Genomic DNA, 144,179 nt, shown 5'->3' on the forward strand with positions numbered 1-144,179 from the left:
AATATGATGGCTGCTGAAGAACAGCTCACTGCTTTTTGTTTTTTTGGATCTTTTTAAAGGCTTTGCATGGCAATTAACATTTTTTAATTTTTACTTTCTTTTCTAATGTCTCCCTTTTCAGCTTTTTATGTTGCCTTGTAACTGTAACACTCACCATTGTATACTGCATTTGATGTTTTACCTAGGTTTTTCTTGTTGTGTGCTTTAGACATCAGGTGTTCAATTTTTGTAGGTCACTTCAATGTTACAGTCACAATGGATTCTTTCAAATAGTTTTACATTTTGAACAAAACCAGAAATACATAATTTCCTTTCATGCTTTTAGCTTTTAATTCCATCATTTTAGACTGTTATAATGCACCTCCTAGTCAGTTTTTTGTACTAGTTTAAGGTTTTGTGGGAGCAACACTTTAAGGTTTCTATAATAATTACTATAACCATCTTTTTTCTCTGTGTGCACCCCATACACTCTAAATCTGTGGGTCGATCCAAATAAAGAGACATGGACAGTGAATTCTATCTGAGGCAGCATTAACTCTCTGTGACTTCCCTTTGCACTTATAGAGCATACCTGAGGTCTGTGAGCCAATGGCAACAGAACTGTTAGTCCATCCATGCTGCCAGAGTTGGACTTCCTCTGTGCAGCTGCCTGATATCTGTGGAGTCATAGGTACTGGAACTAGGGGTGCGCTGCACCCCATGTCTTGAAGTGGTTTCCATCAGGGTTTACAGTTTGGGTCAATGGCTCTCAGCACCCCCACCTCACAACAGTTGAAAATTAGGATCCCCATCGACTGCCCCATTCCACACTGGGGCCCTGTCCTACCCATTCCATACTGCTCCTGTAGAGTAGACTTGGGGAATATGTAGCTTAAGATTCTGAGCATTGATTTATTTCCTCAGTGCAGTTTTGTGTGGGGAAGAGGGTGTTGATATTCATGACATTATCGCTAGAATCTTTAGTCTATTGGCACAGGGACAGGGCATGTGCTGTACCCAGGGCCGCCCAGAGGGTTCAGTGGGCCTGGGGCAAAGCAATTTCAGGGGCCCCTTCCATAAAAAAAAATAAGTTGCAGTACTATAGAATACTATATTCTCGTGGGGGCCCCTGCGGGGCCTGGGGCCTGAGGCAAATTGCCTCACTTGCCCTCCCCTCTGGACAGCCCTGGCTGTACCATCCCTTTGAATGATGTAGCACCCTCCTTGTTGCACCCAACTAGCTCCAGGGGCCAGTGGGAGGAGTTTGAGTAGCTGTGGGCCTGTCTCCTCCCCATCCCCTGTTCTCAGAGAGAGTGCTCTTTGACTTATTATCCAGGTTAAGAGCTGAGGGTGTTGAGGAAATTGTTCTTGGGGCATCAGAATTGGCAAAAACAATCACGTCAAAACAAAGAAACTGCTCCAGAGCTAGTCTACTAAAGTAACCATTATGTTAGTCTCCACTATGTGCTAATGGAAGCCTTTTTGTGTTTCTTATGTTAAGTTTTCGGGAAGAATTGAGGTTACCTTGAATGCTGGGAAGTAATATGAAGCCCATCATTCCTCTGAGGAAATTTACATGAAAATGAAGCTACACCCTCATAGTGTAAGTAATACACTAATGAGCAGAGCCCTTTACACTGTCTTAGCTTTTTCAGGCTTTTCTAAAATGTTTTACAATTCAACACACTTTATTCAAATAAAATATCGCTTGATTAAAAAAGAGAAGTCCCTGGTAATACTGTGTGATCACTACTTTTCTAGAATTATGTGACACTATAAATAATGGACCATATCCTCTACCACTGATTTCAATAGAATTTTGTAAATTTATATCAGCATAGAATATCTGGCCAAGTTGGTTTAAAAGAAGATTGTCCAATCAGCCTAACATAGGTTACCAGACTTCAAATAAATGAAGAGTGGACAGCACGGGATTGCATAGGAATTGCACAGAAGGAGAATGATTGCACTCCAATTCTCCCCATGTAGGAACAAATAGTGTGTGTTAAAGTTAATGGGAGTTCTTCTTTGAGAGATTGCACAACTCCATTCCACTTCAGGTGTGTGCAAACCCAGTGCACCACAGCCGTAGATTTTTCCTTAAGCAATGCTTGTCAGGGCACACAGGCACCTTCAGTAGTCTCCTGCTGCTGCATCAGGGTATAGAGGGGCACCTGGAGTGCCTCTACCCTTCGTTCCTCCTTACTGCCCATGGTTGGTAGTCGGAACACATAGCCTTGTTTACTGCAAGTTTTCTCCAACTGCAGAGGGATTATCACCCTTCTGAAAGTAGCTAGAGGTACTCTTGATATGTAAATGACTGTAGGTTTTCTTTATTTTTTTATTCTGACTTTGGGTATTGGATTCCTCTTTTATACAAAGGGTATGGTCGCTCATTACAAGGGTATGCCTCAGCTTGTGGGCTTTTGGCTTTCTTCTTTTGGGTGCAGTAAGTGGTCGTCATTCCAAATTCCTAAAGTGCCAATGACAGTGAAGGTCATGTTTGAGATCATTGTCAGATCTGCAGGGACTATAAACCTTGGACTAAAAAGGATGAAGAGGTGAGACTGTGTCCCATTCTCACGGAGGCTGCCCTGCATCCACCCTCAGTGTAAGCACTGAATGCTCCTTAGTTAGGATTGCCTCTCTGGACGGGGATTGGTGATGAGTTTCCAATACAACTTCTCCAGTGCCAAGGAAAAAGCAGAAATCGGAACACTATTCCTTAAAGGAGCTGAGCACCTCTAGGAGGTCAAAGTCTCCAGTACTGTCCACTGGTAAACTACCAAGAGGAAAAGATAGAGTGTCATCTGGAATGAGACATGCTGTGGTACCAACTTCTTCTGATTAAGGGTTGTCAACTCCTACTCTGGTGCCTGGGCCATTGAGGCTGACCCCCACTGTGGTGCCAAACCTTTGATTCCTGAAAAAATGGAAAAAGTCAATGACAACCAAATATTGATGCTTGGCTTAGTCATATGGCTGACCTTTCATCTAATGAATGATTGGCATTCTGCAAAAAGGGAATGCCTGAAAAAGAAAATTTGGGCAGACGTTTTATAGGTCTGTGATTAACTTAGATCATAAAGATAAATATGTTGGTTTTCCTCCCTTCCCTTTACCCTAACTCTTTCTTTACTTTGTATATTATGATGAATCTGGTATTCTGGAATATTTGTTGTATTTGGGAAAAAAACTAATACAAAACTATAAATACAAAAAAAACTTTGTGGAAAACTCCATCCTCTCGATCTTCGCAGATAACATAGCAGTGATGTTCTATGTGAACAGGCAGGAAGAGGCTGCATGAGACTTTGTAAAGAGGTAATACATACTTGGAAGTTTGTATCAGCAATGCAATGAATCTCAAAGTGTCCTAACTTTCTGGTGTTAAAAACAGCTTGGGGGGGATCACCTGAGTAAATTGGTCAGCAGAGTGGTGTCTCAGGCTGAATGTCATGAGATTCATTTTTCAGGCCTCTCAGAGACCTATATGCTGTTTATCTCAACAGAAAGAGCCAACTCTTTTGTTCCAGGGGAGGTCTCCCTGACACATGCTTTCCTGTTCTCTTGGAAAGACAAGCTTTATACCTACCCTTCTACTCCTCTCTTCCCCAAGTTGTTATCCAAGTTCAAGCAGTATCATGCTCACACTGGGCTACACTGAGCAGTATCACAATACATGTGGCTCATTGGAGCTCTGTAGCTGAGGAGGCTAACATTGATCTTTAATGAAAAAGCTCCCCACAAACTGGCATATTGTAACACTGAGTTGTGTGTGTCTGCTAGTGGTTTCACAGATGATGAGAGGCTTGTACTGATACCACATAATAGGATTTCTCCTTTAGCTCTGGTAACAGAGACCTGTTTTGGTGCTGAAGGTTCAAATTTCTGGTGTTGACCCATGACAACATTCTAAAGATGTAGCACATATGCATCTGCTCATACTTTGCCCATGCCAAATGCTATGTATGGGTATAGTGGAATAACATCAGAGAAGACAATGAGCATATGAATTTCCTCCCCATTATCCCAGAGGGAGAGGAGTTCTTGATCTGCTGGTTTTCAGTGACCTGAGGAGGTACTGAATTGACACACACAGACTAAAGATAGCCTTCTCGTGCCAAACAGTTGTCTGGAGGCTGTCGAAGTTAGGACTTCTTAGGATGAAGATTATCCATGTGGTGATGACAATTTAGAGGTAGGAAAGGTAGAGAGGACACAGGATTTCTAGAGCTGTATGGAGATCAGAAATTCCCTTTCATGAAAGATTTTGAGTTTTTGAAATTAGGTTTTGTTTCAAATCACAGTGAAAACTAAACATTTCCAAACTCCCCACAAAAGCAAAAATTTGAAAAAATCTTTAGTTTTGGATTGGTGGAAATGTTCAATGTAGACATCACAATATTTTCTTTTGAAAATTCAAAATATTTTTATAATACATTTAAAAAAAATCAAAATGAAAAATCATTTCAAAATGAAAAATCAAAGCATTTTATTCCAAAATATCAAGATGGGCATTTTCAGCACTGTTTGAACTCCTCTTGCCCCCACCTCCAGTTTTCTTCCAAAATTAAATTCTGGTGAAATTGACCCAATTTCATGAAGTGTGTTGATTTCACCAGAAATGTATACTCTGATTGAATATAGTTCCATCTAGGTTTTTCTGGCCAGCTCTAATAATGTCTCCACAGCTCCTGCGCCTACCCACAGAGCATGTTAGGTTTGAATTACGCATCTGAGTAATTTTCACCAAGTGTACGGTACAGCGTACAGCCAGTATATGTGGCCTGCAGGGGCTTACCAACACATTAGTGCCTTATAAACTGGATTCAGGATCAGGTCTAATAATAAGAGAGATTTTACACTGGAATAATTAAGCTATTAATTCACAAATGAATTGATATATAAAAGTGAATTTTCCTAAGGCTTGTTATTTGATGACAAGAATAATACTACGTATTATGATGATAATATTCTGAGCGTCTTTAGCATTTTTCATTCCAGGATTTCAAAGCGTATTACAAACCTAGTGAATCGTGGCTCACAACACCCTGGTGAATTAGGTAAATGACTGTGTCACTGAGACAATTATTTACCATTTATTTTCAGTGGAGTTACAATATATTGGTATATTGCATCTTAATGGATTGCTACTTATTTTAGCCCACATATGGTACATGTAACATTTTCTGTTACATCATATCAATGAATTATTCATGTCCCCTCCTTTTTTTTCTTGGTCTGGATCTTCTTTTTTTCAGATTAGTGTTGTGGTTTTGGATATGAATGAATCTGCTGCTACTTCACACATTTTTTTCTCTCCTTGACACTGTTGTTGCTCCAAAGGTATTTAAGTCTTTCCTTTGAAAAATATTGTGAAATTTTACTTATACTTTCCGTGATTATGGATCTTTCCTCATCATGGTTTTCTCCGTATGAAGGAGCTTGACTTACATTATGTGAATAACTGAAATGGACTTACTGTGCAGACTTTTATTTGGCCACCAATAGAAAGTATTGCATTTTTCTTGACCTTTTATTTTATTTTATTTTATTTGAACTTGTAGCAGAAATCATGTATTACCAGAGCTCTTAATGGCCTTTTGTTTTGTTTTGTATAACAGTTTCTTTATTTTATTCCCTGCCAACATTATTTTTTGACAGTTGGATCAGTTTAGTTTTTCTGAGTATATCTCTCACAGTATATAGAGAATACAAAACAATTTAATACTATTGCTTTTTGTTAATGTATTGCATACTCTAATTATTCTAGATATAAATGGCACTTGGCAAACTTGGCACTTGGCAAATCCATGCATTTTCTAAAATTCTCTTGTTATATAACCATTTCTAGCAATGAATTTTCTGATTCTTTCCTTGGTCTCATTTAAGATACAATATTTTTAATATTTGCCTTCAAGAACTTTGGTTACTGATACAGTATTTTGATGAAAGCAGCAAAGAATCCTGTGGCACCTTATAGACTAACAGACGTTTTGGAGCATCAGCTTTCGTGGGTGAATACCCACTTCCTCAGATGCATGTAATGGAAATATCCAGGGGCAGGTATATATATGTGTGCTAGCAAGCAAGCTAGAGATAACGAGGTCAGTTCAGTCAGGGAGGATGAGGCCCTGTTCTAGCAGTTGAGGTGTGAAAACCAAGAGAGGAGAAACTGGTTCTGTAATTGGCAAGCCATTCACAGTCTTTGTTCAATCCTGAGCTGATGGTGTCAAATTTGCAGATGAACTGAAGCTCAGCAGTTTCTCTTTGAAGTCTGGTCCTGAAGTTTTTTTGCTGCAGGATGGCCACCTTAAGGTCTGCTATAGTGTGGCCAGGGAGGTTGAAGTGCTCTCCTACAGGTTTTTGTATATTGCCATTCCTAATGTCTGATTTGTGTCCATTTATCCTTTTCCGTAGAGACTGTCCAGTTTGGCCGATGTACATAGCAGAGGGGCATTGCTGGCATATGATGGCGTATATTACATTGGTGGATGTGCAGGTGAATGAACCAGTGATGGTGTGGCTGATCTGGTTAGGTCCTGTGATGGTGTCGCTGGTGTAGATATGTGGGCAGAGTTGTCATCGAGGTTTGTTGCATGGATTGGTTCCTGAGCTAGAGTTATTATGGTGTGGTGTGCAGTTACTGGTGAGAATATGTTTCAGGTTGGCAGGTTGTCTGTGGGCAAGGATTGGCCTGCCACCCAAGGCCTGTGAAAGTGTGGGATCATTGTCCAGGATGGGTTGTAGATCCTTGATGATGCGTTGGAGGGGTTTTAGCTGGGGGCTGTATGTGATGGCCAGTGGAGTCCTGTTGGTTTCTCTCTTGGGTTTGTCTTGCAGTAGGAGGCTTCTGGGTACACGTCTGGCTCTGTTGATCTGTTTCCTTATTTCCTCGTGCGGGTATTGTAGTTTTGAGAATGCCTGGTGGAGATTTTGTAGGTGTTGGTCTCTGTCTGAGGGGTTAGAGCAGATGCGGTTGTACCTCAGTGCTTGGCTGTAGACAATGGATCGTGTGATGTGCCCGGGATGGAAGCTGGAGGCATGAAGGTAGGCATAGCGGTCGGTGGGTTTTCGATATAGGGTGGTGTTAATGTGACCATCACTTATTTGCACCGTGGTGTCAAGAAAGTGGACCTCCCGTGTAGATTGGTCCAGGCTGAGGTTGATGGTGGGGTGGAAGCTGTTGAAATCATGGTGGAATTTTTCCAGAGTCTCCTTCCCATGGGTCCAGATGATGAAGATGTCATCAATGTAGCATAGATAGAGAAGGGGTGTGAGTGGACGAGAGCTGAGGAAGCATTGTTCCAGGTCGGCCATGAAGATATTGGCATATTGTGGGGCCATGCGGGTGCCCATAGCAGTGCCACTGATCTGGAGATATATATTGTCATCAAATTTGAAATAGTTGTGTGTAAGTATAAAGGCACAGAGCTCAGCAGCCAGTTGTGCTGTGGCATCATCAGGGATAGTGTTCCTGACAGCTTGTATTCCATCTGTGTGTGGGATGTTTGTGTAGAGAGCCTCTACATCCATGGTGGCAAGGATGGTGTTTTCTGGGAGGTCACCAATGCATTGTAGTTTCCTCAGGAAATCAGTTGTGTCGCGGAGATAGCTGGGGGTGCTTGTAGCATAGGGTCTGAGTAGAGAGTCCATATATCCAGATAGTCCTTCAGTGAGAGTGCCAATGCGCGAGATGATGGGGCGTCCAGGATTTCCGGGTTTGTGGATCTTGGGTAGTAGATAGAATAACCCTGGTCGGGGCTCTAGGGGTATGTTGATTTCTTCTGGTGTTAGTGTAGGGAGTGTCCTGAGTAGATGCTGTAGTTTCTTAGTGTATTGCTCAGTGGGATCTGAGGGAAGTGGCCTGTAGAATTTGGTATTGGAGAGTTGTCTGGCTGCCTCCTTTTGATAGTCAGACCTGTTCATGATGACAACGGCACCTCCTTTATCAGCCTCTTTGATGATAATGTCAGGGTGGTTTCTGAGGCTGTGGATGGCATTGCGTTCTGCACGACTTAGGTTGTGAGGCAAGCGATGTTGTTCCACGATTTCTGCCTGTGCACGCCGGCGGAAGCATTCAATGTATAGGTCCAGGCTGTCATTTCGACCCTCAGGAGGAGTCCATGTGGGAGTATTTTGATGGTCAATGAGGCTTATCTGCTCCTCCATGCAGATAGTGCATAATGGTGTGGTAACCTTGTTATCTAGAACATCACTCTTCTTCTAATAGAACTTCCCTTAAGCATCTCCATCAATCTTCACATGTTATATACTGTGTACCATGAATATGTTGAAATTTGTGCTCATATTTGATTGTATCTTATGTTTGTTTTACACATTTTAAACACTGCCTTTTCATGTTTCATTCTCTCTCACATGATTAATATATGCAGAGACTTGAATAAATAGGTAGTTTGTTTTCCAGGGAGATGTAAATTGCAAGGAGATTTTTGTATTTGATTATATTAACATGAGACCAGACTGACATAAAGTTGCAAAAGCAAATTGTAATAGCTCACTGAACTTTATTATTTGAAAGTTCAGCCGAATACCTTTCAGTTCACCATTTCGTATTAATAGACAGAACTGTTAATATTCCTTGAGAAGTAAAATCTATTTAAAACTTATTTTAATTTGGCTATGGAAATTTGTAGGGAAGATGAAGGTTTGAAGGACTTGGAGCCAAGAAAACTTGGAGTAAATCTCTTACAGAAAATCGTATAGTAAACTGTAATCAATAAAACTAAGATGAATGTGCAAACTAACACCCTGATGCAACTCGGTCCTACTCAGGGGTGAAAGTCACATAAAAGACTTACTGGTACGGGGGCCCGGCTCTGGGTGGGTGGAAGGGGCGGGACCTCGGGCAGAAGGGACGAGGCTGGGTGTCAGCCACCACCAGCCAGCCCTTCCATGCTGCCCAGCCTGCGCCGCCTGGGGCTCTGATGGTGATTTAAAGGGCCTGGGGCTCCAACCCATGCTGTGGTAGCAGCAGCAGCAGCCAGGAGCCGTGGGCCCTTTAAATCGCCAGGCTCTGGGGCAGCTGACCCTTTTGCCCTCTCCTCCCCTCCCCCCATTGGTGGACCTGGGGAAGGGAGGCAAAAGGGGCAGAGATGTTAAAGTGCTGCCATGGCAGCAGTTTAATGTTGGCTGTGTACAGACCAGTACCAGTGACCAGTTCTTACTGGTATGCTGTACCGGCCCTTACTGGCCCACTCTCACTTCTATTCCTACTGACTTCAAGCATATGCGTAAGTGCTTTGCCAAAAAGGAGATGCTCTTCAGCATATGTTTGAAGTTAAGTATATGATTAAGCGCTTTGCTGAATTGTGGTTTAACTGACTAAAGACATACAAATTTAGGACAATATTATTTTCTTGGATCTGTGTTGCAAGCATCTATTGTACCTTTTTCCTTTCTCCTATTCATGAATATTCTAGTGATGTTAATGGGAGTTCTACATGGAGCTTGAAGAACATACAAAGTCCCAAAAGAGGCTTAAAAGTTGTGTCAGCTGTGCAAGGAGAAGACCTCATCTAGCAGAGACCACAGCTGAGGAGACTCAGAATCCCATATGTGCCATGAAGAGCTCTGCAGTTTAGAATAGTGAGAAGGAACGTGCATAGACCAGGGATTTATCTTCAAACTAACATTGACTGAAAATACTATAGTAAATAGTAGATTCACTTTTCATTTTATTCATGAGACATGAATAACATACTGGGCATTCTTTGGTGTATATTCTGTTATGCCTTTGCTATAATTAATCGAGCAAAAAATGAGTATTATATTTCCTAATCACAATTTTGTGCCTAGAGAATAAAGTGATACTAAAATTTTAATACTGTATAGGGTCTTCTACATCAAACTATACAACCTTTATTTCTAATTTTAAGAGTTAATTGCTCCAGGCAATCATAATAAACCATTATAATTTTTATAGGTGTGTCTAGTTGGTTTTCTATAATTATACTAAACAGGGTCTAAGAATGTTACTGGAGTATATAATCCATATAATGAAAACTCACTTATGTAATTAAGACAACACCATCTTATAGCTCTTTTTCCAGATATACCTAGTAGGATTTGAGAATATTTTTTTGGAAATAGCTTTCAGAAGATTAGCAGAAATCCTGAAATATAATCCACCAAACAATGCATATTATTTTACAATACCATCACATGTTTTAGAACGTTTCCGGTTATTTAGAATTTCTGTTGGTACCTTCAAGATCCATTATGGTTAACCCAACCCTGTGATAGAGCAGGTTAAAAAGTAAGGCTTGATCTTCCAAAGGTATAGCTTTCCAAATATGCTTGACTAATTTGTACACATATTTACTGAATTTGCACACACAACAGTGGTAAGTGCATAGAAGAACCAGTTGCATGTATAAATGGCTAATTGCATGCATAGTCATTTCATACACAGTCACAGTAAATACATGCACACATTATTTTTGTATATACATTTATATGCCCCACTTTTTAAATTCTGATCTTTAAATCTCTGCATCAAAACCTTTCATCCATAGATTAGCACCAATACAATTCATTTTATGTTAATTGTTTTAGGGGATTCTCATTTATTCCAGAATACGTATCAACTATTCTTATTACTTTAGAGCTATCAGGAAGATGGATTTTATGTATTCTTATGCTGGATGAGACATTAATGTGAATGAAATGGAAATCGTCCTCTGCCTCAAGAATTACAGATTGGGTTGTTGAATTTGCCATGCTGATGACGTTACAGAGGATATCCCTCAAGATGTGTGGTCTTGCATCTAGTCCTGCAGCTAATACTCAGGCAAAATTTACATTAAATCCTATGGGAATATCGCTTGATTGAAATAGGACTGCAGGATCAGACCCTTACTATATAACATTGTACGCTCAATACTCAAACTTCGAAAAACTGAACGCCCAGAATTCTCAAAAACTGAATGGCCAACATCTGAGTACTCAAGGCAAAATTCCTTGGGCATCAAAATACCTGTTTTCATATCAAAATTAAATGTGGCTAAGTACTTAGCTAAATTGGGGCCTAAAAGAGAATGCCATGAATTTATCTAATAAAATACAAATTAATCATAGAAAACTAGTTTAGAGGTCCAGATCTCATAGATATCCTCAGAATTCCATCTGGAACAGAGCATATTCTTCTCACTTGTAGGTTCACTCATTCTATTTCACTCCTCCATGGTGTTCAGTTTGTTTGTCAGCTTTCAAGTCCTTAGAAACTAGATCCTTTAGGCTGCTGCAAATCTCTTATCAACAACTGCATTTGAAATTTATCCAACTCTCCAAAAGTTGTACAATCTTGTAAACTGAAAATCCTTGGATCTTCTGGGATATTGCTGATTAAGATCATGTTTAATCTCCTTCCAATATCCTCTGAGTGGTTAGATCCTGATTACAGTGATGTACATTCAAAGTAACTCCATTAAACTCAGTGCAAAACGTTAGTCAAAGGTGTTACTTCAGATTTAGTATCAGAATAGGGGCTTGGGATTTTATGTTTTAACTCATTGCAATAATAAGTGTAAAAGCATCTGAATCACAGACCTGCTTCCTCATCCGACAGTACTTGGTAGTCAAAAGATGTTTAAAATTTTTCTGTTTCCAATTTGAACTTGATAGCAAGAGTAATTTTAGTAGTGATTTGGCATATATATATATATATTTTTAGCTTTTAGTACTGTATCTATTTGCCTCCTTAAATTTTCACTCCAGCACAGCCTTAATTTGTCCACAGCATTTTTGGGAAATTTTGCTATGTAATTTTAGGTAAAAAAAACAGGAATTATTTTTTTGCCAGAATCATCAGGAAAAAATTCTCTCCTGTCTTCATGTTGTCAGAAATTCCAACCATCTGGACACATCTTAATCTGAATTTGTTTTCTTGGGGTACATCTACACAGGGATAAATGACTCACTGCTGGCTCGTTTCAGGGGCTTGGGCTCTGGGGCTAAAATTTGCTGTTTAGATGTTCAGGCTCAGGCTAACCCCCGAGCACTGGGACACTCCTCCCTCACAGGCCTCCACCCCAAGCCCAAACATCTACAGAGTGATGTTTCAGCCCTGGAGCCTGAGCCCACATATGTTTTATCCCTGTGTAGACATACCCTAGGTTATTTAGAGCATCAGTACAATAGCTTTTAGTATTCTCAGATAAAATGGTATCGTGTCTGTCAACCAAAACCAATATTGGACCTATTCTTCCTTAAATACATGTGTAGCTTTCATTGGCACATGAGAATTACTTGTGCAGGACAGCGTTTCTATTCTCTTAGCCTTCTGCATTCTAATTACAAATTCAAACGGTGATGTCACCAGGGTGGCTGGCCCTTGTAAATGAAGCAGGTCTGGCTTCCCAATGTCAGATGCCAATTAAGAGGGTAGGATGGCACCTGGGGCTATAAAGAATCATGGAGAATCTGAGGAGGAGATCTAGTTAGTCAGAAATCCCTGAGACTCAGAAAAGAGCAGGTGGGAGCAAGGGGACTGTGGAAGCTCCTGGAAGGACACTGTAGTTGGTTCAGGGAGAAGATTGAGGGCAGAAGAGTACCAAGAGGGCTTTGCTTGTTGTCCTCCACAAGGACCGGAGAGAGCTGAGGGCCAGATAGCAGCAAAGGGAATTGCCTGCTAACTTCTAAGCAAGAGAGCTGAAGCCAAGGGCTGGACAGGTCAGAAGGAAGGAGAACAATGGAGGAGATAACCTGTTGACATCTCCAGGACTGGAGAGTGGGATCCTGGGGAATAGTTAAAGGACCAGGAGGAGAGAGAGAGAGGTGCTCTCCTGGTGAGGATGCTCCCATCATAGAGACTGAGGGGAAGAACAGAGTTTCACTCCAGCTGCAAGGGCTCAGGTGACTGTCTCAGCAGAGGGACAGGAGAGGACCAACAAGGAATCTCTGTGTGGAGGACAATAGGTTATGTCAATAAATGAGGTGGTTTAGGATTTTAAGGGCTGCTTGCACTGGGATGGGAAATGGACTGTGTATTGGGACTTATGTTTTGCGCCATTTGCACCAACCCTAAAGAGGGTACTATTGAGGCAGGAGAGCCTGGTGTCAAGTTACTGGGAAAACTGCAGCAGGCACACTGGTTGTGCCATAGCCTGCAGCAGGAGAGCAGGAGGGTGCTCTGGCTGGGGCCACCCTATGACATGTGTAGACTTTCTGTAAAGTGATAAGAAAATGTACGTACTATCGAAGCTAGTTCCTAGTGCTGTGAGATGTTCCAGAGGTTATATCAGGAATCATTGCTGTAACACCATGGGTACTCCTGTATGTTTTTGTGGTAGTTCATTCTAGAAGGGATCATGGGTTGGGAACAAACATAACTGTTGGGGATCAAGTTGGACATTGATTTTCCCTATGTTCAGAAAGTGAGCTCTAAGAAGGGAGAAATGGCAACCTTTGTATTTCATTTTGATGAAGATTAGAGTGAAAGCAACTCAGAGAAGATCTAGTATGAAGGTCCACTGATGGAGTAATTCTTATGAGATCAAAATTACTTAGGGCACAAATATCTAACTATAAATGTTGGAGAATGCAAGGGACTCTCTTATTTACTTGTTTGCCTTATATGTGAATTCTTGAGTGTGTTTGGTTTCTGTTATTGTGTTAATGATCATGTCTGATGTAAAGAAATCTTTCTTTTATGTTGCCATGACAGAAAAAAAAAAACCACAGATGGGCTAGTGGGACATTCCACCATGCCCTGACAAAATAAAACAAAGCTAATTGGTGGTGGCAATATATAAAACCATAGAGAAATTCTCTAAAAACAACTTGTTATGGGCAGATCCAGTTCTTTACTTGAAGGAGATAAATGAGAAGTTCCACTGAAGTATTACTCACTAGGATTCTGAGAAACCTGTCATTTGGCTGGGTTTTCAGTGCATTCCATATTTTCAGTTTCTCTTGACATTTCAGATTGTCATGTAGGACAATCTGGCATATTTTTTGCTGATTCTGGAGTACCCAGCAATGGAGTAGGATGTTTTCTTGCCCTGTTCCTGCAGAAAAAAAAAGGAGCTGACAGGCTCATCCCCAAACAAGACTCATTCAGGAATAGTAGATATAACCCTAAAATTAGAAGATAAGGCGTGGAGTAGTTTACTCCTTTAACAGAAACAAAGTGGGGAAGGGGATTTGTAATCCATAGGTTACCGTGGTATGAATGCATGAGTCAGATTAGGGAGGACTACCTCCCCATTCCTAAACTAATGCAAAAGCAAGAGAGGAATCCTGAGCTGTCAGGCGTCTCTTTCCCACTTTGAACTTTAGCATCCAGAAAGTGGGGACCTGCTTATTCCCTTCTAAGCTTAATTCCTATCTTAGATCTTATCACACTGTCGCCAACCCAAAATATAGTATTTGGGTACATGCTCTGTCCCCCAAAACCTTTCCTGGGGAACCCAAGACCGAAATCCCCTGGGTCTCAAAACAAAGGGAAATAAACCATTCCTCCCCTCCTTTCTTTCTCCCAGATTCCCCCCACCCCAGGTTACACTGGGAGCTCACTATGATTCAAACTCCTTGAATCTTAAAACAGAGAGGAAATTCACCTTCTCCCTCCCCTTCTCTCCCCCTCCAGACTCTCCCTGAGAGAGAGACAGTGATCCTAACACAGAGAGAAATTAACCTTGCCCTCCCCCTTCGCTCCTTTCCCCCACACCAATCCCTGGTGAATCCAGACCCCGTCCCCTGGGTCTTACACAAGAATAAAAAAATCAATCAGGTTCCTAAAAGAAAAGCTTTTAATTAAAGAAAGAAAAAAGTAAAAATTATCTCTGTAAAATCAAGATGGAAAATGTTTCAGGGTCTTTCAGCTTCACCTAGATTAGAGGGCTCTCCCTCCCAGCATAAGGATACAAGTTACAGCAAACAGAGTCAAAATCCTTCCAGGAAAATACACATTTGCAATAAAGAAAACAAACAAATGCCTAATTTGTCTGCTATCTAGTACTTACAGTATTGAATAGAAGAGACTTTTTCAGAAAGATTGGAGAGCATGTCTGGTCCTTCTCAGACCCCAGAGAGAACAAAGAACAGGACAAAAAGCACAAAACAAAGACTTCCCTCCACCAAGATTTGAAAGTATCTTCTCTCCCGATTGGTCCTTTGGTCAGGTGTCAGCCAGGTTCACTGAGCTTGTTAACCCTTTACAGGTTGATAGGGAAACCCCCCCCGACCCCACCTTACCCAAGGCCCCAGGTTTTTTTTTTCTGAGAATAAAGTAAGAGTAGGCCCTTAGCTAGAAGCAAGAGTTTTAACTCCTGCTAAATTTGTTTTTCTGTACAAAGGGCACGCTGAGGCAAAAAGATGTGGTCAGGGACCAAAAAGAGGAACTAGAATTGGATAAAGAGGAACCAGGAGATCTGTTAAGTTATAACAGCTGAGTTATAAGAAAAAGTAATAGAACGGTCAAACCGCAGACTTAGCCATAGATGGAAGATTGGGGTTTTGCCATAGATGGAAAATTAATTGGTCAGCTTGCTTGTTATCATTATATTCCAAATAAGGCAAATAACATGTGTAACCAGCGTGCTCCGTTTTGCAGTTTTAACCTTTATAAGCCTGGTAAAATTTGTAACATGTAGAGCAGCAGTCAGCCTCTTGCGTTTGGTCTATGCTGTCTCTCCCTGCATATATGCTTGTATGAAATAAAGGCGTCTCAGGTTGTCTAATCAAATCAACTGGGTGGTGGTCATTTCCATGACAAGGTAAAAGAGACATTAACCCTTAATTATCTGTTTATGACATGAGCTTTCTTATGAGTGAAATTCTCATGAAAATTAAGGCTCTTCTCACAGAAGTTAAGGGCTATATAGGCAGTTTGGAGATAGCTGAAATCTTTTCTGAGGCTCCCAGTCCCAGGAATCTGCTGCTCAGGTTCGTGAAACTGGATGAATTGTTTGTCTGACCCATACAGGATCTATTTTTGTTGTGAAACCTGAAAGAGGCCTGAGTTGACAAGAAAATGTTAAATTGCTCTAGGGTTTTTTTAATGATACAGTATATAGGAATTTTCAGGCAGGACTGAGGTTTGTCACTGATTTTATTCAGTGGCATGGTTGAATAGCTTGAAAATGCTTTCCACCATTTACCAATACCCACCATATATATGCTTAAAATGTCAGACATTGTTTGATGTTTTAAGGCTTTTCATTATTTTAATTTCTCATTTTCAGAAATGGAAGGCAAGATGTCCCAGGTCTCCGCTACTGAATCATCAGAAGATCCAGCTTTGTTTTTCTTCTCGATAACTAAAGTTCCCAGCTAAATAAAACAAATAACCAAAAGCATCAAATTACTAAAACAACAGAAGAACAGCTACTAAAAATTGTTTTTTGAAAGCTGTGTGGTCTCTTGGCCTGCTTATATAAATGCCTGGAAAATGGCAGCAGCCCATTTACTCAGTGATGAAGAATGGATACATTCAGCTGTTTGATTAGTCTGCCCCACCCCATAAAAATGCCATACAACAATCATCTCCAACTTCAATTTTGTGTTAGTTGCTTAACTTTCCATTTTAGTTCATCTCAAGTTCATTCTTAGCCCCAAGTATTCTCCTTAGTCACAAAATCTGAGTAGTTTTTTTTTTTGTTTGTTTGTTTGTTTTTCCCCTTCCAAATGGCTGCTCTATAGAGGACAGAATCTTCCCAGACCAGGCCAAAGAGTAGTAGAAGCCCTACCCTGTGACTTGTGGTGTGACCTTAGATCTGTGTGGGTATGTGATGGTGGTTCAGCATACATGGATGTTTGGCTGGTGGAGCCACCTAGCTGAAGATTTAATAGTCATTCCATGTCTTTACACCAATATTCCCTGAGTGATACTAAAAAAGAACCCTCCTGGGTAACTATTCCATGGTATAGGGATTGCAGACACCACAGGACCGGATCCAAAGGTCACAACAGTTGGTGGAAAGACTCCTACTGATTTAAATGAGAACTCTGAACTTTCTATATCTTGTGCCTCCAGACACTGGAACCTTATTGCTTGTGCTGATTTTTGAATAATGTAACTGCAGAAGATGTTTTACCCTTTAAAAGTCAGAGACTGAAACTATGTTGCTAGGGGAGTCACTTGTACCCCTTGACCAACTAGTATATGACAATTTTAAAAAAAAAGGAACATGATTTAAAAAAAAAATCTGCCACAAATGCTGAATAAATACCAGTCTCTTTAAATAACCATCCATAAACAAGCAAATTGGTGCTTTATTACACATGGGAGTTTTGCCTAAATCTTATATTGCATCCAGTGATGGATGAACTTTCAAAACTAAATGGAAGAGTGTTTTTTACTAAAGCTACATAGATCATTTCATTTTTCTGCATTTCATAATTGAGACTGTTTTCCTGTTTTCTGAGTATTATGTGAATCATCTAATGTTTTAGTTATCTCATATGACTTAAATTATAATGTTTCATAATATTTATATCTAATGATAAAAGCAGTATTGAAGAATTATAGCCCTATGGAGTTTAAAGAGCAAAGCAAACTTATTTTTTGTATAACCATTTTTTATTCACTTGAGCTTATTAGATGGAAGTGGCTATGGATTGTTTAAAATATCAGAGAGATGTTAATGCAGTTTTGATAGTTCAGTTGGTTCAACTTTATAGTTTAAAGTAAAAATCATAGCTAAAGCTTTATCATTTTATCATTATTTTGTTGGGCTATAAACAAATGGCTCCATTTATAAATGTTTACCTGACAGCTACAATTGTGATAGAGCACTGAGATATGTGCAATATGGTCATTCATACACCAGTATAACAGTGCCTCTGATTATGGCCTTGTATGGGTAGATAAGTAGCTATTGACTCATAGTAGCAGAAATAGCACAGGGACATACACCAAAATCACAAATAAAAATCTGAAATACTTGAGGTGCTTGCTGGACAAGATTGATTATTTCAAGCTGCGGGCATTAAATGAAGAAAGATCTTTGTGCTAGATAAGCATGACTGCCTGGTGTTCATCAGTACAGAAGGGTTAGCTACTAAGATTATCGGAACATCATTCTCCCTTAAATCTACTTGGCCACATTTTGGACTATTTGCAAACTGAAGTTACATACTCCAACTATATACCGGAAAAAACATCATTTGTCAATCATAACATGCATTTTCCTTAAATGGAGCACAAGAAAACAGAAATGTCAAACCGTAAAGGTTGTAAATATCCTTTTTTCACGAGTGAGAATAAGCAAAGCTATTAATTATACAGCACTTGCTGTACAAAAGAAATGATGCTCAGAAGTGAAATTAGAACACAAATATTGGTACTAAGGATTAAGCTATGTCGTTTTTCTGTCAAGTTGTCTATGTTCAAACTGTGTATGCTCTCTAGTAAGTTGAAACCATTCCTTGGACAATTGTTTTATTGTAAAATGAATTATATAAATTATTTCCTCCAAGTCCCTGAGTCATTTAAACACCCCAACCAGGATCTGGAATTTCAGTAAGGGCCTGATCCTGTTTGCCCACTTAATCACAGTGCCATTGAAAGGTAAATTCTCTTTATACAATGGTGATGATAATTTCTTTTTAAGGTGTGGGTTCAGGAATAAATGAGTCTCAAGTTCCTAACTGTAAATCATATCTTGTCTAAATAAGAAATCTAGCTTTCTGACCTGTATCCCTAAAAGCCCATTAGCAAAAGACACAGTTGCAGTTAAAAGTTTGAGATTCATCTGACATACCATTTCAGTTTCTTCTATTTTTTCTGTGCTGTATGGATATTAGGTAATAAATACTATTGTTACAGTGAAGTGTGTATATATATCCTCTACATGCAGTACTTCAATATAAACAAATTCACTTACTTCAGAATGGCATTCTCTGTAGATGTGTTTCAGTCTAAGTCCTGTAAGGACAAATAACTCAGCTTAATTATTTATTCTGGGCCAGATCCTTAGATGCATCAACTGCATTGAGCTGTTCTGAAGTATAAAGCTGGCAGAAAACTGGCTTAGATGTTTACCTGCGGATTCTTCTGGCATGAGGGAATTTGACTGGCATAGGAGCTGACTATGCCAATACCTACCTAGCCCCCAACTTGACAGATGTGTTGAGAGTAGAGGTGAGAGAAACAAAAAGGATACATGGTCAGAGTGCTGTTGCATCCCAGAAATTCCTACCAAACGATAGCAAGCTTGCCTAATTTTGATCTGCCTTAAACCATACTGGGGACTGAATAAGTACAGGGTGGGCCCAGAGATCATGGATCTGGAAAGGGCCATACTCAGCTGTGCTCAGCACATGTTGTGCCAGATCTCCTGATGGTATAAATTGATTTAGCTCCTGTTGCCAAGGTCATAATTAAAACAAGACTTTCCATTAAACAGACATTTGATAATTGCCATTTGAAAAAAGATCTCTACCCAGAAAGATTTTTTTTTCTCCCATTAAAACATGAACAAATTTGAGCCCCAGTTCTGTAATTAGATTTCTATTAGTGGGTCCTTATATCTGCATGGTGTCCTGCTAAAGTCATCCCCAGTAGTCTAATCACACAGTTTGGTTTGCAGGATCAGGGCCTTTGATCTCCCATAAATGGGGAGTGGGGTGGAAGAAGGGGGGCTGGGCACTGCCACCACAGTTGCCTTGGACCTGGCTGGGGTGGGCAGGGTGGAGATGGAGGCTGGACACCGCCACCACAGGCATGGCAGGGGAGCTGGGGTGGAGAGAAATAACTCATTCAGGATGTCATTTAAAAACAAACAAACAAACAAATCTGTTATCCCATGACTTTTACATTGAGATGCAGGCAATACCAAAGTCCCTTCCTTTTGTGATCTGGATGAAGAGTCACTGTCCACTGTGAACTCACTCTCAGTACTTAGATACACTTCTGCTCAATAGGAGATGTCCCCTCCATCTTACTTTTTTCCTCTCTTCTTTCCAGATTTGGACAATTTTTCACTAACGTGATACACTGAGGGGAATGAAAACAAACTCTTCTAGTCACTGATGTACCAGAATAAAAGCATATGCAAGCCATTTACTCCAGGGTGCCATTTGGTATAGAGGTGGAATGCACTTTTGGGAGTACCTGTTACAGGTCAGTATTCATCATTACAATTTTAATTCTTACAAGAAGACACTTGTGCAGTATTCAACTGGTAAATCATAAGGGGGAAAGATTACAATATACAGATTGGAAATACAATATTTTCTGTATCAGAAGTTTGTTTCTTCTCCTTCCCCTAATCCTCATTCCCTCCCACCCTTTAAAAAATAGAGCCTTTGTCTTTTCTCTTCCTTTTTTAATACTCTCATGTTCAAGGTCCCACACTTCACCCTCATGTCCATAGAGAAATACCAAGACCTGCAAGCTTTGTTGTGGTAGAAGATTCTATATCAGTTGTTTTTAATGAGATTATTTTTTAACCTGATATCTGTTCTATATTTTTTCAACCTTTCTCCAAAAAGGAACCATAGTTAAAGTTCATATGTCCTGAAAGAAGATAGTTGTGACCACAAGGATGGCTGTGGCTATTGGATGTTTTCTGAGGGCTGCCAATTTTCAGTTGTGAAATAAATGAATTAAGTTCTAATCTTGTCCCTCCTACCAAGATGCACACTTTTGCTAAAATACACTATCTCTCTAGGCTCTCCTCTTCTCACTGTGCTGCTGCAGCTGTTGCTATTTCATTTTCCTACCTCATGAGAATACTACTTTTTCTCTTCTCCAATCCCAGCTGCTCTTTGGTTTCTCATACTGAACCAAATTCTGCTTTGTTTCTGTGAAACCACATTGAACTGAAGTTGTAGGTGTAATTTTGGTCAATATTATCTTCTGTTAGCTGTCCTAACTCCTCGGTCACCTTTTCTCTCACTTGTTCCTTATCTTCCCCCATTTTGAGCTCTTTCCAGCTCCTGCTGCTAGCAATGTGGGAACCCTGTTCATGTTGCTTTTATACCTCTAATACTTTCCAACAGAAAGAGTGAAGGGAGTTGCAAGACTCTTATAGGTAACTAGACAGGAAAAGAGGGTTTCTTGAAGCCATAGGGAGGAAATGGCCTGTTGGGGACTAGAGAAGAAGGGTGGGGAAAAAAAGGAAGAGGCAAATCTTTCATATGACTGCAGCAATAATCACAACTAATCCAAATGGATAAGGTATAGGGATAACCGTCTGAACTTTTGGAGTGCCTATCTGAAGTGAATCTTTTGAAATTTATCAGTCAGTAATTCCTCTCAAACCATTTCAAGCAGACTAAAACATATGTCCAGTTATAACTTTTTTAACTCCAGTTTTAACTTTTTAAACTTAGAAGCAAAACCAATCATTTTGGCTCCATCAAAAAGATCTATCTGAAATGTGTGATTGGCTGTTTTTTTTTTCTTTTATGAATGTGTGGGTTAAGTTTCATGAACTGATGTACAGTTCTCACTTTCCCAGAACAATTATTAAATTAGCAGAGCTGCATGTAACTCTTCAGATGCTTAGAAAACAAATTAGCTAGTTTATTTTCAAATGATAAATTGTGATACCTTACTATGCAACCAACAGATTTTTAACCAGTTCCAGATTTTGTACATTTAAACCCACAGTAGAGAAAGTCACCATCTCTTAATTTTTTCAGATCTGTTATCACAGATGTTCCTAGCTGAAATATACACATATGTATAAATAAATAATGCTTAATAATGTTTAAAATATGCATAAACTTCCTTTATTTATATCTGACACTGATTGCATTTTGACAATAGGTTTCTAGCAGATGTAAGTGGTAATTATGGGCTTTATTCTTCTCTCATTGCCACTTTGAGCAGGATCAAGACCAATGTCCGTAGCAGACACTTGCTACTTTTTCACTCCTAACTTTTGCACGAGGAAGTCATCTCTGGACAAATTTTCTTCTAGTTAAATGTGATCAATTTAATGAGCACTGGCCACAATGCACAATTCCTAACATCCAGCCCTAGCTTTCATGGGTGAGGAGGAAGGTTCCCTAAGCAGCAACACTGGTCTATGGAAAGACATTGCACGGCACAGAGCCCTGTACGTGGCAGGGCTGGGAAGGCATGGTTTGGGTAATCCATGTGAATCCTCCTATGCTACATCCCATGAGGGTAGGATTCATAAGAACCTATTTTAACCATCCAGATGGTGTAGATTCTGCTGTTCTGTGGCCCCAGGGGATTTTTCTTCCCTTGCCTCCTGTACATCTCCCTTTAGTATTTGGTTTAGGCTGGACTCTGTGTTTTGGAGCTATCTGCCAAATCTTGGTCCATAAACAGGAAAAATCCTGAGTAAGGATATCAAGATGAGGCCCTTCCAAAATAAATCTCCTGAAACAGTGACATAGTAACTAGGAACTATTCCTTTATTTATACGCCATGGAGTGGCTAATACTAATTTGCCATATTCTGCCCTCAGATATATCCATGCAAACCACTGACTTCAGTTTCTAATCATGAACAAAATTTGACCTAATATGTCTTTGTTTTGAGTTTTGGCTGCTGACTGTTGATGCTGTTGAATCCACAAAGGGCAGCACTGAGCATGGGACTCTATTGATTTGGATGGGAATTTCACCTTAATTTTTCCTGCAGGATGGGATCCTCCAACTACAACTGCTATAGGCACAGGATCACACAAGACAAATCTAATAGAAACATCTGATTAGTTTTAATCTTTGAAATTTTAGCTCAGAAAGCAGGGGGCAAATTTAAGCCAATCACCAGATCCAATGTTGACACTCATTTGTTAACATGATTCTTGAATAGAATTAATAATGCACCCTTACATTATAGATCAATATGCTCTTTGACTAAAGAGTATTACAAGTACCTTTTGTGTATGCTTAATTAGATTGAAATTGCTTTCACATTTCCTTTATAGTCAAGAAAAATCTGATCTCGGTAGTTTAAAAAGAAAATCTCAACAATCATCTCTCCACCTATGCTCCCAAAACTAACAATGGAAAAGGGAAGAAAACATGTTCCAACAAACTCTCCAGCTCTGAGCTTTGCCAAATGGAAATTCAGTTGCCCCTAGAGACAACAGCAGAACCACACTAAGTATCAGTCACTACAGTATATACTCAAAGGAAAACAATTGCTTATTTCCATGTAATAATTCCAGAGGATTTAGGACCTAATCCACTTTGCATGAAAATCAGTGAGAAGAGTCCCATTAACTTAAGTGGGAGTTAGCAGGCCCATTGTGAGAAAAAGTAAACTCTGTGTTCTGCTCTGTATATGGGACCAGACTTTATATGACTTAGCCAACCCTTACTTGTGTAAAAATCTCACAACGTGCTGCCTTCCCTCAAAACAATGCTCATGAAATTCCTACTTCTTCACAGCTTCCCTCTCCCAAGACAAATTTCCCTCACAAAGCATATCCAAAATACATTCTTATCACTTGTTCTCTGAAACTCTTTTCCCTCAAAAACTCCTCAAAACACCTTCTTCTCACTTAGTTCCCCACATCAACTTGTCTGTTATAAAACTTTCCCCAAAACCACTTCTTCCACAAAACAAATTTCCTCCTCACCAGATATCTGCCACCTGAAAACACTGTTCCAATCAAAATAAAATAGTAAATAAATAATATTTTATTAGCTTTTTACTCCTTTCAATTCACCCCCAAGATGTTTATCCTTTTCTTTCACTTCTTTTATCCTGTCTCACCTAGATCGTAAACACCGCATGGCAGGGGCTGTTTTCCTTGTTACTTGTCTGTAAAGTGTCCAGACAATGGAGCCCTAGTCTGGATTGGGGTTTTCAGGTGCTATCATAATATCAGATGATCTTACTCCATATATAATTTAAAACATTCCTACTCCCTAAAAACTGTTTCCCTACAAAGGTAACCCTGCCCCAATGGGATTGTGAATTGAATCTCCAACTCACAATGGCCCTTTGAATATTTTTTTTCTTTAATTCTCTAGGGACCTAATTCTACCAACCCAGAGTGCCTGAGGCTCCCTGCTCTTTCCCTGAGACCAACGATACTCAAGAGGAAGTAGCTTTTAATCTGCTGAGCTCATGAGCATTGTGTCCCTCCCAGTCCAGGGTGCTTTAGTCCATCTACTTACCAGACTGCCCCCTTCCATATTTTGTTCCTTCTCCAATGGTAGTGGCTGTACCTTTTTTTCCCCCTCTGCATAGAGTTATTGGCAATGCTGAATTAACCACAAAGCACAGGAGTCATGTTCTTTGAGGTCTGGCTATAAAGTCACAGAACAATGTGAGTGTAGCTGAGGAAAATCTGTGGAACAGACTGAGACATGGGCAAATTATGTCCACCCAATGAAGGCTCCAGAGGATGGATCCAACCCAAACACTAAAGTAAGCTCTTGGGATTAGAGACCACCCAACTGCCTCTTCTGTGCTTATTTTTGTGTGGCCGGATATTAGGTGGACAGATATGGTCTGCTGCTGCTGCTGGAGCACAGGTGGCAGGGAAAGGGGATGATTTATCCACTGCATTCACTGGGAATCCAGGGAGCAGACAGGTCTTCACTCCACCATGCTGGGTTCTAAGGCTGATGGAAAAGGGGGACTTGGGCCATGGTCATCTCCCCCTGGTTCCTAACTGTGTGTTTGGGGGTGGGGAGTGAGGCATCTGCTACTGCCATTAGTTTTTGAAGGGTGGGCCTCGCTGTACTTTTCTCTGGTGGTCCACAAAGTGAAAAGACTCAGCCACTTCTGCTGTTCACTGAGCAGCCTGGCATGGGACTCATGGCCCCTGCCTCTGGTTATGGGGAAGATACTGCCAGTAGTCCTCAGACAACTGAGGACATGGTGGACAGAGGGGTCTGGAAGAGGGATCGATCTCTAGCTCCACCTCACCCACTAGAGCAGGGGGTCATGCAAACCCCTCCCCAGCAGAGGTCCCTGGATGCTAGGGCCACTCGGCCTCTGCTCTACCAAACAGAGCTGGCCAGGGCTTGCCAAGTGGCAAAATGTTGAGGAAACTTTCTAGGAAAATGTGTAACTTTGAAAAATAGCAGTCGATGGGGTCGGCACCCCCAGGGTTCACCCAGTTCTACTAACAGCCCTGGCTGGGGTGGGGCAGGAGGGCTCCCCCTCAAAATGAGGGCCCCATACTGGGCCGGAGGTCACTCCACAAATGGGGTTCTTTTGCTGGGCTGGGAGTCCCCCCCAGAATCGGGGCCCCCTGCTGGGGTGGAGCTCCCCCCACAATCAGGGTCCCCTGCTGGGATGCGGCTGCTCTCCACGCAGCCAGGGGTCCCCTATTTGGTAGCCGCCGAGTCCCCCTTCCCCTAGGTGGGCCCCCCCGCGCCTGAGGAGACTGAGCCGTGGGTTAGCGGGTGGTCCCAGCGACAGTCCCGGCAGTGTGGGTGGCCTCGCCCCAACACCCGTGTGTGGGGGGGTGGGGGGTGGAGCCAGGGTCCCAGGAGACCCCTCATGGCGGGGTGCGGGGAGCGCCCCAGATGGCCGTGCCGCAGCCCAGGCTGCTCGCAGCCATCCCCCCGGGCAGCTGGGCAGAGGGACGGGGCGCCAGGCTCCTCCTCAGCGCTTCCCACGCGAAGAGCCCGGGAAGAAGCAGGAGCCTCCAGCCTATTCCTTCCTCTATCCCTGCTTCGCTCCCCCTCCCTCCTCCCGTCCCCTCCTTCCCCCGCTTCTAATTCCTGCCGCTCGCTCCGAGCCTCATTCAGCCGCCGCCGCCAGTGGAGTGTAACAGGCGGAGGATGCTGCGGTGTCTGTTCAGTGTCTAGTTGTGAATGGGACTTGCCTCCTCGCCCTCCGCCGCCGCAGGTGACAAGGGAAGCAGCCAGCCCGGCTGGACTCCCAGGTAAGGCTCGGGGCCGTGCCCCCGCTGCACCCGGAGAGCGGGGAGCTTTTGCTGCTGGGGTCGCCTTTGAGGATGGGCATTTTGGGGCTGGGGTGGGGCGAGGGGTGAAGGCTGCTGCCGGGAGAGGAGCTGCGGGGTGGAGGGGAGGGGAAGGAGCTTTTCTGGTGGTGGAGAGAAGCGGAGGCGCTGTCTAGAGCTCCCCTGCCCAGTGGCCGAGGGAGCCGAGCCGGGAGGATGCCTCTGTGCGCTAGAAACTTGACAGCAGCGAAAGGCTAAGGAGATCTGTGCTGTGGGGAGCGCCCCCGAGCCCCTGGAGGGGACGGGCAGGCGCGCACACCCAAAACAGACCCCTTGATTTTGCGTTGGGGGGGGGGGGGGGGCTTGAGTATGGGGAAAGCCGTGCAAGGGGGTCCTGGAGCCATCGCCGGGCAAGCACAAGCCACATCCGGCAACTCTTCTCCCTAGCTCCGGAGCAAGTCTGGCTGCGTTTCTTTGCATCAGCTCGGTGCCGCTGGAGCTGACTGGCTTCCAAAGGGGGAAGAAATCTCCTTGCGATTCAGTATTTTGTTCAATCTTGGAGTGTGCGAGCGTTCAGAAAACGGTCCTCCGGATAAGCAGGCATTAAAAGAAACGAAGTGAAAAGCAGCTTTTCCCTTGCCATGGTAGCTCCCAATCATGAAATGGATATGCAAAATGCGAGCGAAAATAGGAGTGCATGAAATGAAAGATGCCTTCTCCAGAATAGGAAGGGGAGGGGGGGAAGGGAAACGAGCAAGACTTTGATTTTTTGCTTGTTTTTAAATTCGTGCAGCAGTAGTCACAAGATACTAACACGGTATCTGGGTTAGTCTAAAAATCATCATGGTCTATATGTAATCACAATCTCAATGGAGGTAAACTAGATGAAGCTTTAAGACTGCATGTCCACATACATACCATTAACTTTTAGAATAAAATCCCTTCCTGTGTAATCCTCCAGGAGCACATATTGCAATCTGACATCATAGTAAATGACTTTATCTTTCATAGATATGCGCATATGTTATCTACCCTTCTAAAAATATGAATTTGGCCAGGATAGGACTGAAATAAGCCAGTTAGCATATACTGGGGAATCCTCTTTGTACCGTTGCTAAAAGGGGCACAGTGTGATTTCCTAACGAAGTATCTACGACAAAGGATTCTCTTTAGCAACAGGAGTCACTAATTCAGAAAAATAGCCTTTAATTTGGGGAAAGTTCATTTGTTTTTCACATTCCAATGGTTTGTAACTCATTGGAAAGGACTTCCTGTTGATTTGTGTTGATGATATAAGAAGTTCACAGACCATGAAACCTCTATTAAGAAGTCAAATATTTATAATTATTTAATAATAAAACTGTTGAATGCAAAAAGCAATAAATAATTCCAAAGCAGAGATGCTGAGACATATCTGGTGAAGTAGGCAATATCTTTATTTTTTTAAAGCTTGCAATATTTCCAGATTTATGTGGTTTCCTAGGTAAATATCACATTTTTTCTCTAGTCCAGTTAAAATGTCAATAAATAAATGTTGTATTTAATTAGGGGTTTTTGCAATAATTAATCTGAAGTGGGCATAAATCAATTCCTTTTCCACTGGGATTTGAAACACAAGTCAATGATTTTTTGGGTCTTTGTTTTTTTTTAATATGGAAATGCAAATGCAGATGTTTTTTTATGAGCAAAAATTTTATAGCACAATATCAGCAGGATTCTTGATGTTGGGAGATAAGCGATATAGAACAGGAGAGAGAATAATGCAAGCTAGAGCAAAGGAACCAAGCTTCGTATCTTTATTCCAAGAAGCCTTTTTTCCCCCTACCACATTTCTTCTACGTATTAAACCCTAGAAAACAGAAGTTTCTGATTATTCTTCTAAAGCAATTTATCTTGCTATTTCAGGAGAACAAAACAATAAAGTTACAAAACAAAGGACTACAGATCTTCCCAAGGAATGTAGACCTGTATAGGAAAACAAGTTAGAAATCACCTTGTGATTCGGATTTTCTGATTGAAATATTGAATTTTTATTTAAACCTGAATCCTTGGTACTCTAATATGAAGAAATAAGTATGATTGGAATATGCTATTTGTAGACTTTTCATAGCAGCTTAAACTTTGCTGAAATACACATAGTCTGCTTATATAAGTGTTTTTGTCTGTAAAAATTTTGATGATCTGGACTAGATCATTATTACAGAAGCAATTATAATAAACTCTGTTAATAGATGGGATAAGTGATTGCAATTTGTGATTAGCAATTTTTGAATGAAGACCTTTATAGAAAAACGTTGATTGAGAGACTGGATGTTAAAATTAAATTATTTCTGTTGCACAACACATTTGGAGCAATTAGAAGTGTAGAAAAAATTTCATGAATTTTCTGCAAAAACATGTCATTTTTATGTGTTACGTGAGTTCAAGTGCAATTAGCATACTATTTTAATAAAGTTTGAAGTATTGCCTTTTGTTCAGTTCAGGATATATGTATCCACTTTGGAGTTGCAGTAGCTTAGGAGGCTACATTTTCCACAGATCATTTAAACCAATAATGAGACTAAGCAGAACATATTTTTACTACAGTATTCTTAAAGGGATGTTCTTTTTAATTCAGGTATTGAGCCATTTTTTGTAAAAAATATAATGCAATCGCAAACTTCTTTAAAGATTAGTTCTCTTTTTTGCTTCGTGTGTCTCTATTAAAATTTTTTGAACCCATTCTGAGTCAGACGTTTTGCCATCAGATGATAGTGTGTGAGAAATAATATTTTCACTTGTTTCACCTGAAACCATTAAGCAACATACTACATATCTGTTGGTGGCAAAGCCTTGGTATTTGTATGTAAAGCTCAGCTCAGAATCTACAGGCAATTTCTAGTAACATGACAACTTTTTTTTTATTAAATGGCACTTTGGTTTTCACGGTCCCTTTCTTGGGCTCAATTAAAAGCCCATTAAAGTAAACAGAAGTATTCCCACTGATTTAAATGGACTTTGGATCTGGCCTTGAGGCATGTGATTTAAGAGGGCTTCATTTTATAGTTAAGTACTGACATCTCATTTCACTGTCTAACTTAGTCTCTGCATTCATTTTTTTTCTCAATGGTACTACTACTAAGTTGAACAATATTGAATGTATCAAGTGTATATTGTTAAAATTCTCCCAGTGACATGAAGGTGCAGGGGTGGGGGTAGAGGTGAGTCTCTAATTGTGTATTTGAGTTATATTGTTGAAGATCGGGGGTTCCAAAACATTCTCCTAGAAAGTATAGTTATTTTTTAAATTTTGAATAATGTGCTCCAAAACTGCATACACAGGATTACTAAACCATTTTGTTGTTGTTTTTGTTTAAATAGTTTGAAGTCATTGAAAGATGGTTATAAGACTATATTTGATAAATTTATAAATTAGAGGATTTATTTGACTAAAAGATCTCACGTTTTGGATGTAGTTTTTACAGTACTTATATTTGTTATGGTCTCTGGATCAGTTTAAAAATTGTTTGGTTTTTTTTTAAGTTATAGAAGTATGAAATCAAGAAGGAATTTATATCAAATTCCTCCAAGATTTACTAAACTGGACATTATGTAGTTTAATGTCTCTGAAGTAACTGGTAGTAAAGAAATTATAGCTGTAAACCCGTTTCTTTCATGTATAACGGTAGCTGGAAATTTGGGGCACTCGAAATTTGGTTATTGTTCTTTCAAAGGCATTACACTTGTGAGCACTAGAGGGCACTGATGCTCTTCTCTAAATCACTTCTGTAGCCCATCTGCTTCTCAGGGCACTATGAAAAGACGTTTTGTTACTACCAGCATTGCAGGCCCTCTCAGGGGAAACAGAATTCAATCTAGCTGTGGTTCAGGCTAATGCTCAGGCAGTTTGTCAGGATTAACATCTTTCTAGTCAGTGGATCGTGTTACCTTCAGCATCATATTACCACCTTGGAGTTCAGTACAAAGTTTTGAAATCATGTAACTTTAGATTGTATGAGGAGTGACACAGCTGGAGTCTAGGTGTAAAATAAATAGTATCTGTTCTCCCAGCACCAATGATTTTTAAGAGACTCGCTATCTTCTTTCTCTGTCTTCCAAAAAAAGCATCAGTTCATGCTATGGGAAAGGAAACAAATGTACAGACAGAGAGAAGAGAAAAAGTAATATGATAAAAAATTACTGGTAATACTTGGATAATATCTTAGCACATTCTTCCTAGTGATGGAGGATATTTGAAAAAGACAGAAAGACACTTTAGATAAGAAACAGGCATGCATTTTATATTCAAATGCACAAATTCTGCTCTTATTTATGCTGGCATAAACTGGTGTCATTAGAGCTCCTCTGAGTTTACATCAGTGTTACTAAGAACAATATTTGGCCCACAGCATCCCAGCTGTCATTTTGCAAAACACTTTGGGATACAGAATTCAAAAACATAAATAACTGATCCTTAGGGTGACCAGATGTCCCATTTTTAAAGGGACGGTCCTGTTTTTTGGGACTTTTTTTTTGTATAGGCGCCTATTACTCCCACCCCTGACCCGTTTTTTTCACAGTTGCTATCTGGTAACCCTATTGATACTTGAAACATAAGCCATTACTGAAAATGTGAAATTGTAAATCAATCTGTAGTAAGTACTATGCATACAGTTTCTGATTCCAGTGTTTGTCTCTATTTGTGCTGAAAATCAGACATATAATCTGAAGTTTAGATGACTTACAGAAATTTTAGCATATGATTGCAAAACCAGAAATTCTCATGGATGCAGTTTAATGATAGTTACAAGGTCTCATTAAATCATATCAATCAGTTAACTTCAAATATAAATCATACAAGTTATTCTATAGTAGTGTGTAATGATTAGAGCGAGCTGCTACATACTTTAAGAGAAAATGAAGATTGCCCCTGCACCGACATACATGGGTGCAGAGTCCCTTTCCTTCTCCATCCCCAGTGCACCTATAGCATCCATAATGCCCTTAGCTGTTGTCAAAGTGGATGATTTACCTTGCCAGTGGTGCTAAAAGGCCTGCAAGGGAATGTCTAGGTGTGGTTGGTTCATCTTTAATGCTTCCACACCTTGCAAACCAGCTAACATTCAGAGGCTGATATCAAGTGGAGCAGCCAGGACTGCTGCTGGCTCCTTTGTGGAAGAAGGCATTATCTCTTCCTCTGCTTGACAAAGACATAATACTTTCTACTGTAACTGGCTGGATGGTGCAGTGGTTTCAAAACCTTCAGCTCCCACAGTGCTCAGCTGGCTCCAGGAGCTGTAATTTAGCTCTCAGTTTTAAAATACTGTTTTAAACAAATTCTAGTTTGTTGCTTCAAACTTTTGCAATGAACAAGAATCCTCTGCCTTCTGAATCAGCTAAAGAATTCATCAAAGGTCTTAATTGTATTGGAATAGATACTGAGTTGAAGTAGTAAAAATCAATCTAAATGGATTATAGGAGCAAGGATTAAATGAAGGGTGGAAAAGAAGATGCAGGGTTTTCTGAAATAGCACTGGTCAAACACTACTGTACGTTTCCAAGAATAAATTATTGTTAGAAGGATGACTTAGTAGCTCATCACCAAAAAAAAAAAAAAATAAAACATACCACAGTGGGGCATATATATAATAGCAACCTTATGAACTAAGTATGCCACTCATTAAAGATTAATTAATATTATTGTAGAGCAAACAACATTGAACAGAACTCCTGCTGATACATTTTAAACAGAATGAACCCAAGTGTAGAAAACATCAATATATCTAAGATGTAAATGCTTTTGAGATTTCATGTTACTGAAGAAGTAAGAGACCATATTGGCTCTCTCAGTAGCAGAGCTCCCATTGATGCCAATAGGAGGCAGGGACCACATTGCTCAAAGGCTGGGATAAAATAGAGAAAGAATGAAGTTCAACATCCTTTTAAAATACAATTTGTAGAATTTTAAGGTTTGTGCAAGGTGACAGTTTGATAGCACTAAGAACTCAGCTGCATTTATCCACCAGACATGTACAGCACCGACAGTGCAAGTTTCCCCATGCTGCACAAGCATGGCTCAATCCTGTTCTAGGAAGAGTCTAGATCTAAGAGGTTACTTCATCCTCTATACATATAGAACTCTTAGTCACCGCGATGAAACTGGCGACTGGGGGCACCAACTGGGATTTTATCATACTGACATTGTGTCTGCTTGGAACAGGACTGAGAGCACGATTTCATTTCAAATGCAACTCTAAACATCAACAGTCATTGCCAATTTGGGCCAGGTTAAAAAAGATGCCTTATCCTATTACCTTTCTCCAGACCCATCCAGTCTGTTGGAGAGATGCTTCAAATGTATTGCATTTCAGTGGTCATAAATTTTGCATAATACCTGTTAATAAGTATTATCTGTTTGCTTTTGTATTTCTGCATAAACGGATGCTACAGAACTGTTGTTGGAATGTAATTTTTATCCCAGTTAGTCTACTGGTGTGTACTTTCAAATAAAATAATCCAGAAACATATTAAGTCTCAGTGGTTAAGTTAAATAGTTAGTTACATGCATGCATATCATTCTGCCTAGAATAAATCATAGTTGAGTGTAAACCAGATGTGATAGCTCTATTGGAATCAGACTAAACCCTATTTCCATGAATGCTAAACTGTTGTATTAATACACATATGTGTTGGCATAAAGTCATAAATTTAAATGGTTGGCCCCACCTTGATTGAAAGTAATTATCTCAAAGATCTTGGCTGCCCCTAATGAATGAATACTATGTTATCCCCTTCACCTTTTTTCACCTACTAATTTAATTTTGTATGTGGACTTGTAACAAACAAAATAAATGGATTTTGTGTAAACTTAGTCTAGAATTTCATGTTAAAATGTTATTACCAAATTAAAAAAAATACTGTGCAAAGAATAATTTAAACTATAATTAGTCCCTGGATAATTAGTCTCAGATTCAAGCCTTCTGTTTTTCTTAAGGTGATTTCAACACATAAATATATAATTTCAAAGGCAATTATTTCTTAACTCAGACAACTTTTAATTTGTTCTATAAACGTGAAATTCAACAATTATGACTTGTTTTAGCTAATTAATTAATTAATAATTGAACTAATAAACTTTATGATATCAGGATTTTAAGTAAACATGTCTCCTCTTTTTGGTATACAAACCTGTAATAATAGTATTAAGAGCAAATGGTTCTAACTGGTATTTTTAAAAAAGTTTTTCTTGAATAGTTAGGGCTAAGTTTTTTGGTGGTTTTTTAATTATTTTTTTTAATGTTTAGGTTCCATGTGATTAATTGCAACATTTTCAGCCGCTGTGTGGTTACTTTAGGCTAGTTTTTGATTCCCTTAGTAATTTTACCTCCACAAGAAGTTCCACTGACTTCAGTGAGACTTCTGTGGCGTAAGGTACAGCTCAACATGAATAAATTAATCATGGCCCTTTATTAGCAGTTGAATTTCTTCAAATCACCCTTTTGGATTTTCATGGATCTTTGTGGATCTGGCTGAAGGCAAAGTTTTCAGATCAGTACTTCTACCAAGCAAAGAGTCAGTCCTTATCTACTTGGTGATATACTGCCTTTAGTTAGTCACTTATGGCTACCATGAAGCTCATTTTGGCTCACTAATCAAGATGGACTTGTGTTTTTCTTTACTGGAAATAATTTGGAACCAGGGTAGTGACTCTAATAACCGTTTAGTGAGGAATAGACAATACTGGGTTGAAATGGCAGGATGCTGTCAGATTAATCCAACATATGTACCAGCATGCCAAATATACTGCATGTGATCCTCCTATCATTCTGTCATTAAGAATGAGAAAACTGATATAGCTAAAATACGAATCAATTCAAATTTCATCCAAAATTCCAGTGAACCTGAACAGAGTATCATTTGAGCATAACCCTGACTCCCTCACTGTTTTCCAATTGTGCATGGTTTTTTTGCAAATGTTCGCCTAAGACGTAATAATGTAAATTGTTGAGACGTACCATTCTTGCAAGATTTCAAGCCCAGATATAAGAGGTTCAGAGCATTTGAAGGGGTTTGAGTGGCTAATATCAGTGTCTGATTGGAAAGTATGTGTTTTCTTTTTTAATCGATTTTCACAGTTGTGCAAAATTATGGATTTTAAACTTGTTTTATTTTTATTGATTTTAAATTTTTTAAGTGGTGGGAAATTGTGGGGGTGGAGTCAGTCAGATAATAAATATTTTATGACATTAGACATTGATATTCAAAAAGTTAAAGCTTTATAAACATTAAATCACATTGTCAACACCACATATTAATATATATAAGGTAAATATCCTTAAATCAAATGCGAATATGTTCTCAAGCAATATTATTTTTACTTTAACTGTAAATGTCAATTATTTTAGATGAAAATATTTTTGTTGATTTCTGTACACCTCTACCCCAATATAACGTGACCTGAAATAACACGAATTCGGATATAATGTAGTAAAGCAGTGCTCCGGGTGGGCAGGGCTCCACACTGCGGTGGATCAAAGCAAGTTCGATATAACGTGGTTTCACCTATAACGCGGTAAGATTTTTTGGCTCCCGAGGACAGCTTTATATAGAGGTAGAGGTGTATGTATGGTGAAATCAACATTTACTGACATCTACTAATAAAAATCTAATCCTTCCAAGCCTCCTCATATTCCAGTTCCAGTTAAAACTTGTAGCCCGGAGAACAAATCTGATCAATATATAACCAGTAGTTGAAAGTCAGACTCGATTATCATAATGGTCCTTTCTGTCCTGAGAATCTATGAATCTAAGAATTGGTTAATATTCATGTGAAATATGATGATTCACAAACAATGGAGGCCTACTTACTATTTGGGCCTAATAGTCAACTTTCAAATACTGAATTTATTGCACTTTTTAGAGAAAGAGAGATGTTGTGCGTTTCAGGAAAGTATCTGTTAAAAATTGGTTAGTTCCAAGCCACTATAAAAAAAGATAAATTTGCAACTTTCAGATTTATCTTGAAACCTTATCTTGCACTCTTTCTGTGTCCTCTCCTTTTCCACATAGGATCTTGCCAACAGTTTCAAAGAAAAGATGGACAAGATCCACTAAGACTACCTCTTATGCCCCTCCTCTCTAGCACCCTTTTCACCTTCCTCCTTGTTATCTATTCAGGGACTTCCTTTCCTTCCTCTTTCACATGCCCCAGTGAAGCTGGCCCTTCCTGTCACTTGATCTTCTTTGCCTTACCAATCTGTCTCTTCATACATAATCTAGTTCAGTTCAATCCAGATTTCTAGCGATCTCTTGGACATCTACTCCTCAATGTCTCACTGGCAACATAAATATAACATGGCCAAACTGAGTTCATATCCTCACTCAAATCCCCCATTCTGTGTAGATACCGCCAATGTTCTTCCTGGCCTATAACTCTGCTCCCTTTCATTGCACATCCTAGTGTGTCCAAATGCTGCCACTCCTTTCTGCATGCTGTCTATAAGATCCAACCTTTTCTTTCAGTCCAGATTTCAGGTTCAGGCTGTCATCATTCCTCCATCTTGCTGATTAACATAACCACTTCCTCTCTGATCTCCCAGACTCCCACATTACCCCTCTTCAGTCCATTCAAAATGCTTATTCCAAGATCATATTCCTTGCCAATTGATCTAACCACATCACCCCCAATAACTCCACTAACTTCCACTTCTCTAGAGCCTAAAGTTTTAACTTCTTGTCATTACCTTCAAGACCTCATAATTTTTGCCCCTCCTCATTATCAAACTTGTTTCTTTTTGCATACCCTCCCTTCCCGTCTCCTCCATCACAGATACCAGCCTCAATACTCCATTCATCCATTTCAGTGGCAAACTTCTTTTGTGCCTTTCTCTATACTCTCCTGTCCACAACATGTCTGAAGTGCCCTGGCTAAGCTGATCTGAAAGTCCTCACCCTCTCGTTTTTCAAGCCTATCTTTAAGAACCGCTTCTGCTATCAAACCTAAATGAAATTAACCAGGATATCACTTTATGAAATAAATACCCCTCAAGCTCATCTTTTCGCTACAGCACGTTGCGCACTGGTCATAACTGGATATTTGGGTAATCTTAGATGCTACCCTAAACTTCTTTATTGTCTTGTTACCCGCCTGTGGCTACACATTGTCTAGGTTGTAGGCTCTAAAGATCAAGGTCCTTGTTGTCTTTCTATTTTGCTAGGTGCATGCAAGTTAAAAGGTGCAGATAGAAATAATAAATAATAACTTTATTAACATCTTGAAACCTTCTCTTTGCAGTATGTGGTTCAACTGGGACATTTACAATTAGAATGGCAGAAAATTATGGATATAGTTTCACCTTTGCATCACAGTTTTCAATTTGTTTGCTGCTTTTCAGTGATGTTGGAACATATACCATGCTGTAATACCACCAGTACTGATGAACTCCATTGATGCATGAAACCCCCAGGCTGTCTCCATACCCCAATAGTGTTCAGTAATGCTGTAGCTTACGCAAAGGCATCTTATGGTAGTAGGTGGAAACTGGGACTATCAGATATCTAAGCATTCTGAAAGAAGAAAATCAAAGAACATTTTTAAATGCTAATATGTTGAATACCCCTTTTGGATTGACAACTGGAGATATTCAGCACATATTTGGAAAATAACAGAATTTTGCACTTTATGTTCAGAAGTCCTCTTTAAAAGGAGCTGTATCAGTGCACTGATAGGCTTCCAATTATTGGACAAGTTGATTTTTTAAATTAGTTATATAAGCGGAAGAGAGCCTTTGAAATGATGAATCTTTACACTTTGTCAATTAAAATTAGTCAAATTGATTAAAAGAAAATAAATGTAATCATCATTAGTTCAGGCAAAAAAAATCTCTTTTCAGGAAAGTGTTTAAGTTTGTGCTTAAAGCTGAGCAGGTGCTTATGTGCTCTTCTGAATCAGAGCCTAATTTTATTTAAACTAAGAGATCATGATAGAAATGTAAACTTCAGAGATACAAATATATCACCATTCTTAGAGGTGGGTCAACAATGGAACTCCTTTTGTTTCCCAACATAACATGGACAATAAAATAAATCAGGACATAGAATTGAATTAGTCCTGGATTTAGTTTTCCAATATTGAAAACAAACCACCCTCAAATTTGCTTATTTTTGTAATGTCATACTTTTTATATTTATAAGTATAATTGTTTCTTTTTACATGATTAGGGAAGGCTTCAGCCTTAATCAATTATGAAAAAAGTTATGCAGTTTGCAACAAAGCCCCCTGGAGCAGTATATCATGTATGGTATGTTATGCAATCAGCAGGGCCACCCAGAGGATTCAGGGGAACCGGGGCAAAGCAATTTTGGGGGCCCCTTCCATGAAAAAAAGTTGCAAAACTATAGAATATTATATTCTCGTGGGGGCCGCCATGGAGCCTGCGGCCTGGGGCAAATTACCCCATTTCCCCCCCCCCCCCAGGCAGTCCTGGTGATCAGCATTTATTTATGTAAATAGTACATGGATTAAAGTCTGCCTACAGTCACTCTGGTGTAAATCAGAGTAACTCCCTGGACATTAGTGGAATTACTCTGATCTGCATGAGTGTTAATGAAGAGGGAAATTGGTCCAGTATTTTAAACCATTTTTTGTTATTACCTCAGTTTTTACAATAATAACCTAAATGTAGGCATATTTTTATGACTAAAACCACTTTTGAAGCTAGCTGCATTAGGCATGCAATCCACACACTATCATATGTGAGAAATTGCACTAATATAACTTTAATTTTCCAATCAAATTGAACAAGAAATGAGTTTGGCTGAAATAATCAAGTCTATAGTGAAAATGCCAACTCTGATACTTACCAAGCTGTGATAGTTGCTTGTTGTCTTAACCTTGGGTTTTTTAATGTTTAGCTAGAGGTTGAAAGGAGTGCTAACTGTAATTATTCCTTTCATAAGGTTCTGTAGGCCATAGTCTGCAGCAGACTTGAACCAGATTGTCTACCTATATCAACTTACTAACTGGGTACCAATCTATATTTTATTCTCATAGCCATTAAATGCTGTTTTTATGACCAACATTAATTGACAATTCAGCCTTTTTGAACTTCCTTTTAAAAAATAAAACAAATCAGCACATTCTTCCTTTTGAGGGTGGTAGATGTAGGGAGATTTCTCTAATAACTGGATTGTTTGATTTTTTTTTTTTTTTACTTAAAATGTGAACAAAGCCACTATTTTCAGGTTAAAGGTCTACCAAAAAACATGCTTTTTCCAAGGCTTGAATACTTTTTTTGCTTTAAGAAATAGTCCTATTTTTTCTTCAAAATGTGTCTATTTTCAATTTGATTAGACATGGGCCCATTTTCAAGTTCAATATGAAATGCATAAAACCTTTAATGTTAGAGGTTAATTTCCTTAGAAATATTTCACCACCTGCAAATACCTCTGACAACTTTTTATTCTCTGAGTCACTCTTTTGGACAGTTTCCTATATCATCGGTCGTTTACTTATGTATGCAGCACCTGTGACAATGGAGTAAATAAAATATCACATTAAACATTAGCCTGCTCTACCATTCTCCCAAAATCATACATATTTTTCCTTTGGGGCTTCTCAAAAGGCCACAAGTTTTATTATCCAGCAAATTAGTAACATATCAAATGTTTTTAATGCAGTCATGAATTTTTATCTATATCCACATGCACAAACTTATGTGCCTGTTATCTTTAGTAAGCCAAGCATATTCATTATGACTTCTTAAATCTATGCCCTTATGAATTGAGATGTCAGTCTGAATGACATAATTCCTTTTCACCCTGGTCCTTGAAGGAAGGACAGCTTTCTGCCGTGAATGCTCCCATAGAAGTCCTCTCTCAAACCTACTTTCCTCATAACAGCCTATTTCCACAGTCAGTCTGAACGCTAACAAGAGTGTCAGGTGATAGCTCCCTATACAAGAGTTATGCTTTCTATAATCTATAAGTCCTTTTTAATGATCTCTCCACCCTCAAGAAGAGACCAGAGAATGCATGGGGAGAAGTGCAGCTCCCTATCTCTGAGTGAACCCTTTACCATCTATCCCAGCAGTGCAGATAGGCTGAGGAGATGGGGTTGGAGCCACTTTAGGTTTAGGAAGATCTTCTGGCTTGGAAATTCCTGATAAGTGGTGCAATGAAGCTATCTTGCAGTCCTAGAGCCTGCCACTAAGCTGAGCCCTGGTCTTAACTTAAAATTTTTATTGACCTAGCTATGTTGCTCAGGGGTGTGAAAAATGTGCGTCCCTGAGTTCAGTTGGTAAACCAACCTAGTCTCAAGTGTAGATGCTGCTAGGCTGATGGGAGAATTCTTTCTTTGATCTAGCTACTGGCACTTGGGGAGATGGTTTACCTGCATAGACAGAAAAACCACTTCCATCAATGTAGGAAGCGTCTATGCTGTGGTGCTACAGCAACATAGCTGCAGCTGAAAGCGTGAATTCCAATCCTTCCAAACAACCCCCTACTTTGGTTAACAAAACATATTGAATCTGGATTGGTGTAGAGAGGGGTGGGATTTCACCTCAAGAGATTAAGGATTTATTTTCTTACACTGAAGCTTAATTAATTCAGTCGTACAGTCACTTTATTATGAGGATCTGTTATTGGCTGATTCTGCCCCATCTGTAAACCTAAACATTCCAAATACATTTAAATTTTAAAACAAAAATGTAGCATTCCCTCATATCTTTTGTGCACAAGTGTCAATAAGGGTCCCATTTTCAAAGAAAGTGGCATTCTATGTGTCCATAATATGCACACTTCTTCTGCAAAGCCAGCTTTCTGCATGCAATAAAATGTGATGGGCTTGCACATGTAGTATACTGTTTCTGCATGGAGTAATCTAATTGACATGCACAATACATGCCCACATACATATTTTCTATACATAGAAGTATGTATCATATTTTGAAAAAATTGGCCCTAAATATGAACTGATTTTTTTACATTGAAGCCTAGTTAACTCAGTCAGAAAACTACTTTGTTATGAGGAGCTGTTTTTAGGTACTACTGGCTGATTTTGCTCCATATCAGGTATGTAATGTAAATACGAAGACAAGACAATTCAACTGGAAAATCATTTCAATGTGAGATTTTTTTCAGGCACAGAGAGCTGACTTTGATGTAACCCCTTCTGCAATGAACTACCTACCAGGTGTGTGATACAAAACTGACCCCCTTGTGCAGAATAGCAAAGCTGATACTGTGTGTCCCCTTTGAAGTGCTAGCTGGGAACATTAGCTCTTCCAAAATGCTGCAAATGCTGCTAGCAGTTGCAGCACACAGAGAAGGGCTTAAACATGGCATGGGCCAGCTACCCTCCTGGAGCTTCAAACAGACAACTTCTACATCAAAAAAAATGATTGCAGCAATTCCTTGATCAAAGCTCAGGTAATTTAATAATTTTCCTTTATGAAACAAGGGTCCTTGAACAAGCCCAAGATGTCTGGATACTAGAATATGGGGAATTTATTGTTTCACTCCTTCTAATATCCCAACATCAAAGAGAGTTTGTCCTATAGCCAAAGTAGTCAGAAGTCAAAGAACTCAAGCAAGGACTGGTGAGTGAAGCAAGCAGATGTGACTCATTCCCCCAGCACCTAAGTGAGCTGGAAGTTAACCTGACTCCTATGTGGTGAGATATTTACCACCATGATTTCTTGTTTTTATTTTATGTAACTAAACATCTGAACTGGACCATACAAGGTACCGACTGAAATGCTGATCTCCCCCAACTCCTGTAAGGCCTTTTTATTTTAACATTGTTTTTCTTGTTGCATGATTTTGCTTTGTGTCTTATGTTGTCTTGTAAATCAGTCCTAGACTTACTAAATTTTGAGTGAAGTAACTTTATCCTACGTTCTGGTTCCAAAGGGCACTATCTAATGTAAACTGTCTTGTCTTAAGAGTGAGCAGAAGAAGAGCTCGCAAACCTACTTGATTATCCAGAGGCTCTTGCCTAAAGACAGAAGAGATCTGGTGACAGTATTCCTGCAAAAAGAATAATCTGCTGTCTATTGCACTGAACTTCTCTTGAATTCAGTGACAGTTGTTTTGTGTATGGGAGGAGTCAGTATTGGTCACTGAATGTTCCAAGAAATCCAGCTGAAAGTAATTGTTGAGGGGACAGAAGGAGAGAGGAAGGTGAGAGCACGTAAGCATTGAAAATTCATATAATCTTATACGTCCTTTCTGTTCCTGCCAAGATCTGAGTTCAGGACTGAGTTCAGGTCACCTGGCTGGCATTACTAACATCCAAAACATGGCAGATAGATATATTTAAAAGTGATTTTGTTTTGTTTTGGTAGAAAGCTGCACTGTAGTACAAAGGGGACTTAATCCTGCAAATGTATGAGTAAGTAAAAACTGCTCCTATGAATAGCTTCTTTGAGTCTTTTTATTTGGTCCTGCTTGTATTTTCTTCTATTGCTCAGGAGGACTTCTCAGGACACTCAGGGCCCAATGCTGACACATTGCTGACTTGCATAAGCTACTCACATGAGTAATCTCTTAGGCCAGATTCTGCCAGCCTTACTCATACTGACAAGTACCTTAGTCCATGAGTAGTTGCATTGAAATCAGTGGGACTACTTGCAGAGTAAGGTACTCCTCAGCATAAGTTAAGGGTGACAGAATCTACTCTTACAAACTAGTGCTGGGTTACCAAATAACTCCAACAGCTATAAATAACTTTATAGTCTCACTGAGTAAATATGTGGAATGAAATTTAACTATAAACAATAGTACTAAAGCAGATTCTAAATCTGTGACATAAACTTGAGATAATACATTTTATATAGGACCAAATTATGCCTTTGAAGCCATTCATCTTTCAAGTGCAGAATCTTTTATGTTCGAATGATTAATAAAATAGTAGCATATTGTCTCTAGTTTTAAACGGGCACATTTAAATTATTACCATGCAGTAGCCTAAAACCAGTTTCAACAGAACCGACCTAATGAAAGATATTGATTCAAACATAAATTAAGTTATTTAGTTGGTATCACTGCAAACAAGTGTGCAATATCATTGCAGATTGCATCGTAGTCTTGTTACACAGTGTTTCCAACTAATTAACTTATATAAACACCTTTCTGTAATGTCTATTTTATTTTCATTGTTGCGAGTAGAGTTAATTTAAGCAGAAATAATATGCAGTCCTAAATTTTCAATGTGAAAACAGTGCAGAGGTATGCGTGGTTACTTTCATCTGTGAATGATATAGTGACAGTGCACATGCCTGTGCTATTACCAGAGAAGGAGGAATTGATTAGCAATAACACACTTCATTAACACTGCACTTTCTCAATCATAGTAATTGTGGCTCTTTCCCTAAAACATCAAGTGGAACAGGTTTCATTTCAACCAAATCAATCTAATGTGTTAAAATTTACATAATTTCCCCTCATTGTATTTATACAGCAGCAGGATTTTTAATTTGCATTGTCTGTATAGTCTATAATCAAAGTGTTAAGAGCACAAGGTTTATTCATTATGTGTGGCATGTGGTGACAAATTTACATAATGGGCTGCATCTTGCTGGTATATTACCTTTGTCTCCCTCCCCCACCTTTGCAATATTGGTGATAAGTTATTTTCTATAAACCTCCTAATTCAGTTTCACCAGCCAAAGATCATACACCATATACACCATGTACACAGTAATAATAAAATTATTATTTATTATTAGTTTCAGCAGCCTCTGAGTTCCAGAGAGCATTTATTTAACAGAAATGTCCTTATAAAAAAACTGTAATGCTGAAAGATGAAAATTCCTAAGGGAAAACTTTCAGAATTGGACTAATTTTCCTGTTTCTAAGAGAAAGGTGGTATAAACCTACTCAGGTCTGGGTTGCTACTGTACACTGAAGTTAAAAGTTATAATTATTGAAAGGAAAGATACCTATTTTACTTGTAATACGCAGACACAGTTATTACTTGGAGCCATCCTGTGAGACATTTCAAATCTAAGTTTGAGAATAAAACCAGTAAAGAAATGAAAATACCACAAATATGAATGGCCATAGTTTAATTTCACCTATTTGGGTCAAACTCTACTTTTTGAAAGATAGAAGTGCTTAACAAGACAATTTTTGGAGGAACTCTGCTACTGTTAAGTAACAGGAAAAATATAGGATCTTGATAATATTTGTGACAGATGAAAATGCTACGTATAGGGATCAGTGTAATCCATTTGTTGGTTTATAGTATCTAAGGCCTCTGCGGATTGCCACAAATCCAGACGTAGTATGAGATTTGGCATTTGGATCTTTGAATTGACCGAGATATATTTTAAAATTTATGCATTAGGCAGCTCCCTATTTACTGCTCAAAGGACATTCAAGAAAGAAATTTAATAGCATCATTTATTTTACATATTTTTTAATTGGACGTAAAGTGCAGTGGTACATACCATGTTCCATACTCATTAAAATAAATAAAATACAAAAGTTATTTTAGCAAAGTTGGCTGCCATTTTCATGTGATAAATTGTTCTGGCATACAAAGAAGTTGTACGTTTTGCTCATTGTGCCCACTTCTGGTCAAACAAAATCCTTTCCAAGGATCTTCCATCACAAATGAAGGACACATGTACAAATGGACATTCATACTCCTTGGCATTATACTGGTGGATGAAAAGTTAACTATGGAGCCTGCAGGCAGCTCTCCAAATACAATTTATTGAATAAGAGCAAATTTTACTACTTTGTATTTTTTTTGTAGCTTGACCTTTCCTCTTCCTCCCCCCCCCCATCAAATTTTCTGTTCTTTGGAATCTATCGGAGTATTTGTAGAGTAGAGAGATACTCACCATCACCAAGAATGGCAGAATCAGGATTTTATTAAATAAATTATTTAGTAGTTACTAATCGTAGTAATAGTGTAGTGGTTACCTGATTATATAAAAAGTTCTTTAGTCAATAGTTTAGTATTCAACCATATTTAAATATTAAAGATACTTAGGATATTGATTCAATCCTTTAATGGAAACATTCACTAAAAACGGTTTTACTAATATATAATTCAATATATCTGATATTCATGTAGTAGCCAGTTTGTAACTGTTGTGCTTTACTTGTAAACTGAAATTGTCTGTGATATGAATGTTTTTAGACCAGATTAAATTAAGAAAAACATGAGTGTGCTACAGACATGGTGATTTGTGTTTCAAAAAGCTGTGTAACCCCATTAGCAGTAAAATATTTGACACTTGTGAGCATTTTGACCTTTGTAATATATTTAGACCAGGATTTTGTTTTTATATAATACTTGTTATATTCAAAGCACTCCAAAATGCTTCACAAACTGATGCGTAGATAGTATTAGTACAAAAACTTCATAGATGAAAAGAGAAGTCATTAAACAACATAACTTCTTTCATATAGAAATAAATTCATTTATGCAAAGGCCAACTCAACAGCCAACTATAGTTAGTATGTTCAAATAGTTTGTAAATAAGATTATAATATGTATACACCCTGTTTGTAGATAAAGAATGGCAGGCTAAGAAGGGTACAAAGACCAAATTTCAAGCCAATTAAATGTGGAGAGAGGGGAGAGAGTGAGAGAGATGGTGTGTGCTAGGAGTCTAGCTAGGAGAAAAGATGGGGTTTGAGATTATGCATTAATCAATCGCCAAGATCTTGGTGTTAATGTGATTATGCAGTTTGCAAATGACCGCATTATTTTTCTTTTGTCAGCGTTTCACATAAATTGATATTTATGCTGCATAAATCCCTTCACATGCTGCCTCATTCACCTTGTGAGCTTCTCTGACCACCATTTTACCTTCCTTCCTTCTTCCTCCATATCTGTTTTTAAGTGGTTTCTATACAAGGGGCAGTCCAGAGAATTTTTCCCCTCTAATCTTATGATTTAAAGGACAAAGCATAAGACAGCAAGAGAGAAGAGCTGTCCTTATTGGGGTCAGTAATGAGACCAAGACCAGTCATAACCTGTCCCAGTCCTTTTCTCAGAGGTAATGATGTCTTCACTTTCTGTTCAGGTCCTTATACTATGGTCATCACTGTAATATCTGAGCACCATCTGAAATGGGGAAAGGGCTGGTGTGCGGTAGCTTTTAAGCCACTCCTCTACTATATATACAATTATGAGAACTGGTAGACACATCAAATTGATTTTGAGAGTTCTGCAAAATATTTCCATCAAACCTTAAATCCGCTTGAATTGCAGCTTGATTTTAAGGTTTGATGTTTCCAAAAGTCAGCATGTTCTTGTTGATTAAACATAGACTGACAACACTTCAGCTGGAACTGACACTGACACTATGCTGCTGAATCTTTCAGGTTTTCCTCATTCCTGCCTAACAAAATGTAGGGAACTGCCTCATGACATCAGAAGTTGTATCTGGGAAGTGGGGAGAGCAGGTGTGTGTAGGAATGGGACATATGAAGTCAATGGAATGATGATAGTTCATACCAGCTAAAGATCTATCCCAGGAGGGGAATTCCCCATGAAGATTTGGGTTAATTGAACTTGAACTTTTAAGCAAACCTACATGTTTCTTCTTCAAACAAAAATATAATTTAATTATCAACTTGAGTCATATTTCTGTCTGAAAATGCCATACCTACTGTAGTTAAAGTAACACTTAAGTTTACTATAATTGAAAGAACCAAGCTAAATAAAACAAACCCCACCTTTTTCAGGATTTTTTGTTTTTTTACTATGACAGCACTTTGATTTCACTGCTCCCCTGTATAGCAACAATAGAATGAGAGCAGAAAAACTCTTAATTAAACTATTATTTAAGATTAGGTCTTACTATTTAAAGACCTCTACAAATTGGATTTTTAAAATTATCAATTAAAAAAATTAAGTTACCAGTTTTCTTTTAAGTTTTACTTTCTATTTCAAAAGAAATGGATCAGCTGGAAACAGATAAAATATTCCACTAACTAATTCATTGATTCTTTCCTTCCTTTATCCTTTTTCAATTCAGAAAATATGCTAACATTCACTATTTAATAGGTTTTTGGAAACTCTTTGGTTTTAAATCAGAAAAGGATCAGATTTTAGAGAAAAATGAAATGTCATATAACTGGAATAAGTGATACAACACTTTGTAAGACAATTCATATTTTTCCTAGCATGATTACGTTTTATAAATACCCAGTGTTGAACAAGGTATGTTCTGATCTCTCAGGCTACCAGTACAGACTGATGGGTAGTTCTCTGCTCTGAGAAGGACAAGCAGGCAGCAACAGCAGCTAATGACATCACTGGAATTTTTGTCACCTTTTTACACTACACTGACTCCATGCTCCCAAGATAATGGTCTCTCAGCTTTGCTTTGCTTCACTGAATGCAGGTCACACAGCAGTGCTCTTCATGATATTTCCAAAGAATTTGTTTGTGACAGTGGTTAATTTCAAAGCAAAAAGTAAGCGAAGGGAAAGAAATGCTGACCCAAAATTCAGCTCAGGAAAAATGGTATTATCACCATCCATGGCTTGGTTGGTTTGTTTGTTTATTTTTGCAATACTACCAGTGAATCTTGGCAGAACCTAGCACTGTAACAGCAAGTGATAAGAGACCTTGTCTATCTCTAGAAAAGGCTGAGTATTCAAAGAACTTCACTCCATATTTGTTGGGGAGGGGACAGGAAATTATAGTCCAGGAGGGTTCTCTATGCTGAGGAGCAGAAGGTATGTGGGGGGAATCATGGATGCACCTTACCTGCTAATTTGAAGGTAAGAATCTTCTGCTTTCCAGCAAGTTATACTTATTAATCCATGTAAACATGTAAACTAGTCGGTGGGAACTTTATGCTTTGTGATAAAACCTCCCTTTGACTGGCGGTTGGAGGGGGGAGTCAGGACACTTGGATTCTATTTCTAGCTCTGCCAGTGATCTACTGGGCCATTAGGCAAGCCATTTCACCTCTCTGTCTTCTATCTTCTCACGTTTTGGGTGGCTTGTCCATTCAAACTATAATGTCTTCAGGGCAGGGATTGTCTCGCAATATGGATGAAATCCTGGTTCCACTGAAGATCAATGAAGGAATGTTGCCAATGTCTTCAATGGGGCCTACAATCTCACACAATGTATTTGTGCACTTTTAGGAACTACCCTATTGCAAATAATAAAGGATCCCCTTACTCCTATTGTGGTTCTAAAAACTAAAGGAAATTAATGTAAGAAAATGTCTTCCAAAGTTTCATTAAGGATAAATGATCTGCTGATCACTAAGGAAAAGTGCAATGAAGAGAAGGCAGATATTCCTCATCATCTGCAGAAGAGAAGACCACTTGAAGTCTTATAAAGAGGACCCATATTCTGCTTTTGCTGTCAGGAAGCTGAATGAAGAGGATGTGAATTATTTATGCAGGAATATTAAAAAGCTATTAAGGCTAAGGAGATGTCAGAAGCTGCTACTCTTGTTAAATGATCAAGATAAAGCTGATAAAGTCCTTCTAACTCATTCATCTGTGCAAGCTTTAATTACTAAAACCTGGGCTGTGCCTGATAGAAATTTTTCAGCTTCTTCTGTGTTGCAGAAGTTTATATAGCCAACCCTTTGGTAAAGCTCACTTGTGAACTGCCTCTTCAAAAGTTGATTCTGCAACGGTGTCAAAAGGAACACAGATCTGCCCCACCTATTCTTGAAGACTCAGATAATGACAAGTTAAAGGATAAAATTAAAATATATTATTTTTCTGCAGCTTTATTTAGCCATCTCTGTATATGCCCTGTATTCCTCCAAAACCATATTGGTAAGGCTGCATCAAGCTTTCTCTTCCAGATTTGCATGTAGAGGATATCATTTGTCTACAATACACTACAATGAATGCTGTCTTTCGTGCTGCTGTTCAAGACTGCTTAAATTTGAGAATTAAGAATTTGATAAATTTTCATAGCTGCTGAGAAAACCTTATGATTATGTGTTTGATTAGCTGACCTCAGCAGGAAATTCTTGCTATTGTCCTTACCCTTTAAAGGAACATTTTTTTGGAAGTTCTCTAGATAGTCCTAAAGGAGTTACTGAACACAAATGAATCTTCCAAGTTTTACAAGCTTTTACCAACTCTTCTTTCAGTCAGTTCTCCAGTACCATTTTTGTTCCAGCCACCCTTCTCCTATGTTTAAAAGGAAAGAATGGAAAATATAATATACTACTACTTATTCAATTTTTTACTCTTCATGGAGAGAATGATGATATTGTGGAGAACAAAATCCTTTAGTTAATCATTCTGGCTGTCTACTGCAGGGTGCTGTAGTAGAAAGGGTGCAGATTGTAAAAAAAAAACAAAAGCACACTAATCACTAAAGACCAATAGATCGTCCTCTATATAGGGTATGTCTAGGTAGAGCAAAGCTAACTGAAGTAACATTAGCAGTGAAGTCAGCAGATGCTGTGGTTCTACCTTGTGATTTTAGTAGAGAAATACCCATAATTACTCAAGATCAAAGCTAGCTCTGGTATGACTACATTTTCTGCAGTCATATCTCTTGGCTGCGCTGTAGACATGCACATTCTCCAAGGGCTATCTCATAGAATTCAAACAGACACTTCTTATTCCTCAACTGTTGTTACCATCTTCAATTTATTTTCCCACAAGAAAGAAGCAGCACATTTGAATAAGATCCTCTCCTTTCTTGCTAAGTTCCTCATATAGAAAAGAAACGTGGAGTTTATTCCTTTGAATTTGTTGTTTCCAAGAAGTTGGGATAAGCCCCAACCTAAGACCACAGGTTTGACAATGTGGCAATGGTTTGTGTACAACCTCTTCTCTACAGATGTTGCAATGTCTAGACTTTATAATCCAGAGGAAAATTCATTGCATCCTGTAGTATATACACCTCTATACACCCGCTATAATGCACTTGTGGGGAGCCAAAAGTCCCTATGGTCTTATAGCTGAAACCCTGTTATAATGCTGCAGCAGGACTCTGGCAGTGATTTAAAACGCTCCAGGTTCCAGCCGCTGTGGGGAGCCCTAGGCCCTTTAAATCACTGGCCAGCCCCTCTACAACTTTCTTTGTCTTATACTTTAGACTTCATGTAGGACAAGAAATGAACTTTGTTTTTCACTTCCTCCTTCCTTCGAGAAGGAGAGTGTCTTCTATTCCCTAGAAGTGAGATGAGACTTTACATTTTACTTAGTCTTATCTAAATTATTGAGATGCAAATAACATATTTTATTATTTTCAGAGATGTCAGCTATAGTGGAGAAAAAACAGTTGAATATATCTATGCTACTAAAGCCTTCTGTTACTCTGAGAAATGAAGAGATTTCACATTTCACTGAGCTAGTGCTTTCTATTGGATTATTAGGGGAAACCTCTGTTCCATGTAGATGTGGATCCACTAACTATGCCCCATATAAGTCACAAACTGCCTCATCTTCACAAATGCCTTCACACTAGACTGGATGGAGCCCTCTCTTAAGCACACATGGAGTTCAAATCCCCTGCGTGGACTTACCCCATCTGGCCTGCGGTATGCAGAGGTACCATACTAGTACTGATGCCCTGAAGGACTTCCATACTTGAGATTGAGAATATGGCCCTTTATATGCAATCTGTGGAAGATGCTTACATGTTTTTGTGTTGTCATGGCAACTGCTTCTCCTTAGCATTCTGAGACAAGAAATACCCATCAGCCCCAGATTAGTGAGGTTGCAGAATATAGAAAAACCTTTTACATATAAGATATCTGAAATAACTTCTTTAATCCCTGCTACTATTTGTAATTGATTTTCACTTGGGTTAATAATAGAAAACAAAAAAGCCAGTTTAAAAGTAAAATTCTTCTTTTAAACAAATTAATTCTCCTTCTTGAGTACCTCAAAACATTTTGGTTTTAAGACTAAACTTTTTTACAGTTCAAAGTGTTAAAATGCTGTTAGTGAAAAGATAAATTTGGTAAGAATTTCTAGACCTTGTCTACACTAGAAAGTGTGTGCTGGTATACTGTGATGATATAGATTTACTGGCAAACTCTCCTAGTGTGCCTATAACTTATACTGAACTTTTGTCAATATATATTCTACTAGTTCCCTGAACAAAATATTCTATACCAGCAAAAGGACTTTTTTTCCCACTTTGGCCGGTATAACTGCTTTACACTAGGACTTCTGTTGACATAGTTATGTAACTCAGGAATGTGAAAAAAGCACACCCTCGACTGACATAGCTAGGCCAGCAAATGTTTCAAGTGTAGACCAGGTCTAAATGAGATTATTAGGACTTTCAGAGCTGCTACAAGCACCTGGGAAACCATCGTATTAGTTTAACCATCTCTCAGTTATGTACTGATTGTTCAAAACTGTTTTACACTATGGCTTCATTTCAAAAACTTGATAGTGCCAGAATTAGATAAGGATAAAGCTAGCAAATTATGTTAGCATAAAGAAGAGAGGGATTTCAAAGGCTGCAAAAGCCTGAAGGAAAAAGACTGAAAAATAAACAGAGTAAGTGGGTGGATGGTTGTATTATCTGATCTAGGGGGTAGAGCACTGGACTTGTAGTCAAGAAATGTGGATTCTATTCCATGGGCTTGGGCAGGTCACTCCACCTCTCTGTATCTCTGTTTGTCCTTCCATCCTTAGTCTGTCTTGTCTATTTATATTGTAAACTTTTGGAGAGGGGGACTGTCTCTTACTATACGTTTGCATAATACCTAGGATATTGGGAGCCTGGCCATTCTTTGGGCCTCTAGGCAATATAATATATAATACGATTTATTATGAAATTACTTACATGGACCCTTCAGGCTTTTCTTGCATGTTACATACAAACATCACATAACAGAAGGGAAGCCTATGTACGTAGTACAGTCTTGGGGCAGCTGTGCATGGCCAAAGATTAAACTGACATTACTAAATTTGCAAAATCAAGCATTCAGAATTTATAAAATGAGAGTAGTAAGGTTGTCCATGAAACATATGTATTGTACCTGCATATTACCATATAGTCCTTAACTACATAGTCACACACTCTTTTTCTACTTTTACGGTTTTATGGGTTAAGAGCAACACATTATTATTTATTGATTAATAACAGCTTTTCTTTTCTCTTCTTTTGTTTCTTTTCTTAGTGCTTGCTCACTCAGTAATATTCTAAGGAAATTTGAATTTTTAACTGAGGGAAGTAAATTCGGTGATGTTTCGTATTATGGTTTTCTTCCCACCCTCACCCCTCTCTTTTTAGTTTATAGTGCAGACCTGAGCACCCATGTTGTTTCAAGGAGAGAGGGGAAAAAATGTGATTATATATTGGATCTTCAGATATGTCAAAATTAAGTACACAGGGATAACAGAGTTCAGGAAATCAATATCTCTTCCCCTCCTTGCCCACCAAGAAAGCAAATATTATTGCAGCACACCTGATTTTCAAGTACTTTTCTATAAAACCACTTTATTTTCCTTGATAACTGAGAAGGCAGCAGTGCCAAGTTATAGAATTTACTATATAACTGCTCTTTCATTGCCATTTGGCTAATAGCTTCCAGTACATGCTGTTTAGAGTCCAGTCCAACCAAGCTTAGGGTTGTCTCAGTTACAGCTGCTTGTGGGGTAAGGCATACAAGCCTTTTGTCAAAATCCCCCAGCAGAAATGAGATGCTCAGGATGAGAGAAACTGCAAGTGGTAGGAGCCATGACTCTCAGAAGAACTCCATCCAATGGACATAGCTGTGAATTTGTTTCCTGTTAACCATCATAGCTTCACATGAATCTACATGTGAATTTTTAATTTGGGGCTTTAATATTGTACAAAATAAAATGCACTCACAGAGAAGAATAAGCATTTGATGCTAAATTTGTCCTGAATTTTCAAGTATAGACACTGGTTAAACATATTTTACACAGTTGCTGCCATTCTTTACTTTTTTATTCCTGTTTTTGTTCTTCTGCCCTCTTCTCTTCCAAAATTTGGACTTTATGGAAATGATAGTGATTAAAGCTTGGTTTCTTGTGTTGATGTGTGAGAAAGAGAAATAGATCAAAATGTGGATTGTATGTGCTCCTTATATTCTGTCACTGTTCTGCATGATATGCATCATTTTGGATTTTTATTTGTTGGTTTTTCTACATATAAGAAAAACATAAGCTAATAAATCCATGTTCTTGAAATCTAGTGTTAAGAAATAAGGTGAGTTTGTACAAGGTAAACAGGATAAAATTGAGCAACAGAAAGTGCAGAAGAAATTTGAGTTTACGAATATCCACTTTTTCCCCCGGATTAAAATTAGTTTGACTCTTGTGAAAAATGTGCAAATAAAATAGATTCTAATATTAGCAGATCACTCATTTGGGACAAGAAGTGTGTTCAGCTCACAAAAATAATAAACCAAGTCTTTCAGTCCTTCCAGCTAGACTTGTATAATTCTCTGATCATGTCAGACAAAGGAAAACTCCTGCATCTTTTGTGAAGTGCTAATCTCCAAGATCAAACACCTGAGATGCACTCAATCTTAGTGCTCCCATTTTATTTTATGAGATTAAAAAAATATGAATTCCAGTTTATCCAGTTGGAGGAGCCTAGAACCAGGAAGGTTTATTTCTGAATTCTACAAAAAGTTGTTGATCAAGTATCAGATTTGCAGCTACAAACTCTGAATTTATCCCAAATTGGCTGCTTGCTAGAGACTGTGAGAATGACCTTAACAGTAATAGGATATCAAGAAGGGAGCTTGCCATTACCTAGACAGAATTACAAGCCAATGTTGATGAGAATTCAAGATGGTAAAAAATGGATGAACTTCCTGGTAAAATTCTTGGCTTATTTGCACCCTGATTTAGTGGGGACTGTCTACATTAAGAAGTCCAGCATTGTGCACTCAGATAGTCATTTGGATGGATCAATGGCATATTTTCTTTAGGATAATGAAAAAGAAGAATTTGATTGAATTGAAACTTGTTTTGGATACATATGTAGGTTTAATTTTAGTAAAAAAGTTATTTGTTTGGACAAACCTTCTATACACTAACCCAAGAGCTATGATGGAGATTACTGGACGCTATTTGTGACTGTAACATTAACTGAAGTACCCATCAGGGTTGTTCATGTTTAATTTTCATTTATTGCGAGAAATAGGACTGCAGTTAATTAAAATCTGGGAGCATTCAGAAATGTTGAATACCAAGCTGGACTGTACTAAACAGAAGTTCTAGCTGTGATTATTGCAACTATTCTGAAGAATCCTCCTATCTTGACACTAAATCATGCTCAAGCTTTGTGATTTTCTTTTCAGTTTCCAGTTATAAAATAAATTAGAAAAATAGGAAGTAACCTCATTGTCAAAACTATGCCTAAGCTGGATATCTGTTATCACAGAATTTCTCAACAGGTGATATCATGAAGGTTCATGTCCTCAACTGTGACGTTTGGCATTTAATGTACATGAAACAGTGCTATGGCAGGTGTCAAAGAAAAGCAGACTATAGCAGGCACAAATTATGCCACCAAAATCTTTGCTATAAAGAAAAGAAAAAAATCATAACCTGTTTATTACAAAAAGCTGAAGTGAAGGAGACCAACCAATGCATTGTGGGAGTCAGGGGAAGGGATTTGAATAAAAACTTCCTTGAAGCTTTAGGTTGATCATAAACTTCTTAATGAAGAAAAATTTTGGAAGTATGTATCGTTAAATGGGCTATATTAAGGGAACAAAGCAGCAGAAGAAAGCAGCACCTATGAGCAAGCTCATTTGGGATGAGCCAGTCTCTTTTTGTGAAATCAAAGCAGTGTGTTTCAGACTTGTATAAGATGTTGAGCAGGTAGAGAAGTACAAATATTGCCCTAAAGGTAGTGTGGAAGCATAAAAGTTGAAGAATTTTTTTGTTGTATTTGTAAATATGAACTAAATTAATCTTTTCTGGTTTCTTTTGTCTTTGCATGTGTATAGTTGATGCTGTCTAGTCAGTGATCAGTTCAAATAACTGAAAACCACTATAAGTAGATGATTATGTTTAAAACAATATTTTATTAATAAATATTGATTTTATCTAAGGTTCTGGATGGTCTTTTAGAGTCTGAACCAGTGCTTAGTCATGTTCCATCGATTTCAGTGGGACTAGGCCTTTACTGAGAATGTTAAAATCAAATTGGTTGTAGTTTGATATTCAGCTTATTTGTAAACTCCCCAAACTTTTTTTTAAAAATTACATTTTGAATCTGTGTTTATATGATATCCATTTAGCATATGTTAGATTTTATATTTATTGAGTATTTATTAGAATTGGGTAGCTAATTTCTAACAAATAATTCTGTGAAATTCATCTCTTTTTCCATTTGTAAAATGTCTGCTAATAAATTGTCCTCTAATTTATTCATTCAAAACTATTCACCATTTAATTTCTGCAAATTATTCTTAGGTCACTATCCTATGAACACTTATGTATTTCAGTAGCTTTACATACCTGAGTAGATTTGGAGAATAAAATCACTGCTGTACATTGTTTGAGGGTTAATACTCTAAATCTGTTCCTTGATTATGAGCAATATGATGCATTTCAAGCCATTTTGCTTGGCAATATAAGTCACATGGTAATGTACTGCCCCATGTTTGGATAAATGTAATTCCTAAAATTAGGTTTCCAATGTGAATACTGGCAATTAGAAATTCAAAATCTGCTTTCTATGACTATTCTGTAATGGTTACTTAACATTTGCTGTTTCAGCAAACATTCTTGGCAGTAACTCATTTGGTAGAATATTCAGAGATACAGAACACACACAGAGTATGACCATGGTCAAAGAGAATTAATTTAAAATAAAACTTATAGAATTTTTGGCAGTATTTGCACAGCGTCTATAATTACCCAGAGATCTATCAGAAAATCTTTGTTTTCTGTTGTAAAAGACATAGATGAATAGATAGTTAGAAATATAAAAGATACAATAACTAGCTAACCAAGGAGATGGAATAGATATTTTTTGTATGCAATATAAGAAAAAAATCTTTTTAGAAAATAGAGGTTAGAGCTTCCCTGATATTTCATAGATATAGAAGGGAAAGTTCAATATGGCAGAACTCTGGTCTCTTTTAAACTATACAGTTCATGTCATCTGTATAATACAGAGTACAACTGAGAGTCATCAGACTTGGGTTCTTTTCCTGCTTCTGTATAACAATAGCATCTCACTGTCAGATACTCAGATATCTGTGTCTCAGTAAAACTGACACTTTGAGGCATGGTAACTGTACTGTGCCCTGTGAAAAATCCCTGACTCTTAAAACAGAGAGAGTGCTGTAATAGTGAGATCCTTGTGTTGCAGTCAGTGATAGATGCAGTGAGAGGACCTTATCCTGTAGTATGTAGTGCATGGGCGGGTTTCTGTGTCTGTGTGGAGCCCTGTTGGCTTTACAGGGGCTCTGCACAGGTGCAGCAGTCTGCCTGCATGCTATACATTGCAGGATCAGGACCTAAATGAGGTCTGAATCCAAACCTTACAAAGGGCCTCTAATAAATCACAGGGCTCCAATTACATGGTCAAGCTGTAACCATTCCTTCCTTGCAAAAGTGCTCATAGCATTCCTCTATTAAGAACCTTCTATTCCATGGAAAACCCTGGTGTTCTGTGCTGTTGGCCTTATCTCAGGGGTCCTGGGATCTAAACCTTGCAAATCCATCAACTTCTTTCCTTCAGCACATGGCACTGATAGGCAGGCCCATGAATCCTGCCTCATCCTATCCCTGGCTGTGGTACTGAAATGCATGTTTAGCTGTGACCATACTTGGTCACAAGGTAAAATTGTACTTGGACCGATTTACTGGCATTGAATGTGCATTAATAACTCATCTAGTCATGGGACTCTTAGAACATTTTTTTTTAAAGTAAAGTCTCTAGTGGGTTTTTTGGCTTGATTCCAATTTTAATATTGTTAAAAACTATTCCCAGTTTAATAATAATTCAGCAATTCAATACTTTTGGCCTATTTTTCAGTGATGGCCTTTGCATCCACAGCTCCGGTAGAGTACTACACTTCTTCCTGAATTTAATTGCAGGTTCTAAAATGTCATCACAAACACTTGCTTTTTATCAAATCGGAGGCCTGGTCTACGCTGGTGAGGGGGGAAATTGATCTAAGATACGCAACTTCAGCTACGAGAATAGCGTAGCTGAAGTCGATGTATCTTAGATCGACTTAGATTGACTTACTTTGTGTCCTCACGGTGCAGGATCGATGGCCTTCCCTCCCCCATTGACTCCGGTTCCGCCTCTCACCCTGGTGGGGTTCTGGAGTCGAGGGGCGCGCGTTTGGGGATCGATGTATCGCGTTTAGATGAGACACGATACATCGATCCCTGATAGATCAATCACTACCCACCAATCCGACGGGTAGTGTAGATATACCCAAAGGTTTGGTTAAAGTCTGACTGAAGATAGGTCTCTGTTGTGGATTGCGCAAATCCTCAGTGCTCTGCTATGGGACCTGTGATTTTTTTTCTGCTTGTTTTATCCTTCTTCAATTCTATTTTTGTCATTAAAATAATATATTTCAGTTTTTTACTGACACCTTCATTTAGCTATGTCATCTGACTGAGCTGAAACTTCATGTTTGACGGTATGTTATATACTGTAACTGGGACAAATCAACAACACATGATCATAAACAGTTTTTAGACTTCCAGCCAACACTTAGGAGCACCTAATTCATTCCCAAGGAAGCTCATACAAAGAGCATATTGCATGTATCCTTTTGAAACTTCCTGATAAAGTGATGTGTTCTATTTATTTGTTCAAATTTCCTTTGTAAGTATATATAACCTTTTATTATCTGTATTGGAGATACTCATGACCCCATGTGCATCCCTTTATTTCGTTCAGGCTCAATTAATATAATCTTCTCTAGTATCCCAGGGAGGCCTACTTAAAGGCAGCATTGATTCAAAATTCTGTAGCATGCTTTCACTCATGCAAAAATCCAATCAAAATACTGACTCTTAAATCCTTATATTCGCTCTAGATGAAGTATCTACTGTAACTGATCACAAGAACTAGTTGCTTACATCCCACAGTCTCTTGTCTATGTTACTCATCCAGCTAACCCACACACTGCCAGAGATCGCTTTTATCTCTTGATCAATTGTAAATTTTTTTCTTCTGGAAAGCATTTGATTGCTACAGATAGATAGAATTATAAACATATTTTAAAGGAGGGATATTCCTAGGTTTCCCTAGAAGGGTTCTATTCTCCATTTAACACGTTATTCATTTTAAATGTTGAGCTGTATCATTAATGGATCAACTGTGGCCCATCAAAGGATTTCATGAAAGGGGATTGAAGAATGGCTCTTTACTCTCCTGTGCTGAGTACTCACATCTCAGGTAGCAATTCGAGCAAGTGTACTTATTGTAAGTGTGTTGCCAACAGATTCTTTAGATTTATGATTCTAAGAGCAGTGTTTTAATAATATTTTAAAAATATGTTTTGCAAGTACTTTAACTTCCTCTCCTCTACCCTCCCCATGGGTGCACCATATTTATCACCAAAGTGTTCCTCATTTCAGTTTCAAAATACTGGCAGCTGTTTGTGACTTGATAAATATGGAAATAACTTTCCTGCTTCCATTCAGTGCACATATTCTTTCTCTTTCTGCCTCTTTTGCTCCAAATCTAAATTCAAGTCATATCTCTTTGATTTGACATCCCAGTCCTAAATATTATTTGTGAGGAGGACAGTGTAAAATATTTCACAATACCAACTAAACTGATAAGATGCAGCTTTTGTACTTCAACAGAAATTTCTGGATTTTTGAAAAACAAGAGAGTTAATTGTGGCTAAGATGTTTTGCAGCTAAATACTGCTTTTCATTGAAATTACACATTCTTCCATGGAACTAAACATTACCCTATGACTAAACTCTTGCGTAAAATGATAACAAATGTTTGGGAGTCCTATGACCATGTAATATTTTCTCTTAAAACTAGAACTGGAGGAGCAGTGTTTCCAGTGAGAGGGATATGGCAAACATGAGAACACATTGGCTCACCAAAGCTAATCATCTTCCTCATTATTCATAGTCATTTTTCCTCAGGACTCTGGAACATTCCCTTACATTTTACAAGTGAATCCATTTTGTACATGGAAAAAAATACATGTGCCCAAACATATCTGGCAATTGCATATGCAGTTATTTTCTTTGGACATGGGTGAGTCTATGACATTCAAATTTTATTTTTATTGAAGTTATAGAAGAGTTTCGAAAGTGCCTGTGTGTTTTAGGAGCACAAGTTCCATCTAAAAATCAATAGAATTTAAGGATTTAGGAGCACAAGCCCCAATGACTGTCAGTAGAATTTGTGCTTCTAAATCCCTTAGGTATTTCTGAAAATCTCCCCCATAAATTTCATGTGCATGGTTAAGTAGGACCCATGAGAATATAACTTATTAGTTTTGTTAAGTAACTTATTAGTTTTGTTAAATTTAATTGTTAAAAATATTCCTGGTATGAGGACATGGGGGCCTACAGAGAATCATTTCTTGTATTTACTACATGGGGAGTTAAGAGATTGTGAAATTTTGCAGATGAAAAAACTAACCTAACACTTTCTCTGTGTGTGTGCATGTGCACATACATACACACTCACACATTTTGGATAATATAAAAAATTACACATTTTACTCTACCCGTACTTAAGTCGTGAGTGCAGTTTGTAACACTAAAAGCAGCATCCTGCCCTTCCTGTGTCCATGCAAATGAGAGGTGGGAGAAGAGTGATGTTGGTTATGGAGATTTTGACTAGGCTATTGAGCTCCAGGGAATGCTGCTGCTTACTGTGCACAAGTAGCAGAAGGGATTATGCTTCCACACTAGCAGACAATAATTCTTTGTGGGCATATCATTTGGGTCCTTACACAAATGCTGAGGAAAATACCAAAGGATATGCTGCCCTGGACTTATGGACATTTACTTTGGGTTCCCTGCACAATCCCTTCTCTTTCCTCCCTTTCTCACCCTGTGCTGTCCAGTTCAGCCTGATACTGTATATAATTGTGATTATTATTTGATATACTATACCATGCACAAGCATGAGTACATGAAAAAAATCTTTTTATACATCATACAGTGATGACTTATCTTTTGAACTACTGTGTGACATACACATTACCACAGGATGTCACACAGATATGCTGGGGAGGATCACAATGTTCTATAGAAGATAATTAATATGAAAATGTTATTGTCTTGTTTAAGTTAAATGGGGATTTCTCAGGATTCTGGTGGGCTAGTCATTCCATCAGGATTGGCTTTTTTCTGTGTACTCAACTACCGCGTTAATTAAAATATTTAAACAAAACCCAATGACATATTGAGTATAGGAAGTCTGGCTCAGAAACATGATTATTTTTTATTAACCCAGATTCTCTGCCAGGTGAGCTACCACGCAGAAAGTGTCTACTGTCTTTCAGATTATTGCATTTTCATTTCCCCCCTCAACCTTCCATATGTATGCACACAAAGATATGTAGTGTCAATTATTATAACACGTAGTCACCAAATACATTATCCTTTTTCTTGAGGTCCAAATTATTTTATATAATTGACAATCAGCAAAAAGTAAACTGATAATTTCACAGATTCTCAAACTTCCACATATGTACATTTTCAATTTATAATAGTGGTTTTAGAAACCATACAACTGTAATTTAGCAAGAATAACTGCAGGTTAAGCTGACTGTCTAACTACTAAACATGGCTGCATGATAATTATTATTATGATTACCATGAACAGTGAATGGAAATTCAGCAACTGGTTGATGTAAATATGTCCACCCACTGTCAAGTGAAACCTATTAGATAATTATTTTTAGTGAAACTCCTTTGGTTTAGTGCTTTCACAGTTGAAGATAATGAGCTGTGGAACTACCAGTATCTCTGGTTCATTTGCAAAATAACAGTGGAGGCATGAAAGTAACCTTATTTATTTTACCAACAGTTTGCTGCCAGTCAAATTTAATGTTAAGTATGTGTGAACATTCTATCAATGGAAATGTGATTTAAAGTAGGGAAAAACCTAAGATATATTTAGGAATAAATATAAATTACTAAGGCCAGCAAGAACACATAAAAAGTAATAATTATTAATAAATAGTTTGGACTCACATAGTCCTATCATGGGAGGGTCTTAATATTCCTTTGGAAGTGTGAATTAACTGAACCTCCCAGCCCCTTTATGAGGTACTGTAGCTAATTATTTTTATCCCTAAATTACAGATGAAAAAATTGAGACATACAGATTTGCCCAGGCCACACAGGAGTTCTAAGGCAGAATATTCTCTAATCTGTATGCCAATTACATTTTAAACAGGAGGAAAAAATACTAATGTATGGATTGCATCCAACTTTTATTTTTATTTCAGCTTTCTTGCAAATAGATATTTTCCTGCTCTCATTGGGGAGACAGTTTGCTGGGCAGCAGCCAAAAGGCATCTTTTTATCAGTTTGATCTTATCTTAACTTATTATTAGCCATAGGCTTGTCCCTAGGTACTGTTCTTCAAGTTACACAGCTATCCAGGCTGTCATTTTAACAACAGATTTTCTTTGTTGTAGCCCAACTATGGTGGGTATTTAGAGAACATTCTGGGGATATGCAATTAAAAGGTTTAAAAGATAGTCCTACTGCCAGGGAATGACTTGAAGATCAGCACAAATGAGGACTCAACTTCAGACTGTCCATTTCCTCTCACTTAAGTTTCTGAAATGCTACATTTTTTTTAATCATCTGCCTTTGCAGAATAAGTTCATAGTTGTCTTGAGGTTAGTGGCCTGTTACAGGGATACCTATTAAAATTAATATATTTATTTAGGGTTGATATATTTCTTACTTAGGCAAAATTCCAATTACCTTCAGCGGGAGTTTTGCTTAAGTGTGTAATGCACAGCTGGCTTAAGTGTGTAATGCACAGTTGACTCCTTGTATATACCAGGTGCTTGTTATGTTATTATTTCATTATATATATTTCTACTTCACCACCATTGTTTTGAACAACTCTCATAATACACTTACTCATAGTTTATAGTAATTGTAGCATTGAAAATTAAAGTCTCAATCGTATTTGGAGACATAATGACCAGCAGACAAATGTTAAATATTAATATAGTAGATATTTTGGTTAATTTTAGCTGTGAAATTCAGTGTTATGAGCATTTAATTACATCGTGCAACTCAAATGTAGATTATTATTATTATTTATGCCTTAGCTCTCAAGACTAGATAGGTAGGCATGTTATCAAATATTGGGGAAATAACTGCTCATAAGAAATATAAGTATATTGTAATGTCCAGGATCAAATATCTTCAACTGATGGAGATGGAAAATCATATCACCCCACTGTAATATTCCTGAAAATTTGGGTGCTGTATTAATTCTGGAGAAAATTGCACACTCTTATATAGTTAAAAACTCTTACTGCTTGCACATAGTTCAAAAATACTGTACTTATCCATTGATATATTGCCATATCTTTAATTTTAGTCCTGGAAATAGCAACCCTAATGTGTTATAGAGTTAAGAATGATTTTAGAGTATCAGCCAATCAACATTGTTCAATTTTGTAATAAGAAACATAGATTTTAAAGGAGATTATTGTTATTATCAATAATATTCTCTTTCCCACCTCTACAGTTTTATTAATTTATTTATCAACAAGATAAATATTGCATTACCTCCTCACTTCTGGGTTGGGGAGCCAACTTTCCCCTTTTGAGAACACACAGAGAGAAATTGGTGTGGAGGAAAAGAGGAGAGAGAAAGAAGCTTAACGGTTACCTAAAAATAAGATTACTATGCAAATAAATGCCAAATATACTATGGTGTGGGCATGACAAACACAGAAATAAGTTTAACTTAAACTATAAAGAAGATTCTTTAAAATTTATGAAGAGTCACTTGGTTTGCAATAAGCTCCTGAATGAATCATGTATCTTTCTGTGATTACACAGATGTTCAGTTAGTTGAATCAGGCATATATGAATTCAGAAACATCAGATATCTGTAAAGATTTTAAACAATTCCTCTTTTCTTTATTAATAATAGAGCGAAGGTCAGAGGAAAAAGTACCTTAGACAAAAGAACCCTATCTTTTTGCGCACCTTGGACCAATTCTGAGCTAAAGGTCCTTTCTGTTATGTCGAATGTCCCAAACTTATACTTTCCTGAGTGTCTGTACCAGACCTGGAACCAGCAGGATGATTTTATGGGACATTATATAAATATTCATTTTTGAAAAGTCTGCTGAAGTTTATTTCTGTGGGAATTCTGCCATTGAGCACAACGGGAACAGATCAGGCCCTTAGATATACAGTGTAAGGAAAGGAAGAAAGGACAGAGATTAGAAGAGTGAAGAAACAAAATAAGTAACAGTGCTTGAAATTTGATGCTAAAATGTATGCTTTCATGTAGGTAGATGTTCGATTTTGAGGGAGATATGTCAGAAGCTCTGACTGTTTTATGGAAACTGAGCATGAATTCCTGGCTTCATTGAAGTCAACAGCAAAACTACAGTATGATTTCATTGGGATTAGGATCTCATCCTGGTAGTGTATGGCTTCTACCATTGGAGAACCTGGGTTAAGTGTGACTCAGTAGGGAAAGGGCTCCATGGGTTGAGAGTGCCATTGTGTGTTTTGTGCAATGATGATAATCAGTTGTGTGTGTTTTGTATATTTTATATCAATTTTATTTATGCGATGGGAAAATATGCAAGAGAGGTTTGCCCCAGGTGATTTGAGGACTTTTTTCAGTTAGTCTAGTAGAAAATTCCATATAGAAAAGCTGGGTTTTAGTGCATACACTTAAAATCTTTCAGAATGCAGAGAATTACATCTGCTATAGCCACAAAAATTTAGTTTTTAGAAAAAACCTAGAGAGGTTGGATTTATGGAAATAGATTTGATCTATGATGTTTAGTTTGACAGAGCCTGAAATCTCTGAACCCACTTTCATTCTTGATACTTGAACAGGATTAGGCTGGAGCAGCACAGGTTTAATTAACATAGACTTCATTCTCAAAGGCCTATAGCCTGCCCATGTGCCTACATGACCCAGAAGAGAGGTGGACAGATGAAGTCCTGCTGCAATGGGAAAGTAGTGAAGAGCTGGTGCAGGAGGCACAATCTCTGTACACCAGAGCTGTGATCTGAGGAGGATTCTTTTGATGTGCAGCTATTTTGTCCCCTGCTGGGCCCTATGGAACTACCCTGGCTTATTCCCATTACTTTGAACCGTGCAGAGGATTTGACCTTCAGTACATACTAAGTATTGGTATTGTAAAAACCAGTCATGGTCTACTATAGTCCTCTATGAAAATGTACCTAATACACTATCCAGTTTGTAATTTCAATCATGTATTTTTCTCATTCATTTCTCAATTAACTTAATTTTAATTGCTATTAACCAGTTTTCCCTATACCATGAGTTAAAGCAGCCAAATTATGGCTGCATTGTCCTTTGGTCTCTCCCCTCCCAATTTGCTCCCTCTTTTCTTTAATCTTCTGCTTTCCATTTCCCACCCCTCCTCCTTCTTGTCTATTCCCCTCCCTCTCTTGTTTCTGTTCCCTTGGCCTATGTTCTGGCCCACTTCCTCTTACTGTGGTGGCCAGGTGCTCCACTCAGCCATCTCATGGTGGGGGAAGAGCTGATGGGGCCTGGACCCCCCCTTAAGCCTAGTCCCAGGACAGTGTCCCCAGCTGTCCATCTTGGCCATGGTCCTGAACTCCCAGTGCAGGGCTGTTGTTTCTAGGCCCTCTGTAGTTGTATTTACAAGTTAATTAAAGTGCATGTACCTGATCTACACAACTTGGGATTGCCCGTATTTTTGCTTTGGGTGTTATGTTCCTTTGGCTCTGTTATCCCTTGTAAAGAAGAACAATAATGAAATCTCTGTGTCCATTTTCATTCTTGATGCCTAAACAGGATTAGGCTGGAACAGCACAGGTTTAATTAACATAGACTTTATTCTCAATGGTCTACGAAAAAAGAATAAATGGACACAAGTCAGATATTAGGAATGGCAATGTACAAAAACCTGTAGGTGAATACTTCAACCTTCCTGGCCACACAATAGCAGATTTTAAGGTAGCCATCCTGCAGCAAAAAAAACTTCAGAACCAGACTTCAAAGAGAAACTGCTGAACTTCAGTTCATTTGCAAATTTGACATCATCAGCTCAGGATTAAACAAAGACTATGAATGGCTAGCCAACTACAAGAGCAGTTTCTCCTCCCTTGGTGTTCACACCTTAACTGCTAGAAGAGGGCCTTATCCTCCCTGGTTGAACTAACCTCGTTATCTCTAGACTGATTCTGGACTGCATATTTATACCTGCTTCTGGAAATTTCCACTAATGCGTCTGACTGAGTGGGAATTCACCCACGAAAGCTTATGCTCCAATATGTCTGTTAGTCTATAAGATGCCACAGGACTCTTTGTCGCTTTTTACAGATCCAGACTAACACAGCTACCCCTCTAATACTTGAATAATGAATTTGTATACGGCTGGGATTTGGAGCAAAAATTATTTTTCAATGCAAAAAACAAAAACAAATGTCAAGCTTTTACTTTTTCCTGGTGTTGATCTTTCTCTTTACTCCCAACTCCCATTTAAGCTGTAGGAGAATAAGCAAAGTCTCCACTTCTAGGAACTATTTTATATTTATGCTGTATTGTTAATTGTCATTGTTCAGGTGGTGTAGTTATTTTATTAGGCTGGATGGGAGGAGAGGATATGTATACAGAAATCTTCCTTTAAGTGTCATATAATTATTTTCTTTTCCTTTGTGATATTTATTCTTCTTTTGTTTAGTGTTTGCCCTATTATTTGTTTTGTTAAGTGCTTTGTGTTTGTGGGTATGATTTATGCTGCTGTCTGCATTCTGTCCTTCCATGTAATGTATTCTCTGTTTCATCAAAATATTAGGTATTGTATAAGTGTGTGGCGTCATATAGAAACAGTTATCTTCAAGGCAGGGATGGAATGATTACCTGGTTGGCTTTCTTAGATTTTGTCCTTTCTTGTATATTATTTTGATTTTGTATTGTAACATTTTTAAAGATTATATTTCCCCCTGCAAGGAGCATCTCTTGGGAGATGCTATGCACCCTCAGTTCTCACTGGACACACACAAAGTACTTAGCACATTGTAGGATTAGGCCCTTAATACCCATAAAAGTGATGGACTATTGTCACTTGATAATACTGGGGACAGTGTGGTCAGATGCTATGGATGATTATGTTAAGCCACCTCTCCTTTGATCAGAAGCACCTTTTTTGTTTTAGTCAGAGGCGGCTCAGAGGTAGACACTATCAATAGTCAAATTGTGCTGTGGGTTTGTGATGTCAAGGTGTGTGCACCAGGGACTAGGATGAAACCACCCAATATATTTCCATTTGTTCATTAACCCACTGAGCCACCTTCTTGTTAATTTTGTATTTCTATATAATTGACTAATTCATATTTGTATAGTAAATATGAACTAGTTGTTATAATCTGGGCATTTAATTTTAGTTTATTTATTTTTATAATGAAGTCTGGATTTTCAGAATTAGGTAGCACATACAAGCACCAAAACTGTGTACACATTTGTGTTAATTGCAATATTTGTGTGCATTATATTGTGTGCACATGAAATTCTGCAAATACTTTATTTTTCATTCTTTTGGCAATCTATTTGATCTTTGATTTCCTGATGGTATCTGGTTACTTCTTGAGAAGCCTGTTATTTTTAGAGAATAGTTTTGTTATTTGATCTGCTTGGCTTTTTTGCTTCAGATAATTTTACATAGTTTGTGGCACAAAAACCAGAGTAGGTACTTTACCATATTTATTTTTCTGTGTTATGTTGCACTTCACTTACCTGATGTTAAGATTCACATAATTTCATAGATGAAGTTATCTGTAGGATATACATTTCTGACCTGTATATACAATTCCTTTATTTTTACATTGTACCATCTCAGATGTTCATAAAAATCTGGGTTTAGATTTGGTGTATTTCAGCAGTCAGTAACACAAATCTGAGCTACAATATGCTTTTATCATGTATATTTTTTATAGGTGAAATGTTGCATGGCATATTTTTGCTCAGTTTTAGAAGCGACTCTGAGGTTAAGGATGTGTTTCAATTTTTTCTACTATTAAAATATATATATTACCTTCAGAGTTTCTCATATTGCATTTGTGTACGAGTATTCTACATTAAATAAATTACACGCGCGCACACACACACACACACACACACACACACACACACACACACACACACACACAGAGATATTCCAACTGCCAATCTTATGTCCTTTCTACAGGGGCTGCGAGTTTAAATCATTGTTATGTTCAGAATTTATAAGATATTCTGTTAAACTGTCCAAGCTTATCAGAGTGTGCAAGTCAAGTACTTTATTCTGGTCACTTTTTTAAACATTCTATCTTTATCATTCTGGGTGAGCATCTGGAAATTGTTGTTGTATTTTTATAAACTAATAGCAGCTAGACAGAATGTCCAGACAAATAATTTGTTCAAGAAATGTTAACCTCTTTTGCCTTTGAATTTACTCTCATGGACTATTGTGATTACCTTGAATGCATTCAATAACTGATTTTATGTGATCAATATTTTTTAAAACTTTTTCATCATGAATCATTTATGCATATTAAAAATTCTCTTTCCCTGAGCATTTTGCTAGTAAAACTTCATTAATTAAATATTTGCGGATACCAAACACAGAAGAGGTGCAACTATCGCAGAAGCATTTTTTAAAAAAATGCAAATTAATATTTTTGTATAATTTATTTTGTTTTATTTACTTACTCATTTCTACTCTAAATATTCCACTATTTTGACCAGATTAATTTTAAATATAGTAAGAAACTGGTTAGCACCATTTCATTTGGGAGACTTGGTCACAGATTGGTATCCATCACTACCAGGACATTTTTTTTCTGATATTTACTCTATATTTTCCTTTTCTTAATCCTTTTCCCCTTTTAGCATCATAAATAGTTTTCTCTGTCTGTCTTATAAACCCTCAAACATTTACATACTCTTATGATTTTGTTAATTGCTAAGCTATAGGTATCATCTCTTAGTAAAGCTATAAGTACCTAGCTTTCAAAATCCTTCTGTGGAAGTCAGTCCGTATAGCGCCTTGATCACAGTTGCTTCTCTGCTTTGAAATCCTTCCAGTTGACCAATATTTTTCTCTTCTGTTAGTAAATGTGGTATATGATAGGCATTTTTCTTGTAGTAAAAGATAGATAGGATGCATGAATGGATACATAGATACATTAAGGAGAAGAGGGACTCACAGAAAGGAGCAAAAGAGGTGGTGGTTGTTTTTTTTAAAGACTCATATTTTACATGCTACTTGATTGTATTGGTTTATTCATTTCTGAAAACTTACCAAAGCTGTGAATATTTATTTAGTTCTGCTCCTAATAGTGTTTCTAATAGGGAATTATTTTGGTACAATGAAAGACATTTGTAAATGAAGCAGATAAACCCTTTGGCAGACAAGGAGTGTTTTGTTCAACACAAGAATTCTATTGTCCACTGCTTTAGTTGTCAAGTGCCTAGGGAACCCAGGATTTATGATGATGTTACAATGGCCCTTTCAGTGCAAAATCTAAGAAGCTGTGAGATTCTGTTCCTCTGCTTTTCAGACTCTCTAATCTTTTTATCGTGCAAGGACAATGCAGGATTCAGCTGCTTCTTGGGCCACAGGACTGCCCATTTAACATCAGGCATTGTGAAGTAATTACCATAGTGACAATGGATTTTTGCATCTAACCAGCAACACTTTCAAAATTTCTAGGGTTGTCACTTTGTATAACCCAACTGTTAAGACATGGCTTACTTTACAAAAAATAAAATAATCTTGTTAAGAGTTTTATTTAAAGTGCCACTATGTCAAATCCATTTGAAGCGCAAGAACTGTTTGTTGGTTGTTTATTGCAGTTTTCTTGTAATTATAATTGGACTTTGAACACAATATTCTGTAAATACAGCAGTTTTTTTCCAATGCACTAGTGGGCCTTTTTCTTTATTTATTTGGGGTGGTTGGTTTTGTTTTTTTGTTTGATTTTTCCTATAAACTGCAGATCTCGAATATTCTGTTGGAAAACAATGTAGCAATGTATCAAAAATGTTTACAATGGAAAAAAAACTGATACAAATATATCAGGAAATATAGGTAATGCCTGCTGTATACATATAAAGATTACTAAAATAAGCTATGCTCTGTGCTTTTTATACTGATGTTCTAGATGGGAACTCTACAGTTGCTTTCCATCATTTTGTCATGAAAAACATTGATCATAGCGTTTCTCATTCCTTCTCTGAGGTGAAAATGCAGATTTATTGGCTATTTGCTATGCAGAATGATCGGTATTAGTAAGAAATATTGATTTGAAACCCATATACCCTGCATAAATGCTGTGTTACTGGTAATGGAGCTCTTGTTTGACAGTTAAACTATCTTGTATATAGGAGGGTTTTGAATCCCAACTCTATTCACCTCATATAAAATAAAAACTAGGTTTTAAAAATTGATGACATGCAGGTGTGTAACTGTGTGCCGAGACTGAAACACATGCATTTCCAGCTCCATGGATACAGATCTTCCAAAATGCAAGATAACCTTACCTGGGCACTACCTTGATCCTGTAAAGGCAGCCATGTACATTTTGAACCATATTAGCAAATTATCAAAATGGAATAATTTAGTTCCTTTCCAATGTTATTCCTTTTTTGTGCTTCATTTTTGTGTAATTTCAAACACAAATGCAAAGACAAGAAGTTTATTTGTAAAAAACCCATGTATTTAAAGAGTGTGATATGTACTTCACAGTAAACAGCTTGTCTACATAATGCATTTTCATGAATCAAGCTTTTAGCATATTAGTTATTGAATGATTGCTCACTATGTAGCATCATCCATAGCTTACATTTGTTTTCTATCATATAATTATTTAGAACTTTAGTGAATATTATTACAATAATTAATTAATTTAACTTATTCTGTTTGCAAAATATCCACGAGCAGATTGTGCTTTCCTAGGACTTATTCATAATTTGAATTTAGTTGGTGAACATATTTTCCAATTTTTTAAATCTATAGATTAATCATAAATATCGGAAACTGTAAGTTGAGTTGGTTACCAAAGTTGTGATTGGCCATATGAGTTGCATGTTTTTATTTCTGTTCTCTGATGGGATTAGTGAGAAGCATTTCTGGTGTGGATATTTATGCAAGTGCAAAATTTGTTATCCATGAACATGTGCATGCAACATAAATTAGCTCTAACATTTTTTTGCCAGTAAAATTTTATTGCTGTACTGTGGTCGAAAAGCACACACAAATGGAGAATGCAAACATAACTGAAGGAAATTTATTTTAAAATCCCAATGAATATTCATAGTGTTTTTGCATTATTTATTCAGCTCTGATATTCAGAAACATGTTTGTAATCATATTAACACACATTATAGAGTATTTTGTAATAATTTCCCTAAAAGTTTTCATTTAATTTTTGGGTACTTGGATAATGAAGATAGAATGCAATCTAGTCTGACTTCCTAGGAGTGTTCATTGGTAGCAGCCTAAGGGGCTGTTAAAGTATCTGGCATCAGAAACATGAGCCTCAGTATAATTTCCTATCACCATCTAGTCATGAATCCAAATAGCTATGTTTTTTTTTATCCATTGGTAGCTCTATGTGACAACATCTTTTGAAAAGTATATCATCCTTAGGGCCTGATCCTATGAGCTGCTGACCATTCAGAGTTAAGGGCTCTCTGCATCTCCAGGGAAGTTCAGGGCCTCCCAGAGAGGGGGGCAAGTGGGGCAATTTACCCCAGGCCCCCATGAGAATATAGTATTCTATAGTATTGCAACTTTTTTTTAATGGAAGGGGCCCCTAAAATTGCTTTGCTGAATCCTCTGGGCAGCCCTGGGGAAGTGTTGCAGAGCCGGGCCCTTGGCAGACTTGCATGGGCTCCATTAATAATCAAAAGGAACCCCCATGTACGTGCACTATATTTGAAATACTCATTCAAGTACAATAGTGGCAAAACTCTTACCGGTTGCGAATGCATTCTGGCTACTCTATGGATGGAATACAATTGCCCAGAACCTGGGATGTGGTGTGCCTGGTCTTTGCTGCATATTCTGGGCTTAAAACCAGAATAGCGAGGCACAAAGACTTCCTTCATTATAGCGGGAACCTGCTGCCTTCCCCCCACTCCCCCATCTGCTTCCATACTGCTGGCACAGAAGGCTAAACTCCATGGATCCCTGACTGCCCTATCACCACCTTGGGCCATTAGCAGCTAGTGTAATTTAGAGCAATATTTAGGCATCTTTGAGGTACATCAGGAGACTGGGCCAGCATTTAGCCAGCAAGGTCTGGAGAGCACAGAGGCCATCTTCCTCATCAGTGCTCATAATCCTAGGGTAAAATGCAGCTCCTGAACCAATGTATTAATTTCACCACAAATATAAAATATTCACAAGAAAAACAGCATGTGAGCAATTCATTTCATTTAGTTTTAATGCTGAGTCCTCTGCACAAAATATTTAAATTGCTTTACAAAAAAGGGAAACATCTATTAATGGATCAAAATTATATTGCACTTATTTTATTATTTAAATGTTTAGCAAACTGAAGTCTGTAAAGACAAGGAAAGAAAAGGTTTGAACCATAGAAGCAGAAAATTGTATTATTGTAGAAATGGGAACTTAGTTTTCTTCTGAGTAATTCAGCTTGTTGGGGATACACATTATATCTGTGCTATCCCATTGATTACAGTCAGGTTGCACTAGTATAACAGAGTTATTATCTCACACTGAAATACTTAATAATTATTACCAACTGCATAACAGAAGCTTTGAGAATATAAGATGCAGCACCCTTTGATCATCTCTTAGTAATAGTCACTGGGTAATGGAGTAATAATCATGTGCTCATTCTCTGTAATGTGGGTGTTTTATCTAACTCCTGTTTAAGGCCCTAGCGTAATAGGAACATGATGATGATGAAGCAACCAACCTGTCTGTGTGGTTGGACATTGATATGTGTGTGGAGTCCCACTGACATCAATGGGATTCTGCATGAGTGTAAGGAAGCCCTGGTTGGATCCCTTTAGTACTAGTTTTATATTTAATAATTGTAAAGTGCTATTATGAGGCTTTGATAATTTTAATGTAGATTTTACTGAAAGAGGTAAACAAGATATTTAAAACAAATCAAAACAAGTTTAGAATTTTATGGTATTTTATTGAAAACTTGAGGAAGATACCTCTGCTATTCTCTCCTGTTCCAGGCAGATGGTAAGTAGCATACTGCAGATATCAGTCAACAGGTGTATACACACAGCCATAAATTTATAGAATACTGCTGAATCAGACTGTAGGTGCTTGCTGGATAAAAAGGAAGCATTCATATTCTGTTGAGGGAAGATTCTATTGAGGGACGTTGAGGTAATCCTTGGAAAAGTAGCTCTCCATTGCAAACTAATGTCGTCATCCTCCATCACCTTGGTTAGTTTCATCATTTGATGTAGGTGAAAGATATGGAGCCTAATCTGAGAAATTTTCCAGAGTGCATACAAATTAAGGACCATAACAATGACTGCATTTAATATTAAAATGTGTCTCCGTCAACATAAACACCACAAGGAAATTCCAGCTTGCTGCTCGAAAGGTGACCTACAGATATATTTCAGGAACACAAATCCCAATTTTAATTCTGTTTATTGAAACCAGGTTAATGGGCCCAAAAGTTCAGTCCAATTGTGCATTGGACTTTAGAATGAATGGGTGAAACCTCTGAGTTTAGAGATGGACACCATAAGCTGCGCTCACTGAGTTCAGGAGGTGCATTTTAACTCTCCAAGGAATAGAAGAAATGTCAAGAAAAAACTGTACGTGATGAGTGCCCTTAGGAAAAGGCTGATCCATCACCTTCCAAGAGAAAAAAAAGGGCAAACATTGTGAAATCCTTCAATTATTCAACTAAAAAGCCTGAGGAGCTCTTTTAGGTGCCTGAGACTCTATGTGTCTGTTGTGAATAAATTTTATAGCACCTTTAGAATGGCTTAGGCCTGTAAACTCCTGTTTTAGTTTTGGTTTTGGTTTTTAATTCCCAGCTACTTTTATTTCCCCTATTTAGTTATTAAGTGTTAGAACAGGAATACTCATGCCTTCCTTCACCTTGTGATTACTTGTTCCTTATAAATGTAAACTGTAAAGTGGGAAGGCAAGTAGCTGAAAATAACTGGTTTTAAATACCAGGCTATGCTTCCATCTATATGTGTGTGTGTGTGTGTGTATATAGGCTTGAAAAGATTAATTTTTTATCAGTAAATTTTGGTAAACATAAATTTCAAACTACACACACATAAACCAGCAAAAAAGTATTTCCTTCAATAATAATCAGAATATAAAGATAGACAAAGAAGGAAGAATGCAGCTTGAGAACTTAGTTTGATTTAAGGATATTTATATATTTATATATATTGACGTGATATTCATGATTTGTGTTTTAACTTTTTGAATCTCAATGTCTGCTGTCATTACATAATTAAGGTCTGACCCGCCCATAATATCCTTCAACTGTGAAAATTTAAATAAATAAAAATAGAAAAAATGCTTAAAAATAAACATCAAAATATTCTGTCAAATTTATTCAAAAAAAGTGGAATTCTGACAAGCCTAAGTATATAGCAGCAACAAGAAGATAACCTGTAGGCTTGGAAATTTAGTAGAAACAAAATACACATTTTGCAATGTACACATTATAAAATAATGTGGTTTATAGTCCTGAAAATAAAGTTAATTTTCTTGTTGTATGAAGGAACCTCCCAGGACCACCGACCCAAGGAAAGAAGTGCTTCATAAACCTGAAAAATAGGAGAGCCACCCTCTGCCAATTTTCACATTCCCAATACAACTGTAGCTCTTATCATGGACATATAGTTCTACTACTCTAGAGACAGTTTCCTCTTTTCCTTATTCTGTCACAATTCTAAACTATCTGATTTGTAATGTGCCTTAGAGCACTTAGAGATGCTGGAAGCACATCTTGTTGGCTGATGATACCTGACATGTGACTGTAGCTGGGTTATTGCTTTTTTCCCCCATACAAGTGTCTCGCTCTGGATAATGTTCCCAGAGCATATTTTCTTTCATGAGATTATATTTGTCTAGGAGGTAGAGAGAAAGATGTGAAGGGATATTGACATGGCCTTCAGCACTTTAATTATGGGAACATTCTTCCAATAATGGGTCTATATGGGTAAAAGTTACTTGTAAATTCTATCCTGGTCTATAGATATTCTTTTGTCTCCAAAATCCCACTGAGCTGTTGGGGTAACATAAAGTTAGCGTTTGTTGTTTGCGTGTTTGTTTTCCCCCTCTTATTGTGACTGTAATGTTGCTTTTGATTTCAAATGAACTTTTCATTCTTTGCAGCAAGAGCTGAAATATCGGATAAGTGGCAGCAGAAAATCTGCATTGTCAACACAGACTCATTAAGTGGCCATTCAAATGGGTGGAATATGTTACATAAATTGGCAACAAGTTTCCAGTGGGTGAAGGTGAGTAAGACGTCTGACTTCATGAGGTTATAATTGACAATTTAGGGATATGTTGCTCTCTTTTTGTTGCTCCATATATACACTGTGGCATGTCAACAATTAGTAACCTCTTGTTTAAGCCAATTTGTTGCCAGATTTTCTCAAAGTTTTCATAGGGTGGGTCCACCGGTCTTCAGTGACACTCAGAGAGCTGGTGCCTTAGGACACTGAGCATCTTCCTGTGATTATCCTGTAACACACTGTTTGACAAGCTGCACTATTCAGATCATGCTCATTCATGTTTATAACATCATAGCTCTTCTTAAGGACACACAAAAAGGAATTTAGCACTGCTGGGTTGGGGTGATGGTAAGCTGTAGTCAGGAATTTTCCAAAACAATGAGAGTAATCATATTACATTAATCCAAAAATGGGCTCTGTGTTGCTGTTTTTCTAAGTCTGCATTGATGACCAACTTTTGTATTTATTTTTCACCTGTACCATTTCATGTAATGTCACTAATCTTGTAACAGCCATTCATACTTGTGCTGCAAAAGGTTTTGTTGTTCACTGTGAGGCTTAACTGAAAAATGCTGCTGAAAATGTGGAGACAGGGTGATGGGGTAAACCTCAGACTTCAAAAAATTGTTCTATTATTCTTCTACCATAATTTTATTATCAGTCTTTAACCTCTCACATTCTGTGCTTTTCTGATCTACCGATGAAACAAGGGATTCCTCAGAGGTGAGAATTCTTAGACAGAAATATCCATTATCTTCTGTAATGGATCAGTTATCAAATCTGTGATAAATAACAGATAAGTAGTGTCACTTATAGCAGCATCAGATGTAAGATCCCTTTTGAACTGTGATGTTTATAAAAGTCTACAAGACTGTGATATTAAAACTCTGAAGCTATCTGATTAATTTACATATTTTTATATTCAGTACACTAAAGTCCTGCTTGACAGATACTTCATTTCTGTGGAAATGTCCTTGAATGATGATGATCTAATTTCTGGCAGCCAAATGGACAAAACACTACAATATCCTTATGAACAGCTACATAGATATGCATGTCCAACATTTGCTGAGTCATTAAGGTGTAGACTGCAGCAATTAGTATCAAGTTGCAATAGAATGATTTCAACTGATAAACTGACACCACTCCATTTAATTTCTTTAGTAAATCTATAGGCCTCTTCACCTTCAAACTAGGAAGAAGCTATTCTATATATTTGTCTAACGCGCTTCTTATTTATTAAAACTCAATGGCCAAATGTTACCATCCAGACTCAGTACTTAGTCAGGCAAAATTCTCAGTGAAGTTAGAGTTTAGCCTGAGTAAGGGCTGCATGATTTGCATGCATGCAAAAACCACCACCATCAAACAAATAAACCCCCCAACCTTGTCTTAATTATGGGCCCAAATCTTCTCCCCTGCTCATCAGTGGGAGGTAGGCCAGTGATTTAGTGGGAAGGCAGATTGGGCTCTCTATGCACATTTATGCCAGTAGTTTAACTTTAGTGTTCACATCACTAAGGTTCTGAATAAAGTCTACTCTGCTTTCTTTTCAGTTTGGCACCGCTTCTCATTCTGGCTTCTTAGACTAGTCTAGGCCTACTCCTGCTCTTTTCATTCTTGTCTCAGAGCTACACTCACAAGCAGATTTTATTTTAATGACAGTCTTGGATGGGGACAAAACGCCAACCACGTGCGCTTGGGAAAAGTAAAGAAGAAACTTAGAACTGTTAATGTGGGACCCAAATCTAAATTAACTCAAATTAAGCAACATCTTACACTGAAAGCTGCCCCATTGGTTTCGCTAAGTGCTTTTCCATTTCAGAGTTAGGGAAGTTAGAGATGTAATCATTTATGAAAGACTTGCTACACCGTGATTTTAGGATGTCCACTGTAAGGTATTTGCATTGTCTCTCTGTAAAGGAAGCTGCAAAGAGAATGAAAAAACACAATTTTTGTTGATTGTCATGTAAACCCCTGTGTCCAGATAGTTCTTAAATTCTCTGTTTCATTTTGGAGGATTTTTTTCTTAAATAATTTCACTCCTACTGCATCTATTCAGAAATGCAATATCTAAATCAGTGTTTCCCAAACTTGGGACGCCGCTTGTGCAGGGAAAGCCCCTGGTGGGCTGTGCCTGTTTGTTTATCTGCCGCGTTCGCAGGTTTGGCCGATCGCAGTTCAAAGTGGCTGCCATTCGCCGCCGCAGGCCAATGGATGCAGTGGCCAGTACGTCCCCAGGCCCGTGCAGCTACCAGCAGCTCCCATTGGCCTGAAGCAGCAAACCGCGGCCAGTGGGAGCCGTGATCAGCCGGACCTGCGAATGCGGCAGGTAAACAAACTGGACTGGCCCGCCAGGGGCTTTCCTTGTTCAAGCAGTGACCCCAGTTTGGGAAACACTGATCTAAATCATCAACAGTAACCAAGGTAAAATATGCATGTACAATTATGATTATTGAAACAAAGCAGCAAACTGGAGCTGTAATCAGCGTAGTCAAATAATACAAACCTGGCCCACTCTGCCTGGGGACTGGCTTTCCTCTTCTGCTCTGCAAATCAGTTAGGGTGACCACCTTTTAAAAATGCAAAATTGAGACACATGCAGGAGCCTGCCCCTTCCATGGCCCTGCTCCTCCTCTTCCCCCTGAGGCCCAGTGCCGTAGGCAGACCAGAGGCCAGAGCCAGGTAGTGGTAAGAGCTGCCCAGGGAGCAGCATATTCCAAACACCATGCAAAAGTGAACTAATTAATCTTCACAACTCCATTGTGAGGTTGGGGGGGTCTCATTAGGTTTATGTCATCATTTTATATACTACAGAATCCCACTTATCCAATCTAATTGGGACTGGGGACAGATTGGACACTCAAAAATTTGGATAGCCCGGAGGATGGGAAAGTGTGATGCTGCAATGCTGTCTAGTGGCCACAGGCGAGATCACCTGCTTTTGGACCTGTGTACACTGGTTCTTCGGTTAATACACAGAGCCAGATAATGGAGCGTTGGATAAATGGGATTCTACTGTGTGTCTATATCTTGTACCAAATTTTCTGAATTCTTAGGGCAGTTTTGTGTCAGCCTTCCATCAGAAAGCTGCCCTAAAGCCATCATACGTGACACTGGAGTATTTTTCCAGTATAGTGGACTCCTCTGCACGTATTGAGAAACTGCAGGATCTTCTGTGCCACATTCATTATGGTTATGCACGTATCTTGTGTTTTGTAAATCTGTGTGTAATTTAGATGCATCTTCCAAAGTCCTGAGTAGTTGCCATTGGTGTTGCTTGGTTTGGTTCTGTTGGCTATAAATTTTCTTGTTCATTTTTGCATGTCATTTATTGGAATTATGCACTCACATTTCAAGGGCAGAGGGCAGTAGATACACTTGAAATGTTCCTTTCCTTTTGAAGGGAAGATTAAATTAGTTTGAGAATCATTTCCTGAAATTAAAGACCCTAATCTGTGCTCACTGAATTCACTGGGATTCTTTCATGCCCCAAATGGATACAAATAGTATCTCTCACACTGATAGAAAAAAATTCAGTACCCCCACTATATTTATGAATTCACTGTTCTAATATAAAGCAGGCAGGTCACATATACATCTTTTTAGTGCTCATATGTATTGTAAACCATAGACTGTGACAGGAAAAAAACAGAGGGTCCCAAATGTATGATCTTGTCAGGAAATTGTTTAACATCTTTTTGGTATGAATGCACATGAAAAAAAGGCCAGATTTCATATATTTAAAATGTTCACCCTCTCATAAGTGAATTTGAATGTGACCTAATATATTCATACATAATACACTGTGCCTCTCACAATCTGCTTCACATTACACACAAGAAAATCCCATGTTTACCCTTCTGTTTTTTAATGTAGCAGTAATTTACACAGTTTTCATAAACCTTTCTTTATGAATTCTCATGAGTCAAGTCTAGAGAGTCTAGTTCAATATTCTGAGCTGCCATGTTTGGAGTATTTAAGTAAGAATCTACAGAACCCTGTAACATAAAGGCAAAGATATATCCATTAATATGTGTCCAGCACATATTTAGACACACGCTGTCCAAATGTAGTCTTCTATATTCAGTATATAAAGAAAAATCTCGATTACATAAATACTTGTCATTTAGGCAGAATTAGGTGACTTCAGTTGTATATTAAGGGTATGATCCAATAAAACATTGAAGGACATTAGTAACTTAAGTCGTGCAAATAGTCCATTGGAACTGCTCACATGCTTCTTAGCATATGCACAATATGCCCCAGGTGGCACATGATCAGCATTCATCACCGAATTTCATCCTCTGGGCTTGGTATTGACTGGGAGTATGATATGAATGCTGATCCATGCCCTCCTCCCCTCCCCTGTTACAGTTCAACACATATGAAAAAGTCTTGCTGGAGCAAGGCCTATTGACCAGATTTTCAAAAGCATAAATTGGTTTATGCTAATTTGAAAGTGCATGCACAGTTTGACAAGTTGGGATCTAAATGTGTAAACATTGACATCAGGCATTGCTTGGGCTAAAGTAACATCTTTGGAAATACAGCTCAAAGGAATGTGGGACAATTTATTTATCTTGCTTGAAGCATTACGAAAGAAAATATCAGTAGCATAGTTTTTCTATGTGTAGTAAAACCACGAAAAACATGGTGAGAAGAAAATATGTTCACATTACACTGTTTCTCACAATCATGTTAACTCCTACTAGAGCTGGGTAAGATTTTTCTGTGAATGTTTTTTTTTTTTGGATGGAAAATGTTATTTCTGTTACATTGATATTTTCCATAGTGAAATGTTGATTTCACCCCACATTTTTAGATTTTCTGTTGAAAAAAATAAATCAAAATATTTAACTTCAGGTCAGGTTGACCAGAAACTAAATATTTTGTTTCAAGTCATTTCAAAACTGATCTCAGCATCTGCCTGAGCAGCCGCAGTGCCTTCTGTGAATTACAGTTTTGCATGTGTCATGTTCCCAGTGTCTTCTGGGCTGGGATCCCTGATTGGACATCATCTCCTATTATGCACTGCAAGCATAGGACTACCATGATGCATTGCCGTGGCTGAGTCAAAGAGGGAATCCACAATGCTTCGTAGGAAATAAAGTCCAGGTAAAGAGCCTGACCCCTCAAGGAGAATGGGGACATGGGGCAACTAAACTCTACTGCCAATCAGGCTGCACAGCAGCATATCCAAGTCAAAATACTTGTTTTTCAGACAAAAAAATGAAAACTCTTTTTTGGGGCATTTATTTTATTTTTGACAAAAAAAATCAAAGTGTACAGAAAGCAAACACCTTTTGTAAAAAAAAAACCTTGTTTAATCAGAAATCAAATTTTCTGTCAAAAATGTTTCTATGAAAAGTTTTCAACCAAGCCTACTTATTTTATTACATAGTTTTTTGGAAAAAGCTAACTTCAGCCTTTACTATTGGTAAACTAATGTTTCCATAATGGTCCCTTTCACATTTCCACAATGGATAGTTTCAAAAAAAACATGATGTCATTATATAGTGAAACACATGCATGATATACTGATACTATTAATATTACCCAATACTAGATAATAAAGAAATACTGCTCCAAGCCATCCATGAACTAGAAAAATATGATCAAAGAAAAATGAAATGAAAGCTATGCATCTTGCATCATGTCCTAAAGGGAGGAAGTCATGTGATCTAAGAGACTGCTAGAAGTCATTTCTAAAGCATAGAGCAGCCCCTCCTTATCACCAAGATTGCACTTAGTCCCCAAAAGCTCAGGCCTAGGGACTTTCAGTAGCAATATGTCCCATCCAATCATAACTGCTGTGATAGGGCATAAAGAGGGATGATTTCTCAGAGTCTGCTATGTCCTCAGCCATTTAGGGCTTCATAGATAATAAACAATACCTTGAATTGCTCCTAGAAGCTAATTTGCTGCCTCAGGTCTGACACTTTGCTTCATATTAGAAAGAACACTACACACTGTACAGCATGTACGTTTAATTCACTTGAGACATTTACCAAGATCAATTATTGCATTGTTAGTCATAATTAAAGAACAACTTCTTTAAAATATATTCAGGAATCTTTCAGAAATTCACACTAATAGACCTTGCAAACCCCGTGATGTTTGCAGTTTTACTAATTTGTAAATCACACAGATCAGGGATTGGTAAAATCTAATAGAATGCATTTCTGAAACAGGGTTTTCCCACTTGATTCTTGACAACCTGCATTTGCAACCATTCAGCTATTTTATTTTGAAACGGCTTTTCAATTATATTCTAGTGCTGTAGGGAAAAGGTTTTTGACAAAGGCACGACATAAACCATTTATACTGCAGCTCCATCATAGTTCCCATAGCTAAACTAGACTGGACAGTTCATTAAAAAGAAAAATTAATGGCACAAGGGTTGCAGGGAAACAACAACAGATGATGACTGGCCTGTGGCAGCCCACTGAATTCATGGAGTGGGATAAAAATGATTTCCCTAGCTCATAAATGAAGGTTTGTTCCAAGGTTTTAGGCAAAGCCTGTCCGTCTAGTCCTTTGCAAGAAAAAGCTGTATGTCTGAGATACCTGAAAGGTCCATAAAAGTAGTATTTTGGAACTTCTACAAAAGACTAGTATGTAGCTTTTACCCTAATAGAAATTACATATTTCATTAAATTTTGAAAACACAATAATAAACATAATGTATGTTGGAAGTGAATATATTAACCAAGGAGAGCTAAACTGTTAATTGGATGATCCCCTGTGAACACCCAGAGCAAGTGGGAAGGGAATAGGCACAGTCGTGGCTCCATCCCCTCACTCACTGGCCAGTGCAGTAGAAATATATTTCAATAGGAATAAATGAGTGTTGTCACAGCAATGCCATGAACTCCATTTTCAAAGGAAATTTCACACAATATAGATTCTATGATACATTTAGAATTACATTTTGACTGTCATTTTAGGTTAAGGGACACAACTGTCTACTGAAGGCAGTTGGATTTTGGAAGGGCCCAAGAAACTGAGCCTAATTTGTGTTGAAAATGAAATATAGGAATGTGTAATCTATAAAAAGGTTGTTAAGTGAGATTAACAAATTATCCATAAGGTGGTGTGTGCCTTCTGTGTCTGGCAGATGGCAGGTGGGCTCTGCCATGAGTATTGGCTGGAACTACTGCCACCCCCACCCTTACGAAGACAACATATTTATCAGAAGAGATCATTTGTAACCACACTCCCTGATACTGGAGACAAATGATTTCTGGTGGAAAGCCATGTATTTCTGCTTCTCCTCTCTTGTGTCTGGTACCATGACTGCGCACAGACTCCAACAAGAAGGGTTACTGAGAGGCCTCCTAGCCAACTTGACTTGTTTGAATTATGATTATTATCTATTAATTGTATACGTTGTTTGAGGTTATAGTGAACCAAACAGATATATTGCCAGCTAAAAAAATAAAAATAAAAAAGTTACTCTTCTCTCTGAGTTCTGCCTACTATAGTTACAGGTGTCACCTAAGACTACTAGAACTGAATTAACTTGGAAACAAGAAAAAAAATCTCTATATTTGTCAGTTTGTTAATGTTGTGCAAATAATCTCATTTGGGGCACACTGGTCTTTTGTTGATTTCCACGTTCAGGGATTAGATGCTAACTGCAAATCTTGCTACTTTTTTGTTTTATTTAAATTTTCACAGGGGCTACTGCTCCCTTCTCTCCTAAAAACACAGGAGAGAAAAACACTGTCCCAGGAGGTTCCCTTTCTTTTGATGAATCACAATGCACAAATTGTTCCAAGGATACCACAACAGAGTCTTTGTTAGGCTCTGTCACTGCACAGCCAATAGCCCAGCAGTTAGTGCTGCTCTGCTGCATTCTTGCAACATAAACAAAATAGTACAGTATTCAAGGGGCCTGCAATGGACTTAACTTGAGCTGCTGAGTCCCTCTCTTATTCAATTATATCCCTTTAGCAAGTTATGGTTATTTAAAAAATGGGTTCCTGTTTAATAAATGTAGAAGAAATACAAAAATATTTTAATAGTGACATTTATCAGTAGAGAATAGAACAATTAACATTTCTTTTAACACTGTATTAAGAAAAAGTGTAGAAAATGCCCAGTGCTGTTAGGATATCCTCATATGTGCTCTTTGGTGGCCCTTTTCTTACTCAGGTTAAACTCTCATTTAAATATTGAGGAGCTACAGAACTGGGCCCTAAGAAAGATTCTTTACAGCAGAATTAGCATGTACCATTGTCATGAACCTGCAGTGTAGGTCACTTTAATAACAGTTACTTCATTAAAGTATTTCTGTGTGTTGCTTTGGGGAGAAATAAAGTCACTCAGGAGACGGACTCTGATAAACTTACTCATGAATAGAATTCACGTCTAGGAAAGGTACAAGGGTTTCAAAGCTAAAGACAAGTTGGAACAGATAAGGAGTTAACACATTGCAAGAGACCATTCCAGGTGAAGTGTGAAGTTATATAGCTGTATAAATCTGTATATTTTAGATAGAAAAGGTAGGTGAGATAATATCTTTTATCTTGTAATGTAAGATACAGGTTTTTGAACTACGCAGAGCTCCTACCTGAAGTAGTTATACATTGTATATCTAATATATACATATATAGATTGGGAAATGTGAATGTATAAATATAAATGAATATCTTATCTACATAGAACTATGGGATAAAATTCTTGCTTGTTTTAAAATATACATTTCTCCTCTTTGGGTTAATTCTGAACTCAGTTATCCATTTGTAATTCAGGATGAAAAGCTTATCACCACCACTTTCCAAAGGAAAATCCCTGGGATGGGAAAACTGCCTCAATAACTCCATGTGAAGTTTTCAAGGCAGTGCCCACTCCAAAAGACTTTGCTTTCAAACAAGAAATGTGGCCAACTAGTCACACAGATGTTCCCATGGTCTTTGAAAAATCCTCAGACCCAGCCTTTCATACTGCCTATATTAGAGGTAGGCAACCTGTGGCCTGTCAGAGTAATCCACTGGTGGGCTGTGAGACAGTGTTCACATTGACCAGCTGCAGGCACGGCCGACCACAGCTTCCAGTGGTCGAAGTTCGCCTTCCTGCAGCTCCTATCGGCTGGGAACAGCAAACCGTGGCCACTGGAAGCTGTGGGTGGTCAATGTAAACACTGTCTTGCAGCCCGCCAGCAGATGACCCAGATGGGCCGCGTTTGGCCCGTGGGCCGCAGGTTGCCCATAACTGGCCTACACTGTAGCCCTTCCTTAGCCCTTTGATTCCCAGCAGCACAGTGATTGCACAGAGAAGAGACTGTCGGCTTGGTGGAAGAAGGTTGTGATCTTAAGCAGCCTCTGTGTTCATACCCCATGCACTACTGCAATGATGTTTGTGCAAAATATGCCTTGTAAGATATAGTTTGAAAACTAACAATACATTAGTCATTAATATCATTGTAAAATGCATGTGTTAATCCTTATTTGTGAAGTTATAAAATTCCTCTGTATGATGTTCCTAGAACATGTTAAAGAAAACAGCCTAGCCTCTGTAAAGGTGATACACAAGTCTGTCCTAGACAAAAGAATTTGGCTTTACCTGGATTTACATATTATCCATAAACAAAGTTTTCAAGCAAACCAGTGGTGGTTGTCTTGAGCTTGAACTCAAGAGACAGAGAAGTAACTTGGCTTCTGCATGCCACTGAGAGACAGGAGACTGAATCCCCAGAAGGCCTTCCTAACTTTGATGGTTCTTTGGGAATTCTTTGAGAATATATGGAACAGAGAGAGACTCCTCTTTATCTTTTATGTACGATGAAAAGGGAAACATGCTCCTCATACTTCCTTGGAAAGTCCTGACTGAGACACAATCAGCCATACTGGACAAAGAATAATTGATGAGAGCTATCTTAACCAAATATTCTACCTTGCCAGATTAAGTTTTAGACTTATAGATCTGTGTTTTCACTTCTATTTCCTTGTAATCATCTCTATGTTTATTACTTTTATTAGCATCCCTTAAGCTGTGGTTAATAAACATGTTTTAAGTTTAATTTAAACCAAGCTGTCCTGTGTTTGAATTGAAGTAGTTGTTGACTCCGGTTAATGTGGTAAGCTGTTGGGTATTGACTCTTTAAAGGCACAAATGGACCTTATTATTTCTGAGTGATCCAGGAAAGAGCTGGACACTTTAGGGCGGACTGTTTTGGGATGTGTTGGGGTCACGTGTCTAGTAGTAACTGGTGGAGATCAGAATGTGGCTGTGGTGTAACAAGTAGGCTTCTGGAGTCAGAGCGCTGAACCATAGCTGTTTATCACACAGACACTGGGTGCATGCTTGTATCCTGTCAGGGAGCTACAGCAGCAGAATATTTTCAAGGTACCCAGGGTTATAGGACAAGCATAACACAACCTCTTGCTGGTCTGGTCTCAAACCTGGAATGTCAGAAAAAGAGTTGTGATGTACCATTCAGGTGTTAGATTCTTTTTGTGCTTCTTCATCACAAGTGCCCTTCTTTTATGACAGTAGGCTGACATATGCTGGAAGGTAATTTTCCTTCTGTCATTTCAGAACCAATAGTATTCCACTAATAAGGTAGTCTTATTCACCTTTTCCCATCTTTGGCAGTCTAAAGGGGCTTTAGTGAAATGAGATTCTGGCCCAAGTTGACAACACAGCGGTACAGGGATGATTCTGCACCATAGGAGATTTACCTTTGAATTCATTGAGATCAGGGCCAAAGCTAAAATATTTTATCCCAAAATATTACCTCCTTAAGGTGTCTAACTTTAATTGACTTAGAGCTTCAGGAATTACTCTAAATAATGATGGTCTCTTTAAAGAACTAGAAATATTGGGTGAACTTTTGTTGCAAATTCCCCTGTGTAGTTTCTGATCTTGCCCCTCTGGGTTTGAGATATCACCTTGGTTAACTGGGACTTTTATACAAGAGGAATTTGAGCTTGAAGGCATTTAAATGTTAATCATATAGTCACAGTGAAATTCTAGAATACTTGCATTGTCTTGACTATAACCAACCAAAAACCCCAAATAGGTCTGGTCTGGACTAGATTTCTATCAAATAATAGAGATTTAATCATCTGTAATTGGTCAGGAACCAGTAGCCAAACAGTAGTGATATGTGGGATATGATAGTGTCCCTTTTATATTATATGTTAAATAGGATTAGGTCAGACTAAAACCAGTGGAAAAAACATACTAATTATTTTTTCCTTTTTTGGAAGTGTGTGATTCATATGAAAAATATTAATTTTATTTACAGATTGATGGGCCCAAATGGTTGGATGGTCGGTCTGTCTTGTGATATTTACATGTCTATCTCCTAACTGAGTTTTTTGGCAGCACTCCAGGAAACAAGAGTGAGATCCACATTTTTTTGTTCCTGCCTGCCTAAGGTCCAAAGGGCTGGGAATACTGAAAAGGCAGGGGTCTGAGTCCTTCTGGTCAGTGTCAGAACCGGACAGGCACTTTCTGAAGGGAGCCTTATCAGGATTTCTCAGCCAGAGCAAATGTTGCTAAAATGTAGACCTTTAAGAATTGAGGAAGTGAAGTGTGATAGTGGAGACTACATTGAACAAGCCAGGTTAAAAGAATTATATCGATACACATCTAAATGTAGCCAGAGTGACAGTCTTGAGTCCAAATGGTTTGGTAGAATGTAGCTGTTTTCTATTGAAGTTGCAAGCCATTCTACTTTGGCTTGCCTTTGGTACCTTGACAGTTGGTAGCTTCCTTTGTCTTGCATATTGTCATAGAGTTAGCACAATATTTGACTGTATGGACTGCAAGTCCCCCAAATGCTCTCATCTATAGCCAGTCTTATCTCTGTGAAAAATTAACTATTGATTCTCACATGTTCATAAAGTTCTGAGGACAGTCCTTATGTCTTTTAGTACAGAAACTTACACTCCAGCTGACAAATTAAGTAAAAATCAGAATAAACCCTAACATCTTTCACTGATCTGATGAAAGCTGTCTGGGGAATCTCCCATATATTTAAGCTTTTACATCATGTCTGCCATGTGATTATATACTTCTAAATGTATCCAAATCCTTCCTCCCAAAGCTCCTTCTTTTACACAGACTTCTCAGTTTTTCTCTGTATCCCAACTTGTATAGTTGACCATCTGTAGAGTACATTGTATACTCTTTAAGGCCTGAAACACCCTTTTGAACCAACTTAATTGATGGTGTTCATTAACTTATAAGCAGTACCTTATATTTGGCAATTCTGTAGTGCTTTTTCTCCTCAGCTGAGGAGAAACAAATTTCATAAGTACCTTTGTAAGTTAAGTTAAAACAGTTGTCCAGCTACTAAAAGAAGATAAACTGAGACATAAAGAAACTAAGTTATTTGAAAAAGGCCATCCAGCAAGTCAATGTCAAAGCCACCATTACAGCTCAGGAATTCTAAATCCATGCTTATTCCATTTCATTCACCTCTGAGATGACTCTTCACATACTCCTCTGTTCTGACATTATATTTCTTTAGAATATATTATATGAAATCACTATTCATAATCTGAAATCAAAGTTTGGGTTCCAGTACTCTTTCAATGAAAGTCAAGAAAAGCTGCAGGTCCTTTCGTTAGAATTTTAGCTCTCACCTTTGTCCTTCCTGCAAACATGTCTGAGAATCACAAGGACTCCTAGTAATTCACTGAAATCTCAATAAAGTCACTTTTATTCTGGAATAGAGTGTTCACACAGTGGCATTATTCCCCCCAAATTATGCAAGAATAGCTATTCTGGTCAATTTCCCCCATGTAGACAAGACATAAGGGTAAACAGTAAATGCAAGTAAAATGATGAGTTTGTGCTATCTCTTGGTCTTTGATGGGAAGGCATTTGTATTGTATCGTATTGTGTATTGTATTAGATTCACCCCCACTGAGTTATGCTTCCACCATAGTAACCCAAGAGCCTTGACTACAGAAAGATTCTTTGAGAGATGGTGGTGGGGAGGCAAGGCGCCCAGGGCTTCTACTATACTAGGAGTCCTATAGCTGACCCAAAGTGGGTGGCACTAATTGGGGAATAGCAGGCTAAGCACTGATTCAGCACATCCCTGGCTACTCTCTAACTGCCATTGTCTGAATGGACTCCCCACAGCAATGTTAAAACTGCCCTCTAATGGCAGAATCTCTCAGAGAGGGTAGTTCTACAAACAGCACACCTGCTGGCTCAGTTACAATTAGCAGTTCATGTACTAGTGGAGGTACCTCAAAACTATTCATTTCAGCAGGTTGAAATAAGGAAAGGAGTCTGCCCGAAGTGCATACAGAATCAGAGAAATATAGGACCGGAAGGGACCTTGACAGGTCACCCTGTCCAGTGCCCTGCACTGAGGAAGGACCGTCTAGACCATCCGACAGGTGTTTGTCTAACCTGTTTGTAAACACCTCCAATGACAGAGATTCCACAACCTCCCTAGGTAATTTGTTCCAGTGTTTAACTACACTGACTGTTAGAAAGTTTTTCCTAAGGTCCAACCTAAGCCTCCTTGTTGCAATTTAAGCCCATTATGTAGAATCATATAAAACTTCTGTAGAATCATATAAAACTTCTATAGAATCATATAATGTGCGTGTTTTGATGGGTCTGCTCATAATATTTAGTTTTTGAAGACTTCAGAATTATCCTTCATCTGGCCTTCGATTCTGACTTCGTCTCAATGTTTTATTTTGCATAAATCAAATTAGCTAGCAAGTAAAATTTGGGGGTAATTTTGCCTTTAGTTGATATGAGCGCTTAGTAAAGATATGCTCAGAGCTAGTTTATAACCTGAACACAACATATACTTGGAAGTAACTTGACTTTAGTTGTTGGTTATTTTCCCCACTGAGCATCATTTATTATCACTTACTTATAGAATAGCAAACCATACTGAAACTAGAGTGAACCTACGCTATGATTATATTGGATTTTGAGCACATAGTAAATGATGAGACTTCCACTTTACTCTGAGATGCACAAGTACACAATTATTATTTAAAATAAACTCTTCCAAGAGTGTAGTCATTATTTCAAATGACTCTATCAATCACTGAGTTCTTTAATAAGACTACCTTTCTTATGCTAGTTGTTTTCCTGCAGAGTTTATGCTTAAAAACAGACAGCCTGTGTCACATTTATCTCATGCAGATCTCCCTAGAGCAGTAAGTAAATGTGAAACTCTGTTTACAACCATTTTTCATTTCCCAAGCCTTTTAATATCAGTCTCTCAGGCCTATTGCTATGTCATTCACTTCGTAATGTACTAAGTTGTCGTGTCTCTTTCACTGCTTGTATTGGGTACAATGCTTGGCAATTTCACTCTCTTTGGATGACTACAAATTAAACTAAATTCAGAGGAAAATAATTTCCTTCTGTGCTGATTTCAGAGGTAGATACTGAAAAGAAATATCACATCCTGTTAGTCAGGATGCTTACTTTTTCTCCTCCTTCCTACTGAATATTTTTTATTTCTAAAGAGCCACTGGTATGCATTTTGGTTTATGGTTTCCTGATATTGAATCTCAAAACTGCCAAAGGGAAAAAATATCTGCATTTCAAAAGCAATTTTTAGGAAAACCTCGGGATTATTAGGTTTAAAATCTCAGTAATTCAATACAGTGCTGTAAAACATAATTTAAAAATACAGAGCATTAAGGTTCCTTGCATAAATCTGTACAGAATAATAACTTATGAAATGGTAAAGACTTATGTATATTATTATTTATTTGTATTACCATAAGCACTTAGGATCCCTGCTCAAGGAACCGGACCCTATTGTGCTAGGTGTGGTACAAATAAAGAACAGAGTGAGTAGTCTCACTGAAGACAATGAGACTATTCACAGTGCATAAATCGTTGCAAGATTGGACTCCCAATATTGAGATTAAGACAATAATCATTTATGGTCTAATTCTGCAACCATTGAAGTCAATGGAAGTTTTGCCACTGTTTCAATTGTAATGGGCTGAAGTCCTCATAGACATTTTTATCTCCCAGTTCCTAATAAATATGAAATATTGGAGGTTTTGGATTAAACATTCTTAGGGTATGTCTGCAGTAGAACTGGAAAGTATGAAGTCCAGCACAAGTAGACATACCTGTGCTAGCCCTGATTAAAAATTGACGGGTAGCCATGAGGGGCAGGAAAGGCAGCTACCCAAATACTATCCTATCTGAGACAATAAGCACAAACTCACAAGTTGCATGGTTGTGAGGTTTCCAAAATAACAAGGATTCATAAACTGGTCTGACAGTGCAACTGTGTTTTAGAAAAGAGAGAGAATACATTTAACTGTGCCATTGTGCTACGCTACTTGAATCCGTATATTTTACTTTGCCTAATCAAAATTCTCAGCACAAGACCAGATTTACTGAGCTACCTTTTTGTGACATTTTCTTTAACTGAGACAAAAACAGGAGCACAGAATATGTTTTCTGCTGAAGAAACCTTAAATTAAAAGTGAATACCTATCAATCGAAGTGCAGCGATACTTTCTGGTTACAGCTATTCCTCTTGCAACCTCATTTTCCTGCAGTAAGAATGGATAATCCTGTCAGTTTTCAAGAATTGTGTTTGTTTATTTAAATATCTTTAATATGTTTTTTAAAATAGCTCTAGGATCTTATTATTTGTATTATAGAATTAGTAGCAAGGATAAAAGCCAAACTCCTCCTCCTCTCCTAAAAAAAAAAAAAATCACAAAATGAACTGACCACACCAGACCAATCCAGGATATATACATAATGAATCTTAACTAGTCATTATGTTTTATTGAGGGAGATGAGTTGAATGCAGAATGGCTTATGTATAAATAAAATTACACCCCCCCACAACATGCCTATATATACTTGGCCATTTTCATTCCTCAACTCATCTCCTGCAATAAAACGTAAAGTCTAGTTAAGATTCATTATTTTCCCTAAAGATTAATACATTTGGGATCTGTTTGACCACTTTGGTTTCCAGATTCAAACATGACATAGCCCCATCCCATTTAAACTGAGAGACTATTAGTTTGAGTGCCTCTGATGAGTGCATCTGTGCTTATATCAAAGACAGAGACTGAGTCTTAGGCATCCAAGCCTCAAAATGTTTTGAGTTAGACTATGGAATTGTTATGAGTCCTGACTAAGGGGCAGTGTAGAATTGCACTGCCACAGGAGAAGATGGGAGTCCAACTTCTCCCTGTGTGCCTGCTCAGCTATGTTGATGGGTGTATTTGGGGAGGTGGAATTAAGGCCCCACTCATTCCCCACCTGTGCTCAGCCATTCCCTGCCTACTTGAGCATTAGGGGTGTAGCATAGTCATAGCAGTTCCACCAGCAGTTCTCCTGCTTGTGCTCTGACCTGCAATGTGGGTAGCCCATTCATACAAGGGGTAACTCACGTTTTTGTGCACATGACTCAAAATGTGATGTACAGTTGAACCCTGGAGATTTTATAAACTGAAACCCTTCAACTCTTCAGAAGATAATCTGGAGCAATATACTGTACTTGTTCAATCATGAAATAAGATATGTATTTGTTCATCTGACAGTACTGAAATTCTGCTATAACAATGCTAATCAAATTGTCAAAGTACTCTCTGGGGATTGAGAGAACATTTCTCTTTTTCACTAATTCTGACTAAAACAGAGAACTCATTTAGCTGGGAATTTGTGAAATTTGACTCAATGTTCTTGTAAAATTTCTCAAAATACTATCATCCATCATTTTGTCCTTATAGTGTACTCTTGAATATATATTATCAAATGTATCCTGGAGGAACAATTACTTGTTTAGTGTGTCATGCAGAAGTTCTGGGCTAGACAAATCAAAGGAATTGTTTAGGCTATAATACTTTGACATATGGTCATTTAACAGAGGTACACATAGGAAGTAAGCTTGACTCTATTGGGGTTATTTCTGCTATATATAGAAAAAAATAAAGTTGGGTAGACATAACTTCAGAGTCTCTGGTTTTGTCATTAAAATAATCTCTGCTAACTCCTTAGTTTTGTCTATGGTTCTTATGTAAACAATCAGCACCATTTTTGTCCAAGAAAGTTTGAAACTGATTTTTTTTATGGGGAAAGCTGTCTTTTTAGAGAGAAAAACATTTTACTGTGGTGGACTCAAATTGTCCTTTGTAACTCTGGGAAAGCACATTTTACTGCACTGAAGTTGCTCTGCTATAAAAGAGGGCAAAATGTGGGTAGTGTTTTCAGTTTGGTAGTATTCAAAGTATCTACAATATAGTTAACATTTTTTTTAGATAGGCTATTCAATTTAAGAATGGTATTGATGTAAGCAATATTGGAGTAGCATTCGGACAGACCCTACACTGCATGATCAGGAGAAAGGAAGAATAGACCCCTTCTCCATTCAGCTCCCTTTGCAAGAACATATCAGAATTACAATTCTGGGCTCTGGGGACCACATGGACTGCTCAGTTTATGCATTCTGGGGAGTATATTGCTCCAAAAGGGGAAGGACCATGACCCTATTCCAACCTTGCAGCAGCCCATGCAGTAGGTCTGTGGTACACAAGGGAGTACATTGCACTGGTAGAATGTGACTCAAGGCTTAAGGAGGAACAGTGCCTAATAGGCTCAACAGAGAGCTTTGTTTAAAGATATTTCTAATAAAGTATATTTTTTATTTGTATTTTCAAAGGATCTGAAGCCCAGCCTCCATTTTTATAGGTACACGTTTCATTGAATCTGATTATTTTTTCTTTTGTGATTATGCTGTTAGAAGTGCCCTTTAGAGAAGTGTTCCTCTCCATGGCTCAGGCAGACCTCACTATGTGTTAGATATCTGCAATACAGGATATAAATTATTACAAGTTTTTAAGTTTTATCTCTAGTAAAAGCAAACACGCCTGTTCATTTGTTGACATAGGGTTATTTTCTGATTGAACAGTGTGAGATAGCTGATTAATTCTTGTTTCTATGTATTCATGAATCTAGCATTCAGTCTCTAAAAAAAAATCAGAATTTTCTTGTTAGCAGTTAAAATTTACTATCTCCTCATAGATCCATCTTGTCCCAAACCTTGTTACAGTATCTACTCGGGTATAAAAAAGGAGAATAAAGTTGAGTTTCTAGTAGTTTCTAAGGGAAATATATGGTGTTGAAATCAAAAACTGTTTATTATGAAATTCCAAACAATAGTGAAAAAATTGGAGTATGGTATTTGGGGCAATCTGGATAGATGGCCATCCATATTGTTTGCCATAGTTTCAGAATGGTACAGTCTTTGTGTAGAGTTAGTTGAATATCATAATCATTTAAAAATAGTTATTCCCAACTAATCATTGATTGAAGAAAGGCAAAATTCACAATGAATTATTCTAATTGTTTTATCTACATGTGATGTAGTACAGCATCTGTATCAATCTGTTGCAAATTGTGGCTTTCTGGACATTAACCAGAGCCACGTTCCAATCATCTGCTGCAAGTTCAGTTCCCAGATCTGCATGCCATGCTTGGGGAGTGATGAGGTATTTTTTCTCCAGTGTTGGCCAAAAGACAACAATTGGTTTATAAATTGTTTAGCTGCTTTTCCATATTGACTCATTGAAGAAATAAACTGTTTGTTTTCAATCTGGAAGTTACTTTTAAATGGTTGAAGTGACTTAATTGTTTTGGAAGCAAGTCTCCTTTCTTTTTAAAGATACCACTTTAGTTTGGTTTTTAGTTATATTTGTTGTTGTTATACCTTAATTTAGTAGCATCTCATACACGTTGGCTGGTAGGAAGCACCTTATAGATAAAGCATCAAATACTCAGCTGCTTTAAATCAGAGTAACTTCATGGACTTCACTGGTGCTATGTCAATTTACCCAGCTAAGGATCTGATATAAATTTTTTAACTTTCCTTATAAAGATAGGTTTGGATCTTACTTACTAGTGTGCAAAGACCATACTACTATGATCTGTCCCATTGTGTGTTGTGGCAAATTGTTGGCACTACTATGATCTCATACTTTCTCTTCTTGGAGGGCAGGGAGGGGGCACGTTCAGGGTGCTGTTTCTTGCCCCTGAACTGGGATATTAACTGCCTCACTAGTGTCCTAGGGAGGGAGGTGGAGAGGGAGGGACCCAGGACTGCCCTCTACTCCAGGTCCCAGCCCAGGGGCCCTAGGGATAGCAATAAACCACTTGAATTAGCAGTTCCTTCCCCTGGGCTACTTCCCTCTCTTGCCCTCCCTCTGCACAAGCCAGGTGTCCCTTTACTTAGGGTCTTGGTCTTCCCCCGCAGCACTTCTCCAAACTTTCCTCTGCTTCCCTTCAAACTGCTCTCTGCTCCAACTCCTCCCCTTGTCTGATTGAAGCAGGGGGGTTTTATCAGGTGACTGGCTTCAGGTGCTTTAATTGGCTTCAGGTGCTTTAATTAATCTATGGCAAACTTTCTTCCCTCTACAGAGAATAAGGCTCCCTTCTAACCCTCTTCTGCTGCCCTCTGGCCATGCTGTATCACAGTGTTTACAAAATTGGGCTCTTAGAAAAAGCCCCATTTAGGTACAATACTTCCCTTTGTATTAGGAATACATAACCTTATTCCTCTCGCAAAGAGGTTTAAAAATAAAGGATTGGAGGCAATTACTATTTTAAATCCTAATTAGTAAATTAAGTATGGATGTGTGGTTAATGTTTTGTATCTAGTGCTTCACACTTCAATAACTGATAGTAAACACTTGTGTGTATCTGAATGTCTGTTCCATTATTTTAAAGCATCTTTTGTAAAGCCTTTGCTGATTATTACCAGTATTGTTATGTAATTAAGTTATACGATGTTTTGGATATTATGGAATATGTGGTTGTTTACTTATTTTAATTGTTGGTGGCATGATTTGAAATTAACGATCTGGAGAACAGGATTCAAATAAACAGTTTTGTTTTTTTTTTAAACTTGTTTTGAAATTCCATTAATGCAAACTGTTCACTTGCTAAGCCTGCTGTAAAATAAGGTGAAACAATGCACCAGCAGCAAAACAGGGCAACTGTCTCCATTCATCTTATTGGAGAGTTGGGGTCTTATTATAAAAATGTGCCAGTGCTATTAATTGCTGCACTTCAGAATAGCATGCTTCCAGCAAGTGTACGTGACCAGTATAACTGGCTATAACTTGCACATCATGGTGCTCCATACATTTGAAAGGACACTCCATAGGAAACTGCTCCTGAAACACATCCATATTTTAGGTTAAGTGAATGCAGTTATGCATCAAGCTGAGCCAGCTACAGTATTTAGAGTTTTGGTTGCACCCAAAACAGATGAATGTGGAGAAAAATAGCCCCATGTACCGAGGTGACTTTAGAGGGTGGGTTAAATTCAGCTCTCAACTCTGGTGTAAATCCAGAGTCATTCCAGTGAGTGTATTGGAGTGGCTCTCGATTTACACCTGTGTAACTGGAGAAGAATTTGGCTATATATTTATGATGACATTTCTAAACTTTGAGCTAAAGTTAATGGATATTTACTTAAATGGTAGTGATGCTTAGCCAGTAATCATCAAGTAATAGGCGCTGCAATTTGACTTTTCTACACAAAAGTGATAAATAATCTGTTTCCATGTTCTCTAAGAATGAGTTATGATCAGAGAAAGAAGTGAAATGATCATTCCATGGTGAAGTTTTTTTCATGAATAAATCACTAATAAAACAGAATAAAAACTAGTTTTCCGTCTCTTATTTCAGGCTCCAGCGCTTCTAGTGTCAAAAATAATTTCACTTATCCGCAAAATGGCAGCAAACATAAGTAAGCTCAGAAGGGACAGCTCTGACTAAATCCTTTGTTCCTTGATACAATCCACAGTTTATACCTAACATAGATTTCTGAAATTTTAAAGCACTTTTCGGAGTCAAATTGTGGGATTTTCCTTTAAAGGATGAAGAGTGTTCTTGGCTTTCCCATCTCCATCCTTTTATGACTCTTTCATAATATGACATAGAGAAAATAATATTGAAAAAAATTCACATCATTACTTTAAAATGGTCTTATTAAATATGCCTGAGAAAGAAAAGTCAAATTCTTCTGCGCCACATTATGTTCTCAAATATATGCATAAACCTCATTGAATATATTAGGCTGGAGCCATTGCAATGTTATGGTTAAGATTGTTTCTGGTTAACACTAAAAATGGAAGATAAACATCTTTATATTATGTGAAAAACACAGTGTGTCTGCCACAAATGTTTAGCACACCCCATTCATCAAACCTGAATGTATGTGTTTGAACAGAAGTGTGCAAAGAGTACGGTGAGGGGAGGGTATAAATAGGTTTTGGGGAAGGGGATGCTGAATGTGTGGCATTTCTACTGGGAGAAAGTTAAGAGTGGGGTGCATTCTCTGTGGTGTGGCTGTGTTAATAGTGAGCTGTGTGTCTTTGAGTGAAGGAGTAGAGTGTGGGCAGCATTAACTTTTTAGTTCCTTGTCTTTCTGTTACATATATTATTATAGAGCATCCTTAACTAACACCGAACTCTCTCTGTGTGTGTGTGTGTGTGTGTGTGTGTGTGTGTGTGTGTGTGTGTGTGTGTGTGTGTGTGTGTGTGTGTGTGTGTGTGTGTGTGTGTGAGAAAGAGAGAGAGAGAATTGGCAAATGTGTGTGTATATACATGCCTCTGAGAATAGAATATAGCCTTACGTTAATATTTTGTTAGCATTCTGTATCAGATACAAAGTGAATTACTGAGAAACCTAAAATAAACATTCCAGGAACAGTAAAAGTTAGTTGCTCAGTACAGGTTTAGGTGCTGGAACTAGGGGTTCTGGTTTCCATCACATACAGGGTTTACAATTTGGTTCAATGGCTCTCAGCACCCCCACTATACAGATTGTTCCAGCACCACAGAGTACAGATGTTCTTTTTAAAAAGGCTGAAAAACATTGTATGGGAAGCCCCAGGAGTATATCCAAGTGGTTCGTTAAGATAGGTTGTTAGTACTGGAGGTGTAGTCCGTAGTGCAAGTTTCACTGTATTGGACAATCTCATGGTCAAACTTTGACCCTGACCTATTGTACATAGAAGTGATCAGATTTAAAGAAAGAGGCAATGACATTTGAGCAACTAAAATCTTAGGGGTTTGTATAGACTGGAATAAAAAAAAAAACGTGGCTCCGAGTCTCAGGGTCAATTGGCTTCAGCTTGTGGGGCTAAACGTTCCAGGCTACCATCCAGAATTGGGCTAGAGACTCTGAGGCTCACCCCTCTCATGGGGTTTTAGAGCCCGGGTTCCAGCCTGAACTCGAATGTCTACATTGCAATTTTTAGCCAGCAGCCTAAGCCTGAGTCAGCTGACACAGGCCATTTGCAGCCATGGGTCTTTTATTACATTGTAGATGTACCCGTAGAGACACCTGGAATGGGTGCTACTGCCAAAGGTCCCATTATTAAAGAGTCTTTAGGTGTTTTTACTTATTTGTGATAGTGAAGGTTGGTAGAGACGGGAGTGACAAGGAAAGCACTGAGGTTTGGGAATGTTTCTAAGCACTCAATGGCAATATTTTATTAGAGTACTGAATGCAAGCTGTGATCATGTGCATCATTTTCTACTGAATTAGGAGAAAGGGGAAATTATAACTGACAGACTCTTCAGTAAAAAAGCAAGTTTTACTGGAAAAGCATCAGAAAGAAAACCTTATCTAGAATATTCATAGTTGGTAGTAATTATATCAAAGTATTATTTTCCTACTAAATGAGTAATTTTTGAATGCTGTTATTTTCATTAAGTGGACAATGGGTATTGCACCTGTGCTATGTTGGTACTAGTTTCATTTTAAAAATTGCAATTGGCTTATAATTGTCACTTCTCAAAGACAGGGGAAAGACTGACACTTTTCTACACTCTTCTTTCTTTCAGCAATTAAGCTGGGAACCTGCAGATCATTAAAGTGATGCACTTAATGAAAGGTGGCATCCTGTATGCAGAACATTACATCTGAAATTTTCCAGTAGCTCCAAGGTTCTTACTTCAGAGGTGGCTCTGGGTGGAAGGAGTAGATTCTCGAATACTCCTGTGCCTATAAATTAACCAAAAATGAAGGAGGACAGTTGTTTACATGCTGCTCTTATCTGCCTGGGCATGCTATATTATAGCCATGCCATGTCTACAGAAAAACTTAACCCTTTAAGGCCATCACTCCATGGTCACCATGAAAAAGGAAAAGAAGGGCAAGTTCTGCATCGTTCAAAAAGAGGCTGGGTGTGGAATCAGTTCTTCGTAATAGAAGAGTACACAGGACCAGATCCTGTACTAGTTGGCAAGGTAAGAAATGTATTTCATTTGTATTTTAATAGGTACTATTTTCTGCCTCATTGCGGTGAGAGCTGCTTTTTTCCTCCAGTACTTTTTTTCATACCAGCTGCCTAATCAGCACCCTCTGAAGCTTCTGGTATTAATCATTTCATCTGTCGCTCAATAAGAATCTGATCCAAAGTGTATTGCAATCAAGGGGAGTCTTTCCATTGACTTCAGTACACTTTGACTTGAGGCCTGAGAGCAGTAGGTTGAAACCTTCACTGCTAGGACCAAAAAGATCATTTGCACAACAAGCCTGATCCCCAAACTGGCCACTGTGTCCCAATAAATCATCAGACCATTCTTAATTTTGGTGTCCAGTCAGTAGAGCAGAGCTCTCACCATTGTAAGACTAGACTAGAAAGTACCAACTTGTGTAAAAGTTCTAAAATAGTGGTTAAAAATAGATTTCAGCTGAGACACCAAAGTAAAAGAAAAACATAAGTGTATGTCTACAAGGCAGCTGGAAGATGTGAATCTCTGGGCATTTAGACTGACAAGTTCATTAAAAATACTGAGCTCACTAGCACTAGCTCACCAAAAATAGCTGTGTGGCATAAGAAGCAGCTTGGCCAACAGGCTTGGACTTGGGCGGCTAGCCTGAACCGCCACTTGTGCCACGTGGCCATGCTGCTGTCTTTAGAGGAGAGCTAATGCAAGTCTGTCTACCTGCTCTGAGAATTACAGCTCCCAGCTGCAGTGAACACATACTCGAATTGTATATCTAGATTTTAAGATATTACTCAGTAAGATTAAACATGTTAGACTGCATTAGATATTCTGGGCCTGACTCTCCTCTCTGTTACACTTATTTTACCGCCTCCAAAGTCAGTTGGGTTATTTTAGCTTAAGACCGGTGTAATAGAGTGGAGAGTCAGACCAGGGAGGCTCTATGTTTTTTGCCGCTCCAAGCACGGCAGTCAGGAGGCCTTTGGTGGCGTGCCTGCGGACGGTCCGTTGGTCACGTGGATTTGGCGGCATTTCTGCGGATGATCCATGCCTTCGGCACTTGCCACTGAATTGAAGCCGCGGGACTGCTTGCTGCTATGGTGCCTGGAGCCACCCCGAGTCAGACTCACTGAGCCAAATTCTGTTATCAGTTTGTTGATTTAAATGTAAGTTAGACATGTGTAAGCAAAAGCAAATCTGGTCCATTGTGCACCTGACTCAGAAACTGAAGTCTGCATTAGTCATGAAAGTTAAGAAAGTTGAGTCAGCAATGGCTAGACAGTAATGTACAGTAATTCAATTACTATTTTAATGGCTGGAAATACAGTGTATACTGGTTTGTTACAATATTTATGTTTATCGTTTTATAGCTTCATTCAGATATTGATTCTGGAGATGGAAACATTAAATACATTCTCTCAGGTGAAGGTGCAGGAATCATTTTTGTTATTGATGACAAATCAGGGAACATCCATGCAACAAAGACACTGGACCGAGAAGAGAGAGCTCAGTATATACTAACGGCACAAGCTGTAGACAGAAACACTAACAGACCTTTGGAACCACCCTCTGAATTCATTGTGAAAGTTCAAGATATAAATGACAACCCACCTGAGTTCCTACATGAAAACTATCATGCAAATGTGCCAGAGAGGTCCAACGTGGGTAGGTACAGATAAATGCATACCGGTTTACATTTTTTGGAGTAAATTACAATTACAGTGAATCTTAGGTAAATCTGATTAACATCTTCCCAACGTCTGGAAGATAAAATGTATTCAGTTCCTCTATTAATCAATTAAACATTTTCTGTCATTTTCTCTAATTAGTGGAAGGATTCAAACTTGCTACAGTAAATCCAGTATTGTCAATGACAAGAGATCAAAAATCTTGAGTCAGACCCCTTACAAGATCACAATCAGGAAACCGGTCTCCGAATCATGAGATTTAAAAGCAGCTATTAAACCATGTATTTTAATCTGTCTTTTGATTTTTTTAACACTGCCTCTGCTCTTTTGGAAATGTGTGTGTGAGAATTTCAGATTGAAAAGTCAACCTTTAATGCACACATACCTTTCTATGGCAGCTCAAATGAAGTCTCAGTGTATGCATATTGAAGGAGAATTAGAATAGAGAGGATGCAGAATGGTGTTTTTTGGTGTTTTTTGGGGGGGTGGGGACTAGTCTATGTAAAGATTCATTTCAAAATAATTTTGTGATGCTTCTGTTATTGGTATATCAAAAGTACCCCTTCAGAAATGGAGAGCTAGGGCAGAAAGAAGGCATCCCTACTGGTTGGGAAAAAAAGAAGCACTTGTATTAAGTGGTTATACCCAAGATAATGCTTAGTGGAGCGCTCCATGGTGTGATAAAATTAAAATATGATGGAAAAACCTAAATCATACATATTTAGAAACATACTGTAGAAGGCCTATAAAATGGAGCTGAGAAATGAACAATGAACAGCCTCATCACAGAGAGCACTCCCTCTCTGTATCAAGGTTTCCAGTTATTTTTCAGTAAAGATCTATTTAAGCTCCAAATGTGTACATGCAAGAATATCTTTACAACATCAACCACTTTTCAGAACTTTCTGTCTTTCAGTGCAGTAACTATGTTTAGGCCCTATTTTTTTTTAATAATCAATACAGTTATATTCAAAATATATCAAAAATAACCTTAAATCATTCTTCTTCCTTTGTATAATTTTATAACCATATAAATATCTACACTATCCCACAATCACAATACATTTAAAACAAAAACAAAAACAAAAACAAAAACTTCTCCTAATTAATAGTTCAAAGAGCTAAAAATTCATTTTATTTTAATTATTCTTCCTTCCCGCAGCCCCTGGGCTCCCCTGAACCTGGCAGCAACCTCTAGACCTCCCACCCCAGTTCAGCACCCCCAGCCTCACCTCTGCTGCTCCTCCAGTTCTTCATGCCCAGGCCTAGGGGGCAGCAGCAGCAGCAGCATCCCCTCTCATCTCCCCTTTCCCAGGCTGGTGCAGGGAGGGGAAGCTCCACTGGGCTCTTCACACCCCTCTGCCCATTCCTAAGCTGGATGTTGCAAGGAGGAGGAGAAGCACTGTCCTGTCTGTGTTTCTCGCAGGAGGAGAGAGTTGAGCCACCAGGGCTGTTGGGCTCTTTGCTCCCTCCGTCCCCCTCCCCTCCTCTGAGCATGAGGAGCCAAGATGAGAGACTCTGCTGGCTTTCAGAAGAGCTGAACTTTTTGAGGTTGGAGCATCACAAGACGAGTGCCAAAACCCTCTGAAATCACTTGAGATAAAACCACGAGAGTTGGCAATGCTACAAGCCTGGTGGTTTTGGAGTCTCTGCAAGCCTGTAGGAGGGTCAAGGAGTGTGTGTGGGGGGTTCCCCCAATTGAGAGGGCTCAAAAAGGTCTGTGGCACAAGAGGTGCAGTGATCTACAGGATGTATAGTACTCTTCATTTTGGCTGAGCTATGTAATATAGCTGTGAGCTAGGGCATGGTGCCACTTTACATTTCTCCAGGGTTGAAATCAACCAGCCAGAGAAAAGCTCACCCCTGCCTTGGGGATCACTACAAGCAGTGTTTCTATGAGTTTACTTGTGGAGAGTGTAGCTGTCCATATGATGGAGGTAGTCTTGGCTGGCTGTATAGTGCCAATGTAGTATAATGTCAAGGAAAACATAAAACCTGTGGGAATAGTGTATATTAAGCTGTATAATTTATTAGATGGAGATGACCCATAATCCCTATCATTATTGGTGACTTGCTAGGGCTTGTATTTTCTAAAGCACAAGTTGCTAAATAGACCTCAGTAATTGTTGAAATGTGTTTCTTTTGGGGTTTTTTTGGAGTGGAAATAGTCACATAGAGCAGGCTTCTGTATGGTTTGACTGAAATCACCTCTGTGTGGCTTTAGCAAACACGTTTACTTTTTAAATGTCCTTCCTCTTCTTTTTTAGGTACATCAGTTATTCAGGTAACTGCTTCGGATGCTGATGATCCTACCTATGGGAACAGTGCCAAACTGGTTTACAGTATTCTTGAAGGTCAGCCGTACTTCTCCGTGGAAGCACAAACAGGTATGACTGAGCCAGCCTGATTTGTTTGGAACACCATCACTTGTTCGAGTACATTATATGAATAACTAAATATTTTGGCCCAGAACCTCAGTAGCAGCTGAAGGGCAATGCAGTTCATCTGGGGGTGTGCATACAGATAGCTTTAAGCCACCTTCATTCTCTCCTTCTTCTGCCCCATCTGTTCAGTAGGATGGTCCTGTGGCATGTATTAGCATTTAAGAGAGGTATCCCTGAGACAGGACTGTTCCCCTGTATGAGTTGCAGAGAAATGGTGTAGAAGCTCATGTGCCGGCTCTGAAGAATTACCATGGTGATACTTTTGTGGTCAGCTGTGTTAATTTTAGGGCCGCTTTCCCTGCATGCTATGGTGCATAGTGGCTAGAACCCAGGGGAGACTCTGGGCCATTGTTGCTCTACACACCATGTATGATACATCTTAAATACACTGCATAATATGCAGGTACCAGTTTTGCATAACTACAAATATGTACATGACACTCTCCATGATTACAAATATGTATATGACATTTTTCCTTTGAATGTACAGGTATTATTAGAACTGCTCTTCCCAACATGGACAGAGAAGCTAAGGAAGAATATCATGTTGTAATACAAGCAAAAGATATGGGAGGACACATGGGAGGACTCTCAGGGACAACCAAAGTGACAATTACACTTACTGATGTCAATGACAACCCACCAAAGTTCCCACAGAGTAAGTGACAAGTCCCTTAATACATAACGGTTATTACTAATTATACTTAATACTTTTGTAGTGCCTTGTATATTCAATCAAATAGTAACTAATAGTAATGAACGGAGTACCACAACAGAAATGTGAGATAGGTAAGTATTATTTTATGCTGAGTCCTTACATGATTTGTCTAGTGCAATAGAGTGAGTCATTTTCAGAGCCAGGATTAGAAGGCAGGGGATTCCTGGCTCCATGCTTCATTTTGAAAACCATCGAACCATGTTGTATTATAAACGTAGCTATGGTGAGATCAATGTGATGTCATCTAGACTTTTATGGAAGTGAAGTCCCTGTAATTGAGACAGTTAAAACTAGGCTGTAGAAAGCCCTTGAAAAAATACTTCAGGGGAAAGACTTGCACTGTGGCAATGATGGATTAAGATTACTTAATAAGTGTTTTCCAACTCTAGTTTTTAATGCTGCAGATGTACAAAAGCCTGCTCAGAAAAAGCAGGCTCCGTTTTGCATTCTGTTCAGACTATAACAAAAAACATCGTTGAGATTCTGTCAAAAATCTGATGGAGAACCAGGAGGAGTTAAAAGAATGGATCTTCAAATTCTCACCTCCAGTGCGTGTCAGCAGTTTATTCTGTTTATGGAGATGTACAATATATATAGGCTTCCCACAGTACCTTGGTCTACACACTCCAGTAGGTTCTTGCAGTGAGACTAACACTGTTCTAAAGAAGAGCCAATGTGGCTTTCCCTCATACAGTTCTCTCTGTTCATAGCTATTTCCAAGCTGCAGCTCAAGATAGTCATTTCTAACTGTGCAAATCCACTTCTGTCTATTGATAAATATGTGTGAACGGCAGATGATCTATTTGATCTTTTTACCTCAGCTGCACCTACGCTGTCTAAGGTGTTTCTCAGGCAAGAGGTGCTTTCCTTGGCCACAGATGAAAGAGCATTGCACATCCTGCTAACAACTCATAGTTAAGCTCTTTCAGCTCTTTGGCAGCCCTGCAGCTGAGTAAGCATCACTTTCTGTTTCATGTATTCTTTTAATTTAAGGGCCTGATGCTGCATCCTTCACTTGTATGCGTAGTCCCACTGATGTCAATGACTGTTCATGTGGCTAAAGATTATAGGATTGGACCTTTACTCCCTTATGAATAGTAATATCCACAGATAGCAGATCAAATAAAATTTAACTCAATTAAATTTTCAGATTGGTGACAAATAATGCTAGTTACTATAAGTAAAATGCATTAGTTTTTAGTTGCCAGGCTGGCTATTTGGTTTTCACATGTATTTTCATCGTGTTTAGTTGTTTATTTTAGCTCATTCAAACTCTGGGGCTGGATGGAAGTCCACGCATGGAGCCTTAAAATTACCCCTATCCTGGAGGGGATTTTCTACCATGCAGGACAAATTGTGCTGAATTGTATTTTCTAAAAAAGTTTTTCTTGTCCAGCAAGAAAAGAAAGATGCTTAATTTGCAGAAGTCTACCAGTTTAACGTATTGCATTCATTTGAAGTCTAAGTGACTTTCTGTCAATAGATCAAACTGTTATTGTGCAACCTGCTTCAATTTAGGTTTATTTGTGACTGGAGTTAGTGTTTTGTTTCTGTCATATATGCCTATTGCGTTTACAGTGAATGAAGCAAGTCCACACCTGGTATATCTCCACTGATGTTTCTCAAATGATACTTGAGGGCGGAGGTTAGATTTAGCCCATTATATTTTATCTTGCTACCTGTGTGCTTTCCTGAGTTTGTTCAGTCAATGTTGATGTTATGGGTAATGTAAAGAATTCCAAAATGGTTAATCAGTATTTAGGGACAGGTTGTGCTATTTAAACTCTGGCTTTGGTTGGAAGGCACCCAGAGATTTGCATCACTGTAGAAAGAGCTGCAGGAGAATTGTGCCTCAGGACACGCTATATTGCTTGGAGCCTCCTGGTGCACAGGAGCATTGCTTACACTGCACCATCCTCGCCCTTTCCAGAGATTTGTGCCACTGGGACCCACAGAGGGTATAGTTCCCGAGTTAGGGTGGGAAAGTTTCCTGTTATTCTCCCCTTTATGCATCTGTACTGGGGCCCTACATAATCCGGCATGTACTGAATGGTGCTAAATTTCACTACTTTGCAGTGAATGCAATTTGATATTCCAGGTAAGAACCATGGAAAGCAGCAGATTTATTCTTTTAGGTGTCACAGCAGTAAGATTTTATCCAGTTCCTGTTATATAATTTGTGGCTTTTGAATGAATGTCAGTTAGCCTCCTAGGCTTCTCGCAGTTGAAGTTCATATCATGAATCATTTGAAATGTAATTTTCTCTAGATTTTTGTAATAACATCTCCAATATGAATTATAACTTTGATGTCACAATAATTTCTGCATTCTGATTGTATGATCAGTTGGCCTTTTAACTCCTGCTAGAACAATAGAGGTGAAGGTAGTAATTGGGAAGGTAATTTTATACAGATTAGCAACATGACCTCAGATTTCACAAATGACCTCAATCTCAAAGTAACCTCGACCTTTATAATATAACCAGTCCTTCAGTGGATAACTCCATTAGTGCATATGGATAATTTGAAAGTTTTAAAATTTGCTGTGCTACATTTACGTGGATGAATGAAACAGGTAAAAATACAAATACTTGAAGAAGCAAACTGTGCAATTACAATTGAATGTTTTTTGCCTAGGTGTGTACCAGATGTCAATATCAGAAGCATCCATACCAGGGGAAGAAGTAGGACGACTGAAGGCCAAAGATCCAGATATTGGAGAAAATGGCTTAGTGGCTTACAGCATCATTGATGGAGATGGTGTGGAGATGTTTGAAATTACAACAGATTATGAGACTCAGGAAGGTGTTGTAAAGCTTAAGAAGGTGAGCAATCCTGCTCTTTCAAGCCTATTAATATACACAACATACTTTATTTTCTTTCTCACAGAAGATACAATACCAATAGATTACTGTCCATGTTAAAATTATGAAAAATGCAATTGTGTATAATAATTTTATGAAGCTTTGATGATCTCTGAGCTCCAATTTTACTATTCTCTGGTAATGCCTAGATCCAAAATGTAAGGAAGTAACTGAATGGAAAGCAGTACTACAAAAAAGCTCTATAGTGAGTTTATTAATATAAAGTGAAGAAACTATTATATATTCTTTAACAGCGTTCTGTACTGATCTACCTCTTGAGAAATCAACACCTTTCACTCTTCAAAGCATACTGAGAATTACCACAGAAATAAATGATAGGTTTGCTTTAGTTGTTTTAATCAAGCATTCATTTTCAAGTTGGTAGTGTCATAAGAATTTTAAGATAATGTGCAAAGTATCGAGGATTTGTCTGCATTTCTGATAAAAGAAATCATTTTAAATATCAGTATTGCTTCCCTCACATTCTACGTAGATAGAAAGAAAAGGATGAAATAGTGTGCAAGTAAGAATAGAAAGTCACGTAGAACAATGTTATATTCCCATCAAGGGATTCTGCCATTTGACCAGCTAAGATCTTTTTAAATGGTTTGTGCCCACAATTCAAGAACAGTTTCCTTGTATTACGTTGCTGAAGCCACTGCACATAGCACAATGAACACCTGATAGCAAGTCATGATGAAATGCAACAGCCTCAACTTCATTAGTAGCAAAGCCTTGCACAACACTGAAAGCTAGCAAACACTCCCCCTGTAGTTTTAATTTATACCTTGATAACCCCAGGTCATTTTCTGTGCCCACTACATTACCAATGAGAGTGAGGTCTCAGATATGGACCATGGCATCATTGCCCTCATCCAACACTTGGGTAAGAGGAGGCTGTGCATGTGTACAAGTGAGGTTAAACACTAGGGAAAAAAGGTGGGTGCAGTAATATCTTTTATTGGAACCAACATCTGTTGGTGAGAGTGACAAGCTTTTGACCATACACAGAGCTCTTCTTCAGGTCAGAGCTCTGTCTAAGCTTGAAAGCCTCTCTCTCTCACCAACAGAAGTTGGTCCAATAAAAGATATTACCCGCACCCACCTTGTCTCTCTAACATCCTGGAACCTACATGGCTTCAGCAGTACTGGTAAATTCCAGGCACATTCCTCTTCACTCTAATGTATGAAGTCTGAAGTCCCTTATGTACTCACTCCTTTATTCTCAAAACAAAGGGTAAAATTGGGGTGTGGGTGGACAATGGGCATCTTTGAGGTGACATGGGCTTGAGTGTGATCCTCTGCATTCATAAGGCACTTTGCTACTTTACTTGGGGGATAGGGGGAACAGGCAGGAAGCAACATCTCATTAGTGGGGGATCATATTCCATGAACTCCATTTTGCTTTTCACCTTTTGCATTCTTCACCATGCACCTATGCTGTGCTAGATCAAACCCCAAATGTCTGCTCTGTGTAGGAGGAATTGAGCAGTTATCTTCAGAGTATTTCTTACCTCTGACCCAGTCCTAGGTCAAATTCATAAGGGACTTGAGTAACATTAGTTCACCCTGGAACTTTTCCCAATATAAGTACATTGATCAGGGAGAAGGGGCTCTTGCAGGGCCGGCACAACCCATTAGGCGACCTCGGCAGTCGCCTAGGGCGCTAACATTTGAGGGGCGGCAACCGCGGCAGCTGGATCTTTGGCCACCCCGGTCGTCGGCAGTATTTCGGGGGCAAGACCTTCCGCCGCCTCTGTCGGGGGCGGCATTTCAGGGGTGAGACCTTCCGCCACCTAGGGCACCAAAAAAGCTAGCGGCACTTCTGGGCTCTTGTAAATACTGTCATGACACAGAACTGCCAGCATAACAAAGTCTCAACTATAAAAAGAGTATGCAATTGTTAGAAAATCAGTTAACTTCTAATACAGAAACACTGTAATAATACTGCATCACAAAGTGCATACCAGTGATCAAACAAACAAGCGCACACACTCAAAAAATGCAAATAAATCAACACCCTGTTTTATGTATGTAACATACAATTTCCTGTCTCTTAAGCCAATACAAAAATGTTTCTTGGAGATGGTGCTTTACTTTTGAGATGGCGAGGCAGTCACTGCTCAGAATACTGATAGTTATTGCACTACTGTGATGTTTTTTGATTGCTCATTGTTTTTATAGCTCTTCGATTACTGAGTCTGCACTGCTTTTTTAGCTGTAGCTGGTATGTTATCATGGCCTGCAGTCCATTCTATGCTGTTAGCGTAGTTTGATAGCCATAGTTGGCAACTGCATCTCAGACATTTAAGGACATAACCATACTGTGGCTTACAGTACTGAAACATTGCAGGTACACCATAATTAGGATCAGTCATCTGAAACATGGAGAATAATTCCTACCTAACAGGCTGTGGTGAGGCTTATTCCTTTCATATTTCTAAAGTGCTCAGAGATCCTTGGATGGAAGAGCTATAGAAGTGCAAAGAAAAATCTTCACACTTTCCCCACCATTACATTTGTGATATTTATTCATTAATTGTTATTTCTATTTACTTTTTGAAAAGTGGTTGTTCAGTAGATGAGTTAGAGAGCATGTTCGGCAAGGAGCAGTAAGGAAGGGATGCGTCTGGAGCATGCTGTGCTCTGTCTATCCCCAGCTAGCAGACAGTCCCTTGGGGACAGTTGGAAGGAAACCTACCTTAGGGTGGGGTAACCAATTATTTTTTCTCAAGGTCCAAATTTCTGTGCTGCTGGAGGAATCCCCAGCTGATGAGATGTAGGTGGTTTCCTAAGCAGTACAACAAGCACATGGCATGGTAGGGAATCTGGTCCAGTATGCTGAGTTTTTTTTCTCTACTGTAGATGTAGTGGGTAGCTCCTCACTTTGACTATTTAGCACATGTTTTAAAGGCGTCAGATTTTTGAGTCTTTGCATATTAAGTGCTATGCACACATCTGGTTTATAGAGATTCTGCTATCATATTCTAAGGAACTAGCTTTTCATTTCAATGTTGTTGGCACTGTCCAACTGATGCATCATCCTCTTATTTCTTACAGCTCCTAGATTATGAAACCAAAAAGTCCTACAGTCTGAAGGTAGAGGCAGCCAATGTACATATTGATCCTAAGTTCATCAGCAATGGACCATTCAAGGATACTGTAACTGTAAAGGTAGCAGTTGAGGATGCTGATGAGCCACCCATATTTTTAGCACCCAGTTATATTCTTGAAGTACAAGAGAACGCGGCAGCTGGTGCTGTTGTTGGGAGAGTACATGCCAAAGACCCTGATGCTGCAAATAGTGCTATAAGGTATGCTTTATGAATCTAGTCCTATTGTTTATATAGAAATAAACAAGGTAATTTTTTAGTTAATATGATGTAATGGTACCTAGCCAGTTATCTTCTTTTATTTGCATGTGTCTTTTCATAGCTATTCATTTTGCACATTTTCTCATATTTAGGACATATTTAATGTATAATTTGTTATAGCTATGTCTGCATACTAACACATATTGGTCACTATTACAAGGTATATTTACTACAATATCATCAAAGACATCAATAAAGTTATAATAGAAATAACTTCGGTAGCTCAGATATTACTGTGTGATTACTATTATCAACTGTTAACTTTTCATGACATCCACTATGAGTCTTTGCATACACACACACACACACACACACACACACACACACACACACACACACACACACACACACACACACACACACACACATACAGTGAAAGAGATATAAAGTAGCATTTGCTATGTGTGTTTTCTGGTGTCATCTTGCTACTATTAACTAAGATATGAAGCTATTTAAAATGCTTTGTTGTCATAACACATGCTCCAAGGAGTTGCAAAGTGAATGTCTGAAAGCCATAGGAAAACATACTGTTGTATAAGAATACAGAGATGTTTAGTAAATCAATTAATAATATTAAATAATCTAGGAAATGATAAATTCTATAATGTTCTGAGTGTTCTGAAAATTAAAAGAAATAAATATGGAATAGGTGGAAAATATAAATATCTCAAAATATTCCATACAAATTAAAGGAATTTAGACATTTTTCAAAGGTTATCTTTAAGGTCTTCAAATAATAAATGTTTTTATTTTCTATACTATATAAGAACTTGACAGTGCAAAATGCCTCTGATATATAAGCATTAATAAATAATGGAAATACATTTCCATTAAAAAGTTGTTTGGTAAATTCCATTAATATGTCCATCCTGCAAGCATGCTACTGAAAAAAATATATTAAAATAATATGGAATATACTATTGAACAAACACTGAAACATCAGTCTGCAAAGTAATTATTTTGTCTAATACTCAATTTTCATCTCCTTCAAGGTATTCAATTGATCGTCACACTGACCTTGAAAGATATTTTAGTATCAGTCCAGAAGATGGTTACATTAAGACCATAAAAGCTCTGGATAGGGAAGAAATTGCTTGGCATAATATCTCTGTCTTTGCAACTGAAGTCTGTAAGTATTCCATGGAGGATTTCAACTCAGTGATACAAATATTATACTCCTCACATTGTTTGTGGGGTATAACAGCTGGAATAATAAATAGCAGGATTACTTTTATTGGTTGTTTCTTTTTTTTACTTTAATAAAAGTATTATAGCTTTGTTTTGTCTCCATTTTGTTTTGTCTTTCACTTATTCTTATAGACAACCGACATCAGGAAGCCAAAGTTCCTGTAGCAATTAAAGTCCTTGATGTCAATGACAATGCTCCAAAATTTGCATCGACCTATGAAGCATTTATTTGTGAAAATGGTCAGAGCAACAAGGTATCTTCTGTCTGTTACATTCCCCTGATGGAGGAAGTTCTTTATTCCTGGGCTGGAGCTCAGTTTTGTTTGGAAGTTGGAAGCTGGATTGCTATTTTTAAGTTTTGGCAAAGGTGCCTAAGGCAAATAGAGAGGCATGTTTTTTTTTTTACTTGACATCAAAATTGAACTGAATTAATGTGTGGGTGCACACACATGCACACACAACATTTCAAGGTTTGAGTTTTGGCTGGCCATGGCCTCAGGTGTATATCTTACAGTAGAAGCAAGGGTAGGAGGTAGTTTTCACAATCATAGGCACATGTCAAATATTAGAGAGAGACTCTGCCTTCTATGACAGAAAGCATAGAATGGGGCTTGCAGGGCGTAGCTCACAAATGTATCCAATCATACCCTGTGTATGTATTATCCTAGTGTGGATATTCCTACTGCTAGGAGTAGCTTGTGCAAAGGATTACCTCCAGTTGGGAGTATAAATTACTTTATTAACACTACTTTTGTTGCCTATATGTTTGCCAGTTTGGGGTGAGAGGAGGAGTGAGGTTATACTATTTCCTCAGACCTACCCACATTTAAGCTCAATATTATATACAGTATTATAATATTATATATTATAAAAACATTTGTATTGACTAAATATAGTAACAGAAATAGTTGTCTATTTGAGCTTTATACCCATAGTATATTTATAAGAGTAAATTATGTTTTTTCTTTCTTTTCCCTTTGGCTCTCAAAATTCACAATATTGAAAAAAAAACTATTTGAATGCAGTATTACGTACCCAACAAAGGCACTATTTGTTTACAAGCTACCTTTCTTTTACAGGCATTTATTACAATTACTGCTGATGACAAGGATGATGCCGCCAATGGACCGAGATTTATCTTCAGCTTACCACCTGAAATTATTCACAATCCAAATTTTACGCTCACAGACAACAGAGGTTTGTATCAAGGTTCACCATATATTAGTGTTCAGAGTAGCAAAGGTAGAAAACATTGGTATTATAATTTTATACACTATTTTCATTAACCTTGACTGATTGATTGCTTTTGAGTTTTGCAAAAAAAAGCAGAAAATATAACTGACAGTCAGAGACATTCTCTGGAATAATTTAGTGCATGTTCACTGGCCTTCAGATTCATAAATATATTTTGTAAATTACATGATACTCTGTATGATAAATGCGTTGGCATTACAGCCACAAGAACAGGCCATAAACCAAAGATTCACAATTCTACTTAGTTAAAGGTAATAGGTAGACCACAACATTAGGACTTCACTATGACCCATACTGGGCTTGGTATGGGACCTAGGCTCAGTTGTAGGGGAAGGTATAGGATGATGTTTTTGATTCAGTTGTGTTTGTCAATATGTGGATTTCCTGGGATTTAAATATGGAGTAAAAAGCCTGCCACTGCAAGGTTGTCTGATGGGAGGGGAGTGCAGATCCAGTTTTTCAGTCCGATCCATTATCTAGATGAGGACCAGTCACAAAAATCCACCTTCTACTTCCAACCTCCAATGCGCAAAATGTGCATTGTATCCACATTGTTCTTGTATCCACATTAGGCACAATAAGATGAGAGAAATCCTCAGGAGCAGTCGTTCCACAATCCCACTTAATCTCCCAGTGTGACACCATCAATCCTGGGCTAGCAATGTGATCCCTAGCAAAAACTGCATGGGAAGGTTGTGGATGGAGGGGAGAGAGAAACAGAACAAAGGCATATCCAGTCTTTATAAATATTTCTTTGCTAATTGCTTAATTACAATAGTGCATAGAGCATAATATATTTTTAATAATAAGTATTTAGCAAATTCATTTTAACATGGTTATTTCCCTGCAAAAGCAAAATTGTTCAATTTTACAGGAAACTGTTTATTAAAAATGAGCTTTAATACTTGAGAGGAAACTTGCTTGTTTCCCAAATTCTGATCTCAGCTGCACTGGTTTAAATCATGAAGCCAACAGAATTACTCCAGATTGACATCAGGATAAAAGAGAACAGGATCTGATTACTTACATCCAACATGAACTTTTTATCTCAAATATTATAACCAGGGCCAGTGCAAGGACGTTTTGCGCCCTAGGCAAAACTTCCACCTTGCCCCCCCCCGCGCCCCCGCCCTGAGGCACTTCCCCCTCTGCCCTGAGGTGCCCCCCTTGCGGCAGCTCCCCAATCCCCACTCTCCGCTCTGAGGCACCACCCCCGCCCCAGCTCACCCCTGCTCCGTCTCCACCCCGAGCACGCCGTCGCTGCTTCACTTCTCCCGCCCCCAGGCTTGCGGCGCCAATCAGCTTAGACACCACAAGCCTGGGACGTGGGAGAAGTGACGCAGCCACGGCGTGCTCGGGGAGGAGGTGGGGCAGGGGTGAGCTGGGGCGGGGAGTTCCCTTGCCTGCTGCCATCCCCCCCTTACTTACTGCAGGCGGCCCTCTCCGTACCCCCCTGCCCCAACTCCCTCCGCCTAAATGCCAGTGGCAACCTGGGCGGCCGAAGATCCAGCTGCCGCGGTCATTGCCAAAGAAAATGGCGCCCCCCCGCCCCCAAATCCTAGCACCCTAGGTGACCACCTAGGTCACCTAAATGGTTGTACCGGCCCTGATTATAACATTTACAAAACTTCCTGTATTATTTTGGGATGATTTCTTCCTTTCTGAACACTGAAGAAAACTATCAGAACTCCCTGGCCAAATTTCTGATGCATTAAAAAAAAAAAAGTAATATGAATATTTATAGCAAGGTTCCTCAGCATAGCAACTGTACACTCAAATGAAGTGGGTAAAGGACCCCAAAGAAAATATGTATTTACCTTCCTTTATTTAAAAAAGGAAAGGGGAAAAAAAGGAACATAAAATTAGTTTGAAGCATATATTTTAAAGAAAAATAAGTAAATCAATAAAAAGAAAATGAAAATGTGCTCTTTTCCTTCTAGACTGTGTTTCACCTTGAAAGATATTCTAGGGGCAGTATATCAACAGAGGCTAGAGTGCATAGAAAGATAATGGACTAGCCTTTCACCTTTGGAGACCTAGCTTCAAGCTGAGATTAGCAGTGAGTTTGGTAATATCAGCTAAATCTCTAATGGATATTAGTGTGCATCAGAAACCCACCATGGTTTGGCACCATTTGGCATAACTTGCAGTTTATTCAAGAGAGGTTCAGGACTAATATAGCAGGGGCATCCCATGTCAGAACTGAGATACATTGAAACAGCTTCAGGGGGAAGTTAGCACAGTCTCTGGTTTGAGCCAGTTCTATTACTCCTTCATTTCTACAAGCATCAAAGTCATCTTTCTTTCTTTTTCTTTTTTTTTTCTTTTAATGAAAAATTCAACCCAGATAAAAAAGGGTTTTATAGTGGAAATGCAGATAGTTTAGTGAATACACTGCTTTTATATGACACTACTGCAATACATTATTTCAACAAGACAATGTTGTTTTAGGTCACTTAAATCTCTGTCCACATAATTTTCTTTTAGAAAGGATACATAGTATAATGAAATCCTTCCTTCATTTTTTCTTTTTCATACTTTGCTGTCTCTCCATCATTTTCATACATTCCTTAATATATTCATGTACATTTTATAAGACAAATTGAACAGAGTGGTTAATTGAACTCTTTTCTGATTAAAAAAGTTAGAGTTAGAGATGTAAGTGAACAGGTTAAAATTGTAAGCATGTCTAGATAGTAAACCTTTTCAGAGTGTGTTACAATTTGCAAGTCAAATAACTTATGTAATCATTTAAAGTTTCTTTTTTCATTTGTAAATCAGGATAATCTTTGTATCATGCCACCTCTTTCATAGGGAATTGCTAGTTTCAAATAAAAAATGGCTGTATTAACTTTTGGAGAATAGTTAATGAAAATTCCAATGTTTAGGTCTATTACAGAACTTTAAAGTGAATACAGTCCTATAATTATCATTTAATAGAGTTTTTCTCTCCTGACTCCTAAAAGTAATTACATATTGCAGTAATCCAGAAAAAGTAATCACATTCTACATCCTATTAAAAGCCTTCTGTGTTACCAAGCTTTTCAGCTCAGGGTATTTTCTCTAGAAAACATGAGATAATGGGGTATCTCATGCTGTGATAACGCACTTTTGCTCTGAGTGTTTACTTACATTATACCCTGTAAATAAACGGTACCTCATTTTCCCAGACTATGTATATGTTTGGTGTCCAGTCCGACTTCCGCTGAAGTCAGTGTGTGTTTTGAAATTGACTTCCAAAAGAGCAGTAGCCAGTCCACGATATTTAAAAAAAGAAAAGAGCGATAGATTATTAATAAATCATGTTTCCTTATTTTCATCCCCGCTCCATCTTGCCCTGAGGTACTGTTAGGCAGAGATTCACGCTGTGCAGAGCCAAGCACAAAGGCAGTTGGTCTGAAACTGGTGCATTGGCCTTATGCTGTTCCCTTGTCACTGATGGGGTATAATGTTCTGGAATGCCCAAATATAAGAGACGACTTTTGGAAGACTCATGGTCCAATTCTACTGCTTTTATTTCAATGGCAACATGTTCTGATCTTCAGTGCCACACGTCTGATCAATGGGTTTTGAGGCCCTCATTAAAAGACATGGGCTCCAGTGCAATTCTCCTTTGTTTCTTACCATGGAATTTTACCCAGTAACAATCGTTGCCTGATGCAGATTCTAGGCAATTACAATCAGAAGTCTGTTTGGTCTTCCCTGCTCTGTCAACACTTTCACCTCTGGTGCAGCAGCTCGTAATGCTCACTCTTGCAATAAGCTTCTGTTGTCAAACAACTATTTGCTTTTCTGGGTGTGCATATAAACAACATAATAAAAACCAAGCAACAGCTACCTTCATGGAGAAAGACAGTTGGAAAGTTTGGGTAAGACTGCAAGAAGCAAAGAAGAAAATCAAAAATGGAAATATAAATATTGGTGGATATGATACAATTTTATCTTGAATACCAGCCATTTCACAAAGAGCATTAGTGATCTAGTCATCTGAAGTAATATCTAGCCAGAGGGATTCTCCAGGAAATAGCAACTGGAAAAATGAAAACATGTTATTTTCCAGAATGGACTGCAAAGGTATTTCGGATGGATGTTTTCCTCCTTCTGTAACGTGCTGTGGCACACTGTAGTCCTTGAAATTGCCAACCAAGCAGCTGCAGTATGGTTCTTGCAGAATGGATATTTAACGTCTCTTGCTCGTCCTAATACCATTTACCCGGATTACAGTTAGGCTTTGTTTTGGAATCAAAGGGCATGAAAATGATGAAAAAGCAAGGATGAAAATATTACCCTGGATTACATGTTGCCTTTGTTCTGAGACGTTAAGGTTTTGTTGTCTCCTATGGGCATTATATACTGGATATGAGAGTTGGTCATAGAGTAGAGCAGAGGAAGAAGTGACAGGTAGTGGACTTAACAATATTTCACATGGTGTTTTTGAGTGGCTTTCCTTTTTATCTGTCATTTAAATGGGCATCAGAGTTTTCCTAAATCCCTACTGTGTGGCTCTCAGTATAGTTTTGAAAACTGTTTTGCTGAGGCATTACTATATCTTTGAGTTATTTTAAGCATTCACCCAATTCTTTTATGAAACTTGCAAATTCCAAATCTTTGCTTTTGACCATTGGTCAAATAAGGAAAAACATACAAGATTGCCTAAATTGTCGGAAACTTAGTTACTTCTTACTTAGCAGAAGACAAGCAAACAAGTCTAAACAATTCACATTATGAAATACGTGGGAAAGGAAATTTAGGCTTGTTTGGGTTAGGCAGATCTGTTTTGTAATTAAATTGTTGTGATCTTGGCATAAGATAACCAAATCAGAAAAGTAACAGCACAATCGGGTGTTATCAATTGTCAAGAGTTTTGTTTGTGTACAGAGTACCATTTTGACATTTGCTGAGGTTGGAAGCAGGGCTCTTAAAGTCTCTTCTGTCTTGTTTCTGGAATCTCTGGGCAACTGTGTCCACTGCAGGAGAGGTAGCCCTGTGTCCATCAGCCTACAAGCTCTTTCACCATGAAGATGATCTGACATCTTGTGAGCTTTTATTTGGTTGTTTGAGAAGAAATGGACTATTGTTCCTAGTGTGAAAAATACTGTACATTAGACTAATATTAGTGGATACTTTTTTAGACTAAAAAATGTAAAAAGGAGTTAAATAAGGCTGATACACAGTGGATGCCATGTTTCAACTGACAGCAAATTGTTATGACCACACTCGAACCCCCTGTAATTTGAAGACTATTACACAGACACTGCCACCTATAAAATGATAAAACTGTAAATATTTATCTGCCAAAGCTACAAATACAAAAAAATCAGACCCCTTGTATTTGTACATCTGTATTCATGATTTTCTTCTTTGACAGGGTAACTGTGGATAGGGGGAATATGGTGGACATAATAGACCCGGATTTTAGCAAGACTTTTGACTCAGTCCCACAGGACATTCTGATAAGAAAGCTGGAGAAATGTGGGTTCGGTGGAGCTACTATTAAGTGGATATATAATTGGTTAAACAATAAATAACTATTAATGGAATGATAGCAAATTGGAAGGCGGTCTCAAATGGGGTTCCACAGGGATCTATTCTGGGTCTGGTGTTGTTTAGTATCTTGGTTAATGTCCTGGATGTAGGAATAGAGAGCATACTGATCAGATTTGCAGATGACACAAGGCTAGATGGGATTGCCAACATTTTGGATGATAGAGCTAAAATTCAAAGGGATCATGATAAATTGGAGAACTGGGCTACAGACAAAAAAAATGAAATACAACACAGGCAAATGTAAGGTGCTACACTTTGAGAAGAAAAATGCATAAACACAGAATGGGGCATAGCTGGCTTGGCAGCAGCACAGCTGAGAAGGCTTTGGGAGTTGTGGTGGATCACAACCTCAACATGAGTCAACAGTGTGATGCTGTTGCAAAAAGGGCAAATGCAGTGTTGAGTTACATTAACAGAGGCACGGCATGCAAGTCATGGGAGGTGGTAATACCACTCTGTTCAGTGCTGGTTAGGACTCATCTGGAGTACTGTGTCCAATTTTGGTCACCATCGTATAGAAAGGATGTAGAGGAAACTGGAAAGGATCCAGGGGCAAGTGGCAAAGATGATCAGAGGGATGGAATGCAAGCCACATGAGCAAAGACTGAAGGAGCTCTGTATGTTTAGTTTGGAAAATTGTTTTCCATTGCCACAGAGGGCAGAACAAGAGGCAATGGGTTCAAACTACAGCATAGGAGATTTAGATTAAATCTCAGGAAAAGCTTTCTAACAGTAAGAATAGTAGGACAGTGGAACAGACTGCCTAGGGAAGTCATGGAATCTCCTTCACTGACGGTTTTCAAAAGGAGGCTGGATAGCCATTTTCTTGGAGGATTTAGACACAACAAATCCTGCATCTTGGCAGGAGGTTAACTATATGACCCTTGTGGTCCCTTCTATCCCTATGGGTCTATGGAACCATGATCTTCTCCATCTCAAGCAAAACATTACCACCCAGTTACTGTCAAAATTCAAAAGTATCATGCTGTTTTGTAATGCAATCAGACTTCCAGAGAGCTGGGGTGAGGTCCATATCAGGTCCAGATATGTTCCTAACCTCCTACAGATCCCTACATATCTACCAGGTTTGGGGTTGCAGCAAACATTGTCCAACACATGGGACAATGTGAGGTGATTTCCACAAGGAAGTCCTCGTGGAGATTTTCTTCCAAAAATTCCCTCTGCATAGGCTTTGAGTGTAGGAGGCAAGATTGTGCCCCATTAGGTCTAATTTATTCACAGGTTTCTCTGGAAATAACATTGGTCAGCTCATTAAAATAAGTTTTATGAATGGATTATTCTGGAATTTATGCTGAGTTTTCAATAGGAAAAGAGTTAGTCTTTGTACCGTTCTGCTGTATCCCGAAGCAGCAGCAAAATGGATGCCACGGAAGGTGACTAACCTGTCCTGATTAAGAAAGAAAAGTAAAAGAATAGTCCTATTTTCATTTTTCTTTCTTTTTGGAAAAGTGAGAAACAGAAAGTGAAGAGATTTGGGCGAAGTGAGATCTGAGCTGAACATTAATCAATCTAAACTTTTCTGAGGATCTGAAAAAGATGGATGAAATTGCTTCTTCCACTCACTGCAGTGTTTTTGAGCTTTGAGTGTCCTGGGTCTGGCAGCACAAGAAATGTCACAAAGAAGCACTGTGCTTGTTTTTCATAGTATTTACTGTCTGACCAGAAACAAGAAACACTGGAAATCTCATAAGAAGGCCTCTTTTTACAGACTCTCCTGCCTAATTTTTTTGTCCTAAGGAATTTGAATAAACATTCAAATGCTAGGGTACTTATCCAAACTGAAACTTGGATAAAGAGGAAAGTAAGAGGCAAGTTTTCAGTGTAAAGTATAGCTCCAAACCCACTTAAAATTGTTAATTTTTGAGCATCGTTGTGTAATTCAGTGTGTATGTTCAAACATCTTGGGGGGGGGGCACAGCTCAGTGGTCATGTTGCACTCCCCATCAGTACCCGGCCCAGGCGGGGAAACTAATGATCCAAGCAGCAGACCAAATTCAGTGATGAACCTTGGTCATGTGCCAGTCAAGGCACATTGCACATACACTAAGAAGCATCTTATATTAATATACACTTTCAAGCTTTCTGGTTTCTGGGATCAAAGCACACTGAGGAGATATTGATTGTCAGCATATTGTTTACTTAAATATGTTCTAGTGAAATGGCCATGTGGAATATCAAGGACCAATTCTGCCATGATATATTGTGTGCATTTTCCTTTGATTTCAGTGGGAATTGCACTCTTATAAATGTCTTTGGGCAACATCTATATAAAATTGAATCCTTATAATCTTAAGGGGATAGTCTGAGTAGAAATAATCTGATCCTAAGGTCATGGAAGTCAATGTGAGTCTTACTTTCCACTGACTCCATTGGTTTTGGGTCAGGCCCAGAATTAGCATAGGTACCATTCTACAGATGTTTACTACTTGACATAGTGCTTAGTACTGTGAATTGCCCAATGGGGTCCATTATGGCTACTCTTTATACTGAGCACCACAACCAGCAGTAGTTGTTTGCATGATCGGATCCTTTTTTTATTGTTGTTTTTGTGTGGGTTTTTTGGTCACAAACACTTTTTTTAGCAAGTACCCGCTGTTGCAGAAAACGTGAATTACTGGTGTATATGTTCCTAATAGTCTAAGCATTTGGCAGTATCTGCAACCTCTTTTAAAACTGTCATAAATACTCTTGCCTTATAAATAAATGCCTTGATTTTCCTTGTGGTGCTGTATTCCCTTATGGTAGACAATTAAAGGGTGAACAGAAATTATAAATGAGAATAATTTATGCAGGAAAAGAAAAGTGAAATGCAACCAAGAAGGGCTGGGGGTGCACTATACTCCTTGTATTTCATATCCTGCCCTGGAATTATTTTAAATAAATAGGGCAATACTGTATATATGAACTATGATATTTAATTTCTCACATCATTAGAAATGGGACAATCAATTTACTGTATATAAATACAGCATTAAAACAGTGAAAGCAATTGTAGCACAATGTAGTTTCTCAATATTTATGAAGAAGATGATTCTGAGAAGAAATTGAATGATTAAAGATTGTCTTGTTTGTTTAAACAGATAATACAGCGGGTATTTATGTTAGACGCGGTGGCTTTAGTCGACAAAAGCAGGATTTATACCTTCTTCCTATTGTAATAAGCGATGGTGGAATCCCTCCAATGAGCAGCACCAATACCCTCACTATTAGAGTCTGTGGCTGTGACAGCAATGGCTCCATGCTCTCGTGTAATGCTGAAGCTTACATCCTCAATGCTGGACTTAGCACTGGAGCTTTAATTGCCATTCTCGCTTGCATTGTGATTTTATTAGGTAAGGAAATTCTCTACCTATTTATCTGCTTTTGATGATATTGCAACGTTAACCCTGACTTGGCCACGTTTGACATACTATATGTTCCCTCATAAAGATGAACTTATTTAGTATTCTTCACTTCCCTTTCACTAGAGCTGAGACCCTGAGTAAGCCCAGGTAAAGTACTCTATATAACAGACTCCATGCACAAAGTTTTTGGATTTTTGGCCTTCACTGGATGACCCATTGCTTATTGAGGTCTGCCTGAAATAATAATTCATGCCAGCTCTTTGCCTTTAACTTCCCTAGTGTTGAGGGAGAAGTAAAGACAAACTGATGACTTAGAAGACCTGCCATTGAGAGAAGTGCTGTAAAGCACCATACATGTCCTGAGTATTTAGAAGTATCTATATAAATCACTAGATGACTCTATAAGGCAACATTTATTTTTAAAAAATGAGTGACAAGGTCACATTTGCCTTTGTCCCTTCATCTATTCATGTTATCAAAGATAAATTATTAAAATCTGGAGCTAGAATAATTCCTATTGCATTGTGGCAGCAGGGTGTGGAATTAGAATTCAGTGTTGGGTGTTGCAGGACAGCAAAGGTTCATTTCTACCTTGCAGTCATGCAGTTGATTGGGCTTCATATCTCAGGAAGGTACACCTTTCTTCTGAATAGTTGGCTTCCCATATAGTCACAGATCTGTGATAACTAGAAATCTATTGGTGTGGTACACAAATCAAAGCCTTAAAGTAATCATAGAATATCAGGGATGGAAGGGGCTTCAGGAGGTCATCTAGTCCAACCTCTGCTCAAAGTAGGACCAATCCCCAGACAGATTTTTGCCCCAGATCCCTAAATGGCCCCCTCAAGGATTGAACTCACAATCCTGCGTTTAAGCAGGCCAATGCTCAAACCATCAAGCTAGCCCTCCCCTCAAATCATATAATAAGCACTGGTATCCAGCAACAAATGGGCCCAGTCCAAAACCTTGGCTCTGAAACCCCTCAGAACTAGGGAAATATCCCACCTGTATCCAAACTTTGTGTCTCTCAGCCATCAGGAGTAGCTAATAGTAAATGTAATAATTATGACAAGAATGTGATATGCATTAGTCACTGTGTGATCTTTCTCTTTAGAGAAAAATCATTTATAAAAATAGATTTTGTTTGGAAATTAACCCAACTTACTTTCTTATTTTTTCTGTAGTCATTGTAGTGTTATTTGTAACACTGAAAAGGCAGAAGAAAGAACCTTTAATTGTTTTTGAAGAAGAAGATGTCAGAGAGAACATTATAACTTATGATGATGAAGGTGGTGGAGAGGAAGACACTGAAGCCTTTGACATTGCTACTTTGCAGAACCCTGATGGCATCAATGGGTTTATTCCTCGTAAAGACATAAAACCCGAGTATCAGTATATGCCAAGACCAGGGCTTCGGCCAGCTCCTAATAGTGTTGATGTTGATGATTTCATCAACACAAGAATACAAGAGGCTGATAATGATCCAACTGCTCCTCCTTATGACTCTATTCAGATCTATGGCTATGAAGGAAGAGGCTCAGTGGCTGGTTCACTTAGCTCGTTAGAGTCAGCGACAACAGATTCTGATTTGGACTATGACTATCTACAAAACTGGGGACCTCGTTTTAAGAAACTAGCAGACTTGTATGGTTCCAAAGACACTTTTGATGATGATTCTTAACAATAAAGTTACAAATTTGGCCTTAAGAACTGTGTCTGATGTTTTGAAGAATCCAGAAGAAATGTAAGCAGGTATTTTTTTAAAAATCAAGAAAAGGCTCATTTAAACATTTAAGTTTGACAAAGAGGATTCCTTTAATAATAATGAAAAGGACATAAAAGTGGTAAATACTGTGAAGTACCTTTTCTTACAAAAGGCAAATATAGAAGTTGGTTATCAACTTCACTAGAGAAAAAAACCACTTGTGAAGTACAAAATATTTAAGGAAAGGAAAATTCTAAAAGTGAACCTACAAATGAGGGAAATCTTTTATGTATTATGAACATCTAAATCTTTTATGTCAAAGAAGCTTCCACACATTAGAAAAAGATAACAGTTCTGAGCTGTAATTTCGCCTTAAACTATGGACACTCGTATATGTAGTGCATTTTTAAACTTGAAATATATAATATTCAGCCAGCTTAAACCCATATGATGTATGTACAGTACAATGTACAATTATAATGTCTCTTGAGCATCAGACTTGTTACTGCTGATTCTTGTAAATCTTTTTGCTTATACTTTCATCTTGAACTAATACGTGCCAGATATAAAACTCTGTCTTGTTGCAGTGGGAGGCGCCCTATTTCTATGTCATTTTTAATGTATCTATTTGTACAATTTTAAAGTTCTTATTTTAGTATACATACAAATATCAGTATTCTGACATGTAAGAAATGTTACAGCATCACACTTATATTTTATGAACATTGTACTGTTGCTTTAATATGTGCTTCAATATAAGAAGCAGACTTTGAAATAAAATGATTCTTTTTTTAATTCTTGTTTTGGTTATTAAGCATTTAAGAAAACATGTAGTGTTTCTAATGTTCCATTTATAGTTCTAACTAATTTACTACAATTGTGACCTTTTAATAGCCCTATTTATTATGTGTTTGTAGTTGGTTTATTGCCTTGTTAAGTGATTATTTAAAATCAAAGATGTTTTACAAATGTTTTTAGATAAGAATCTGTAGTGTCCGGTGAACATTTTGTACCCTCTCTATCTACAGCTTGTGGCTGCTCCCAGAGTATAGTAACACCTTTCACACAAAATTATTGTATTCTGGGAGTAAATTAAATTTAATCCTTTTAAATATTTCCCATGTAATATGTATTTATCTTATAGCCTAGAAAGTCCATGGATCTCAGAAACAACTTCATATGAACAGGAGTGCACTGTACTTACGGTATACTCCTCACGTGTTAATTATAATATCTGTACTAAGCTCTGCAAGTTGCTAAAGACTTAAATCTGACCCACTTGAGCTAGTAATTCCCTAAAGACTGTTCTACCTGACAGTTACCTTACCTGAGCATTAATTATGGTTCTGGTACTTAGAAATGTTTTTAGTTTACTTCAGTAGAATTGCCTCATCTACAGCTAACAAGACATTTTAATTTTTAATAAGTGAAATATTGAGTACTTTCAGAGTTGGTCTTTGTAATGTATGTTTTTAATCTAATAAAATTGATCTATAACCTTTTTATATTAGTTTGGAATGGGCAAGGGACCAAAATATGCTCTGTGCATCAACATTTTCAACAAGTGCGTGCAGCTGTAATTCTGCTAAATTTAATATAGTTTGCTGGTAAGGGTCAACGATCAGCAACTGCAATATGAGAAGAGGCAATAAATAGCAATGATATGAATTTTTCCATCTTTAATTTTAGAAATCCCATCCTGGAATTGCAGTCAGGTACCAAACCACATAACCTTAGAGGAAATCTTATTTTTTTTTTGATGTATTCCTTAACTGAAATCCCCGTATGTAGTTAAATTTAAATCTAACTATTAAAAATTAAAAATATATATATTTTCAGGCATATATTCATAAAATATTCACTTTTCCCATTATAACCCATTATAGTTTACTGAAGGAGCAAATTCACTATAAAATGTTTTATTGTAATATTTCATTTTATTATATGCATATGCATTCTCTATAATTCCATAGTTTATTACTTCTTAACTTGATTCAAATTTCCTTTTTTGTTGATTTTTCTATGTTTATAATCCAAAGAATATTTTGCTAGATTTGCACATTTCTCCAACATAAATTTAAATAATTAAGAATATTAATAATAATAACAATAATAATAATAATAGCAATTTACAAATTAACATAGAAAAAATAAAACTATTGGTAAGTTTCCATCCTTAGCATTGGTGTTTTTATTTCACTATTAGGCAAGTTTTAGAATTAATAACTGCATTTTCTACATTTATGTTTAATTTTTTTTAAAAGGACATTGTCAACTAATTTTTAAAAAAATAGTTTTAAGTGTTTGGTTTTTAGTCTCTGTTGTTTGTAGCTCTCTCTTAGAAGCTTGGAAATAAATTTTCTTTCCCTGCTGATTTTTGTCCTTTTTCATTTGGCCTCTTTCCCCCACCCGTCCGAGTGAATATGAAATTAGTATAATTCTTTATTGGGTAACTGATGCTACCTGTACAATTCTGGGAATGGTGTTTAATTAATTAACAATTGCAGAACTCCCACAAATGGTTCATTTTTGAAAAAAAAAACAGTGGCATTTGTGTGACAGTCCATGCTGCTATTCTCTGGACTCTAAAATCCAGAGCCTTGTTGGCTATGTCTTAGAGTTTGTGCAGCTCATGCCTATCAGTTTCCTCAGTCCTGAGGTGACTATAGATTTGGTTGGAGTTCATGACATACTGGAGCAGACTGTGGGCTACTGCAATTTGTGACAATGGCCGTAAGGAGCTGAGGAACATGGGCATTAGTTGTGGTTACTCAGGCCTGGTCTACACTGGGGGCGGGATCGATCTAAGATATGCAAATTCAGCTACGAGAATAGAATAGCGTAGCTGAAGTCTACATATCTTAGATCGAATTAAAATTACGTACTTCACATCCTTGCAGTGCGGGATCGATGGCCGCTGCTCCCCTGTCGACTTTGCTTCCATCTCTTGCACTGCTGGAGTTCAGCAGTAGACGGGTGAGTGATTAGGGATCGATTTATCATGTCTGCACTACACGCGATAAATCAATCTCTGATAGATCCAGTGCTACCCATGATGCAGCAGGTAGCGTAGACGTACCCTCACATGATATGCACCGTGTGGTGTGTATACGTTCTCAGAGGGCCCAACCCACCATTCATTGAAGTCAGTGGAAAGATTCCCATTGACTTCCATGAGCATTGGATTGAAGTCTCAGTCTAGAAGAGGGATTGAAGAATTCAGTGTGGCTGTAAGTATTTTAGGGAGATTGAGTGATTCAGGAAGCATAATAGATATACTGGATTAGGTCATTTTAGAAACTGTTAACCCTTTAATTCACACAAGCCTTGCCTGACCCATTATTCCTAGAAAAACAGGCTACTGTAACATCCATTAGCCACGCGCAGTGTTAACATTTAATTTTCCTTCATTGCAGTCACCTAAGCACATGCATGTGTTCTCCTGTTGGCAAAGGGTGCAGCCAGATCTTTGTCTGGGTGCTGTGACTATGCTTGTGCCAAGGTTCTGATGAGGTCTTTCAGAAAAACTGAACACCAGCTATGTCAGGTATTATTCTGATTATAAAATAGCCATAGTGCGTGCCATGCAGAGGTCTGTCCCCTCCTGTCACCAACAGGACAAAGTAATTGTGTATGCCAGGATGGCGCTAGTTACTAAGGAAGCTCTGAGACCCTAGCCTGCTTGCTTTAATTGTTTCACATCAGGGTCCTGGTGAGTGGATTTGGGAGCCCTGACCTTCTGTTACCATGTAAAGGATACTACTTCAGATGTGAATACTCAAGCTTGCACTTGCCTAAATATTTGCTTTCTGGGCACATTTAAGTGAGATTATTCAACTGCTCTCCGCAAATGAATGCAAAAAGGACACAATCAGAGCTGAAGAAAAAAAAATCACTTTTACATTTGAATGAATGACTTGAATGTTCAGTAACCTTGGTTGCTAGACTAATGAATTTGAATTTACTGGAGCTGAATCTTTCTAAGTTTCTAGTGCTGTTAATACTCTTCCCATTACAGTCGATAGGAGTTTTGTCATTGATTTCAGTCAAAATTGCCATGTGTCCAAAGCATCTCAACTGTCCAAGGCCTAATAAGTCCACTTAAACACAAGGCCCTAACTCCTGTGTGATTAATCATTCTTTGTAGTTCCCCTCATATATTGCTCTTTTACCATGTAGTATAACATCTCCAGCAGATTGTTTTAGAAGAGAAACAGGTTAGATGCATCGGAGTTACTCTTTCAGCTCTAGAAAAACCCAGAAAAGATAGAAAATATCCCCGGGGTAGTATTAGGGAGACTATAAAAGGTAACACATTCCCATCACTCTGCCAGGGCACAGGGGTCTGTTGAGAGAAACAGAATTCTGCAATTGGTGTGAAGGAGGGGGAGGGACAGTCACATGCTGAAAGGAAGTCAGGAGACCCATTAGGCTACCTGAAAGCTTCCTGATGCTATGAGAGCCCTGAAATGTCTGTTCTACTGACAGGGGAGTTAATCACAGGCTTTAACCATTTAACCAAAAGTAACCCCCCGCACGGAAAACTTTTTTTTTTTAGAAGAGGTAGGGAATGCCCCCGTCTCTGCTCCTACTAAGGAGAGAACATAATGCATCCCCGGATCCCTTCCTGAGTTGCCAGTGCTCCAAGAAGCCTCTGTATGGTAGCAGCATCTCTGTTCTCTCCATTATCACTACCTTAGGGCATCAGAACAGAGGAGAGGAGCTGGTGAGAGGTGGTGATCTTGCTGAGGGAAGGCATAAGCCCCTGCAGTGCTGCCAGCCCACACTGTGACTGCTGTGAACCTTTTCCCCTCCATAGAAAAGAACTGGGTACCCTGGGCTCCATTCACAAAGAAGGTTGAGGTGTCCAAGTGCTTCGGACATTCACAAAACTCCTGCTCAGCTGCCATCTAATGCGGTAAGTGCCTACATTTTCACAAGTAGGCATCTGCAAAGGTGCCTAAAGTCCTGATGCAACCAAACTGCTTGGAACCCTAACTCACACGCAGGCCCCACCATGAGTCTCAGGGTAGGCACCGTCCCACTTATGTTGCCTGCAGGGCCAGCTGCGGTACAGGATACAGAAGACAGGCAGGAGTAAGCAGAACCTGAATTTGGGTGGTGAGGGTGGCATGCATGTGTCCCAGTCTGCCCAGTAATTTGAGCCCTCTCCTGCAGGAGACCCAGCTTTGAGTCCTTCTGCCTGATTTGGAGCAGAGACTTGAAGCCAGATCTCTCACATTTCAGCAAAGTGCCCTAACCGACAAACTATCAGGTATTCCAACGTAGCCATCTCTCAACCTCCCCACTTTGTATATCACTAATAAAATAGCTGTTGGAATAGACACTTGCATATGGCTTTCCACTATCCCAAGTGAATGCTCTGAGCCCTGGGTTACAGAATCAGCCTCTCACTTTGTCTCTTTCTCTGGCTCAATAACTATTTAATTAGTTATACAAAGTGGAATATCTTCAGCAGTGAGAGCCTTCCCCCAAAATCCAAATAAGCTGGTGGTTAGTTCCCTCCAACAAATCAGAAAGAAAAGCTCCCTGTCATCCCAGGTATGTGCCTTGACCACTGGGCTATTGATAGGGACCAATTTTTGTGCAGTTAGGTACCTCCCTATGGCCTGTTAGTCAGAGCCCTACAGCTAATAGTGGATCTGGGCCCTAAGCCCTGGACCTTTCCTCTGCATTTCTCTGCTGGCTAGCTTAGACAGTTCACTTCTCAGCTTGCTGGCTTCTGCCAATCACTTGCTTAGGCACCTAACTTTTCCTGTGTATTGTACCTAATGTGGAACTATGACTTTCCTGAGTACCTCTGTGAATCTAGATCCCTGTGCCTTCTGAAAGGTCCTTGGGTAAGGAGTGCTGATTCACACATGGGGAGAGACTATCATCCACCACCATCAATGTGAACATCAGTGCCTCTTTGCCAACCAGCTATCCCACAAGTGTGATTAAGTCCTCTCCTCAGCCCACCTCAATCTGATCATTGGTAGCAATTAAAGCCATCAGTTGTACTTTAATATGTTACAAAAGCTAGCAATTCAGTCACTGTCTGCAAACTCTGCCTGTCTGCTCTGCCATACGGCATGTTGCCATCAGAACAACTGCTTCATCAACCTTCAACTAGGACATGCAGGTAGAAGCCAGGCAAACAGAATTATCATCTTAATGTACTAAATTTTTAAAAGCCTCCAGCCCGGTGCTAGCATGCCATGCTTGCCACCCTGCCAGACCTGCAACATGCATTCATGAAGAGGCGCAGCAGCCAGACAAGCCGTTACAGCACAACATGAGCCAGGGGACCCTTATGATTAGAGAACATACATTTTGAGAAGTGAGAGCATCCAACTTCTTCAGTGTTGCCAACCCTCATGATTTTATCACAGTTAAATTTTTTTTTTTTAAAGCTATCACACCAGCATTCATGTGACCTAAAAAGAATGGCTCAGGTTTGGGACTTTTCCTCATATCCTCAGCCGTGAACACCAATGTAAAGAATTCATTTCATGACTTCATTCATGACTTTTCACATGTGAAAAAAAGGCGCACACATCTGTTCAAGAACATAGCCACAGACAGGTTTGTCTGCATTCCAAAGGGCAGTTTTAAACAGAAAAATTGGGTTACAGAACTGCAAATGAGATCTTACTCCCCTCCCCCTTTCTATCATGGCAAATTGCCCCAATCCCATTCCATCACCAGCAGGCTTTTGCACACAATCTAGTCAGCTCACAATACTTATCAATATAAAGCATGTGTGCAATTTAAAAAATTCCTTTGTGAACAAAATCATCAGTTAAGGCCCCCACGCCCAAGACACCCACTAGTTACTTTGCCTTCACATCTAACTGGCCCTAATGGTTTCACATCCATAACTGCCACAATTTTGGAGTCTTTATGCTTTGCACTGCACTATCCATATTTCATGTGGTTGGTCATGAAATAGGTTGGAGCAATATTTCAAAAGGAGGGAAAAATTCTCTTGTGCTTAGCAGGGCTCTGTTGAAAGGTCTTATTGTTCCTCTACTGCTGAAGATGTCGTCCTTTACAGTAGATTATTTTCCCAGCTACAGCACATTCTCATATTTTCTTGTTCGAGAACTGAAGAAAGTCATCATTAATCAACTGGAAGCACATTTAGCAAAGTTCAACTTGTATGAAAAATTTATGTCAACCTTTACGTTGTATGACAGCACCAAGACTTCACTTAATTAGTTCTATAGTGACTTTTGGTTAATGGCTGATTCAGATTATCTCATTCTGGTTTTACTGGACATTTTAGTAACATTTTCTGCTATTGATCATGGGACTGTGTAGTTGTCACACAGACAACCAGGCCTCAGTGTTTGCATTCGAAGCATGTTTGGCTGAAGAGCTCGATGGCTCGGGATATTGAAACTGAATTAAGACACCTTGCCCCTCTAGTTTACTTGCTGACATGAATCCATGCTACTTCAGTAATAAATGAAAGTTGTAGCTAATGAATGGATGCTGGTTGGCCTGTGTTTAGTGAGCAGGACAGGAAGCTACATTCCAAAGGTCTAAACATGAGCTCCCTTGCTTACAGACTCCACAGCATACCAAGGACTGAACACGGATGGCGAATGTTGCAGAGTTGGTCAGGAATGAGACCTATTTATGCGGCAGTGATGCAAAACATTAAGCTTAGTGCTCGAAGACCATAGTTTATTAAGCAAGTTTTGCCTTTTTGCTTGTTTTATGACAGAAAATATTTGCTTTTCATCAGTGTAAGTTCACTCCTTTCATCACAAGTGAAAAATGTTTTTTGCCAGCACAATTGTGTTGTATAAAATAATAGTCCTGCTTGTCCCTTATAGCACAGGCTGCACTGTGGGTTAGAGGTAAATTCCAAATGTCAAGTAATATTTTTCACGTATTGACTAATTCTTGTGAGTATGAAAAACTGGCAAAAATGACAATATTTTATAGAATTGAACACCTTTTCTGTACATTCTTATTGTTTGGAGCTTTTATAAAGATGAAATAAAATTAGGGCACTTGTAAAAATTATTAGAGTTTTGTGAGTGCAGAGTGTAACCTTATTTGGAAAATATCATTTCTGTTGTCACGTTAGTTGAAAGAGCTGTATTTCAAATTGAAAAGCTTGTAACATAGGTGGAAAAATACTGCCTTGTTTCAACATCTTTAGGGCATGATCCTGCTAATGCTAGTTGTCAGGCGCCATAAAGACACGTTTGAGATTTGTTCATTACTTGTAACTGTAACATTATTTTCCCTAGACCCACTCTCAGGCATAATGTTTACTGCTGTGAATAAATGGGAGTATTCATAGTAACAAGCGTAATGAGGTGTATCTGTAAAATTACTGTATTGTAATTCAAAAACCCCACACTACAGGAATTTTGTCTCAAGCACAATCTGTTAGTATATAGTGCAATGTGCTGAAACTCTTCTAAATTAAAATAAAAAACAAAAAAAAACCAACCACATGAACAGTGTTCCTGTGTATGTATATGCTCTGATTTACTGGTGCAGGACACTACAGCTGGTAGCAGGGATATTGGCTCTGTTATAAGAAAAGGAAAAGCAAACAAACAAAAGGGACAGAAAATATAGTCAAAAGAATGTAAAACAAAAAAATACTAAACAGAAGAACGTCAGTAACCAGGAAGCAGTCAGACAGTTCACCCAACACAAAGCTACCTTAACATTCTAGTGAAAAAAATAACCCGTTTCTTTATTTTCCCCTATTGTGCTACTAAATTAAAGGTACTTTGCTGCATGTCTGTACCTACAGAGCTGGATGTGCAGCATCTGTCTTACTGAGGGTCAAAGATGCTACTAGCAAATATATGACAGTCATCTTTATGAGAAATGGTGTACGGCGAGAAAATCAAACTATAGCTACATTCATAGATAAGCAACATGGCATTTGTGTTACATGCATTCCTAGCAAGAGGTTCAGTGGTGGCAGAAATGCAGAACACTATTCAGAAACATGCTGGCTGCCCTTCAGATGAGAAAAACCACTATATGGTCTATTGTGTGGGTGAAGACGTAAAAGGTGTTTGTGATCTTTTGCCCAACAAACCACCTTACAAAAATGGAGTCAAATACCAGGAAAAATACTGACTAATTTCCAAGCCAGATTACACTAACTAAATATCCTAATACGGACTGAGCCCATCATTCCAGGTCAGGCAGAGACACCATACTAGCATGGAAATTAAGTTCTTTAAAGACTTCAAAGTTCCACAAAACCATAAAACTCCTGATAGATTGTAAAACATCTTCAAAACATAGCCGTTCATTAGAACCTTTTGATTGCAAACCGCCTTGTTAACTTAAGTTCCCATAAACGAGATTTATGAATGTGACTTTAGTAAGAAGCTAACCAGTACAAAAGCTGTGGAGGCCTGTAATAGAGAGAGTGTGTTTTTTAATGAGGAGTAGGGAAAGGATGGCGGTTTATGTTTATTAGTCCCTGGCTGGATTTGTGTTATAATCAGAGAATACAAGCTTAGATGGAAGATAATGTGGTATGAAGCACACTGCTGGAGCGGTGCTAATAAAAGTACATTAGCCGCCTATCAAAGGGTGTGCTCCTGGACTGACGTCCACAGGGCACTACAGAAAGCAGATCGTTGCTAGGGTATGCGGGGTCAGGCCCGTCACATGACAATTAATAACTCAACAGAGTTAGCAATTTACTCATCATTGTTAATTGTCATGTGAAAGGCCTGAGCCTGCATCCCAGCAAGCAAACTGATTACTGCAGTGTCCTGTGGCAGTCAATCCAGAAGCACATGCTTATGCCAATGCAGCTGAATTCATGGAGGCCATGTACTAACAATTTGCGCACCATAACCCAGTCTCTTCCCCTCTTTGTGACTTCCCTAGATGGAGTCTAAGCCTTGGCTTAGCACAGTTTGCAACCAATCAACTAGCATCTGATGGAAAAAGCAGTGTGATATTCTTGTCTCCTCAGGCTCCAAGCTCAGAGGTTGTAGGTACTTACTGCAGTTAGCCAGGAAGTAGATGGAGGAAGAGTTGCAGCTCACAGAACACCTCACAGCTGACTAAGGGACCTGCAATATTGTATGACATCTCCAGGGCAAAGATGGGCAGAGGAAAGGAGTACTCCTGACACCCCACCCCCTCCAGCCAATGCACCTCGTTTCATGTCATGTTCTGAGCTGGTTGAGAGAAGTGGGGAAAGGAGCAGGTGGAGTGCCTCACAGTTGCTTGCTGTATTAAAAGCGTAACGAAGAGGAGACCTGGACACAGCATAAAGCACACAAAAGACCGTAGGGGGGGGCCTGTTAGATGCTGGCAGTGGCACCTGTGACCATATCTCCATGATGACCACACTGACTTGGACAAGGCAGCCACACTTCACAGAGCAATAAGGGCATTGCTGGAACCAGACACAGGGGCAGCAATGGTAAAAAAGATGCATTTGGGTGTAAAAATGTTGCTTGGTGATGGCTATGCAGCCTCTAGTCTGAGGGCTGGTGGGAGGAAATGTTGGGGGGGGGGCATAATATTAGCTGTGGTGTAACATTTTAGTGGAGCTAAACCCTGGATGTCCTTAAGCTACCCTTTCAACTGGGCCACAACTGAACAGCAGGGAAGTGGTGTGCTGAGGCGTTAAGAATCGACATGCATTGATGGTAAAACTGTCAGTTATTTATCTGACAAAATGTTTCAGATTCTTTTTCTTTGACTCATTAAAATTGGTTGTTGGGCTGTTGTTTTCAATACTGTCATAATTCAAATCTTGTGGACTTTATTGTTCAGTTTCTTTTTTTAGATCTGAATTGTTGGCTTCTTTGAGCATAGCTCAGCATGGTTTTAGCTCTACTTATGCTAGCCACAGTAAAGATTTCACACACACTGGATTTGATCTTTGATTTGTGTTTTGCCCCCAAAGACGCTATTCCCTTTTCTGATCTCTTGTAGATTACATTTAAAATTCATTCTCTTTGCCACTCTTACTGCCTTGAATACTCCAGCAGTAGCTTTGCCACCTGCTTTCAGAAGTCAGTGAATTACTTTCCAGCAGGAAAATATATGGCAGTAGGTTAATTTGTTTCAGTTAGATATCAGTGTTGTCAAGAAGCAGTATAATTTGACCCTCTCTAGCATTAATGAATAAACAGTCCCTGTGCTATGTCATCACTCAGCTCCACCAGTCCTTCTCATTCACAGATCAGCAGAGAGCATATGGTGGGCTGAGCGGTGAAGTAAGATTAGCAAAGTCATCCCCAGTGGAAAGCCATGGTTTTCAGTTAGGTAACATCAGGGAAGAATGTGTAGTTAATGCATGGTACTCTCACAATGCCAACAATCAGAGGGCTTTAAGGGCTGCCAGTTCATATTATTCAACTTTTATTAATTCTAGTAAGAACAAGCCAATGAATTTAATTTGAGCTCTTGATGGAATTGTAAACTGCAGACCATCTGTTTTTCATCCTAAACAATGGATAGGCCAACATTTATACAAACATTGTGTTCAAGGATTTGAAGCTTATAAGGAACAGTTGCCACAAAACCTACATGCCCCTCCTTTAGAAATGGAGGACATTATGGGCTAAGCTTTCTTGTGCGTATGTCTTAACACTGGTCTTGAGCTGGACATTTCACCTGTGCTAGAACTGATGCAGGGGTTTTGCTTGAACTCTTGCTATGATCCAAGGCCCGTGTGGCTTCATTTGGCACGGGTAAGGGTCAATGCTTCTGTTAATACAACTAGTACAAATACTTCCCTGCCATCTGACTATGTTCCGCTTTATTTATATTGGCAGTAATTGCTCCCACAAGTTGGAATTTCCTTTCAGTATAGGTTGTTGAAGTGATTCTGATAGTTTTCGGGGGGGAGAAGATATGTGTTTATTGAATTATTCTGTGCAATGAGAAAAGCCCATATGGAAAGGATATGTTGGAGGCAATAATACATAAATAGTACATATTATATTACCATCATATTCTTATATATGTTGCATATTCTTTTGGAGTGAAAGAGGTCACTTACTCTTATGCTTCGTTTACATTTGAGACAATATACTGAGTCATATGCAATCAGGCTAGTGTTTTTATAGGGACTAATGTAGTCAGTTGCCCAACTCCTAGTCAAATATGTGAGTAGCTGACTCCATTAGGTACCATTGCAAACTCTAGCCTCAATCTCCTTACAGAGATTCATCCATTAGAGGCCGAGCTACTAGCACTATCACTTCCCATTATAAGAACTCAGTGGTCACACGGGGTAGCAATGAGTACATAGAGCCACTTGAACCTTGTGGCTATGTACTTGGCATAGCTAGCCTGTGTGGCCACTTGCCACTGTCCAGGCACCCTCTTGGTTTTAGCACATTAGCTAAGTGACAGCTAGCATGAGTAGGTGTACATGAGCCAGAAATCAGAGCCCTAATTTCCAGTGTAGTTCTCTCTTTGTACAGTGCCTAGAACAATGGGTGGGGTCCTGGGCTGTATTTGGGGCGCCCAGGCACTGCGGTAATACAAATAATAACTACGACAAGGTAATGCTTTGTGGCCAAACTACTCACTATAGTCACTGAAGTGCCACTTTTAGTACTACAAGTGTCACTCCTCAATCAGCTGATTCCCTATACTGTTCTCCTATACTGGGTAAGTCTCATAAAAGAAATCCACATGGCGATTATATCAGCTCTCGTGTCTCTGATTAAAAACTAGTTGTGCACTTTAAAAGTTCTCTGTGCCAAGAATATATAAAGAAAGAATTAAAGGGCCTTCAAAGACGTTCTGCAAATGTCTACCGTAGGATTTTAAAAAAACCCACCAAACTCTGAGGGAGTGCATTTTCAAAGCATTGCTCAAGGTTTCTACCTTTATCAGGATTTGAGTTTGTACCTCTATGCACCACTTTGAAAGTTTCCCCCTAATTGTGAAACTAACCAGGTTTTTATCTAAATAATTGAAAATGCTGTGAATCTTACAGTGTATTTCAATAGCCAGAACCAGACTATTATAAAATAGCTTAACTTTACCGAATGAGACTGCTTTACTCAGTAGGATCACTGCAAACTGAAATTCATCTTACTGCTATCCAATCTACTGCTAGACAGGAACTAAAATACTTCCTCTCAGCCTGAAGCATGATTCATTACTTAACATTACAATCATATGGCAGGAAAAAAAGAAAAAGAAGAAGAAAAGAAAGAAAGAAAGTAAACTTAACAAGCACTTACAAGTAATGCTACCAACAGAAGATGTGTTGAACATTCTTGGCACCACAAGTGGCATACACAAGGCAGGCTAGAATATTGTAGCACAGGACAGTAAAAGGTTGCCTGCTATAAAACTACATCAAAACATGCAAACACATGCTTAACATTAAGCATGCAAGTAGTCTTATTGACCCTACTACGACTTGAGTGTGACTCTTCGTATAGTCACTACATATATTCACTACACATATATGCTTGCTGAACTTGGACAGAAGGTCACCATGCCATATAGAACTGAAGACATATTATTGCTTTCTGTTTGGTACCTTCTCCACCCTGTACTCTCCACTTTTTCTCAATTTTATTTCACATCTGACTTCAGCAACAACATTAACCAGCATTTTTTGTTAACGTCACATTTCCAGTGTGGTTTGAAGCCCTGTCTTCACTAGTGAAGATGGATATACACTGGCTAGTGTAGTTGGGCACACAAACACCTGCACAGTCAGAAAATGTTAATCCACTTGTACTAGTGATAGAATTTTTCACATGGAAATCTCAGCTTTGGCAATGGGTTTTGCAGGTGAAAATGTTTCCATGTGCCTACCACACAGGGACATGCGTGTAACAGCGGAAATTATGCAAATATCACTCTAAGCACATGCAGTTGCTCTGTAATATAGGTACGCATGCAAAAATGTATTTCTCTTATTTTCACCACATAGTTATGACAAGGATTTAGGACAGTACTGAGAACTAAGCCCATTTTTTCCAGAGCTGAAGAATGAACTTCTATAGCTTGAACTAGAGAGCTTCCCCTCCCCACCCGCCAAATTGGCTGGTGTAGGAGATGCAGATCATAAATGGTACATAGAGGGTACATAGAACAGACCACTAACTGATGGGTTACTCATATGCACCTGCTATTATTAGTATCTCACTCACCTTCTGCTAAAATAGCTTCATAGCAGTTCTCCCTACACAATATTTTTGTAAGACAAAAGTATAAGCTGTTGCATAACAAAATGCAATGTACATCATTGATATGTATTACAAAGGTTTTATTTTTTGTTAATAATCATGAGCCTAAGCTTCCTAGTTGCTCAGTGCCCAATAGGATTTCTCAGTGCCAAGGCAGTTGCAAATGTTCAGCACCTCATAGGTAGTTTTTAGGCCCTCCTGGAATTGGGCCCTGTGAGCTACAAAAGATGCAGCCATAATGGTTTTAGTAATGCTCCTTGCTTTGCACATTAAACCAGGAAGGAAGTAATGGATTACTCTGTGAGAGCTTAGTCAGTTTTATCAAGTGCTGATATACTACTCAGGCTGATATGCTGCCAATTCCAATCAGCACCTAATAGTTTGAAAGGTGGTCTTTCCCACCAGCCCTAGACTAGCAGTAGTTAAAAGTAATGAAAAATAATATAAGAAAAGAGAACAAGCACAGTAACAATTGAGACGTTTTTGCCCTTACTTTAGAACACTCACAAAATAGACCCACCATTCGGGATACTACAGCAAACAACCCAAGAGCTGAAGCTCCTAGTTTGCAGTTTTGGTTGGGCCAGCAACTCCTATATGAGTACATACACATCACTGGCTGAGCAAAGCGAGCAACAAGCTCTCAACTGGGTGACATTAGCCTATTTATTTATAATGCTTTAACTTTAGATGCTGCATCTTACCCATGACTGACCTGCACAGAATGTTCTAGGCATCAGTAAGCACACGTCTATTGATTTTGATACAAATGGGAACATTAGTAATGCCTGATTTATAGGCAAAATCAGGGTCCCAGACTGCCTGGTGCTTTGTGAAGAGGAATCTGCACCCACACAAATCAGAGGCAGCAACTTGACATGCTGAGTGAGGAGAGTCTGTAGTTTGGCCTCTGTCAAGGGAAAAAATAAAAAAGGGCAGTCTGTAGGGGTTAATCGGGGCAGGGGAGAATAGAATGGGTGGAGGAAATGGGAACCAGGAGGGGTAGCGACCAAGGCTGGGAGTGTGGCAACAGAAAGTTGAAGGATGAGACAGTAGTAGCTTGGGGAAGCAAGCAAGGACTGGAGGGGTAGTAAAGGCAGGAAGCAGCAGGGACACAGAAATAACTGGGGATGAGTGGGGGTAGTAGTGACTAGGAGGGGGAGATATGGGAACTCATGGAAGTAGGGCCACAAATTAGGGCACGTAGCAATGGAGAAAAAGCAGGGACCCAGCGAGGGATGAATAGAGATGGTGAGTGAGAAGAAGGGACCTGGAGCCAGGGAATGGTAGGGAACAGAGACATGCTCATGGATGTGGAACCCTGGTATACAGGGGGCATGGAGGCACTACCATGGGGTGAGGTGGCTATGGAGTCTCCAAGAGCCCCAGGCATAAGGCAAGCGGTGCAGAAAGGAGCAGGAGTCCCTGAACTAGAGCAGGATCTGCAAGGGGTCCACAGAGAGGGATGCAAGGAGCCCCCAGTAGGTGCAATGTGCTCAGCCTACACCCTAGTTTAGCCTCCCTGTACCTTGATTTATGAATCCATAAATCCATAAACTGGATACAAAATTTACTACCTTACTAATGAAAACCAGCTTATGATACTCTTGCTCACACTGCGTAGTACTTTACGGAGGGCTGAATGGTGCCCCTGCCACAGGAGAGTGATGGGCATAAGGCCCGGAGAGCCCGGTGTAATCTACTCCTGTCTCACAGGCTACTCCTTTATCAGCCTGCTACTCCACGTCCTGCACATCTGACCAAGGAATTGATTGGAAAGTGGGAGAAAACTAGACTCTCCCTCCCAATTTGCTGGCTAGTTGGTGCTCAAGAGAAAGTCATTAGCACTGGATCTGGGGCTTGTGTAGATTACTTCCATTTCTTTTCCTTGAGTGCAAGGGGAGAAGCAGACTCACCAAGCCACAATTTGGTTCCAGATCTGCTCCTGGAGCAGCACAACTATGGATAGTCCCCTACTCAGGGTCTAGTGGCAAAGCAATAATGGAGACTTCTGAAAGCAGTTCAGAGATTTCAATATGACTGCTCACAGAGAACCGTTCTAGTCACTGTAAGGGTAGCAGACTCTGCCCATTGACTTTTACAAAGTCCTTTGACATTGTTGGCTGGAAAGTGTTACATCAGGGCAAATTATTATTGATATTGATACAATGGTACCTTCTGATGTCAGGAACATTCCTGTATTTATTAATACAGGGTGTAGCTGAATCTGAATGGGGGGGTTACTTTTTGTAGCAGCTCCCGCTCTCAACATATTTATTCTATTCTGAAGAACTTTCTAGAATTTATTTTCAGTAAAAATGTGCTACTGTTACGCTTTTATGAACATCCCATCAGCTCTCATATAATTTTAGATTCCCAACAGATTATTCTATGTTCTGGCAGCCTTAACTTAAATACTGTTAAATTAATTGCATTTTATAAGACTGACTGATTGTATTGATGTTGCTTAAACACAGGTCCTCTAGCAACTGCTTCCATGGCACTTTATGAGCCCAGGACATTTAAGCAGAAACACTATAACTTAATCCAACATTAAAGACCAATCTCCAAGTTATGGAAAATATTGTAAAAAACTGATTGTTGCAAGCATCTTGCTTGTTTGGCAATAGTCCTTTCTCTTGATGCCAGCGTATCTCTTGGAGAATAGAGTTTGGAAGCAGGGCAAATGCGTGATTTAGCATAATTAACTTTATTTGAGGCATCTTTTCAAAACCACTCATCTACCTTACAACATATGTTACAGAATAGGAGAAAGGACCATCTAGGGTTGGTCCCACCATGCTTCATGTCATGCATGACGGGCTTCCCTATGGGTGTCAAAAATGGGTACCTATATGAATAGGGTGGAGAACCCTGCACTGGGATAGAAGATACTGAATGGAGGGCTCCCTCATCCTCCTTAATACCTTCAAACATGAGTGGGAGAAACAGCAGAAAAGGGTGCAGAGTCCAGCAGCACTAGAGAGTAATGGTAGTCCAAACATGGGGTTCTTGGTACAGAGAGACATTTGGTACCCATGAGTAGTGAAGAGTCTAGTTCATCCACCAGTGATAAGTCTTTTGACTGTAAATTCCAGTGGTACTAAGTGATGGTACCAATGTGGTGGTATGCTTGGCAATTGAAGAAGACAGTGCCATACTGAAGCAGTGCAAATAGTCTCTGATACTTCAGTTTGCACAGTACATAGGGTCCGACTGGGGAGGTACCAATGACAGAGCTGTGCTCAGTGGGATCACTCTGGAGGAGATGTTTATCATTACTCTCCTTGACCCTGGTAGATGGTACCAGAGTTCTGTCAGAATAATGTTTCTCCTTAGAATGCTCAGATTTTCTGGTCCTGCCTATACCAGAGAGGAATCTTTTGCCTGTATGGTACCAAGCCAAGAGGTTGAGGCTTCTGATACCATAGGCTTAGCAGGGGAGCAAGATCTTTTGAGAGCAGAGTCCTTATGATTGGTGTCAGAACGCCTCTTCTTTGGAGCCTTCACTGAGGTCTCAAGAGTCTTCCCTTTCTCAGGAGAGATTTGCCCCACGGTCGAAGGGGTTCTGGATCTTCCCGGAGATAGATGTCCAAGGGGGTCTGAAGTGTGTCGAAGAGAGCACTCCATCAACAGCAGCCTCAATTTGAGTTCATAGTTCTGCCTTTCCCTGGATTTAAGGGGTAAGCAAAAATTACACTTCTGGGAGATAGGTGCCTCTGCCAGGCAGTGGACACATTGAGAGTGGCCATCACTAACTGAGGTAGCTTCCCTGCAAGAGACGTAATGTTTGAATCCTTGAAAGCCAGGCATGCACTGCCAGAGAGGGGAGGGAAAGAGAGAGGAACAAAATTAATCCTTTCACTATTTATCTAATTACTATATATCTATAGAATACTAAATTATAAACAAAAAGTTAGCCTAGTCACACTAAAAGGAGACACTCTAGGGCTCCAGTTCAGACTGAGATGGTTTAGAAGGAATTTGGGGTGTTTTACCTTTGCAGCGCTATATAGCCTTGCTGCTTGGCACGAGGATATACAGGATGCATGGCAGGCCAAAAAGACACTGCTAACAGAAAATCTCTGCTCAAGGACTTGAGAGGCTTGTATGCATCTGAAGTGGAGCGCTCATAGGGAGACTACTCAAAGAAGAATTTCAGCTTTATTTATTTATTTTTTAAACAAGTTTCATAGTTGCAGAAGAAAACTTGGAAATAAAAGTGATTCTAAATACTCAAAAACATAAAACTGCACATTCTTATTTTTTTTAATTTCCAGGTTTTAAACTCAAAAGCATCATTTTCAAAGCCCTGGAGCATGATTTTTGGGTTCTTGGAGCTGGCAGTTTACAAACCAGCTGTCATTACAATTAAAAAAATCAGGCATCACCAATGTGTTTGACTTGGTTATTTTATACTGCATTGTAGAGATGAGATATAAAACAGAATCCCTGAGCACTGGTCACTGAATATTCCGTAGCACTTTCAGAGAGAGTAGGAACATTAACCTTGTGATCCTGGTCAAATTCCAATTCAGATAATTACATCCTCATGCTGGAATCCTGCAATTCCTTTTTCAAATTGTTGTGTAGTGTTGCTGTATGCTTTCACAATACTACTGAATGTTCCACAACACATTGCCTGCATTTTTCTACCCTTTACTTATTTCACAAACATTTTGTAAGGCTTAATGAATATAAACTGCTTTGAAAATCTCAGATAAAGGCAATTTTGAAGTCAGTTGTTGCTAATAAATAACCACATCAAAATTTCTCTGGCTAGTCCTCTTCTATCTAGCCTATGCTAGTGCTGATTGCACAAAACTACCATCCCTCCAAGGTTATTCTATTGTTAACATCCCGAGGACAAATAGAAGTGTCTCACCTTTATTTATAATATTACTGGCGTGAATGTCACCCTCTCGCTAGCTTTGATCATTTTAAAATGTGCAATCTTAACACTACAAATCAATAATAAAAAAGAAATTCACAGACTTCCTAACAGGCTTAACATTAGAACTAATATTGTATAACTGGAAATCAATGGCTTCAGTTAATAGGAATATATGGCTTCATTTTGTAGGCACAACCTTTACATTTGAAAGTTCCATAACATATGGGATCCCACTGGTGCAACAATTACGCTGTGCCCGAAAGACATCATTAGTTTAAAATTTTAAAGTACTATTTTGTTATAATAAACTATCTTATGCTAGTTAAATGTTAGCTCTCAGTTTCTTCAGGGATCGCCGCATCCTTCTTGAGTTTAACATGGGGTTGTCATCCTGTCAAACATCTCTGTGGACTGCAGATTCCTCTACAGCTGAGAGACTCGGGTGATCGATAGAACACACCTGAAACATTTCGAATGCCAGCACCAGCACTTTCTTCGGAAAATCCTCAACATAAAGCGGGAGGATCATCGCACTAATGTCAGGGGCCTCACAGAAGCCAACAACTTCAGTGTTGAGGCACTGATTATCCAGCACCGGCTGAGGTGGAGTAGGCACTGTGCACGCATGCCTGATCTATGCTTACTAAAACAACTGCTGGATGCCCAACTCAAAGGCGAAAGGAAATGGAGAAGTCAAAAGAAATGCTTTAAAAACATTGTCAGGATAAACATCAAGAGATGTGACACCAACACCACACACTGGGTGACAGCAGCCCCGAACAGGGTTAACTGGCAAAGACATGTCAGAGAGGGACATCCAATCTGAGGAAAATCGCCTTGCCCTGGTTGCAGAAAAATGCCAGAAAAGAAGGGAAAGACAACTGTCATACAGCAATCGTGGCCCAACCCTGTCTGCCAACACCACCTGCAATGTCTGCCAGTGAGCCTGTGGCTCAAGGATCAGACTCTTCAGTCACCAAAGGACCCGTAAAAAATAAAATCTGTGAAAGAGATCATACTCGACCACAAGGAATCCCCGATGATAGACTGAAGATGCACACAGTGCTCCTCCTTTGAATCCCCTAACACTATACTGATCTTGTAGTCTCTTTGTGTTGCTAAATAGCTTTTCATGTGTGTCTTAATTTTCAATATACAAATAAAAAAAATTGGGCCCAGTTTGGGTCTACTCTTGCAGGAAAGTTGTAATGTGGTGGGGGCTAAAAGGGTGGGCTCCACAAAGGTGTTTAGGCATCTGAAGGTAGTTAATCTAGAGTTTAGGTACCTATGTCCCAATTTTGGCTCCCCTGTGATCTAAAAAAAACTTCTGACAAACCCTGTAGGGTCCTAAATTAATTCAGTGCCTACATGTTTGTAGTAAAATGTGCCTGGGCACCTATATTTCTGACTTTAATCATGTACACTGCAGAATCACTCTAAGTGCTCAAGCACCTGTCTCTTGCCTAAGCCCCAGAGCAATTCACAAACCAGAGAAGAGAGGCATTTGAGCACCTAAGTTGCATGCGGGGCCCAATCCTGAAGGCAACTGCTTAGCATGCCTGAGAGGCCCAATCCACTAGTCGTGCTAAGCGCTCGCCTACTGGATTGGGACCCTCAGGAAAGTTCACACAAAACACCTGAAGGGGGGAGGGGAACGAGGAGCTCCCTTGTAACCTTTAGCCCAATGCTTAGGGTTCTCACACAGGATGTGGGAGATGGCCCTTTGGATGGCCCTTGCTACCGTTATCCATGCTTTTATTACTTCAAGATTACACTACTGCAATGCACTCTACACAGGGCTTCACCTTAAAACCTTTCAGAGATTGATGCTGGTGGAGATGTAGCAGTTTGCTTACTGAACTGGATCTCTCACTGGAAGGACTGGATACTAGCGCTTTGGTCAGTAAAGTCAGATCTTCATTATTAATAAGGGGGGTAGGGGCCGGGGTCTCATTAAGAGGTCTGGAGCTTGCTCTGATATGGCCCCAATTTGATAACCTTCTAGGCACACTGAAAAGCCATCTGTTTGACAGGGTTTGGGGTAGGTTGAGTGTATTTTCAAAGCTAATACATGTGGTAGGAGTGGAAAGGAGGTGTTTTGTTCTTGGCTGGCTGGCAGGAAATGTTGAGCTGCCTGAGTTGAGTCATTTGTCCCTCACAGACTGTTTGCTTTTTTAATGCTACGGGGGTATTATGGTATGACATTGAATTGTCAAGCACCTCAAGCCTTTGTATTTAAATCTAAATAGATAAAAGGGAGGAAATCAGTACAAGGTGTGATGGTACCTTACTCATGCTAGTACCCTTATTACCTCCAGTAGGAATGCTCATTTGAACAGGGTGAGCAGGGTAAGGCCAAAAGTGAGGCTTACATGTGCATCCTTCCTTTCAGGATATCGGAGCTAAAAGCACTGCAGAGTTTTAGTTGTTTCTCACGTGAGTAGAGAGGATTCCATGTCCTTTGATCATATCTAGCTTTTAGCTGCTTCTATCCTTTTGGCCAGCATCCACACCCATTTCACAAAATTACTGCAAGGTCAAAGAGACCAGCTGACGTAAAAGTGGAACACTTTCTAAAAGAGAGATGAAAGAGGTACATAGGTAACCAGGACACATGATTCAGCAGGCTCACAACAGAATATTGTAGGGTCCTGTTTAAGCTTATACCACTTGTGGGGTGGGTTTTTGTTTGTTTTGTTTTGTTTGTTTGTTTGTTTGTTTTTTTGGTAATTCTAATGCACTGGAGTCCCTATATGTAAAAAAATATTTACATGCTCAGGTTTATTGAACTCACTCATGCCTGCCTGCAAGAAAGGCTTCAGGATGGCTCTACAGATTTTGGATGCCAAAGCATGAGTGTATATTTTCCCTCTAGCATCTGGGGATTCAGCTTAAATTAAGTAAAACTGCAATTTGCTTTGATGCAGAGATCTCTAACCACTTATAGGCTATACCCAGCTCCCTTGCTGTTAGACCATGAGTGCTTCCCTGGCCCACACTTATTTCCCTCAAGAGGGAACTGCTTTTAACCAAGCCCATACTGCCTTTCAGCACACTAACCTACATTTTCCCTAAGCTCTTTAAAGCAGGCTCTGTTCTGAGCCTTCAAAACTCGAAGCATCCCACATACATTCCCTGCTTACACATTTGCCTTAGTCAGAAGCTGCAAGTGTTCTCACACCACAAGAGCCAAGCAAATCCCCACTTTCACCAGATTTCACCTGGTGCATCCAAGTACAATCCCTTAGGACAATCATCAGGCTGTGTTAATTATGGCAATCAGCCTACCCATTCTGACCTAATTAAAACTAATTAGCTTTCCCTTTTATTTCCGAACCTCCTCTCCCTAGTGAGATTTTAACTTATAAGGTTGTTTTTTTTTTTTAAGTAGTAAAACTTCTCTAATAACTTTGCATTTCAGCCACCACACCCTTGACATTATGGGCTTGATTCTATCAGGTGGTGGTGCTCATCACCTCACAGAATTGCGTCTTAAAGGAGCCAAGGTAGTGTTGCCCAGATGTTTTAAAGTATGTAGGTGCTCGAGGATGTAGTTAGGTGTTTAGTGGGATTGTCAAAGCACCTAGGCCCAGATCGACAAAGGGACATTGTGATGCTGAGCATTGTGGTGTCTAACTTTTGGGTACCTATTAAAATCACAGGAACAACACTGTGATCCACAAAGACTGAGTTAGGTGCCTAGGTTCCTAGACAATGAAGGGGGAGTGAGGGACCTTAGGTTGCTCTCCACAAAACCAGCACACCAGGCCACTCTTTGCCTAAGCTAGCCAATGGGAGATGTTAACCAGAGGGGTGAGTCCAATGTCCTGCCCTTTGTTTTGGAGATAGATACCTAAGTCCAGGCTGTGGGCAGATGATTTTTCTACTTATAGTCCACAAACCAGGGGAAGATAGGTGTTCATCTGCCTAAAATAATGTGAGGGGCCTAAAACAAAATAGGGGTGGAGGGGTGGAGAAGAAGAAAAGAAGCTCACTTATAACCCTGTGCCTATTGGAGTGGGTGCTCACCAGATGTAGGAGATCCCCAGTTCACACAATCCCCTACTCATCTAACTCCCTCTGAAATAAATCAGACTTAAGTATCTGCGTGGTTTTGAAAAATCATGCTAGCAGGCTCCATCTCTAGGTGTCTAAATACATTTAAATGCCTGGCCGTGTATCCCTCTCAACCTCCTTTTTCCTTCTGAGATGTTGATAAAAGCTAGGCCTCTCTAACAAGGAAAGGAAGCATGTCACAGAGTGTAACTGTTTTCAGTTATACCACTTTAAGTAACAACTCCTCCAATTTCTGTACCCTGTCGCCACTTT

General features: G+C 38.8%; 1 protein-coding gene across 3 annotated transcripts; it reads left to right on the forward strand.

The window, feature by feature from the left end:
• The first annotated feature begins 25,574 nt into the window (after window positions 1–25,574).
• Window positions 25,575–121,568, forward strand: CDH11 (cadherin 11). 3 transcript variants are annotated; one of them, XM_030581891.1, is made up of 13 exons: window positions 25,575–25,784; window positions 73,274–73,398; window positions 96,241–96,645; window positions 97,998–98,292; window positions 100,583–100,702; window positions 101,250–101,417; window positions 104,114–104,301; window positions 107,401–107,654; window positions 108,707–108,843; window positions 109,035–109,156; window positions 109,982–110,099; window positions 118,805–119,056; window positions 120,253–121,568. In XM_030581891.1, exons 3-13 carry the CDS (start codon window positions 96,418–96,420, stop codon window positions 120,747–120,749), a joined length of 2,379 nt encoding a protein of 792 aa, XP_030437751.1. In that variant the 5' UTR covers window positions 25,575–25,784; window positions 73,274–73,398; window positions 96,241–96,417; the 3' UTR covers window positions 120,750–121,568. The 3 variants fall into 3 exon arrangements, with proteins under 3 accessions (XP_030437751.1, XP_030437752.1, XP_030437753.1); XM_030581892.1 differs by lacking the exon at window positions 73,274–73,398; XM_030581893.1 differs by lacking the exons at window positions 25,575–25,784; window positions 73,274–73,398 and adding an exon at window positions 78,433–78,516.
• The last annotated feature ends 22,611 nt before the right edge of the window (window positions 121,569–144,179 follow it).

Source organism: Gopherus evgoodei, chromosome 12 (assembly GCF_007399415.2).
Source record: "Gopherus evgoodei ecotype Sinaloan lineage chromosome 12, rGopEvg1_v1.p, whole genome shotgun sequence".
Lineage (NCBI taxonomy): Eukaryota > Metazoa > Chordata > Testudines > Testudinidae > Gopherus > Gopherus evgoodei.

Bases quoted from the DNA above. Each gene is read 5' to 3' on its own strand.
- CDH11 (XM_030581891.1), top strand. From the start codon at position 96,418: ATGAAGGAGGACAGTTGTTTACATGCTGCTCTTATCTGCCTGGGCATG. The intron at 109,157-109,981 runs GTATCTTCTGTC...TTTCTTTTACAG, and splicing joins AAAATGGTCAGAGCAACAAG to GCATTTATTACAATTACTGC. The intron at 119,057-120,252 runs GTAAGGAAATTC...TTTTTTCTGTAG, and splicing joins TTGCATTGTGATTTTATTAG to TCATTGTAGTGTTATTTGTA.